The following is a 121,896-nucleotide window of genomic DNA, read 5'->3' as shown; positions in this document are numbered from 1 at the left end:
TCAGAAGCTTTCAAACCACAATCTTTTTTTCTAAAGCATTGAAGTTTAATACATGAAAGGGAAGGAAAAAAAAAATAAAAGCAAGTAAAAGTGTTTAAGTGCCGTGGAGGACTGTTGAGCACTGAGTTGCTCAGTGTAATGCTGCATTGATGTTTCAAGTCAATGGAAGATAAAAAAAGGTGCTAATTTTCTCTAGGTCTGAGGTTTCCACTTTCTTATCCCTACAATCATAATGTAAGATACATCAGAGAAAAAGGAGCAAGCTGTGTTTGCCAAGATTTTGATGAGTCCTGCCAGTGTTTGGCCTCAGCCATCCAACTACATTCTCAACTCAGAGCTCACTGTAAACCCTTTCATGGCATGAAACCATCTTTGACCTCAATCCATCAGAAACCGTTTGCTCTCTAGTGATCTAGATGCAACTCCTGGGTTCTGCAAAGTCGAAGCAAATTCTGTCCCAGGGGCCTCCAGCTCTGGTACCAGCTGACGACTGAACAGCTCTGCTCAAAACCACCCTGCGCTACCATGTGTCCTGTGATGCACCACCAAGTCCTGGGTCTTTCCTATTTGTGGCTTCAAGTTGTAGGGCTCAAGTGAAACTATCATGATGGAAAATCTGAACCTTGGTATATCTTGGTTCAATGGCACTGAAAGAAAATGAACAAACAAGCTGACTGACTGCATGGAGGCTCTCTCAGGACTTTTTCTCTCTAAGTAAACATATACAATGTATTTTGCAGCCAAAAAATATTATCCCTTGTAAATAAGGGCTATTGTATTGAAAACGATATTCCTAGTATGAGCATCAAATTAATTTTGAATTTTAATTCAAGTTCTAAAAAATCTGTTTCAAAAGAAACAGATCTGTGTGATCAAAAAGTGGGATTTGGTCTGTATTTTAAGCAGAAGTGTCTGGAGGTATCTAGGGTAAAGTGAAATATCCGAGTAGACTTCTCTTTTCTCTTCTGCTCAAGATGATGGAAGACATGCAAAATTATGTTGTCAAATTCAAATTATCCAAGATTAATTCAAAAGAAATCAAAAGCTGAATCTCTGCAAGGCTGCCAAAAGTTAGACTACCTTGTCTAAATCAATTACTTCAGAATAACCATCTGCTAAGAGTCCATGCGCTGTAATGCAGCCTCTTGGAATCTTACTACCCCAGTGAGGGAAAAATGAAAATAAAAGCAAGCAGAAGAAATCCCAGGGGACTGTAGCTTCAGGAGGCGAAAAATTGGTGCTTTTTGCTTGCCTGTCTCTTCCCAGTTTCCTGCCCCCTTCAGCGTATGAGAAAGACAAGAAGAGTTTGTGCACTTTGGAAACTCGATAGGAGGCAGCAGCTGATCTTCCCATCACCAGCCTAAAAATAATCCACTCCAGGGCTTGGAGCGGCTTCACTAAGTGGAGGAAAATCCTGCCATCGGGATGATATTGATCACATAGCACAACCGAGTGACAATTTGGGTTGGTATTTTGGTTTTGTGTTTACAAAGGTAAGCTACAGAGTTTGATCTAACATTCAGCAACCAAACGGGGCATGCGATGACCCTCCCCCATTATCTCCCACTAACCACCTCCTCCTCCTTCCCTTTATATCTGTGGGACAGGGCTGCTCCTCGTTCTTTCCTGGGATTACAACTCCAATCTCTTTTTCCTTTTCCTTTTCCATTCGCAGGCGTTCTCAGCCTTTACCGTCCCCTCCTGCTGATGCTTTCTTTGCTGCTGTTCACAGGGTTACGTTTCTTTTTTTAAACTGTCCTGCCTTGGCATGTGAAGTCGAAGGTTTTACAGCAGGCAGTGTAGCATGCTGATGTTGGAAATCGCATTGTGTTAAGAAGCTTACCAAAAAAGAAAAAAGCAATATATTAGATGTGTGAGACCACTGCAGATGTTTGTGTGAAATGCTTTTCAGTGCCAATAGCCTGTTTAGCACCACTGCTGTTGTGATTTTCTCTGTGTTTGGAGCCTGATCCAAAAACCTACCGAAGTCAATGAGATTCCTTGCATTGACTTCAGTAACGTTTGGATCGGGCTGCTGGTGTATGGCAGTTAGCGATGAGAATGCTGACAAGTATCAGAGGTAACTCATCACCTTAAGGCCCAAGGTAACTGGGACAGTGCTTAGCAAGGAAGCAGGGTCTATCTAGAATAGTTGGTCACAGCTGAAATAGGAGTAAAAAGGAAAATGATATTTTGTACAGGATCATTTTTGATAAAATAGGTTTTAAAGGGGCTGCACTTTTTGCCATTGCCTTAGCAGAACTCTTTGCAAATAATGCATAGACTGTAGATCACACAGATTGTGCTAGGTCCAGTGCTTTTAGGAAGGGAAGAAGAGCAAACTGTTAGGTTTATACCTAGAAAGGAAAAAGATGCAGAGCACTAACCTAAAATCTGTGGCAAAACTCAGATTTAGGCCTTCCATTGTGCTTATCCAAACCTATAAATGCATAATTTGTCCTTAGTTAAAATTTTCTGTGTGAAATTCAAGAAGGAAAGAAAAATTCTTGCTTTTGTAATGACTTAATTATTCAGAAGGTAAGAACTAACTACTTTTGTAAACTCTGAGTACTTTCTCCATCCTGTGTCTGTATGCATACACATATCTATCTATATATACACATGTATATATGCATATATGGGCATATAATGCCCATTTTCTGTAAGACCAAAAAAAAAAAAATCTGAACTGAGACCCAAGTATGCTCTGTAAGCTGACATATTTTAATTAGGAAGTGCAGCTATTAATTTTATTCTTTTTTAAATATAGGCAACAGAACTACTGAAATAAATGTTTTTCAGAACATTCTTATTTCCCCCAAACAAGGTCCACGTGAGGAGTGTATTTATACTCTTTTCTTTATAGTCATAAGTATCTTGCAGAGCATGCTGAACAGAGTGATAATCCAGGTAAGATGAAACTCTTGAATATGAAGACTTTTAAGCCCACTTTAAAAGACCCTAAGGTAATTTAAATGTCTTTAACTAGAAATCTTACAGTTTTGCATTTGGTGAAGATGTTCTCATAATTTTTATGGAAATTTAAATTATCTACCATTTTCCCATTGTCTTCTTAACAATTGCTTGTGGAAAATATATCTCAGGAAGTGGCTTATTGCCCTGAGAATCCCCATTTATGCTTGTTAAAACGAGATTTGTAAGTGTTTAGGTTCAATGCTACATCATATTCATTTTTGCAAATTTGTCCTATTTTTTTTCTTCCCCAAACCTTTTTCTTCCTCACAGTGAATATTTATTCCTGAATCTCTTTTGTACTGGTTTCTGTTTATTATATTATGACTATGTCTGTACACCTTAGCCCAAAACCAGAAAGTCTCAACTTGCCAGTGATAGGGATTTTAGCATGTAAATTTAAATGCTTAAAGGACATAAGTTTTTTTAGCTATTTCATTGCAGTGTAAACTGCTGTTCAGATAGTTCACATCCTCATTAAAGTAAACCAACAGGGAATCAGATTCCCCAATTGTGTAAAGGAGAGCTCAATCTTGCCTTCCACTGGCATCATCATGGGCCTGTCATCCTGATTGTTCTTTCCATTCCCCTCCTCTGTTTTGCTCATGGCTTTAGCTTGTAGCTGACTGCTCAGCAAATGCCATTTTCAAAGGGAGAAAGAAAAAACACCTCTGAAAATTTCTGACCAGTTCAAGACTTTGTAAAGACTGAAGTGAGCAATTTGTCAATAACTTTGAAGGACAAAGGCCTTCCAGTCTTTAAGTGTTAAAACAAAAAATTACCTGGTACTTGGAACTCCTATTGGGGTGCTGAATGTAGCTGGTACCTTCAGGTAAACTTTATCACATCACTGCATTTCCCCTGTCTGAAATGCTAGGTTAAACCTAGTATGGTTGTCAACGTTATTATGAAGTATAACATTCCTGCTGTAATTAGCAGTGAAGTGAGTATATTGCCATGTACTCTCTTTGGTGTAATCACCCCAGCATAATTTGGTGGCCTATTATATTCAACAGAAAGGGAAATTATCTCTGGGAAAGCCATTTTTTGTTGCAACTATGAATAACGTTGTCGTCTTAAATGAGGATCTCATCGGTTATTCTGAAAGGCTGCTACTACCTGATGAGAAATAGTGGTCAGTAACTTCAGCTGACCAATAAATTTCAAGACAACTTGCTACCCTTTTGTCTGTTCTCTCCCAAATATTTGTGTTTGGGTTATGCATTTTATTGTTTTAATGTGGCAGTCGGACTGCTCCCATTTTTTGCAGACATTGCTGTTTGCTAGACAAAGCCCTCTGCCTGTAAAGAAGCCTTCAGCTCCAAAGATTACGACCTGAACATGAGCTTAGAGAAAAGGTCTTGGCAATCCATATGAGAAGAAGAGTCCTTTGCTTTCCAGTGACTGTCCCTGCCTTTGGGACCCATAGATAAAGATTTGCTAAGAAACTAGCGGATATTTCTCTGCTGTTATGCCCTATGGCTCGTGGGTGCTTGAGATAGCCCTGCATGAGCCAACTTTGGAATTGAAGTATGGCAACTGCAACAACTAAGCACCGATGTCAAGCTTGCTGTGAGCAGGGCTTCTTATCTTGGGAACAGCACCATGGTGATTAAGACCATTAATTCTGAGGGTGAACTAGTATTTCATGGCTCTCTACTGGTCTGTGTAGCCTACAGCGAAGCAGGTAGCTGCCTACAGCAGCAGACTGCTGAGGGTGATAAAACCATCTGGCTTTGCTGCTTAATTCACCGATGTACAGTTCCAGGAAACCCAGCTTTGGGCTGCTGCCAGTGTTACCAAGGAAGGGGTCTTAGCAGCTGTAGGAGGGCAATTGCTGCTATGGAATGTGATAACCTCTCCTGAGTTGCAGCAATAACTGCTTTTCCATCCCTTGACAACAGAAGTCTCTTCAACTTTCTCCTCATGTGGCTCTGCAGCCCAGTTTTTCCTCTTTGATCTCTCCCTGCGTACTTACTGTGGCCTAAAAAGTCTGTCTCCTCATCTTTGGTAGGGAGAAAATCACCTTTGGCTACACTGTGGGAAACCTTGAGTCAGTTCTGTGTTCTGACGTGCTTAGGGCTAATTCAAAGATCTTCAGCGTGGCTATCTGTTACAGGGTTAGACTTGTTCAGTGTGGTCAGCATTCTGTCTTTGGCAATGATCAACAACTGGTGCTCGGGAAAAATATAAAAAGTCTTTAGTGTATTTAACTATGTACTTGCACAATGCTCAGCACTGAGTGAAACAAACAGCGCTTCCTCGCATAGGCAAGATACCTCTGTTCACCTCTCTACAGATCTAGTTCTGACTGAAGCCCATCACTGGCTTGCTAGAAGAGTTAAAGCCAATGGAAGAATAGTTTCATTATTATTAAGAGAACAAAATTTGGTCAGTGATCAGTCATAAAAGTGTTCCATCTTCCTTTCTAACTCCAACTGCAGTATTTGATGAGTTACAACAGTAAGCATAACTGCAATTCTTCATGATTTTTCTGAATTTGTTCTTCCATTTCACATTTTCATTTCATGAAGTGAAAGCTTATGGTTTTACACAAGAGGAGGGAATAGTGCCTTTTCACTCTGCCTTTCATTGGTTATCTGCAGTCAAGATCTTCCAAACTGTTGTCACTTCCAGGCTCATTTTTTTGAATGAAAAGTCAGTATAGCTGAGGCCTTTTAAAACTCTTTAAAATTTTTAGAATTATTAAAGATCTCTTTAGCCTTAACTCCCAATACTGAAATAATGTTTGAAAATGCAGCTTAGACTCTCAAATTGGTCTGAAGCTTTTGAACATGCTACTTGCACTGTCTGCAGCCCTAAGAATGTGTTCATCTGTAGCTACGCGGCGCTTTGCAAGCATGGGATCTGAGTGTGGGCATGAAAAATTTTGCCATTATATTATCAAATTTTCCTTTGAAGAAGACTGAAGGTTACACTGTTTCCTTGGATGAGCAATTGCATTGTGAAACCTGTCATGGTCCAACTCCTGTTAACTTTTAGTGGAGCTGCACAAGCATTGTTGTAAATTGCCCCATACTGTCTAGAGAAGTCAAGGACTTGTTCTTCTGCCTTAGGGGCTTTTCTTTCTGTCCTTCTTTGGAAATGAACACAGCCTGTTAAACCTTGAGGCCAATGAAAATGAGCTTCTGGAGGCATGCCCTGATGCAGTGGAAAGTAATGGCTAATTTCAGCTTCGAACAAAATGGGAGTCTCACTCGCATTGACTGTAAATGCAAAGCATCCTCCCTGACATGTCAGAAAAGTTTCATCCAATATATTTCCCCTATCTGTGAAACTTGAGCAAAGAAATAGAAACTACATGACATGCTTTATGCTTGGGGTGATGAGCCTGTGCATCAGTGCATCTCCAGAGCCCCATATGTATGTAAGTTTTCCGAAAAACAGAGCAAGGTCCAGTGGTTTGAGTCACGTGGGCAAAACTGTGGAGGGTATATCGGATCTGCCTTCTGCACCAGAAATGGATAGAAAGGGAATGATGGGGTGGTTACTTGCTCCCTGTGAGGCACACTGGAGATAAAATTATTTCTTAGAGCTCTAATGTACTGCAGTCTTTTCATACGCTGCTCTTGAAGATACAGAGAACTACTAGCTGCCTGTCTGTGTAAACACCAGAAAGTGTCTATGAAAGGTGGCAGACGCCAGCAGATGCAGAACATGAGTCCTCCACTTCCAGTCATAGTTCATTTCTAGCACAGTGTTGATGGACAGATGGATGGAAGAAAGGAAGGAAGGGGGGAAGGAAGGATCACTGGGCTATTAATGCTTTTACAGTTCTTACCTATTCTATTCCCTATCAGTACCATACTGTACTAGATGTGTGTCTTGAAGTGGGTGCTGCTAAAAAGGGAAGTTGTACCTGGTGAGTGTTTTATGAGGCCAAATCATAAGTTGCATTGGGTCAACACAGCATCATGAGACTGATCAGAATGTTTTGATAGATTTTAAGCGTGTGGAGGTTTAATGAACATGGTCACTGGATGTGCTGATTAATGAAGTGTATTCTGATTTAAAAACTTGGGAATTTATTGTCAATTACCCTATCTCATTTCATTGGCAATGCAACCTTTTTGATTTTCTGTTGGTTTTTTTTTACAAACTGACCAACGTAGGCTCTTTTTGATTTTCTCTCTCATTTTAAGAGAAGACAATTAAATTCTACCTCTTATTTGAAATGAACCTGTAACAAAAGTATTGTGAATAGACTGCTTATACCTACTCTTGAGAATTATCATCAGTATGATGGGCACTGTCTCTATACATCAGTATTAACAATAGGGCCAGATTCTTTCCTCAGCCCTGCCAACGTGCAAAGGACGGTTGGTTTTAAGAGTGTGTTATTGGACATACTCCATCACAAAACTAGGCACAGCACAGATTCTTGTGAAGATTCAGATGTGACTCTTGAAAGATGCATCTTTCTTGAGAGCTTTTAGGGACCATTGTTTGAGGTGTAATATGAAACCTCTACAACCTGATGGTAGGTCCTAGCTAGCAGATAGCACTCTCCATGCAGTTAATAGTCCTTTCTTCCACAGGAACATCTACTACCTATATTCCATTTCCCTTCCATAAAAAATGGAAGAAAAACAACACTTCCCTTAGCTTCTCTTGGAGATGGCTTTAATCCTTTCTCCCAGGTCTATTTTTGACTAAAAGCCAAAAGCTACACTGGAAGTCAATGATTCAATGCTCATTTGAACCCAGGATCCTCCTGCCTTTCGGTACCAATCCAACCACTAGACCACAATAGCATCTTACACTGTCTCAGAAAAGAGTCTTCTTTGTGGGAAAGGGAGGAAAATTCCCAGCAGAACTCCCTTGGACTCCTGACCTTCGATAAAAATGAGGAAACGACACTCCTGATTTTCAAGAGATTATCATTACCATTATGTTTCTCTTAAAGGAGACATGTTGAGCTTTTACAAATTAAAAACAAACAATCTCTGTGTAGTTTTTTTAAAAATTCCCTATTTGTTTTGCTAATAACTCCTCAGTCTATTCAGACAGAATTTATATGAACATAATGTTTCTTTTGTGTTACTAATCATATGCATTTATGAATATATTTTTATATAAAAATGAAATGATAGGATGATAGTGGTCATATCACTCTATTCATTATAGAGAATGGGCCAAACTCTCCACCTAATTGTGTTCTACTGAAGATTGAGTGGGTTGCCCATCAGCTTTTGCACTACAGTAAGTACATGCATGCATTTTTGCAGGATGTGGTCCACCATATGACTCTGAGTTATGCTTAACTTCTGGCAAATGTCAGACCATAAACTGCTGATATGTTTGGAAAAGGGACTGCATTTATCACATTCTCTTCAATGAAACGCCTTTACAAATTTCACTGATGTATTTCAATGTGGATTATGCTTTTCAGATCCAGCAAAAAGTTAGTTAAAAGGAAAAAGGGGGTTTAGCAGAGGTTCAAAGTGTGTCTTTGAACTCTGTATTCTTCTGAAGATCTGTATGTTTCTGCTCTCTCTAAGGGAGTACTTGAGTAGTTTATGCTTACCTTGTTATGCTTACCTTGTTTAAACAACTAGGCTCATAGAACTAACCTGAACTATTTCAGGAAACAAGGAAAGCCTTTTTATCCCCATTCAACTAACTTTTTTTTCAACTGTGTTCATGCATTTTTTGCACGTCTATATTGTTCTGATTCTGCAAAATTCATTAATGCCAATGTTGTTGCAGAAAGATGCATTCACCAAAGTATACGTATACTTTGATGAATTAAAGATATTCTTTCCATTTTAGTATGTAAAATTTGGAAAAAAAGATGTGAGCAAATGAGTTTACACAACCTATTCTATAGCACTATGTTGCTGTGTATAAGCCTCGGGCAAAGAAATCAGCAAGGAAACATTTTGGTTGCAATCTTGTTTCATCTTCTTATAAAGAAGAATGAAAAAATAAACGATGCATAAGTTGATAAAAGCCAGAAGCTGGCCATAACTCTGGGTCATACTATGGCCCACACTCTGCAAGCACGAACGCATGAGCTTATCTTGGTGTACAAAAATAATCTCATAAGAAATCATGGAAGTCAGAGAACTGCTTAGATGAGGCTAAGCACGTGCATAAGGATTTGCAAGATCAACTATAAATGCTGATTTACTGTCTATGCAATCTTCAATATAACCATCTTTGATCAAGAGTTTGGCAATTATCTGTAATGACTAGTGTATGTGACCATTGTTGTAAGGGACAATGAAGAAATACAAAATATCAGTGAATGCAAAGCTGCCAAATCACAAATACCAAAGGTTCAGAGCTTGCACTGAGAACGTAGTGCAACAAATTGTATGAACAGAGATGTTGCACAGAGAATATTGGCTCATCAAGGAAGCACTAACACACAGGAGTCAGCTTATGTGCATTTGAGTTTTCTTATGAGAAATAGAAATAATTTATTTCAAAACTTTCTTGTTCTTTCTCTATATTCTCATAGAGCATTTGCAGCATAACATCTGTGCGTATAATGAACACTAGAAGACATAGCATAGTGTATTTAATAAATAGTACTTATAATAAATCATAAATACATATAAATATTATTAACTAAATATAAATAATATTATTTTAACATAAACACAGCCTTCATTCTAATGTGCTTATACTTGACGGAGCACAAAAGAATTTTCAAAATAGAACTGAATTATTCTCTGTGTGTTGTTTGCCCGCTCCTTCTGTATCTCTTTATTGTATTTATTTTGTGTTTAGCTAAAGCGAATGCTAGCAGTCTTGGTAGTCAATTATTCTCTCTTTTTTGTAGTAGTCAGACCTTCTGGAAGCAATGAGGCTCGCATTTTGTGGTAACGACAATGCTTCAGCTTATAACATCAGTGCTGGTGTCCTAAGAAACGTCTGCTTTGTGGATGCCCTCAACTTGGTTCCCCATGTCTTCTTGCTATTTATCACCTTCCCAATTTTGTTCATTGGTGAGTTATTCAATGGAGCTGTGCAATCCTACAAACACTTGAGCATGTATTTATACTCACTCATGTTTATATGTGCTTGGAGGCCTGTGGTGCAAACCATTGCATGCTTTGTATTTATCAGTTCTAAAAAAGAAGAGACAAAATGGCTTGATACAGAGGATGTGATGCCAACCGCTTAAAATGCTGGGAATTTTAGATATAAATCTGAACTAAGCAGCATGAAAAGATGGATGAGAACCAGAGAAATCAGATCCAAATGCTTCGAAACTTCTCTCTGGAGAAGTTTTCTTCAGATTTGAAATTGGCAACTTGCAACCTTTGCTATTATTAGATATTAGAAGACTTAGGGCAGTGGGTCTGAATTCCCTTCAAGTGATGTGAACTTCAGAGAATATCCAAAATGTGCAACTTGGATCTAAGGCTAGGAGAAGTGTAGGAAACTTTTAAAACAGAGTAATTACTTCTTTTGCCAACATTTGTAAACAGAAGTAGAGCAAAAGAGATAATCTTTTTCCACAGGAATGAAAATAAGAAATTATAAATCTCTCTTGAAGAATTTAGGACAGTGGAGTGGGTCTAACTCACATGTTCTTGTAAAAAGCCCCATCTAAACTAGTACTCTAATGATACTTTTTCTCTATATTGTGTCTTTATCCTAGTTATTTGCAGTGATGAAATAAATACAATTTAATACTTTTTCAGAGCTGTCAAACAGATTCTAACTGATCATAGGAGACAAAGAGACTTGAATAACTGTCAAAAGGCAATAAGTATTAATACAAATAAATATTCTCCTGACAACTGCATGAGAAATGGCATGTCAGTTCTTCCATGTTACCTTCCTGGTGTCACATACATCCATAACAATACATTCCTTCCACGAGGAAGATTTGAATTTGAGACTATATTCAAACTAGAGATTTAAGGATTTCCATTATGCAAAAAGACTCTGAAGTGACTGAATAATAGGGCCACAGGAACCTGTGGGCTAAGATGCTCAGTACCCAGCAATCAAAGGTGTAACAAGATCCAGTGACTGAAAACTAATGAAGTAATTAGGCAAGGGAATAAGAAACAAGTTCTAACAAAAGAATAACTAAAGACTGGAAAAAACCCAAAGGGTTATGGAGAACTCTCTCCAACAGTGCTGGATCTTTATGTCAGTGCTGGCTTTTTCTTTGAGACGAGATGCAAGTCACCCTTGAATTACAGGGCTTTCTGCAGAAGTGTTTGATGGAAACGTCTGAGGGCAGAGATAATCTTTTACAACATTCTGTGTTATGCATCAAGTGATAGCAGGCTGCTTTAATTTTTTTACAGGTATTAGCCATTTAATTTTGAAATAATATTGCAGCCACTGAAAATTCCTTCTATTTTCTAACAATGTTAGAAAAAAAAAATAGCTTAAATTCTACGGTAGGTATGTATGTATGTATGTATGTAATTCTTTGTTTTCTATTTTGTACCTTGGTTATCAGGACAAATAGTTGTTGAACAGAACATTAAAAGCCAAGTGGCGTCCACAGTATTGACTGACTCCAAAACTGAAAATTGATGATGAACCGTGTTTGTGCAGATGTACGGGCAAAGAGGAAATAAAAATGAAAAGCAGCTTGGGAGAGACAAAGATAGAAGCAAGGTCAAAGAAAGCCACATTAGATTAGGAAAACCTCAGGAAACTATAGAAAGTGCTTGAGACAGATGTGGAGAAGAGAGAATATTTTGTTCCTGCAGTACTTTGCATATTAAACAAGGATGAAATGGTGAAATCCGGACAGTTTCCAAGAATGAATAAACCCGGGCTCTGGTTTATGTGTTTCTGAGTCACCTGATGAGCCTCTAGGCACAATGAGATGCTGCATCCTTGTGTATCAAAAGCATATCCTGGATTTTAAACTCAGTTGTTTGTGTTTTCTTTTGATTTGTTTCTTTACTTCCCCCAAATGTGCTGTTCTTGGGATTCTCTATGGGCTTCCGGAAGTCTGTCAGGGAATTCCAGGAGTTGCCTTACAGTAAGAGGGACATGTACAGCCATTTGGGCTGACTTAGGACAGCCCTGTACCAGGTGGGATGGGACCGAGGCCAAAGCAACATGCAGGACAGACTCGCCATCATGAGAGGCTAACTAACCTCTGATCAGTCCTCAGCTCCCCAAGCACTGTCACATCCATCAGGTCCTTGGTGTCCCACTTCTTGCCAGGTTGCTGGGCTCAGAGAGGATCTTGCCTGAAAAGGACAGGTGCCATCTGAGGTGATGACATGGAAGTAGGCTTCAAGATTAATTTGTTGATTAAATCAGCTGAGTCCTGGTGCTGTGCTGTGAGCTCTAATGTGCCAGGGCAAGGAGGCTGGGCTGTGCCGGAGGAGTGGAGATCGGGAAGTTGCCATTCAGCATTCCCTGAGACAGTGCTACCAACCAGGCCGGAAACAAAGATAATAAATTTTATTTGTTTGAAGTAAATATATCTCTTTGAGGCCTCTTTGGAGGATGCAACATTTTTATCAGTTGGAAACTTTTCCCACTCTTGTCTATGGCTCAGAAAGACATGATGATGCCATCACTTAAGAACTGTCAGTCCCTGTTGTGTGAGGGTGAGACTCTGAGACGTTTCTTCTGGTTTTCTCATCTTTGTTCTTGCCTGGGGACCTCTTTTCTTTGATTGCAACTGTGGGAAGTTTGTTGTTCCATTGTCTACAGAGTTAGATCAAAATTATGGGGGGGCTACATGGCAACTCAGACACTCCTGGGTCATCTTATTAGTAACAACAGCCCCCATATTCTTGTAGGGGGTTTGTATTAATTGTATACTATTAAGTGTGACCTATGGATTAGAATAGGGAATTGATAACCAGATCACTCACTGGCTGGCTGTGTGATAACCTTCCTCTTTCATTACTATTATTTCCCAGGCTGGGGAAGCCAAAGCTCCAAAGTCCAGATTCACCACAATACCTGGCTGCACTTCCCTGGACACAACCTGCGGTGGATCCTGACATTCACCCTCCTGTTTGTACATGTGTGTGAAATAGCAGAGGGCATAGTTTCCGATACGTAAGTGATGGTGTTTGGTGGATAGCCAAGCTAATTACATTCTTTAATGAAAAGTGTTATTGAGTGATGAGCTGGCTAAAAAGGCGTAAGGAGTTTTTCCCCCCAAAAGATATGGCGTCATTTCATGAACTGTCCCGATTTTAATGGGATGAAGGTGAAACGATTGTTCTTAGCACTTTGTTATTCTCTTATTGTCAATATTTACAATATTGACAAAAGTTAAAGCATTCACATGGAAAAAATCTTTTTGTCTCTAGGAAAGTCATATTTGTCCTCTTAAATAGATTAGCAGAAACCTAGGAATGTAACAGTGGTGAAAAAAGACACCAAATTCACTAATTTATACCTTATTTATTTTCAGACAAATGAAGTCTCGCCATCTGCATCTCTTTCTACCAGCTATAATGGGATTTGTGGCTGCCACTGTATCCATAGTCTATTACCATAATATTGAAACGTCTAACTTTCCAAAGTTACTGTTGGGTAAGTCTAAGATTTAGATACTCTTACAAAACCCAGTGAGTTAGCCGTAGTCAGCTTGCGTAGATTGAAGAGGATGGTGAAACGTGTGAGAATACTAAAAAAGAGAGAGGAATAATTCTCTGCTCTTTGAACTAGTATTATTGTAGGAGTTATTGCACCTTTTATAATGTACACCCTGAAAACTTTTTGGAAGTGATCACAAAAGGAAAAGCATTGTATGCCTATTGTATTTCTAGCATGAGCTTTTAGGTATTTTTTAACACTGCTCATTATTTTGAGGCAAAAACTTGTCTTCATTCAAAAGAACTATTTTAAAAGGCCACTTTAAAAAGTAATCTGATCACAAATCATCCTGTGCAGATGGCTGTTGTTTCACAGCATTCTTTGCAGTTGATTCTGAGGTTACCCAGTCTATTGTCTAAGTCAGGAGATGGTCAGAAGAATGTGACTAGACATTGCAGGATAATGTTTCGTACAGGCATACTGTCCAAATTACATATAACTCAACAACCTGAATGAGCCATTGACAGATACAAGCCAGGATGCAGGATATAATTAAACTATATGAACTCTTTTTCAAAATGAGCATGTTTCCATATGCACCATGCTTTTTCAAAGAGGCAATATGATATTTGTCATGTTAAGTGACTTTTGCTTCATTTTAATAACAAAGTTCCCCTTCAGATTACCTTCAGTGGACTTTTCTAATTGTGTGAAGGCCCACTATTGTGGATCTCTTTGAAGGGTGATGGCCCAGGAAAGAAAACAGTGACTTGGGAAAAGGAAGTGCAAAGCAAATCTCCTGAACCTGAGTTCCTGACTTTGGCTGACATCACACATCGCCAGCCTGCAGGCTGGTCATATAGAGGATCACCGTGCCTGCATTGCACTAAGCCATGGAATAGTTCTGTTTGGGAGAGCTAAAACTTCTGCAGTGCTGGTGTAGTTAATTTTTTTTTTTTTTAAATTATGCATGTTTTACAGCTCTCTTTCTTTACTGGATAATGGCCTTTGTCACCAAAACGATCAAGCTTGTCAGATACTGCCAGGATGGTGTGCCATTTTCTCAGCTGCGTTTCTGCATCACTGGAATTATGGTCATTCTCTATGGGCTGCTGATGGCTGTGGAGATCAATGTCATTCGAGTTAGGGTATGTGGTTTCTTTATCAGGATCTGAAAAAATATCAGTAGTATCTTGGGGATGAAGATGGGTCTTTAGTCCCAGTAACTCTGGCTTGTGTCAAGTTTAGGCCCAAGTTTAGCTTAGCCATAAATATCTGGTTAATTCTACAGAAATCAATGGGACCTGGCATCTCTTTTAAAATGTATGTCCTTGGTGTGTCCCCTGGACTTGGTATGTATGTGTGCCCGTGTATATGTATACACACAGAGAGTGCATATGTATTTGTATAGATATTCATGCATATTTGTGCATGTAAGGGTATATGTGTATGTAATCTATACAATATATGCTATGTTAATGCAGATAAACTATATATGTAGTGAATGTATAAGTTAGCATACATTCTTACTGACAATAATTTAAAATATAATTATAACTCAAGAACTCTTTTTTGTTGTTGTTCAGATAGAGATAGGTGGTACTGGTAGGCTACAGAGCTGTGTCCACATACCATATTGCTCAATTCCTTGCCAGTTATGCTTTCAAAATGGAAATGATCCTATTTACATGCAAATTTATATTTAAATTCAATGTAAAATTACCTTTAAATGCAAATATGACACTGTAGTTGTATTATACATAATTTTTACTAAAAATTACTGTGAATAAGGTAATTCCTGAGCACATGCTGCCTATTTTCTCCTCTCCAGAGGTATGTTTTTTTCATGAACCCTCAGAAAGTAAAGCCACCAGAAGATCTACAGGACCTGGGGGTGAGGTTTCTGCAGCCATTTGTCAATTTGCTCTCAAAGGCGACTTACTGGTGGATGAATACTCTTATTATATCTGCTCACAAGAAACCTGTGGACCTGAAGGCTATCGGAAAGCTTCCAATTGCAATGAGAGCACTGACAAATTACGTTTGTCTCAAAGAAGCATATGAGGAACAAAAGGTAACCGGAGATGTTTGTGTCACTCTTTGGCCTTATAAACTATACTGTCACTTTGAATTTTTTCTGCTTCTATGAAATCCTAATTTTAGGAATTTTTAACTTAGGAGTGTTTATTCCAAGGTGAAACTTGGCTTAGAATGTTCCAATCCAATGGCTACTCTTTGGTTTTAAGTGATTTTACAGCAGGGGAGGGTTGCCAGATTGAGAGCAACTGGAAACTAAAACCGTAACAGACTGATCACTTGCTAGATTTCATTTTAAAAGTGAAAGCTTGGTTTAAACCTTAGCTACTTGTGACAGCATCTTAAATTAGAGGACATTCTGTCCATAGTTTCAGCTGGAAACACTCACCTTCACTCTTTTCTCCAGTCACCAATCCAAAACACAGCACGATATGGGCTGCTATGAAGAAAATTAACTCCATCCCAGCCAGACTCAGTACAAAACCAAGGTTGGGCAAACTCACTGGGTAGGGCAGGAGTTTCCAGAGAAACTTCTGGATACATTTAGGGAACACTGTGGTGTTTCATTTGTGCTTAAAGCTGGTGATTTCTGCCAAAAAAGAAGTATTTTGTTTTGCAGAAAGGAGGGAGAATTTGAGAGCCTGTCTCCCTGATTTGTACATACATATCAATTCTCAAGTGTAAACACAGAGAATTCAGGCATTAAGAGGCCACTTTGGAAAATGTATCATGTAGGACAAAAGCATATAAATCCCGTTCCTGGTGCACACACCAGATAAATGTGTTTCCAAGCAGTGCACAGTTTAGAACTGCAATGCAAGGGGAAGCTGGGAGGAGCAGCTCTCTGCTCCCAGCAAATGATGGAGCTGCAGGCTCCTTTCTGTGCCCTCTGAAATGAAACCATAATCAGTGCAATTGTTTCTATTTTAGTAGATTTAGGTTGCTTCTCTACAAAATAGTCAATGCTTACAGTACTAGAGACCGAGACCCTTCTGCTTTAAGCAGAAAACTACTGGGTCATTGGAACTGAGCTTTTCACAGCAAAGGAGAAGTGCATCCCTTAGACCATGCTCCTTAAAGAAGCATTTGGTACCTAAATCTTGCTTAAAGAGACCAAAAAGTCTTAGGCACCTACATGCCCCCGAGGATCTGAGTCTCTGTGCCATTCTTAATGACAGGCATGATGTCTAGGTGCAAGCATTTTTCTATAGCTCATTTACATCTGCAGATACTGTGTGTGCCTGCACAAATATGGGGTTCAGATGCCAAAAGGCAAGTTAAATGTGCTATTGCTCATGTGCATGAATGCAAACATTCAGTGTGTAGCTTCCCTTGGCATGTGTCATGCACAAATGAAGACTTGCATAAATGTACCCATACAGTTACATGCGCCTACATTTATAAAGCTGGCTTACATCAGATTTTTTGGTTTCCGTAACTGTTTAAAGTCTCAAGATTACCACAGCTTCTAACACATTTGTGCTAATATTCAAAAACAGGCTGTAACCCTAAAGTAAACTGATACTTCACAGATAAAGTAAACCAAAGGGCTAAAACCAATCCAAAGAGCCAGGCAGTGGGAACTCGCTGCAGTTCACTCCCACGGAGGAATGTGTTGGTTTGTGCATGGCTGGGTCAGAAAGCAGCCTCAGAATTAGGAAAATTCTTCAGGTTGAAGCGTGGTCTGGAATCTGGAAGAGATGATATGTCACTGTCTCTGCTGCCAGGGTGTATTTTGCACTAATCTTCTGCAGCTGGCGAGGGGAGCCCCCCAGCATCCTCTGGATTAAGTGGGGTTACCCCTGCCTGAGCCTGGAGATAGCTGATCTCAGCTGTGCTCCATGGCCCTGCAGAAAGAAGGCTTCTGTTCCTTTCCAAACCTTTCTTATCATGCCTTGATGAACGATGCTGAACATGACCATGAATATTCTGTATTGTAAAATGCCTTTGAGATAGCTCACGTGATGTTGTCTTGCTATCCCTTCTGCATGCTATGAAAATTGAAGGCAGCTGAGGTTCTCTAACAAGTAATAGCATGAGGGAAATGAGTCAGGTTAAATTTTGATGACTGGTTTCTCAAAATCACTGTTTTCCAAACCTGTGTCCCAAGCATATACGAGTGTAAACTAGTGGTTCTGAGATTAACTTTTTATGGCTGCTATCTTCTGATTAAATAGCATATTGCCATTTGCGTAACCATGAAGTCTGTGAACATTGGGTTCAACCTTTTCTTGTTTTCTTTGATGTTAGTGGGTAACTCCTAAAATCTGTATTCAATTATTTTGACAGAATTCTTCTGGGTCCTACCATATGAAGGTTTGCCTACTGAAACAAGACCTAAGCTAACACTTCTCAGTAACAAATCTGAATTCACTATTCTGTTCTATATTTTCTTACATCTTCAAATTTTCATCAAGCAGTTCTTAGCATTATGAATACATTCACTACTCAAAATTCTTTTGTTATAAGTAATTTTTTCAAAACATCAAGTAATTTAATTTTAATATCACTTTCATGCTACATGGTGTTTTATAGAAGTTTAAAGCCAGTTATCAGTAATTTTATTATAATATTAAGCAATATAAAACAACACAATACAAGGCTAAATAACTGGTGATCAACATTCTAATTGGCTATTGGTCTGGTAGTCGCTACTGCAAAAGGCATTCCAACTCTTACAGTAAGATATAGGTCATTTGTTACTGGTTTTATAGATAGCTTGTGTTTGGCAACATAGCATAATGCAGCATATCATAAGAAAACAACATAGCATATGTTCTTTCAAATTAAAAGATACTATAAAACTAGAGGTAAAACAAGCTCTTTTGATAATTGAGCTTACTTAAATATGCTGTTTGAGTTTTTTTCCTAAACAAAGTACTGCCAAAAAAATTGCAATTGGCTTTCCTTATCTCATTATTTCCTGCCATCAGTAAATATTCTAAAACATGGACGTGCTTTACTTTCTTGCTTTTCTGGACAGTCTCCTATAGAAACAGAAATACCTTATCTTACAGTATTTTTATCATACCTTTCTAAGAATCCTGGAGAAATTCTAAATGTGGATAGGAAGGTTGCTTCTGCAGAATAAGCAGTGATGCACACCATACACATAGGATTAGACCCATGACCTTGAATTCCTATATTCTCTTTAATACACGTTCACAGTTCCTACTATATTAATGGACATTTGGGCTGAAGATAAAGAATTTTTTAATAAGATTGAGAAGAAAAATAAGTCCTTAATAATATGCAATGAAACTCTCACAGCCAAATTTTTGGACCAATGTACTATATGTGGGTAGTACTTGTCACATAATCCCTCTCCCCCAAAATTTTATCCTGTTTCTGTTGTTGCTTGGCTTTTGTTTTGGTTTCTATACAAGTGGTGTGGATGTTTCAAACCACATACTAGTGCATCACACATCACATATCCCAAACTAGATTTAACACATTGATATTACATTTGGTTTACCCCATCAACCAAAATCCTGTGTAATTTGCTCTGACAGTCAATAGAAAGTTTTACTTTTGGGATGGTGTAATAGAAAATGCAATTTTTAAAGTCAAGGACCATCAGAATTTCCTATACTTGCTGTTCATGTGCCACTGTGGATCTTACCTGTTATGGCAAAAACAGGAGGAAAGAAAGTGTATTAGATAGCTAGAAATCACAGGGACGGAGCATTGCCCTTCAGCATCAGACTGACACTGTCAGCTCCAGCAGTAAGGGAACAGTCAGATTTCCGTATTTACTGAGGCGTACCTTACAGGTGGCTTGATTTACCAGCAAGTGCTGTCTCACTGCCCTTATTTCAACTGTTGAGTGCCCAAGGTAGAGGAAATTACAGTCATTTAAAAGGGAGGTGACAAGAAAACCTAAGCAAGTGCCACAGGTGAGAACAGCAGTCCAGCCTAGTAATTCACACAACAAACGCTACCAACCATACCAACAAAAATAATCCTGGCAAATTTAAACAAACACCGGGATGCATAGTTGTGTAAACTGATTAAGTTCACATTTGTGTTGCTGCAACTCTTCCCTGTCTTTAGTCCAGCTCCCCTCCTTTTCTGTAACTGGATAATTTTTAACATTATGTTTTAAGATACTTTTTCTCACCTTCCAAAAGGAAAGCATGTCCTTCCAGTCTCCTATGCCCAGGAGGAGAAGCTCTTGGCTTCAGGTGGCTTCCCAAGCCACAGCAGTTTAAAGGGACTGGGAAACTGCAGAAAATAATCATCATGGTAATAACGTTTTTTCATGCAGAAGGCCCAGGCAGAGCTTTTTATTTGTGTCTTAAGACATTGGCCAAACTTTCAACTGTGGATTTACTGAAACATGTCAGTGGTTGTCAGACAGCTATAATGAGTGGTGACTGACAGATCATCCTTCAGCACCTAAATAAAGGATAGGGTTGGCATGTACAACATAGTATACTGCAAGCCCATAACACTGGGCCTCAAGAACCATTCTGGAAAAGAGCTTAAGATTAGAAGAAAAATCCACTCTTCTTTCTCTCCCCTGCCCATTAGATACTTCAGTGAATTTGGAATTCTGATTAAAAAAGAAGAAACAACAGTGTTTAGCAATAGAGATTATTAGATAATTTAATTTAAATTAATTAATATTTTTTCCAATGAAAAGTAAGTAGATTTCAGGTAGCAATGACAGTTATGTGAATTGTAGTAGTAGTGAAAACAGCTATTGAAATAGCAAAATCTTATTAAAGAAATAAGGATTTACCAATGCCATTTACCAAATTTACCATTAATTGAATGTCCATAATAGGATGTGCAATTTTTTCCAAAAGACAGCAGATGTGTTTTCCTAATAAGTTAGCTTGGCTCATATCAAGCTGTGAAAGTGCAGATCATTTATTTGAGGAGGATGCCAGTAGCTCCTGTAGTGCCGTCTAGCTCAAAACCCATTAGGCAACAGATTCAGAGCCTTTTGTCTGGGAAATTTGCATGAGGCCCTTGTGCGCTTTCCCTCATCTGAAGAAGCAGTTTCATTCTTACCACTTTCGGAAATGTTACCTCCGATTTGTCCCCGTACTGCTTATTTCTCTGTACTAAGCCTCTTGGCATTGGGTATGACCAGCCTGGCCTAATCTCTAGAAGCCAGTAAGCAGCTATCTGGCCCTCCTGTACCCTTGTACATTTTTGGCACCATGCACATATTCTATCTCACTGTTGAAGTGGCATGAAAGGAAAAACAGAGAAAAGAAGAAAAAAGACAAGGCAGCCAGGCAGGGTACAGGCATGCTTGCTTTTCTTTGGTTAATGTGCCGGGGCAGGGTGTTGTTATTACTGGGCTATACTTAAAATGTCTCTGTGAACACTCAGGAGGGCTTGGCTTGGGTTACAACTTGCAGCCATCCGTGCTACTTGAAAAATGACAGATGTTTTTTTAAAGTGTCAAAAGCTGCTGCCTGAAGCGCAAGGAAGCACTCTGCAGACCATAGATCTGTTAAGTAAAACTCTTTCTTCTTTAGATTGAAAGGACCTCAGAAATGCCAGAACTCCTCTGACTAAATACAGAGATATTTGCTGGTTGGTGTTTTAGGGCAGGAGTTGTCATACTGCATAGATTCACGGAACTGAAAGCTAGAAAGCACCCTTGGTTGATTTAATCTTACCTCCCAACATAGCCTGTTACTTTCATCGTGTTGAGCACAGTAACTGCTGATCGGCTGAAGTGTGTCTTCCTGGAAGGCGTCCAAGAGATGGAAAAAAATCCAGATATATTAAAGTATATTCTTGCAGGTGTCTGTCCGTGTTTTCTCCTTCAATCCTTTTCTCACATCAGAGGCCTTTACTGGATCAAGTGGTTTCACAGCTACTGTGAAAGCCAAGATTACCAATACGAGCAAGGGCTTGAAAGGTCAGACCTTTTCCTGAGCACACATGTGACAAGGAGCAATGGCTACATGCCAGTATGATTAATCTGTGTTTGCATTCCTGTGTTCACAGGTTCAGAAAAGTGGTAGGATTTAGAGATGAGAAACCACAGTTACCAAGAGGAGGCAGAATTTGAATTTGCTGGGAAGAATGTCTGAAATCTGTTGATATCTACATGGTTGCTACCTCACCCACTCCAAAACACCCTTCAGGAACCATTTGGGCATCCAGACAGGAACGAGATGGAAGTTGCCGTAATAAAGCCAGGGAGCCCTCTTCTTGGTGCATTGATACCTGTTTCTCTGTTTTCCAGAAAAAGGTAGCAGACCAGCCCAATCGGAGTCCCTCCATATGGTTAGCCATGTATAGTGCTTTTGGACGACCAATTCTCCTCAGCAGCACGTTCCGTTACTTGGCTGACTTGCTGGGTTTTGCTGGGCCATTATGCATTTCTGGCATTGTCCAGGGCTTCCAGAATACAACCAATAATACAAATACAACAGAAAAGGTAATGTGACAACACGGATTGAAAGACTTTGTTTGGTAGTAGTTCTAGATTCATATCAGGTATTTAATACTTCTGGCTGCATGCTTTTATATGTCTGTGATCATCGTTGTATTATTTCATTGTTTCTTTCAAGCAAATTGAGTAATTTTTTGTGAGAGACAGTCAAGTTATAAACCTCAGTAGTGGAAGTCTTTGGTATGAATGCCACACAGGTAGTGCAGGCTTCCCCCAGTTGCCCGGCTGTCTGCCTCTTGGTGGAGTCATCCCTGCAGTTCTGGGGAGAAGGAACAGCTTTTCTGCTCCTCTTTAACTACGCCTCCTCATGTCAGGCAGGACACCCGCTGGTGGTGCCTCAGGGAGGCATCCAGCAGGGATGAGTCTGGGAATTCTGCTTAATTTCTATCCATCTGTCCATTGGTAGTTCATTGACCGGTTTGAGCTCTCTGAAATCTGTTTTCCACTGGGAAGCAGAGAGTAGTCTCTCCCTGTTTGTGACTGATTGTGCTCTTGTTGCTGTGGTGAAATGCATTGGTGCGTGTGAGAAGGTGATAAGCATCCACTTTATTCAATGGCATTCCTGATACTAGAGATGCACAAAAGATGTTAGTTCACAGCTCATTTCAAGTTTCATGGAGACTGAAATTTCAGAGGCCACCTCTAAGCACTGAGCAAGCCTCTGATACAGAACCTTTTCTATCATAGGAAAAAGAATTTATTAGTAACTAGTGAAAAGATACAGGTAAAATTATTTTACTAGCTGACAGCAGAGAAGACATGATTAAGAAATTTTCCTACGTCTGTCTTCTGAGACAGAAACATCTCCATACACTTTATGCGGAGTGTTTTATATTTGAAGGAGCAGATAGGTATGTAATGGAATAACATTTTCCCCTCCAGATAAAGCATTTGACTATCATCACTGTCCAAACTTCTTCTCCTTGGCTGCTTGCTCCTGACATTCATGTTCTTGATGGTCTGAATTTGGCTTTAGACTCTCATTCAGCCATTGCACTGAAGAATGAGACTTTAATTGTGCAGCTTATCAAATAAAGGTCTTTATCATCCTTGAACCTCCACGTGCTGGATTTGAGCCACAGAATTAAAAGGCAAAGTGCATATTTTGCCTTAAAAATGGGGCTTTTTTGCACTTTGAACAAACAAGGTATTTTAGCTTGAAAATTATCATTTCTGGATCTCAAATTTAGGAATCTGTACCTTGTACACTTCCTTCATCTTTTGTACTCTTCAGTGTAGTGGTTTTAGTTGTGGGGTTTTTTTAAGTTTTAATCAACACTGGCTAAAGGGAAGATTAAAATCATTGGAGAACTTGAAACCACTCCAAGAGCCGAGCTTGGTGACAGTCACTATTTCTTTTGGATACATTTCAGAATACATTTGCTTTTAATTTATGGATTTTGATAAACTTTCTCTTGGTTGTTCTTGCTATTATGTGTTTCTCCTTTAAATTCAGTCTAGTTCCAATTAATGTGAATTAATTGAATTTTATGCTTATTCCCCCTTAATACCTGAGAACTCTATGTACATTAATAAAGGTATCTACAAATGTTATGTTATTATTGATATCCCCACTATGTAAACATGGGGAAGTTAGATGCAGCAGCACATTAAGAGAAGAGTTTCAAATATATTTATCTGGCCAGTCCTGAACTTAAACAACCCACATTTCAAGGAGTCTTGGGCTGGTTGAGCCACTTAGACCTATTATTTCAGTGGGATTTAGGTGTCTTACAGACATTGGACCTTTTGAAAACACCGTTGGGTGCATATACACACCTTTTGGGTGTCAGCTGCCCATGGCAGAGGGAGGAGTGTGTGGTGTGGCAAGGCTGGGGTCACTGCAGTGAGGTGAGCCTGGAGGGTTCCGAGCACCTCTCTCCTGCCTGCAGTCTCATGGCAGATGACACTTATCCAGAGTGATGAAAGAATCTCCAAGAGGGTAGCTACGTGGTTTACTTTCCACTGTTCCCCAGTCCTTTCATCTCAGAATCAGGCTGGGTAGTTCAGTAGAACAGGCTTTTTCTTCTTCTTTTTTTTTTTTTTTTTTTTGTAAGAATTCCAGTACATCCTGCTTCCAGCTGGATCGGAAATACCAAAAGAACAGCCTTCCTTGCAGTATTTTGGTACATTTGTTTCCTTTTCTGCCTGAAACAGAGCAGAACAGTGAACATAAAAACTAGAAAATGAAAACAAACAAAGTGATTTGAACGAGACTTTTTTTTCCCCTGTTTAAAGTTCATTTTGTGGAGAATACTGGCATATATGTTCTTATTTTATTCAGAATTCACAGGTATCATAGACTATATTTCTGGAAGGAATTGTTTCCATAATATGCAAATGCAACATGAGTAACTAATCCCATATAATAAAAAATATTTTCTTGCAGCTTCTTTGTGGTCCAGGTGGAATGAGCTATTTTCTACAGAGTAGCATTTCTATCCTACAAGTCATCAGAATTCGATGAAGAAACTAAAGATAAGGCAGACATGGTGATCTAATTGTCCGTTTCCTGCTAAAACCAATTCATTTTAGAACGGCTAAAAGTTAAGTCTTTAGAACATGAGTGGAGTATTTAATTGTATCCAAATGATTTTGCCATGTAGGTACAGTGAGAAATCTGATTTCCATAACTGTCCCATAATACCATCAATATTTTTTATTGTAATGTAATGACTGAATTCCCTTGTTTCCAGTATCTCAAGAACATACAATCCCTCCTATGCCACTTTCACCACTTTTTCCTTTCTTTTCAGGTGAAGGATCCATCAAATTCGTATCTTTCCTCGGATGAATTCCTCAGGAATGTTTATGTTTTGGCAGTTCTTCTTTTCCTGGCCCTTATCTTGCAGAGGACATTCCTGCAGGCATCCTACTATGTGACTACAGAAACTGGCATCAACCTACGAGGTGCTTTACTGGTGAGCAAAGATGTTTGCATGATCTGCCAAGAAATTCACTAACACTAGCTCCAGCTTTGTACTTCCATTTGTCTTGTTCTTTATCTGAAGACTCAGTTAACAGTTGTTTGAGAGAAGAGATGCACTGTATTTTTATACAGAAAACTGGAGAAGTGGTATCAGTGACACAGCCAAACTGATGCAGCAATTGCTTTTGCTAAAAACAAACCCCATCATACTAACATGCAGAAGTTTAGCACTCACACTGTGCATGTAAGAACATATTTTTGCAGATGACATTAAGTATATGAAGATAAGCAGTGTTGTTTTGGCTCTGCCCCTGCTTTGTTCATTTGCCTATGAGGTTACTTCTGCTGACTGTGAGCAGTTATCTGCAGAGTATCTTTGGCCAAGCTATGTTTTATGGGAACATTGTCCATGTATCGTGTGCGTGATTCTGAATATTTATGCCCTTTTGCACAGAGCCCTGTGGGATGGGACAGGAGTAATTCATCTCCAAAACTGTGTCTCTCAAACTGGCATCCATTAACCCTCTGTGAAAGCCATGTTTATGAACTGGAGCCAGCAGCTCCAGCTCAGAACGTGGGTGGGTTGTAGCAGGGATCTCTGCAGACCACACTCCATGGACAGCAGTAGCACTGTGTGCAGAACAGAAGCTGGAACTGATGTTTTGCCAGGTGTAACTAACCACAGGAATATCATCTCAGCATGGAAGCTTCTGGGTTTTGTGCACACTATGATTGTTGTAGATATTTCAAACATTTTCTGCCTTCTCCCAGGATAGATGGTACAGACGTGGTGGAGAAAGCGTACCTGATTATTTCCTTGTGCTTTTGCGACTCCCGCTTGCCAAAATGGGGTCTTTTAGGACCATATGCAGCTGATGTAATTCACCATGGTCTGTAGGCATTTCTGCTTAATTCTACAGGATTCATGGACAAAACAGGGCAAGGGGCACAAATTATTTTTAAAAATTTCTCAAAGTTGCAGTGTTTGATATTTGGTCGTAGCTGCAAACTGGGCTCACAATATTTGTCTTTAAAATTCTGGTAGATATAAGTCCTGATTAATTTTAAACTTTCTTAAGCTCCTACAAATTTTATGGAAATAGATGACCAGGTAAAGGAGAGAAACCCAAAGGAATACATAGCCACCCTGGTCAAAACTTCATAGCATGAGTTTAACTATCTTATCAGAAACAAGGATCTCTGACAGACAGTGTCACAGAAAAGCAGGCTCACCAAATGTTTGTTCAAAGGAGATCTTTGCCCAGTCTCCTAAATGCTGATGTTTTGCTGTCATTTTGTTCTATTTTAGGTCTGTGTTAAGCAACAAACCTTTTAAAAGGATTTGGAGTTTTTTAAAGTCAGTTCTCTCTCTTGTGCTTTCTCTCACTCTGTCTCCATCTTTCTCTCTGTGTCTCAGGTGAGAGACTTGGAGAAAGGCTGTCTTACGTAAAGACTGATACCGCAGTTTGAAACGTCCTTCTGCTACTGTTGCTTTATAATTATATCATTTTCATATCTTCCATTTTACTCCTTTCCTACAGGCAATGATATATAATAAGATCCTGAGGCTTTCGACGTCCAACTTGTCCATGGGAGAGATGACGCTGGGACAAATCAATAACTTGGTTGCCATAGAAACAAATCAATTAATGTGGTTCTTGTTCCTGTGCCCCAATCTGTGGGCAATGCCTGTTCAGGTAGAGCATCAAAGTAAGGGCCTGATTTCAGAGATCCTCCAACCTGGTTGAAAAGACAATTTGTCTGTGAGACTACTACAAAATCCAGAGGGGAACTTGGACTTCACACTCAATTGCCAGGAAGACTAACAAGCAGAAACGTGGCCCATCATCTCCTCCAAGGGCTGGGAGGCTGTCTTTGCAGTAGAGAGAGGAATTTTTGAGCAGGATTTCCATGTCATGGATGTGGTCTGTGACTTTAAGAATCATGACCTGTCATCCTTTCCCTGCTCATATTTCTTCCACTACTGGCACAAGTCATTGCTTTTATTTCTGCCACATGGCAGCATCACAGGCATCTGACCAGTGCTAAGTATTGCATTTGCAGTGTCCACTTTTTAACTGCGTTTTGTGGCAGGAGCAAAAAGCAATTGAATCCTGCTCAGTGACTGACAGCAGCACCAACAGTGTGCTGCACAGAATGCCCAGAGTAGCTCTCATATAAACAAGCTTAGTTACTGTAAACATCTGGTTCTTAACAAGGCTGGGAAAGATCTGTAGGCAGATCTGTAGGAAGGAAAAGTAAAAATTATTAGCCTGAAAGAAATATTCAAAAGTGCTAAATGACTTAATGACCTAAGCCACACTGATTTTCCATGAAGCTTGGACTCCTGTAGCACCTTTAGAATTTTAGCTTGGGGTGCAATTGACATGACCCTAACCTGTAGATAACCCCACCAACATTAAATAAGTTTAAAAAAGGATAAAAGCCACTCTTATAGTAGATCTGTTTTGCTGAAATTCCTTGGACTGCGTCAGTAATCTATTATAATAGTCAGCAATATTACTACTACTAATGGAAAAAAATACTGGGTTTATGTGTCTATTTTAGGATAGGGTAGGGTTTAGAGAGTCATCAAATAATTTATGGAGAAAAGGACAAAAAAAGTTTGCAGAGTAACAGAAATTAGAAATAATACAGAGCATTTAATTTTAAGTCACTGTTTCACACCCAGGTTTATTTGGAAGAGTTGCTGTTAATACTTTGAATGTTATTAAATGAACAGGTGGTCTGATTCCTGTGGCTAGTGAAGAATTATATGTAGCCTAAATTCACCACTCATTTGTCTCTTTAATAAAGTCTCTGTCTCAGCCACTGTAGAAATGTAATGGCCTTCCTTACCACTACTGTAAAAGGCTGGTTTGAGGAAACTTCTGATGATTTTGCTGGTTCCTGTAGTTGACCTTCAGGCAATCAGGAGACAGGGAACACAGGGGAGCTTGACCATAGCTTTGTGCAGGAATGAGCGTAGCATCACCCGTGAATTTACCCTTGCTGAAGAACTTGGTGAGTGAGCACCTGTGGCCTAGGCTACAAAGGGCTCCTTCTGCTCTTTAGCTCTATCAGTCATAGTGATTACCTTACACATCTGCTCCAACAATAAAATTGAAAGGAGAATACTTACTATTTCCTTCTCAAAGTATTATGCAGCTGATATCAATGACACTGGTGTTATGGTAATAAGTCTTTCTGCCTGATTAGCTCAATTGGCTGTTTTTTGCAAAAAAGAAGGAAGAAACTAACCCTTCGTAACTATGAGCTGGATTATAACTATACCACTCTGGAAAAGGTGTTGGGACTATTCTGTCTTGCCTTATGCAAAAGAGTTGAGCTTCAAGGGATGTCTCAAGAAACAGCAATTGTCAGGGCTGCCCCCTCCTCAAGCAGTAAAGCTTGTAGCAAATACTGAACTTATATCCTTCCAGTGTGAGCCAATATAGCCATAGCCTGCTGAAGATTGGGATGAATCTTGCAAAATACATTGTGTATCAACAGATTATGGCCTGTTATCAACCACAAAAACTCATTGCAGGATCGGGCCCCTAGTAAGGGCTTCAGTTTACCCCAAGTACAAATTGCTACCTGTAACCTTGTATTATTCTGCTAAGAAAATGGCATGTAGGTATGTTAATTTACATTACAGAAGCCTGAAGAGCTAAATAATGCTTTCAAAATGTTGAACTCCACTGATTCTTATTTCTGATACTGTATAATAAGAATGCAGATTTAAAGACAGAACTGACTCATTGAAGAGAGAGCAAAAACACAAAGTAAGCAACTAGTTAGTTCTGTATATCCTGTACCATACAGTGGAGCTTTTTTTCAAAATACTTATGTAGTAGAGCTTGTATTAACACAGGAAGCAGAATCGCGGTAGTTGCATCAGAGACATTCCCAGGTAAACCATTGCGGGAAGTGTTCCCAAACTTTTTGTAGGGCTAAGGTAGCATCTTGGTACTTTCCTACAGACCTACACGGTACTGATGCACAAGGTAAGGTTTGTGTCACTCCCAGCACATATGCTTCAGTGCCTGTCTTAGATGTGCCTCTGTTTGCAGTTGCAAGAGGACCACTATGACAGAGTGCAAATGTGATTCATGACAGTCCTAAGACCTTTGAATACTTCCAGTGATGTAAGGAGTTCTAGTGTAAATAAGACTTAAGGCCAGTGATTCTGTAAAATGCCTTGGGGCAAGCACCATCATTTTAGTGCTCCTTTAGTTCTGTGGAAACCTCGTCTGGAATTAGGACTACCAGGCAGTAACATAAACTATGCAGTTAATGTCAAAAAATAAAGGCTTCTGGGTTCATTTCCCACACTTCCCAAACATGACTTTCTGAAGTAAGGGCTCACTTGATTCCTATGAACCACTTGTTTATTAGAAGGAAAAATAATTTTTTCTTGCTATCCTTCTGGCATATTGAATTCTCCTTCTTTTTCTATATTGCTTTTTTCTTCATAGATAATAATGGGTGTGATCCTACTCTACAATTTACTTGGAATGAGTGCCTTGGTCGGTGCTGCTGTCATTGTACTGTTGGCTCCAATACAGTACTTCATAGCTACGAAGCTGGCTGAGGCTCAGAAGAGCACTCTTGTAAGTAAATTATTTCAGTGACATTTGTGATCCAGTGTAGTGGTTTAACCCCGGCCGGCAACTAGGCACCACACAGCTGCTCGCTCTCTCCCCCAGTGGGATGGGGGGAGAGAACTGTAAGAGTAAAAGTGAGAAAACTCGTGGGTTGAGATAAAGACAGTTTAACAGGTAAAGCAAAAGCCACGCATGCAAGCAAAGCAAAACAAGGAATTCATTCAGCCATCTCCCAGGATCCCAGGAAAACAGGGATCCATCATGCCTGATGGTTACTTGGGCAGACAAATGCCATCACTCTGAATGTCCCCCCCTTCCTTCTTGTTCCCCCAGCTTTACATGCTAGGCATGATGTCCTGTGGTCTGGAATATCCCTTGGGACAGTTGGGTCAGCTGTCCCGGCTGGGTCCCCTCCCAACTTCTTGTGCACTCCCAGCTGCCTCGCTGGTGGCGTGGGGTGAGAAGCAGAAAAGCCCTTGGCTCTGTGTGAGCACTGCTCAGCAGTAATGAAAACATCCCTGTGTTATCAACACTGTTTTCAGCACAAATCCAAAACACAGCCCCATACTAGCTACTATGAAAAAAATGAACTCTACCCCAGCCAAAACCAGCACATCCAGAAATGAGAACGAGTAATCAGGGCTTCTTGTTGTTAGTGAACATTCATTGCAGAGGTTTGGGCAAGCTGTGTCTTAATTCCATCATGCCTCCCTTTCTGTTTTTCTGTGGCTCAGTATCTCTTCCTTCCTAACATTTGTCAGACAAGAATCTGAAAAAAGTATGTGGGCCTTGACCTGTCTTCTCTGCAGAGAGTATTTTTCACCCAACTAGCATGGTTTCATATGAATTCAGTTCCATGAAAGGGTGTTATTCCTACATTCAGATGTGGGATGTTAGCAAACAGTACAAATGACTGATAAATTACTGGAGGACAGTTTTAAAGAATGTGTACAACCGCCCTCTGAAATGGCTAGAGACTTTATGCTCTCACCCCAAGCTTTGGTATTCTCTAAAAATCAGCTGGCATTGCTGGATTAATATCTATTGTACATTCTTCAGTGCTGTAAGTTTATTTTGCTGTCTAATCTAGTTCACCAATTAGAAATGTTTTCTGATACTTTGTCTAATTTTTATCTTTATTCTTGTGATCCTTGAACTTTTTTAATCAACCTTTGGTGCTTGAGTTGTCAAATATTTAAAGATCCTTGTTATCTTAATATTCAGTAAGCAAATTATACATACATTAATTTAATCTTCAGCACACTTCAATCCTGTACAGTTGTGCCAATTTATACCAACAGAGGATTTATCTTTACATAATTTCTGAAATAGTCTGGATCTTTCTTTTTGCTCTTTTCTGAGTTTGTCTGACTCATAACATCTTTTGGATTATGATTTTACCAAAACTTAGAATTACTGTTTTCTGGTGAGAGGCAATTAGCTAAATATATGAATAAACATCTTATTTATTTTGCTGGCCAGTCTGTATGAATCCCAGAATGAATCTTGTATCAGCAATCACAAACATGAAGTCTTCTGTCTATTGTTATGGACACCACTGACCTACTAATCCACCTCCCTGAGTTTCACCCTCTATTTGAAGGATTCAGATGTTTTGGTTTATATTTCTTCTCAGAACAGGTCACTTAATTTCCCCTCATGATTGTAAGCATTTTAATATCTCTAAAGAACATGGAATTTTATATTGTTTTACTCAGCATGGCAACTGAAAGCCTGTACAAAAAACCAAACAAAATTATAAATCTTTAATGAATTTTACAACAGAAGTGAAGGGAAAAGAGCATTCTCATTAAAACTACAAACCATTATCAATTTCTTATCCTTGTTTTCTTTTGAAATGAAGGACTATTCTACTGAAAGATTAAAGAAAACCAATGAGATACTAAAAGGCATTAAGTTATTAAAGCTGTATGCCTGGGAGCACATATTTTGTACTAGCGTGGAAGAAACAAGGATGAAGGAACTCACCAGTCTCAAAACCTTTGCGCTTCATACATCTCTTTCCAGTAAGTAACTATGTTTTTAATGCTCAGAAATGGATCCTGTTCTCCATGTCAACATTCCTCCTGGCTTCAACTAAAGCCAAATACAGCTGTGCCTATGACACTTTTTTGTGTGTGTGTGAAATGTGATTCAAATAAAAAGGCATGACAAATATACAACACAGAAACTTGAAAATACAGAGCATGCTTTGCTGATTTTTTTTTTTGTAGGAAGTTTTCTGTCACCTTCATAATGACATTACAGTTATGAATTGTTTTATAGTAAGGAGGCTCCAGATAACATTAGCAGCTCTGATTACAGGAAAGATAAATTAGTGTCTGAATTAAATTGTATTTTCTGTAATGTAGAAGGGCTGAGAGGGTAATGTTTTTGTTGTGTTGCATAATAATTGTGCACATAAAACTTTTTATCCCAGTTCAGTAAAGTATACAAATGAGATAATTACTTGGCTTGTTTGTTTGTGTGTTTAAGATGTCTCTCTGTCATGGAAGGAAATTTCTTCCTGCAGAGGAATTTTCCTTTAGGAGTTTTAATTACTTAAACAGGAAATAACTGGATTCTTCTAGTGCCACACAACTAATGGTAAAACTGTTTTTTCTTATTTCATATAATCTGATGCCTATTTTATTTCTCTTTCACAGTTTTTATGAATGCGGCCATACCAATAGCTGCTGTTCTTGCAGTAAGATAATGTTTTTTTCACTTTTCCTTATAAAAAGGCAGAGAAAATGAGAGGGGGAGAAAGAAAGAAAAGACACCATTGTTTTTGTAGGACATATTCCTCATAAAACTGGCAGATGAGTTAATGTGCCCCTGCTAACTGTAGAATAGCATGACACTGGAAGTGCCCATTCCAAGAGCTGGTATTTCACCAGCTGTGGCTTGGATTGGTAAAAACAAAAAGAAATATAATTTTTTCCTATAAGAAAGAAAGAAATCATTGCAACCTGAAAGAAGACCCATTTTGAGAAGGTCTCATTTTGAAGGGGTTTTGGGTGGCTTTGCTTTTCTATTGTCTAGCAGTGAAAATCATTCCTGTTTCAAAGTGCATTATAAGCCACCATTTTAGTTTTCAAGAAAGGGTACTCTGCAGTTTAAGGAGAAATAAATTTTCCTTGTCCTCTGGCCAGGTTTAAATCTCAGCCTAATGCACTGGAGGAACTATGGCATGCCGGCTAGTAAGGAGTCTTCATAGACCAAATGCTGAGGGCATTACTCAGAGTATGCTAACAGTGTGTACCAGAATTGGATGAGATATGACCATAGTTCTGCGTCTGTGAAAAAACCCATAAGATTTATTAGGTTCTTACTGATTTTTCTGGTTTGCTTGTTTCCTCTAAACCCTGAAGTCAGTTACAAAACTTTACAAAACTAAATGCTTTGACTTTACAAAGAAAAGTTTTTCATTCTTAAATGTGTAAATCTCTTGAAATCACTGGCAAGTTTTTAAAATCTTTTGCACTTTAATAGAAGACACCTTTCTCTTCAGTTTACTGGGATTCCCAATAAATTGAGCTATGTAGTTACTGGCCCTAGTTGAGCAAAATGTTTTGCTTGCTGTTCTTGTCCATCTTTTTCAAGAATCCTTATCCTGACATGCTCTTTTCGTGATGTGACAGACCTTTGTGACTTACGCGTATACCAATGTCAAGCCGCTGCAGCCTGCCCAGGCCTTTGCATCACTCTCATTGTTTCACATCCTGGTCACACCACTGTTCCTGCTCTCCACTGTGGTTCGTTTTGCAGTCAAGGCTATCGTAAGGTAAGTGGCCCTTCTTGTTTCTCCAACTCTTGAACACCTACATTCAGTAATACAACAGGGAAGGTGCTGGAGAAAAAGGTGGTTTCTACCTGCTCACATGGAACAGGATTAAGAGGTAGGACTCAGATGTTCAAAAATGTGAGAGAAATCAGAGTAACCATTTCTTTTTACTGCATGATACAGAGACAAAGAAATGTTCCATTCTTTTGATAATTTCACCAAGTTTGGCAGGTCAGATTCAGAGCTGGACTCTCCTTCCTTGGGATATGCTCCTCTTTTCTCAGTGTGGCCACCCACCGTAGCCCTTACCTAGTACTTTTCTGAGCTCTTGTCAACACGGAGGGAGATGAGAGAGACTGGCGTGAAGCTATCTAGCAAGACTGGCCCTGCTGATGCAAGGGAGAGCAACTGGCTTAAGTCTACCTCCACAAACGGTGCATTGGACTTTACGTGAGAATTTGGTATTGACCTGCCTCCCATTGTCTAGCACTAGCATGGACTTTCTTAGGAAAGAGTGTGGATGGAGGAACACTAGACACTGAAGGACTAGTTACCCAAGGGAAACCGAGCCCTACAGCACTTCTCTTATAGAGGAAATGCTCTTCCCCTGAATGGCAGTAAAGAGATGTGGGAGAGGAAGCATGGCAAGGCAGACATTTGGGAATTTCGTCTGTGAGGGTTAGGGATCTGCATGGCAGGACAGTGAGGAAGTTGGCACAAAGTGGAAAAGATTTAAAAAAAAAAAAGGAAAAGGAACTCATAAAATGTGTTGCTTCCTCAGAAACTTATATGTTCCAGGCATTTATTGCTGCAAGTAGCCCAACAAAACAACTTCCTTCGTGCTGGGCTATAGAGCACTTAATCTCAAGGGAGCTGGTTGGTAGTAAGTCAAATTTCAGACTTTTGGCTGCTGCGTCAGTGGTCTGTATGGAAAGAGTCATGGTCATGGGGCAGTTATGTAGACATACACACTGACAAGATGTCCCAAGAGGCGCAAACTGACACCTGACTGGCAGTAATGTGTCGGATGCCAAGCATGAGCAGGATGTAAAGACCGAACTAACCTTCACACCCAGAAACGTAATTCCTTCTTGCCAAGACTGAGGCACATTGGCAAAGGTATTGCATTGCTGCTGCCGCTGCCTCTTTTTGGTGGGTAACAGTAATAACAAATAGCAGTCAAGGGGACTTCAGGCTCCACAGCTGTCATTTGCCAGCACCACACTCACTTTAAAAAAAAAATTAAATAGGGTTTATTTTTGTCAAAGCAGCAGCAGGGCCACATGAGACATTTTCCCTAGGTTGAAAATTATTTCTGACTAGTGGAAAATCTCAAGGCTCCTTTATAAATCATCCCAGCCTCTACATCTCTGGACTATGTTTAGCATAGCCCTAATATCAAAATGGTGTGTACATTTTCCTTAACACTGCTGGCCACCCCTCAGGACACTATTTAGAGACCATATTTGCCAAAACAAACTTTACCCTTTGGCAAACTTACTTCTTAACATCTTTCTCCCATGAACATCATGTCCCCCAAGTGAAGAATGAAGAATGCGTGCTTGGCCACTCCACGGCTCTACCATCAATCAAATACATGTATATGAGTATGCGCTCATTTGTGTTATGATTAAGTGCTCATACTTTGGTCAGATTCTCCATTTTATGTTAAAGAGTACTTCTAGTACCATGAAAACTTTTGAGGGTACCTGTCCTCGTTCAAATGCAAAGTAATGGTTGATGTCTTCTTAGGCAGATGATCAGAATGGGGTTTCTTATCTTCTACAAGAAGATAAATTCTTGTTTGATGCACTTATGTAAGACTTAAACTCTGATATGGGAGTTAGACACATAAATTTTCCTTTCAAAAGAGGAGATAGGAACAGATATACTGGCAGGAGGAAATAATGACAATAGCAGTGCTTTCTTGCTAACCAGTATCTCTGTGGCTTGAACATGTATTGATAATTTCATACGAAATGCTGAGAGAGGCCTTGAACAGGACTACTTTCCCATTTGCAGATTAACATTCAAATCACTGATCTGAAGTCATATGTCCTTCTGCTTTCTCAGTCTCTGGCTCAATGCACCTTGATTTTAGTTTTTGCAAAATAACATAGCTTCACCATGACCAGGTGGGTGCTTTTGTTCATCCCTTCCCCAGAACGATAAAGAGCTAGGTGCTTACAGCACTCTGAAAGGAAGTGGGGCGGAAAGGGGATCAGATCCTTCTGTGATGAAGAATGAATTGAACCTGTGTGCTTTATTTCCCAGTGGACACTTTTAAGAAGTAGGCAAAGAGAGCTCTTGCTGTAATTCTCCAAGGCTGGCCGTGGCTGTCCTGGGTTGTGTAGTCTTTAGTCCCGTTTGCATGCAGTGTATGCAAAAGCTGTGTTCAGGATGCACCTGGTGCATCGGCATTTTCAGAGGATTTAGGTGGGTGAGTGACTCATTTATGCATCCTGACTGTGCGTAGGCATAAGAAAGGCACAGAAGAGGTAAGCCTGCCGAGATGGAAACCATTCCCACGGAGCTCTAGTGGCACTCACATGAATAGCTCTCCTCTTCATTCCCAGCTACCAGTACGATGTTTAATTATTTTCGTCTGTCCTTCTTCCACGTAAAAAAATTTTCACTTGCCATCAGGCTGGCAGACAGTCCAATAGGAAACCAGAAGTATCCCATGAACTTCTTTTGGAACAATTCTGATATATCCTGCTGGCTGGGCTGCACAAAAATGGAAATGTGGTCAGGGAAACCTGGGTTTATTTAACTCACTGTCCTGTTTTCTTTCAAGTGTACAGAAACTGAATGAGTTTCTCCTGAGTGATGAGATTGGAGATGACAGCTGGAGAGGTGGGGACAGCTCTGTAGCTTATGAATCCTGTAAGAAGCACACAGGACTTGTAAGTTCTGTTTTATGACACTGAATTTCAAAGCAGAGAGGCCATATAGCCCCATACAAGGCTACTGGCCTAAATGATAGGGCTCAGGAGTTTTGGCTTCCAGCCTGACTCTAACATTGACCAGTTTTGCCTCTTCTGTGTCGGGATCTCTGTGTTTCTATGACATGAAGGGTCCCCAAACACATTTAAGCATTGCGGAAGGGCCAGTAGTAATAAAACCCCCATAACACATCAACACATTTACACGTGGTACAAATTCATCCTTCTCAGTTTTTATAAAAGGCCCGGGTGCATTTCTTGTGGTTATGGGGTTTGTACTGTATATTGCCAGTACAACCCATTATATGTTGGGCATCTTTAGGTAGGACTGATTCCTGCTCTGGGAGATTCAGAATTGGAGGTGGGACAAACACCACCAAACTTTGTGAAATAAGCTACATATTTCAACTGTTTCAAACTGATTATGTCATTTGAAATGTGACTGAAAGTTGAAGACAGCAACAGAAGGAAAAGATCAGCAAAAAATAAGTTTTATTTTGAGCTGAATTAAATTAGTTTGCCAACCCAAAACAACATGTTTCTTGTTTTTCTGGCTTAACAATTATACTAAAGGAAACAAAAATGAAATTGTTTCAGCATTTGTTTTGTTTCTCTTGTCCACCTTTTGCCCAGCCCTACAGAGAGAGACAGACAAAGTCTAGATGATGGGGAGAGGGAAAAATAAAGGTAATATCCGTAAAGGTTAAATCATTCACTGTAGACAGCCCAGCTGTAAGGAATCACTAAGATTATCCCGATTTAGCTCAATACAGTGGTGCTTACAAATACCACAGGTGGCTCTGAATGAGCTATCTCCACAATCACTCTTAAGCGTAAGTGAGGTATTCTGCACAAGCCAATTTGATATGCTTCTTGCTCCTGCAGCTATTCTGCTTCTGAGAACCAAACTGGTAACTCTCCATATCCTTACACTTTTACTGACACAGCTTTGTTTGGAGCTACCTCAGGTAGGGCAGACTTACCTAGTGGTTTGAGGGGGATGACAGAGCCGAAATCTGGGGTTGTTATGCGTAGGAAACCAAAATCAGAAAGATATGCCTCATGCTTCAGTTAAGGGTGTTTGAAACATTACAGTATGTGCATCACAGTAGTGTGTCTTTATTATCACACATACTGAAAAGCACTAGTTTCTTCTCATGACCTAGAATGATGGTAAGAAAGGGAATGGATTGCCTGTTTTATAAGGAACTAAATATTGTCCCCTCTTGACAATTCAAACTTTTCTCCTTTCTTCATTTCACTATGTAGCACACCAAGGCCATCAACAGGAGGCAGCCTTTGAGGTATCAGCTTGAAAGCTATGAACAGCCAACAAGGAAGCAAACACGTCCTGTGGAGATAGATGATATCGCAATCAAGGTGGTTTGAAAACATTTTCTCATTCTTTATGAGGAGCAGGTCCTCCTGCAGCAGTACGGGATATTGCCCAATTGCTGCTGTTCTTCCAAAGGCAGATTGTCCAACACAAGAACAAGCCCTTAAATAAATTAGCACCTCAGCCAAAAATAAAGTGAGAAGAATTTCTTACAGACCAGCTCTTCATAGTGATTCTCTGTCTTCCCAGGAAACAGAGGCATCATGAGTCTAAAGGAACAAAAACTAGATAGTCTGATATGCAGAAATTAATACAGATTTTTTAGACTTTCCCTTCATGCACTTCTCTTTCACTCTTAGAACCAAGATCAAAACTTTTGAATTCCGTTTTGACATTTATTATGACATTATTTTAAGTCATGTTGGCCAAATTTTCCCCACATATGTCCTTGCACTCTGTGCAAGGAATGTTTCATGGGCCTGTCAACTCCAAAGGAAGTACAAAAAGGCTAGCGTACACTGGGGAACATTTTTCTTATGTTCAGCATAAACCTTGTGAATATTCAACTTGTACTTTGGGAATCCTTTCACAAGGGGCCATGTATCACAATGTACAGGATGATTCATTCCTTGATAAGCTATGCTATTTAGATTGTCACCTGTGAGATCTTGTGGCCATTATTCTTAGTCTTTAATCTTATACTTGACAGAATTAAAGTGTTTGGTAGAGTTCAACTCAACATCATCCCTTTATTGCATTTCAATCAGTATATACGTTTGTGTATATAACTTTCCTTGTTTACAAACTTTTCTGAGTTTGGCAATCTTTACAAACCTAACTTGCTTTTTTGTGTGTATGAGCATACCTCACCATGTCTATTAATCACAGATTTATTTCAGTAACATTTTAAATCCAAACTAGACATTCTGTGTTTTTTCCCTCATGTGTTTATATATCTGACATGCGGTAATTGTTTTGTAGGTGACCAATGGATACTTTTCATGGGGAAGTGGTTTAGCTACGTTGTCCAACATAAACATCAGAATCCCAACAGGTAGGATAAATGCACACCTTAAACATTAAATATGTAATATCAAATTACTACTAATTCCATTTCTTGATGTTGTGAAAAGCACAAAAACACACATTTAGATTTTTATAAGAAAAAATGAAGGTTAAAAATGTATACAAGGTCATGAACTGTATTGGTCATATAGCTATATCATTAATCAGAAGTACTATAAATAAACAAAAAATTACATGATTTTATATACCTATACAGTTTATATAGTGTTTATAACAGCAGGAACAAAGTCAAGAGTAAGAATAAATATGAAAAAGATAGTTGCAAAAAAATTCATTATTATTTTTAATAATCCCAAAGTACTGTAGGTAATCCCAAAGTCTGTATCATTTGTTTCACTGTAGCATTAGGTGTCTTATACATGGATGAACACTTCTTTGTGCTGGCCCAGTGCCACATACAACACCAGGAGAAGGTCTTTACTCCAAGGAGTTTACAATCTACGGCCATGGGTTTACAAGCTGGGTGAACGAGTCTGACATTTTACCTCCTTTGGAAGGAGTAAGACCATTAACTCCCCAGCTGGCGAGAAGCTTACCTGGCAAATGCACTAGCTAGCACAGTTAGTGAGTTCAGTTAGTTTATGGGAAGGTCTGAGAAGCACCATTGCCACTACAGAGTAGGACTAAAGGTAGGAAAGTGGTGGTGGGCAGAGTACAGCAAAGCAGAAAAAAGTAATGGATCTTCTTTCAGTTGCAGTCACTAATTAGATTGGCCCAAATTTTAATGGAATCCCAGACTGAATAATCACTTCCCACTTCATAGCATTTGACCCTAAATAACTTCCATAAAGTAACAAAGTCCCGTACAGTGCATGATAACATATGTCAAAGCAACAGTCTCATTCCTTTGGAGATTAGTGTGTACTTGTACTGTCCATTAATGTATTTTTCCATAGATGAATACTTGCAATATGTAGGATGAATACATGCATAATAATTTGCCCAGAGAGGCTGTGGATGCCCCCTCCCTGGAAGTGTTGAAGGCCATGTTGGCTGGGGCTTTGGGCAACCTGATTTAGTAGAAGTTGTCCCTGCCCGTGGCAGGGGGGTTGGCACTAGATGATCTTTAAGGTCCCTTCCAACCCAAACCATTCTATGATTCTATGCGTATTGCCCATTTATGTAGTGGATGCCAACAAATGTAACCAACTAGTTCAAGTGCTCTAGAACTGGATCTAGTTGCGCCTTGCGGACTTGAGTAGAACTTTTTTTTTCTTTTTTGAAAATGTATTTGTTATTATTATTATCATAGGTCAGATGACAATGATTGTGGGTCAGGTTGGCTGTGGCAAGTCTTCACTTCTCCTTGCTATATTGGGAGAGATGCAGACGCTGGAGGGAAAAGTCCACTGGAGCAAGTATGTTTCATATAGCTATTAATTGCTATATTCAATTAAGAAGGAGGTAGCTGGGATTTGCTGTGAGAAATGTAAACTTCCTGTCTCAGAACTGCATGTTGAATGATTATCATCACCCAGATCCCCTCTGGAAGGCATCACCTACAAACTTATGAAGGATTTTCGTTGATGTTCTGTCATGGTTCAGAGCAGGCAGAGTGCCTCAGGGAGGGAAAAAGGCTAGTCTGGTTATTAATAGCTAATATATTAGCCCAAGCAAATGACCTGAATAGAAAGCATATACTATTCCTGTTATCATTAGGCTTCAGTACTCACTATAATTGAAGTCAGCATTGTTATACTGCTACTGTACACACCAGTAAAAGCATGATAGGCTGGAGCTTCTTCAGTCGAGTGGTATGTGTGGGGTACCAGCATAGAGGAAGGGCTGTATTTCCCACTCAGTCACGCTGCTGCTAGCAGAAAAAAAGGTGATATAATAACACATGAGTAATGCTTTTCCCTTTCCCTGGTATCTGCCCAAGCCTTGCCTAAGGAAGTCAGTGTTACTCTTCACTGTAATACATTCAGAACACAGCCTGAGGACACGGAATGCCTGAAGAGTAAAGGCAGTGAAGAAGCTGTTGCTGAAGAGGGAACTGCCAGTGAGGTCTGGCCTCGGGATCCACGTGGATTCAGACCCAGTGAACGAGAACTTCCTACAGAAACTAAGTGGGGCAGCAGCCACTCCTCCTGCCTAGGCAGGGCAGAGGCTGTGGAAGGGATGTGCTGTAGCCCCAAGACTTGTTCTTTGATTTTAAAGATCAGTTCTGTTTCCTTAAAACTACTAAGGCAAACTCTTCTTAATTAGCTTTTTGAGGTGAAAGGGTGAATTTTGTCAGAGAGACCAATATTTTGGTGCCCCATCCCTTGACTACTAGTCATCTTTTTCTTACAGCAATGTTGCAAGCTGGGTATTTTTCTTTTCCTGTGCTAGTACACGTGGCATTTTTTGTTCTCTAGCCATATTTCACTGTCTGCTGTTCTAAATGTATGATCTCACTGGAGTAGCAGGTACAGTTGGAGCCAAGGCAAGACTAACTTTAGTTTAATTATATGTGAGTTTAAGCTTTGAAGGAAGAAGAATATGTGACTTACCACAGTTAATATCTTTGAGAAATATAATGAAGCTTTTGACATCACAATCAGGCATTTTTTTTCTCAGTAGTTTAAGAAAATACAAGTAGAGTGTATCTTGAAATTATTCTCACAATTGTTTTCAAAGATATGTTTGAGAAAGACTCAGATTTGTCCTAAAGAAAGATATGGAATCTTGGGAAGATTAGAGAAAACAAGAAATCTTAGAAAGATACTAGAGAAAGTTTATGAAATACCATTTAAGATTCACATTGTTCAAGTGAGATTAAGATCATATTGTCAGCTGATTAGCAGTTTGTACATCACCAGGCAACTCAGGTTTTAGCAAGTAACTCAGGCCCTACTGAGTGACTTTTTTTCATTGCAAACTATAACTTGGTACTGTGGTATAGCTGATGTAAACATGGTTATATTTTGCTGATAATTTCAGACTGCCTGACAGACAGATGAATACAGAAGGATGCTTCAGGTATTGAACTAAGTGGATCCTATATTTTACAAAACCATAATAAAGGTCCTATTTACTCCCTTAAATCCCTTTCCATGTGATTTCACGTGCATGACTAACGCAGCTGCTGATCCAGGGATGAAATGCAGGCTAGGTGAATTCCCCAACAAAGTATAACACCACAATAATAGTAATGATGGGTAAGATTTCAGCCCCAATTATATTGGGGTAATCCTGCAATGCATCATTGTGAAAGCCCATCTTGCTTGGGCTGTTGTGGTTGACTGCAGTGAGAGCTGTATGTCCTGCTGCCCGGGTTGTCACTGGTTTGGGATCTTAGGGAAAGAAAGCATGTTAGTGTATCTTTCTGCAAGAGATCTTGGCCAGGGCAAATCTTATGGGCCAGTTCTCAGTTCTTCCCACTTACATGAGACATGCCTCAGATACATTACAAACCTTAGACAAGGAGCTGGCTTTTTGTTTTCCCAGTGAGCAATCAGCTAGAGAGACTTCTTAAACACTGAAGCATGAGCCTATCTGGATGCAGTGATGTAGCTGAGCCTGTTTCAGACCTGAGTTGTTAAGTCCATACAGGGACGGATGTGGGGAATATGCAGAGACATGTATTCCCCTTAGGCACACCAACCATCTTCTCAGACCGCCAAGCAAAGAAGAGTGGCTAAGTGGAAGCCCTTCACTTGGTATATATTTTCTGTATATTGAACTGGTTTCTGTGCAAACAGGTTGTTGTGTACTAAGTGAAAAGCATGGGAAACACAAAAATTATGAAGTAGATCATCCCAAATGGCCTGTTCTGCCCTCAAGCTATGGAAGACTTCAAGAAAAATTAGGAAAAGTCAGTGCTCCCCTCAGAAGGATTGCCAAGTGCAACTGCTTAGCAAGAGGTTGCAACCACAGTAGCTCACAGAAAACACTGAAGGGCATTATGGGCACTGAAGGGATAACTGATAGGCCAGATAAATGTCAGTAGCCAAAGGCAGCATACCTACATACTAGCGCTGCTGTGCTGCTGTGGCTGGTTGCAGGGATAGGAATAAATTCCTCCAAACTGCTGGACAGAATTTTTGTAGATGCTTGGTCCTTGTCTTGCCTCAAATTTCTTGCCTATATTAGCAAAGGAAATGGTTCATTCTGCCATTACAGTGGTATCCTAGAGATTTTGTATGCCTTTATTCTCCTCCCTTTTCATTTTGTAGGCTGAGGGAATCTGGGCCTGGTTAGAGATGCATTAATCTATTTTAAAACGTCCAGAGTTAGCATAAAAGTTTTCCAAACTTCAACAAGGTCTCTTTTTGAGTTTTCTTTAAAACCTTGATTCAAATTCATTTCTCTATTATTTCAGCTTATATATTCAAAATCTTATAACAACAACAAATCAATCTAATCAGTTTGGTCTTTCTTACCTTTCAGACTTGAACTTACCACACCCCATTTTACAGTACAGATAAAAAAATCATTATAAATAGCCACATTTAAATAAATAAAGAAATTAGAGCAAAGATTACTAACCTCAGCGAGCAAATAAAATACTGGTTTTATGAGCTTCAGTTTCAGTCCACTCCCATGCCCTCCAATCACATCACTCTTTCAGATTCAGTAGGGTAACAAATACTTAAGGCCCCAGCTCTGTAAAGGTTTTTATATGTGTTTATTCATGAGATTATCAATGAACGTGGGTTGTCACAGAAATCTCACTCATAATTTGGGAGAATTAAAGTGTATTTGTCAAGCTAAGCATGGAATGAAATTTCTAACCAAGGAAGAAGAGTTTAAGAAACTGAGATCCTAAAATTAGTCCTTGCTCATTCAGATAATCTATTTGTTTATAATGGCAAGCATATTAAATCTGGTATGGAATGCAAGGCGTCTTGCAAGGCTTGTACCCAGTTTTTGTTATATTGTACTTCAGAGGGCACTCCCAAATGTATACATGAAAGATTTTTCCCTTTCTCTACCATTGCAATGCTCTGCTGATAAAAGTTTGGGGTTTTTTAATAGAGGAAATTTAGGTTTTCTTCTTTTTTGTTTGGCTTGACCTAATTTCCGACCTCTTTTTAATCTCTCATTAGACTTAATCTTTTGCTTTCTTGTAACTTTTTTCCATTGTAGAGAAGACTGGAAACTTCTGCTGAATAAAGGACCAACTCTGGTGAAGCAATGTCTGTTATGAGCCTCAATTTATGGCTCTCTGACCCTTCTGAGATAACCAACAGGGCTTATTCACCTCCGATGTAATATATTCTCTGGCAATTGGTGCATGAAGGAAGCACACTGATTGTGCACTCTAGGCATGAATTATCAAAGTTCTTGAGAGCTGATGTGCAGCACAGAAAGCAACATGTCTCAGTTCTGACTTTTTGGGAAGATGCTTAATACATGAGTCTGGCATTACAAGGGCCCTGCTATTAGAATTTTTATGCCCTTTGCCAGACTTGGATCCTCTGCTTATGAGTGCAGCTGCAGTTACTGGTATCCCAGCAGACAAGCAGACGTTTCTGTCTCAGCAGTAAAATATTTCATCTGGAGGATTCATAGGCTTGGGAGGGGAGGATTTGTTTGTTTGGGGTTTTTTTAAGTCAGGCAAATAATACATTAGTATCAGTTTTCTAGTCCCTTCTAATGCCTGTTTCTATTTACCTGGCATAAACTTACTCTTTTAGGTTTTGCACTTTGCAGTGATGTGTCGCTATGCCTGGACAGGAGCACCATCACTGGTCCAGAACTGCTTTGACTGGCATCCCATGCCCTCAACACCGTTAATAAGTCAATTAACAAACAGAGGGAGCTGCAAAATCATTCATGTCATTACTGCCATTGCATGCTCTTCAAAATGTATTTCATGGATATGATCCTGAAGAAGTGGAGGTTGACAAGGAAAGCCTAGGTGTTGTGGTGCCATGCATGGCTTGATGCAGCCTTTCTGCTATAAACAGGTTCAAAATCTGTTCTGATTCAAAAGTGTATCATCTACAAAGCTTATCTTGGATCCAAGGGAAATTTGACATTAGTTACCAACTTTTGCAGGTCATTGGCAGAACTGTGCGAAGAAGCTAACTCATTGCTTGTCAACCTTTTATATGCCTAGGCAATATTAATAATTTCATTTTTAATAGGTTTTACAATACAATTGTCACTTTTAATACATTTTCTAACAACATAACTTGCCTGTCTAGCCACTTTGCACTATAGATATGAAACTGTTGTATTTAGAAAAGTTACATGCTTTTACTTAGACCTTGTTTATTTTCCCTTTAAGAAAAAAAACCCAAACTGATGTAGAGTTCTTAAAATATGTACTTAACCTCAGTTTCCCTGTATGTAAAACTAGCACAAAATGTTATTCTCTATATTTCCTGCTTACTAAATATCATTTACCATAACTTACAGTGTAAATGAAACTGAACCTTCTTTTGAAGCATCCAGAAGGTATTATTTCTGTTTTTAGTGTATCATAATACACCCATTAATTTCTTCAGAATTTCCTCAAACCTTCATCTTTGGACCCTTCAGCCATCTCTGTGTTTTCTTACCATGTCGATAATAATTTACCGTAGGATTAACTGACAGATTGTGTTAAATCCAGTGGATCCCAATCTTCTCCAGCCATTGTACCACTACCTCAGTCTTGTCCAAAAGATGTTCAGTGCTCCCAGCTCCCATTTGACATCACTGGGAGTTTAGCATTCCAATATCTTGCAAGACGGGGCCTCTAGATATAAAACATCGTTACGTGTACCCTCCCATGTGTTTGCATGTTTTCTGATCAGCACTGGGTTTCGTGTTGCTTGTAGCCCGGCTTGACGGCTGTGTGATGGAGCAGGGCACACAGCGCTCGAAGGGAGCTGGCAGTGCTCCAGCTGAAGTCAAGCTGTGACTCCACCCCTGGCTTCAGGGAAAGGACCTGCAGGTTTAAAAGAAGGACAAGCTAAACTAAAAACACGTCATAAATGACAGAGAAGTAGTGGCACACATAGCTGTGGTTGGGAGCCACACCATGATTTGCTACCTGATAATCCTGAGGACGTATTTCATCCTAGTGCATACTGAACTGCTAAAACTCCTAAAATTTTGGGGATACTACTAACCAGCTATTTCTCATACCCTAGCACCCTCTCTCTCAATAGCAAATCCTAGATACTTACATACAAAGCTATATCAAATGTTTGGTTTGAAGCAATACCATCAAAGAGACTGAGAAGGAAGATAAGTGTTCAGATCCACAAGCTGGTACCAGTTCACCCCCCCTTCCTCACACATCTCGGGCATCTCAGAAAAATGTCTGAGATTACATGACCTTTTTTGCCACTGTACATAGGCAAAACAACCAGAAGTAAAGAACATTCATACCCCTATTGTACACGTCATTAGGTATTTAGACATGTTTAAAGTATGTTTAGTAAATACTTGGGGGAATGTAGTGATTCCTTCCCAATCTGTATTAAACCACCCTCTTTTCCAATATCATGTCAGTCCACTGAGGATCTAATAGACTTAAAGGAAAAAAGCATTCACTGAGAAAAAAGTATTTCATGTGTATGGCCATGTAAAATAATCTAAAACTTCAGAAGGAAGCAAGTCAAGTGTACTGATGCCATTTGAACAGCACCTTTTCACTACCTGTTTTGACGTAAAGTAACTATTCTTGTGAGAATTTAGTAATTTTGATTATTTATAAATTGCCTTCGGGTTGCAATTGCAGTTACTAGATTGAGGTAGGTACCAGCCATTTATAGTAGCATAGAGTACAACCTAGAGTGTAGATTTTGCAATCAGGGGAGAGAGTGGGTGCTGTTCTAACAAAAGCATCTAATTAAAAGTTCTTCCGTTCGCTTTTGTAACAGTTGCTTTGCCTATGTGTTTCCCTGTATTTTTATGAATGCACATTCATAAATTTAATTTTAAACCCTCTGATTCTCAGACATTTCGTAATGTGGATGCTTTGCTTTTTACTAATGCTCTTTATCTGTCTACAGTAGAAACAGATACTCAGTGGCTTATGCAGCTCAGAAGCCGTGGCTGCTGAATGCAACCGTGGAGGAGAACATTATCTTTGGGAGCCCATTTAATAAACAGAGGTAAATATCAAACCCCTTGCAAAAACATCCGGCAGCTTCTCCTTCTGGAGGAAGTTTGTAGATTCTGAAAAATATCAATGCACATTAACCCTGGGGTGGATTTAGCTAACCTGTCTTTAGCCATGTCAGAGGAAGGTTTCTGTTTTAAATTAGTCTTTCAAGGCTCCCCCTCTAACCAGAGTGCATGTCCAAGATGTTTGTAAGAAATCACACAGCGGCAGTGGCTCTCCATGGAACACAGTGGAAGCCACATGTGTATTTTTCAAGCAGCTAAAGTTAGGTGAGATGAATCTCATCTTTGGAGACTACTGACATATTTTTGTTTTGTTTAGTGGAGCCTGAGGTTGCCAGAGGACTCTAGAAATAGGGATTGTAGGCGTGTTTCCACTGAGTTTAAGTGCTAATCCTGCTGTGATCAGGTTACTGGAGCAGCCATTTCACAAAAACACTGCATGTACGAAAATGGGGTGCTTCAAGGAAATAACCTTAATTCTTCCTTTAGAAATACAGGAGAAGGCAGTGTGAAAGCTGAGGTGCACAGCTTCTGTTATGTCTATGCAGCACTTGCTTCTTGTGTCCTTCTAAAAGGCCAGATAACAAATGCAGTGGAAAAAGTGACTTAAGGAAAACAAATTACTGATGTTTTCAAAGGCAACACTCTCTTCGTTTTAAGTTATTAAAAATATATCCCATGCCACTTAGTGTGTGCTTTGTTAAGATGTATGACTCCATTCCCACTTAATAAAACTTAGCATTGGCCGAATATCTCAAAATCCAGACAAGCACCTAAAATTTCAGGGACCAGATTCTTCAGCTACTGCATCCATCAGCCTAACTTCACTCATACCAAAGGAGCAAGGCTGTATTACACCACTCAAGTAGTCTGATCCCAGCTGCTTATTAGCAGATTATCTGCAATACCCCACAGACCTAGAAATCTCACAGGAAATTTCAAGTTTTTGCAAGTAGTTTCCTGGTTCTGGCAAGATCAGAAGTACTGTAAGGATCCTTTGTCCTGTAATATCACACTGAAGTAAATGAAGAGGCACTTAAAGGGGGAAGAATAATAGCTCATTGGAAAATGGCTTCAAATACTCCAGAGTCCAGCAAAACAGCTCCTTGATAGGGAGGAAGGTACTCAATAATTTATGTAACTGAATCTTTAAAAAGTAGGCTTGCCAATAAAGATTTCTAATAAATATGTCATTTTTTACAATGCTTAGTTTACAATGCTCCATGATTAGTTGCTGAATAATCATCTTGCCCTACTTTTTTTTGCAATTATCCAACTATCACAGAGCCATAATAACTTAGCAGTGAATTCGAGCTGGAGGTTTTTGTGTTAGCAAAGTAAGTAGCTGGTTAAATAATTGCAATGACCATATTGTTTGTACAGGTACAAAGCTGTTACAGATGCATGCTCTCTGCAGCCTGACATTGACTTACTACCGTTTGGTGATCAGACGGAAATTGGAGAAAGGGTAAATAATATGAGTGCTTTTCTGTCTGCTTAGCCTATGTATTAAGAAGGTGCTCTCTGACATCACTCAGACAGATCTAGTCTGTATTGGGCTGCCAGCCTGGTAAATAATTGTAATTCACCAGGACTACTGCAAAAAAAGTTGAAAACTTTTTTCCTTCTTCAGCTGTTTCTCAAATGGGATTTTTTGATCAGCCTTCGATATTTTGCTTGCAGAATTTGATGCTAGTATTGCTTGCATTTTTCAATCTAAGAAGACTACTGTGCTTAGAGAAGCTCTTCATAATTTACACTTACCCATGATTAGTTGCTGAATAATAATTTTTCTTCTTATATTGTATGAGGATTATGCTTGTTTATCAATAAGATTAGCATTTTAATGAAGTTTTTTATTTTTATTTGAACTCTGTATAAATGTAAAATATCACATTTCCAAAGTCCTATCATAATGTTTATTCAAAGATGCATATTTCTGATCCATTATACTCATTAGGGGATTAATTTAAGTGGCGGCCAACGACAGAGAATCTGTGTAGCTCGAGCACTCTATCAGAACACCAACATTGTCTTCTTGGTAAGATTTTTCTTTTTCGCATGCAGTATGGAAAGTTAGTAATAAAACTGTCATTCCTTCCATTTAGCTTTAGAAAAATTTATGTTAGATTTAGATAATTATAGGACTTGTATTCAACTCCAAATCCAAATTATAGAGCTAGGAAATAAACATCCACCAGAGGCAGCATCAAAACATACTGGGAGACTGATGAAGGTGAGATTTCTTACCAAGATTAACACTGGAAGAATATAACAGATTGTCTAAATTCTGCTCGCTCTCAGTGATGACCTACTATCAACGTAATTCCACTGAAATCAGCAGGACTTCTGATAAGGAAAAGCACCATAATGCAATTACTTGTGAGCAATGAACAGACTGAGGGTTCAGCACTCTCCTGCAGAGTGCTGTGGATTTGGACAAACTTTCCCTTCTCCGTCACTAAGTTCAAGGCATGTCAGGAATTTCAGGAGGCTACTGCTCATGAAGGGGCTGTTTGAGCCTCTTCAAAATTCACCAGGGACTTCTGTTCTTAGAGAAAAAGTGTTTTCTTATTAATATTCTTACCTGAATGTTGTCTTGTTGCTAGTCACACTCACTCAAAGTGAAGACCAAGCACATCTGCAGTTTAGTTTGGAGGAAATTAGAACAGTTCCTAACTCTAACTTTCTTGTGCCGGTTTCCCATCAAAATTAGGCCCAAGCTTGGCTCTGGATCCTGGCATTTTCAAATTTGGATGGGAAATTTCAGTTCTTGTGTTCCTGATCAGAATTAGTCCACACTGTCAGTGTGGCACCAGCACTGTACACATCTAGACACAAAAAATTAACTGACTCCATTACTGTGAACTGAAGAGCAATGGATTCTAGCTCACTGTTTCATAGTGCACCCCTCTGACTAGGTCTTAGAGAGGGTTGAAACGTTAGTAATGGCAGATGCTTTCTATTTTTAAAAAAGCTCTTGAGAGAAATAAAACTAATTTTTGTATCCTGTACCAATATTTTTTAATTTGATTTGATTGCAGGATGACCCATTCTCTGCGCTGGACATTCACTTAAGTGATCATTTAATGCAGGAAGGGATTTTGAAGTTTCTGCAAGAAGACAAGAGGACTCTTGTTCTGGTGACACATAAATTACAATACCTACCACATGCTGACTGGGTAAGAGAAGAGATAGCATGATGCAGATTTGCTAATGATGAACGTACACTTGAAGTCAGCACCATAATGCTTAAGGACATCACTGCTTTTCTCTGTAATAGAGTCCCTCCTCCTTAATTCCGTATGTCATGTGGCTAACTGCCAACTTAAGAATTCATTAATAAAATATTGAATAAAATGAACACGGAAATTTGCTTGATGGTAATTTCACCAATACTGAGACAAATTTTGTAGGATCCAGGTCAGTGATTATGGTATCTGTATCTATAGTCAGGCCTATTGGATGCTTTCTCCCCTAGATCATAGCAATGAAGGATGGAATGGTGCTTAGAGAAGGGACGCTAAAGGATATCCAAACCAAGGATATTGAGCTATATGAACACTGGAAAACTTTGATGAATCGCCAAGATCAAGAATTGGAAAAGGTAAATAGGAGCATTTTGGGCAAGGATGACCTTTCGGAAAAGAAATATTTTTCAGTTGATTTCTAAAAAACCCAAACCATGTCAGAAAGCAAATTTTAAACTAGGCATTAGGGAAAAAACATATGAAATGTAAGGAACTTTAAGGACTGGAGTAGATTGTCCAGGAAACGTGTGGTATGTCTGTCATGGGTGGTTTGTAAGGACACATGAGGCAAACATCCTTTTGAAATGTGGTGTACAACTGATCCTTTGCTAGGGCAAGGGGTGGACTAACAGACTTCCTAAAGCACCTCTTAGCCTTTTATTCTGTTATTGCCATGAGTATTTAGGATTCTCTAAAGACTATTTTTGAAGATTTTATCATTCCAGAAGAGAGGGAATGAAAGAATGGAAGAACGAGAGAGGGAAGGAAGTGGATGAAGCAGGATTTTCTGAAAGATAAATCCTAAAATAGTGTGCTTTTGCATTCTGTGAGCTAAATGATCCAAATAAAGTCTCTTTGAGGTTACTGTTGGGGCTACCACAGTGCCAGACAGCTAAGCTCTCAAATCAATAAACAAGTTTCCTTATTACAGGATATGGAAGCTGACCAGACTACTCTTGAGAGAAAAACCCTTAGAAGGGCCATGTACCCCAGAGAATCCAAATCACAACTGGAAGATGAAGATGAAGGTATGTTTTATCATTTCACTTTATTTACTCTATTACCATGTTTCATTGCCTTTCCACTTGAGTAGCTGGCAGTTCTTAGCAACGAAGTATGAAGATGTTGATGACACTTGGTAATAACAGTAGAAAGTCCAATACTTCGACCTGTTTACAGTATGACTTGTTTAAGGGATTCTCCATAGATTTCTCTAAACATTGTGCAGGGATAAGGGTGTACCAAAACAAGTTAATTTCTTTGCTAACTCATACTGTCTGGAGGTATTGAGGGGTGAGATAGAAGTAAAACAACAGTAGGAATTGTAATTAGAGCAAATTGAGGTAGCTCTGCCTAGTCATTGGCACAATAATGTTAGATCAGCTGTAGCCCTATCCCTCATGACATATCTGTGAATGGTCTGTTCTGGGCTTTTGAAGTATCACCATGGGATCAAACTCGTAGTTATTTTCAATTCCTTTTTGGATATGGAGTTAACCTGCTATTTTTCTAGCTTGGACTATTTATGGGAGAAGCTTTAGGCTTTGTTCTCAAGCTTAACTTCTTGTTCCCCCCAGGTCTTGATGCTTTTAGAGGTGCAGATTCAGATTCACATCACTTTTAAAGTGGGGCGGGGGGCAGAATGGTTGGATATTGACAGCTGGCAACAAGACCCATGAGGAACATACTTGGGATGCTAGACCAGGCCTACAGGGAGTAGTCAGCCCTGGCAAGCAGTAAGTTTGTGCCAGGGAAGAGAAGAGGTGAACTGCAGGCCTTACCTTAACTCAACAGGAGCACTAATTGCAGGGATTATCATGGCGATACTGGCTGGAATGATCACAGAATGCACACTGGCTATTAAAAGGCTCTTTATTGCTGCCTTATGTTTCATCTGGCAATGCTCATGACAGATTGTCATCTTAAGTCACATGTCTGTAAGTCCTGGATTGCTCCATTTTGAAGAAGTTCCCAATCACTGTACGATAGGCAGAGCTGGACCCCAAAGCCCTTGAGATAGAAATATTATGTTGGCTTCATACTTCTTTGGCAGAGCCGAGCAGAATACCTCTTAATATGTGCAGTCATCAGTATACTTTATCAGTTAAATTCTTGGAGGAGTTTAAATAGAGGTCATTCCCAAGCTCCTCCTTTTGGTCTGTGCAAGAAAGCCTTGCCAAAAACCTGTATCTTTTTTGTGGGGTAAAATAGAAAACATGGGGAAAAAAGACATGTCCATATAGTCCACAGAATGCCTGCAAAAAGCAGACATCATTCAGATCAAAAAACACATATCAGTAACTTCAGGACAGAAATTTAACCTGACATTGCATTCTAGGTCATCCACACTTGTGTGACCTAGGGAACGTACACAAAGTCTCTGTGTGTAGAGAATTGTAGAATTTCAACTTTCAAGAAATCACTTAGTAATTCATTTTTAATGTTCAAAATCAGAAATGAGTGGAAATGTAGTTAGTACAGGCTGTCAAGAGCAGGTTAACATTTCTCTTCCCCAAGTGTGCCTGCAAGGCTATGATATTTATATTCTTATTATCTGGAAAAAAATAATTTTTAGATGTCGTGTTTATGCACCTATGAAATATATATTTCCATAGCAGAAGTCTTCTACCAATTGTATTTCAGTATAATTTGAACAATTATGATTTTATCAGAGACAAAACTTTAGTACTCTTGAATGAAGGGAAAACTGAACTCTTTCATGCAACAGATGACAGAGCACCTGGATGGAAAGCTTTGGAGTGCTTTCTAGAATCTTCCATGTGACCCAAAGTGCTCTGCTGACTGTATAATAAAAGCAGCTGAACAGGTTGGGAAAGGCCTAGTCTCTAGTATAAATAGTCAGTACTGAAGACCTAATTTACAAAAAATATTGCATTAACAAAACTGTAACAAGTCAAAGACTGACAGTCTATAGAGTTGCTCAAAGAGCACAGGGGAAGTCTTATGAAAATATATCTGAAGTTTTTGCTGTTCTTAAATGACAAATTGAATTTTGCCATTAAAATTAAAATTCAAAACAAAATAAAAGTCAACCAAATCCAATAAAACCAGGTATAATTCTTAGTACTGAATCCAAGCTAACTTGATCAAATGTCTGAGTCACAGAGGAAGAAGAGGAAGAGGATGAAGATGATAATATGTCAACTGTCTTGAGGCTCAGGACAAAGATGCCGTGGAAAACCTGCTGGAGATATCTAACCTCTGGAGGATTTTTCTTGCTCTTTCTGATGATTTTCTCAAAGTTGTTGAAGCACTCAGTTATAGTGGCCATAGATTACTGGCTTGCTACATGGACATCCATGGACAATGCAAATGAAGTCAGGAACTTTGATGATAAGAGCACAAATAAGGTGGGCCATATCTTGGAGCTTGACAGGGAAAAAAGAAAAGAAAAAAATGTTCTAAAGTAATTATTTGCTGTTCGTCTAGAAGCCAGCTAGATTGGAAAGACACATAGATATAGTAAGATTGATTATTATATAGGATGGATGAATTGTTCATGCTGAAACATAAGACAATTCAAATTTTATCAATCTTTTCAAACATGCAAAACTGAAACAGAGGCATGTTTAAGGTTAGAAAAATGATTGACCTTTCAAAGGAAGGAATGTCATACTAAACTTTTCCATCTGGATTTTTTAACACCTAAGTCAATGACCCCATTTTCCTAAGTACTGGCTGTCCAGTAATGTCCTGCCAGAAAAAAAAAAAAAGTCTTCAAATGTACTACTTAAATACAATCTGCTTAAAGCTGTAAATTTGACTCATATACAAATATCTCACTGGAATCTACTTAGTAAACTTTCAGAAGACTTCAATGTGTTATACTCCTGGCAGATTAGGATTTGCTCTGGGAATTTTAGTGGTGCTTGAACTTAATAAGGTGGAACTTTCCAACATCTCTCAAATGCCTTAATTCTTGAGAAGTTCTACTTTGGTTGTCTGAGTTTCTTGGCTAACAATTTGCATACTTTTGCATTTGTCCAGTTAGTCTGTCTTCACAGTTCTAAGTACTATCACCTCAAGGTCTTGAAGGGTACTTATCAGTAGGTTGAGGGATCTTAGAACTGCCAGATCTTCTGAAACAAATGATGTGTTCTAATGGGAAGTTAATGAAATGCAGTTCCTCCACAGTTCTTCTATTTCCCAAAGATTCTATTAATATAATCATGTAATATATGTGATATGACATACTAGCTGATTGGTACCAGGTACATTGGGAACTTTCCAGCAGAAAAGAGAAATGGGTGTTTATTTCTAGGACTGATGTATTTGTCATTTTATTAGACATATCATGTAGCTGTCTTCAGCACCCTCTCTGGAGCAGGGATTGTCCTTTGCCTCATCACATCTCTGACTGTGGAGTGGATGGGCCTCACAGCAGCCAAGAACCTACACCATAATCTCCTCAACAAGATCATCCTTGGACCAATCAGGTACAGCAAAAATAACATTCCTCCTGAACAACTACACGGTCAAAACCTGTCCTCTTTGTAACTGGGAGGGTATTCCTGTGAAAAGCTCTTGTATTTGCCCTCAAGGCCTCAAAAAGTGAAAACAGGAGATGTAATCAGGGAAAAAAGTTCAATGTCAGAACATGTGAAATTCTGACCCTTTTTTTATCTGGCTGAAACGTGTCAGATAGCTAGCACCACCTTCCAGGCTGGCATGTCAGGGACGGCTTTGAGTGCAGTTCTAGCTCCAGGGCACTCAGCTCCAACTCTGAGCAATGGGCACGCTGTGAAACAACGTGGACACCAGGCTTCTTCCGATGGCCGGGGACAAGTTCTGTGCACGATAACCACAGTCTCTCACATGCAGCAGGTTGGCCAAAAGGGTCCCTGCATAACAAATACAGTTATCACAGTGCTTTCATGAAACAACTGAGTCCTGCTGCCCAGTACCACGCAGGAGGTTGAGCAGCAGCCAGGGACAGGCTGTGATCTTTGCAAGGGATCTTAAATCTTTAGGGAGCATGGACGAAAGAGCAGCAGGCAAGACGGTAGGTTTTTGGAAGAGGAGACTTAAAAGTTTTTTCAGGAGGAAATGCCAAGAAGTGCACTTAGATAGTCAGGATGCAGGCATTATGATCTGTTAGGTTATTCAAATTTACTGCTTGGTTTTAGAAAATGGCTGGACACAGCTCTGTGTTCTGTCTGACTGGGCTTTCTACCCAAAACTGGAATTCCTTTTCAGGTAACTTTTTGGTTTTAAATTGTTCAACAGGTTCTTCGATATGACTCCATTGGGGCTAATTCTAAATCGCTTCTCTGCTGATACAAATATCATTGATCAGGTAGGCATATCAATATATTCTGTTTTATTACATCTTGGCTTTAATTTTCACTTAGCTACTGGATAAGATGATGTATTAAAATATTCAGTAGGGAAAGGCATAGCAAAAACAGGCTCTGGGAATGATGATAGACAAACTCAAAATAGAAGGTACACACATTTGTAGTAATGAGGGCAGGTAACCATTAGAATAAACATGGTGGGAGATGGTGGCTCTTCATTTCTTCATATGCAGACTGGTTGCTTCTGTTGGAAGATCCGGATTAGCAAAACACCAGATTTGGAGCTCAAAACAGGAAATAGGGTAGAATATAATAACTTTAACTATATGGGAGAACACATGACAAATAGATGTTCCATCCTGGCTGTAGCACATGTGAATTTAGAGCATTCAGGAAGAGGAAGGGATGCTTTCACTATGGCTGTGAATTAAAATGTTTAGGTGAGCAATAATCCTGAATGTAAGGGTGATGGGAAGATGGAAGGAAAATTAAGAGGCTCTGAGAAAAAGCATGCTGTTTCTCTAAATATTTGGGATATCAAGAACAATTTTCTTTCTTGCCTGTTATATAAATGAGGTGGAAATGGCTCCTATTTCCCCATGATCTTTGAAACACTGGCCTTTCGAAAAAATGTACTGACTCATTTTTTAACCTCTGCACATTTGAGTAGTAGACCTGCAGAAACATAAAGGCTCCTGATACAAGGAGAATATCAATGAGTGTACAGTGGTATCATTCCACTTACCCTATGGTCCTCTATAGGAAAAGGCATATAGTGGTACTACCAGTGATTTTTGCCTTATGTATATTTTTTGTTTTGCCCTAGCACATTCCTCCTACGCTGGAGTCTCTTACTCGGTCCACCTTACTCTGCCTGTCAGCCATTGGAATGATCTCCTATGCCACTCCATGGTTCCTTGTTGCCCTCGTGCCTCTTGGGATAGCATTTTATTTCATCCAGAAATACTTCAGAGTTGCTTCCAAGTACGTATTAAAAAACTATCCTGAAAATGTCTTCTAAAAAAATTGTACATAAGAATTATGATGGAATGTGAGGTTATAGGAGCTAGTATAAGGAGGAAATGGCCATGGCGTCCTGCTTTCGATCCTGAGGTGTGAGTCTGAGACATACATTAGAGGATGTTTCCAGCTGACTGACTACAGATGGGGTATTTGGGGAAGTAACACTAGTTGCAGCACTTTTGTACACTGTTGGCTATAGAGTCAGATGAGCATGAAGTTTGTTAATCAACTGAGCCGGCTCGCATCTGGTCAAAGCTCCTCTTTGACCTTTTGAGGGTTAGTAGAGAATGGAAAATAACTTCCTGGATTAACGTCAGTCATAGCTTTTTCTTCATATTTCTTCATAGCAATTTCTTTCATATTGGGAAAAAACCTCCACAGTCATTTCCACTCTACTGCAACATTTCATATTCAGAATGGTTTGGCTGGTTATAAAGAGTACATTCTTTCAGCAAAAAGAGTGTCATGATTTCTTAGAGTCATGCTTCTAGTGCTAAATTCATTATATAATTTAGTAAAACATCTTAAGCAAGCCATTTGACACTTTTTTCTTAAATTCAATCAGTCATGATTCTTTTTTTAATCAGCCCGATTTCTGGCTGGATTTACTCCACTTTCTGATATTTAAAAATACCCATTAAGGTGCCTGCTGACCTGCAGGGAGGCCAAAACAACCTACCATCATTAGCAACTGTCACTTCTGGCCCTGTCTTTGCAGTAGGCACATGGTAAAGCATTAGCTGCTGTTTTGTAGCATCCGGTTAAGAGACACAGTGATTTTCAACTGAGCGTACCAGTACAGTTGGCCTCACAAATTATACTCTTATTTAGGTCGCCTGAGAAAGAATTGTGTTAGTTATTCCCCTTAAATCAATGGAGCAGGAGGTGCACAGAGCAACGTATCAATAATTTAGCTTCACTTTACCCTACTTCTCATCAGCTTTCCTCAGAATTTCCAAGATTTATTCATAAGAAAACTCTATAATCAGAATGCACAAACCAAAAATGTTTAATTCTGAAATAACTTGCTTAAATTCCCTGAGATTTTTCAGAAACCTTGTTCTTTCCCCACCAGGTTTCCAAACTAAAGCTGTACGTGGCCGTACACCAGGTCTCAAGGTGGATGAGGCATCAGGAGACCTGGTTTTCGTTCTTAAGTCCATTGTGGTCTTCTGAGTGTCACCCTGTCTTGCTACACATAGCAGTGCACATATTGTGTAAACTTCTTACCTAAAATACACAACAGTAGGCAAAGCTGATGTATTAGATCCCCCCAGGGAAATACTACAGTTTCTCTCTGTGTTTTATATATGAAAGTAAAGTCTCCATCCATCTCCAAATATGGTTTTCCCACATGCTGTACCCATAGCCATACCATGCAAGCTAGCGAGAGGTTGATCACCCCTGTAAGTCAGCGCACACACACTTGCACCCGTTGGCTCTGCAAGTCCATAACTTTAAATTAAACTCTTTTAACTGTGAGGCATTCAGGGCTGACTTTTGTTCTTTCAATCCACAACAGAAATTAATAAATCTAATTTATTTCTAGAAAAAATCGTCTTGGGATATGTAGGATGAAGGAATAGTTTCAGCCAGTATTATAACTTACTTGCATGCAGTACTTTCCAGGCTTCACTAATTTTTAGAAATGCAAATATTTGCAGTATTTCTTGCAGCACTTTGACTCTCTGTTGTATTTTCCATTACATGTCTCAAAAACTCCTGTGTATTTTCCATCATAAATTTGAAAGAGAGCATATTTATCATCAAAACATAAGCAGCGAATTCAGTCCTGTATACTGTAACATTCAGCATCATGGAGCACTTATTTCTCCTGGTCTATCTAATACACTGTGCAAACATAGTAGGATTTTAATAAAGAGTTTAAATATCTAATGATCTGGCCTCTCTTCTGTTTATACAACTGGCTGCTGTGCCAATGGCAGAGTGTTACAGAAAGATGTATTTGTGTCTGTGGTTTGGAAAATGTTCCTGTTTCAGGAGACTGGAATTTTTAGACTTAAATATCATCACTCCATGCAGGTGTTGAAAATACCATTGCTGAATAATTGAGGAAATTTCTCGTTCATATTATTTCTCTGTCAGTGCTGTCTCTATTTCAACCAGTGTGATAATGTTAACACCGCAAATAGAAGGTCTGCTATATTTTACGTTCAGCATGTTGCAGGACTTAAAGATACTCAAAACAAGGCAAGGTTTATACGGAAAGGCACCCTTTTTGTTAGGCCAGCTGATAGAGTTGCAATAAAATAGATAAACTTGCAGATACACTAACTCTATTTTATACTTGATGTAAAAGCCACAAATAACATGCTATAAATTTTAAAATCAACTGTTCTGAATTTAAGTTAATTATATTAATTATATTAATAAATTAGAACATTTGAGAATAAAAGGTAATTAGCATCTGGCTAAAATGGACAGCGGGTTTTTATCCGGGAGAGATGTGATAATGTCGTTATCTCTGTGGGACAAAGAGAAGCTTAGCTGTGACCAAAAGCTAGATTGTGGAGGTGGCTGGGAGATGGTTCAAAGGCTCCTATGGCAAAAGAGAAATATGATATTCCCGTGTCAGTGTCTTTCTGTACTATAAAAACCACTATTTTGTGTGATCCTGAAAAGAATATGTGCAACATATAAAATGTCTATTCTTGTCTGTTATGCAGTGAAATTTCTACAGAGATGCTTACATTGTAATGGCTGTCTGCTGTTTTTTGTACTCCCAGGGACCTCCAGGAACTTGATGACAGCACCCAGCTACCTTTACTCTGTCACTTCTCTGAGACAGCTGAAGGCCTTACCACCATTAGAGCATTCAGGTCAGTAAAACAAATGATTAAAGGGAGGCTTGGGTTTTGGTCTGGCCCATGCGGCTTGCTTGGAGCATGCCTGAGGGCAAATTGTTGGATATGGTGGACTTTAATTAAGCCACCTCAAAAAAGGGAAGAGATTTTCTTTTCCTGTTGCTTTGCCATGCCTCTAAACACTCGTGCATATTTTCAGTAACACACTAATTTATCTGTACTGGTTTTCCGCTGAATTAAAGATGATACTTTTTTAGGATACGATATTTAAACTTTTAAGATGTTTAGTTTAACCATGCCTTACCTGGATGGCAGGGAGCTCTCCTTTACCGGGCAGGCACAGGCATCACTCCTTCAGACCCCCCTGCTATATCCTACAAGATATGCTATCCAAGTGCCCCGGAATCATTTCTGTATTTAACCCACTCCTCAGGCAGGGAAACATCATTATAGCACTTTCCAACCAAAAGTCAGTATGCAGCTTGAGAGACTTTCCAAGAAAACTACAGCAGAACAGAACTTAATATTGTAAAACCTAGCCTTGTCAATCAAAACTGAAAAATAAATTCCAGAAGATTCAGAGAATCTTTCCAACTTTCCATGCATATATTTTTTTCTCTACTTGCTACATGAAATATAGCCCAAATTCTCCTCATATATTCACTACATTATAGCTAGCATGACTCTGTCAAAAGTGCCAGCTTGATGGTGCCCCCCAGCAAGTGTAACTTGCATTCATTCTGTACAATGTAGAATTTCAAACCAGTGCAGATCTCACTGCAATGCTATCTGCACACCTATTTTAACAGCTTAAGACCGTTGCATCACTTCAAGCTAGCTTTAGGACCCAGGCTATTAGTACAGACTGCTGCAGTAAGGACTGTGGCAGGACAAGCAAAAAGGTTGCTGTGTTGAAGAGATGTGAGCCAGCGGTCAACAAATGTTTTAACAAGTTTTGTCAACCAGAATGATGTATTGAAACAATAAGTTATAATTAAGGCCTGATGCTGAGTGCTTCTTGAGAGGTTCAAAGTGGCCTTTCATCACGCTATCTATCTCCTCAGAAAGGCAAAGGAGCTTAGCACTTCTTGGGAGTTGTTCAACTCTTCTTTACCTTACAAAAAGGCAATGTGGGCTTGGACGACAGAGAGCAAAAGGCAGCCCTACGGAAGGACTAGGCATCATAACCATCACTTGAGCTTTCCAGGATCTCTGGTGCTAATCAAAGCCATTTCATTTCCCTGTCTATGCTCCACTGTCAACCAAACCTGAAGTCTCCAGTGTTTTTTGCCGGCAAGCTCATATATACTAATAGTCCTGTTAGTCATTCTCTGCAGTTTGAGTTCAGTATGTTCCAGGATAAAATAGAGCAGCTCCTCACATAACTTACCACAAAGTAGTACAGTTGGATCAGAAAGCAATTTCAGTGACCTTTGCTGTTTGTCATCTGACAGGATAAAAGTCTAAAACTGCCCAGAAGATGAGCTGGACATGGATGAAAAGATACAGATTGAGCATGTCAGATTTTCCATTAGGAAAACAGGAGTTTTGCTGCCAGAAAGGCAGACGAGCAGAATAGTCAGTGCATCTTTGCTCCTCCCCACGTCATTACTGTTGCCAGTTGTTGTTTTGCAGAAGTTGCTTGCCATGTTTACAAGCTGTGCAGAAGGAAATAAAGTATCAGTGGGAAAAGGCAAAAAAAAAAAAGAAAGAAGTTTCTGGCAGAACAGGGTTTACAGGTGCTTCACAGCAGGGCCCTGAGACTTTAAAATGGAAGAGCTTGCCATGATAAAACAGACGATAAGCTGCTGAATGAAGTTCAGCTAGTTTATTCAACTAGGGTATTTAACAGACAGTAGAATATGAAACAATGAAATGGTTTCCATCTGACTGCAGGTCACACCTAAAGTACTGCAAGGGACCACGAATTTAATACACTTACACCAACAGAGCTTTCCCCCTCCCCTCCCAAAGTGTACCTTGGCTCTTAGGCGCTCTGACATCCTTGCACTGGTTTTTAAATGTGATGGGCATTACACGGGGGAGAGAGAAACACGTGCCAGTGGAGGTAACACCGCTCATTTTGGTAATTCAGAAATGATCTATAGCTCTCCCTCACTGTAGTTTTCCAAGCTCCTTAGGCAATGTGTGACTGGCTGAGAAAACAGCTGAGCTGAGTAGCTGAAAAGTATTGAGCTACTGATCAATCTACAGTCTATTAGTTGAAACCTTAGAGGTGTCACTCCCGTTGAAGACTCCTGCAGCTGGCCAGGTAACTTCCGAAATCCGATTTTGAGCTGACAGGTGAGCCCTCTGCTCTCACTAGTGGCTTGTGAGGAAGAAACGAGGGGCCACAGCAGCACTCGCCTGTGAGAGGACTGGAGGGCAGCAGCAGGAAGGAAAACCTGTCCCTAGCACCCTGGCATTGCAGTCTCTTTGAGGGGACAGGCTCTGATCCAAAATCATCCAATATAATTGCTTGTTGAACAAATTCCTCCCCATTGTACATGTAGCTCTGCCTGGTTAAGGAGAGCCCTGGCAGCAGGTACGGGTCCTTAGGGAAGAGTTTTTAACCCAAAGTTTGGCAAAAGCAGAAGGGCAAAAAGTTTTGGTTTGGGGAGAGGGGAGGGAGAGAAGAGTTTAATGCTTCATCCTTTTGTGTATGAGTGTATAATGTGTTGTAATATAACAACTTTGCTCTTGGCAGGCACGAAGCCAGATTTAAACAACGTATGCTGGAACTAACGGACACGAACAACATTGCCTACTTATTTCTATCGGCTGCCAACAGATGGCTGGAGGTCAGGACGGTACGTTCAGTTTCATCCCAGCCATGGTTTTGAAACCTTGGAAGCAAACAGAGACTTTGCCTGATGCAGAGAAGATAATAACGAGAATTAATCTCGCGATGAGATTATACACACTGTTCCTTAAAATAGATTGGGATTGTTTATGTTAAACCCATTGGGTTTTTTCAGCTTTCTTGGCCGGGGGTAAGAAAATACAAGTCTCCCTCATCTTTTGCTGTTGTGATGTCTAGCGTCTGAAGAGAGTGCAAGAGCAAACATTTACATAACTTGAAATAAGGCTTTCTCTACTACTGTGCAGCATCTGCAGACCTGCTGCAGCAGGAACTGCTTTCAAAGCAGAGCATGGATTTTAGTAGTTTTGTGGACGGTGCCATCATTCTGCCAGGGCTGGTTTAGGCACCACTGAGCTTCCAGGTCCTGAGGTATCTCTCCAGCAACAGGTTTAATCCCACAGCTGTAATTTAAACCCCTCCTTTGCAGTGCCTTTACTACAGCTGTGAGGCCATACTGTTTGTGATTTTACCGCTCAGTATCACGAAAGATGGCAGAACTAGACTCCAACTGCAAGACAAATGACAGTAGGGCACGACACAGCCACTGCCAGTGAGACAGGCTCCTGGCTTTTATGAGGCCTCTTCAGGGACAGCACATGAGGAACTTTCCTGATCTGCAAGGCAAGAAGAGGCAAGCAAAGTCACCGTGATTTTCTTATTCATCTGACACTAAAAGAGCAATGAATAAACAGAGCAGTGACCTGATTCTGCTAGACACAAATAGTAACAGGCATGATTTATCCTCACATCAAAGGCTGTATCCTCACCTTCATCTCCTGGTATGCTGGTGGAGCAACAAAGTTGTGCTCCATTTCTTATGATGGCAAAGCTTTCCCTTGTGCATGAAGCCTTCAGCTTCATACGGCATCCAAGATCAAGCCGAACTTGCTTCCAAATCAAAGACAGATAAATAACAGAGCAACAGCCAATCCTGGAATAAGCTGTGGCAATGCCTGTTAATGTCTCACAGCCTTAGACTTGCTTACATGAGGAATGAATTTGATCCAAGAATATGCGTCACATCATCATAGCATTAGAAATAATGTGGTCTTGCCAAGGAATAGTTCATTTAGCTCTGCCTAATGGCACAGTGGTACTAAGGTCACTCAAAAGTTTGTAGGATTTAATAGCAACCGTGAAGTCCTGTCCCAACTGCTGGCGGAGACTCGAGACCATTGTGCTTCTGCTTCCCTGTAGATGTTAAGTTCGAGTCTGTCATCTGTTCATCAACACTTTTTACTGACAGATGAACTAGGCAGCCCTCGTTTCAAATCTCAGAAGGAAAGATTCCAGGCAGGATATTATCAGACAGGAGGAAAAAAATGGATGGAAAATGCTAACCCTGTAATCCAAAGTAAATATAATGCAGGGAGCAGTAGGAGAGTGGGAATACCAGCAGTCTCATGAATCAGGCACCTTGACAACTACATGAGATCACATGTGGCATTCACTTCAAAACTGAGGTACACATCAAGAAGATGGGTTCAAGCTCCTGCAAAGCTTGTGAGAAGTCAGATCTTTCTAACACAGCAATTTCTGTAAAGCGAGTCATCACCATGCAACAGAGCTGAGATCCTTCAGGTATCTACCACAGAATCACTCTGAAACTCAAAGTGCTGTGGCAGGAGCGAGGCTTAGTAGCCCATTTGCAGCACCACAACTACACAGCTATACTGCTTTCAGAGTCCACACTGCCAACACCCACGTGGTGTTTCACTGCAGGCTGTGAGGGTATAGCAGGCTTAGGGATGCCTTCACCATGCACAGTGTCCCATTGCATGATGTAGACACTGTATGTCAGGCTGCCCACTTGTGCCAATAAAACATGTGCATGACCTGTATAAATTCTGCCAAAATTCTTCATGGACTTTGTGCAGTCACTGATACTTCTCTTTTTTGGGAAGGCAAACCCATGTTTGAGAAGACCTGAAGGACAGTGGAGAGGTGGAATTGATTTGTTTTAGTGGCAGGAATTAAGGGGGTCATTGTTATGTCATTCTTATAATTTTATTTTTTTTACGTGCTCATTAGATTTTTTGATACCTGCTTTTTTGGGGGTGGCCACAACAAGATACCCTAGCCCAAACGGATTTGCGGAAAATACTGGCCTGTTTCACTTGTGTTCAGCAAGTTCCTTTAGAGTGTTTCAGGTTGGGCACCACAACCCCTGACCTTTTCCAGGAGAACCAAACCAGAATTAAGGACTAGGTGTCATTAAAGAAATAATCCTCACTGAAGTGAACCTGCTCTGCAACTAATGAAATTTTCTTGTTGCTGCATTTTAATGTTGCGTAGAAACTTTCTCTCCCCCTCTCTCTCATTCCAGGATTACCTCGGCGCTTGTATAGTTCTGACTGCAGCTGTCACTTCCATCACTGAAGGGCCTCACTCGGGGTTTGTGGGGCTAGGTCTCCTGTATGCTCTGACGGTATGTACCAAGGCAAAGCATAAGAACTTTCAGACCAATGTATTAATTTTATAATACTTTTAAAAATACATATACAGGGTTATCTTCCAGCTTGCTTAATCTTGAAAAAACCAATCTTGCAAATAATGGATTCGAGCCAAAGCTGAGAGAGTTCAGGGCAACTTGGACTTGCTTCAGGTTTTATGAGCCAATTAAAAAAACACAACCATTCCCAGGCCCTGCGTGCTCCCAAGCAGAGCAGGAAAATTAAGAATGCGTAAGAGGACCTGCTGTGCACTCTGTTTTGCACAACACAGTGTTGGTTCCGCCTGTATATGGCAAAACCTGCCAGAAAATACTATTCCACAGATTGTCATAACCTGGGTAATCTTTAACAAAAGACCAAATAAAATAATTGCTGAAGAATCAGAAACACCAGTTCTGCCTTTGGAGGGAAACTGCTCAGATGCCCCATATTGTCCATGCAATTCTGAATGGATTTGGGGATTGGGACCTTTGGGGCTGGTGGGCATGGTTCATCATGACAGGCAGCAGTAGGAAAGCAGAGGAGATGGGGTTAGGAATGAGGAGATTTTGGTAGCACGCTAGCTGATTCATTTTGACATCATCATTCTCACTGAGCTATTTGAGCTGAGTCATGGAGAAGGAACAGTGGTTTCATGTAGTAGGCTATAAGAGAGGCTGAGAGTGCATCACGAGCACAGAGTGAGTACAATCTCCACAGTAGAAATATCACTGAATCAACCACGAGAGTAGGGACAAAAGCAGAATGAGGATAGTGGCAGGAAGAATTTTTTAAATCATGGCTGGCATGGCAAAAATCTCGCTGCTTTACGGCACTGGTATGAGGGAGGGATATGGGTATGGGTCTAACACTGAGATTTGGCTTTGCACATAAGTGCTGGCAAGCCCATGGTTACAACAGAAAGTTCTCAGCAGCTGCCTTAGGGTAGCCTTAGATCCCCTTTGTGCCGCTGTTGCAGCAGTGTGAGAATCTGCCAGCAACTAAGAATCAGTCCCAGTGCTTCAACTTCACTCTGAAAACATTCCTGGTAATCCTGCTTCATTAGTGGAGATCTGGAAGCGCCAGGATGTCTGCATTATCTTTGGCTTCTTTGTACTTAGTCTGTGTTTGCAAACGGATCATTAGTGTAAATTAGCCATGTGCTGAAGTTTGGCAGAGCAGAAGAAAAAATGCTGTAGTCACCAAGTGATTACCTGTCTCTCTCCTGCCCCACAATAACACTGATGAAATTTTGAATGCAGTTGGATCATTACCCGTGTCCCCTGACACAGGTTTTGTATCATTTCTCTTTGGAGCTAGGAGAGGGCTGATGTTTGGACCTGGATGAGAGCAATCTGTTTGTACCAACATTGTGTTTACAGTAGACATCCATAAACTTATTCTCTGCCCTTGTATAAACACTGCCAACTCCCTTGCACAACTGCGATGAAGGTTGAAATAATGGGTAGAGCCATTCGGATGCCAGGCTCTGTTATCAAATCTGCCAGATCTATGATTGCAGCCGGCTACTCTGCAAGCAGCAGTTCTGCAGAGTGTTTAGCTTATCTGCAAACGTATCCATTTCCATAACTTTCTGACTCAAAAGCTGGACACCGATTGAGTGGGTTTCTGAAGAACAAAGAAAATAATACCCCCTCGAGTAACTCTGTCTTAAGCATAGGTCTTATTTAGTGCATGCCTATTGCATCTGTATTAGGTTATTGGAAAAGAAGTGGGGCTGGATGATTTATTCATAATAAAGTTCTTATTTGGCAGATTCAGCAATCTCCTACAAATAAATGGCAAAACCTTTCTCTGAATATATTTGTGTACAGGATGTTTTCACTGTGTTAAGTTTCTAAACCTTTATTCAGGTATGTAAAGTATCTCAATTTTTAAAGGTGCTTGGCAATCAACTGTTCCTAGTAAGATCAGTGTTTCTTTCTTATATGAGCACCTAAATACAGACTTAAGAATGTTCAGGAAATGTTTAGGAAATTGCTTTATAATTTTTAGCCTTAAATAGTCAGTCCTGACTAGAGATCAGTTTCACTAAGCTACTGGGTATTGTTAGACAACTAATTATCAACTATTATCTACTACAAGTAATACCTTTACTATTGATCAAATCCTTTTCATTACAAATGGGGAAAAAAATCAAGAAGGAAGTACCACTGAGCCGATAATACATTTTTTCTGATATATTTCTATGCTAAAAACACTCATATATTCCACAGAAAAATGAATTATCTAAATATGCACAGACAGAAACAGAAATGAAATGCCCATCAGATCTTTTCAATATATTTGTAAATAGTGAGCTTTCTTAATCCTTAGTTGCAGTCTTTGAAAGATTAGAAAATGTAATATTTCCAAACAGCGCTTCCAATTTTGATTTTTTCCTGTGTTTGTGTGCTTAAAGAAGATGCCTTTCAGTACTGATTACTAGATGCTGAGAACAAGAGACTGCCTTAATAAGTCACATCTTCAGACTGTAGGTACAACCTTTCCATAGTTCTCCTTCAAAAAACAAGGATGAGAATACCAAGCACTGAATTACTATGTCAGGGTTGTTCGTGATGGAGTACAACTGGCTTATTACATATCTGATGCTGTTGCACTGTCTTGAACTGTTATGACATCAGTAAGAGACCCACTGTGCTGAGTCAGGCCAAAGACTTTTACAAATTTATCCAACGTTTATTCTCAAACAGGTAGATGAACAGACACAAGGCTGATCCCTGTCTTTGCTTTCATTTTGTGATGCAGATAACCAACTATTTGAACTGGGTGGTGAGGAATCTGGCTGATCTGGAGGTGCAGATGGGTGCAGTAAAAAAAGTACACAGCTTCCTGAACATGGAGTCGGAGAACTATGATGGCTACTTGGGTATTGCACGCTAATCTTTTTGGTTTTTAATGTGGTAATGTGAAAGCACAGTAGACTTGGTCATGTAAAATGTATACGACTCTTGGGCCAAAACCTGTTCTCATTGACATGTCGGAACTCCCACTCATCTGAGTGACAAGGATAGCCAAAAGCAGCTATGAGATAGGTAGCTCATGATAGTCAACATAAAAAAAAAAAACCTACCAAGTGCCAGGGAGACAGAACATGGCTCTGGAGTACAATCAGAAAGTACCAGGGCACAGTTATAAATGGGATGAACAAAACATCCATGTAGATATTTAGAAAACAAAAATACGGATAAAAATTAGAAATGCACCATCAGTCACATGCTTCAAAATCTCTGATCTTTGCAGCAAATGGGGACTACAGGACAGGGTCATGTTGGCAATCAGACCCCAGCAACTTCTCCCTGAACTGCACATTGGTGTTCATACTCCACATACTTCAAATTGGCTTTGATTGGTATTTTAGAAGTGCTTGAAGCGCAAGACCAAAAAGGCTCGCAGGTCAGCAAGCTTCCCTGGAAAGCCAAGCCCCTCAGTCTGGAGACAAAACCTGCCTGCGTATTTGCAAATCAGGAAGAAATATGAGCTGTGATAATGTCAACAGCTCATGTTGTAGGGCAGCAACAACATCCTTCCTTGCACTGCCCTTCCTGTGCCGGTTACTGACCGAAGAACATGTTAACACTGTGCTGACACTACATTCTTCTCTGCTCATTTGGCTTCTCCCTGTTTCATTGCCAAGAACCACTTTAGCATCTGCCCTCTCTTCTTATGTGTCAAGATCTGGAAGCTAAGCGCTAACATGCCCAGCAGGCAGTTCCCAGCTCCCCCTTGGCAGGGAACTGGGACTCCATTTCTCCAGCGACTTCAGGAAGGGAGAGAGGGGGGGAAGGGGAATGTCATAAAGGGTGACCCTCAATAACATTCATTTTGGTTTGGTTTTCTGTAACTATTTCAGATCCCTCTCAAGTCCCCAAAGACTGGCCCCAGGAGGGGGAAATCAAGATTGAAAATTTGTGCGTTCGATATGAAAACAACCTGAAGCCTGTTCTTAAGCACGTTAAGGCGTATATCAAACCAGGACAAAAGGTACCGTGTCAAGCAATTCCCTATCATCCTCATTCTGGAGCAGATCCTTCCTTATTCTGTTTTCTTTTCTAAGGTGGCAGAAGAGCAAGAATAACAGCAACTTGCAGTGACAGCTATATGCATTGATGGTCCTCTCTGAGGTCCCTGGGCATGGGTCAAGAAACTTACACTGATGACATCTTATTCTTGGCTGGGATCAGTTTTCTTTCTGAGAGTCCCCCTTCTTTCCAAGTCCATCTCCCTTGCATAGAGTGAGCCTAGGTGGCCAGACGAGATTAGATGAACACCAGACTGGAACTGAGTAAAAATGCAAGAATATCTCACATTTCAGCATATAGCATCATTGGACTCCAGGTCAAAATGCTGAAGTTTCAAAAATGGTCCTGGGTCAAGTCCTCACGATGCTGAGAGGCAAAAAAGAGGAGTGTGCTTGCTGTGCTGTTTTGTTTTTTTCCCTGGTGTCTGCCACTGGCCATGGGGAAGGACCTTTCTACCCACCAGTAGGGCAATCCAGTCCAGCTTTCCCAAAAGGACTGCAACTCTGATTTACAGCTTCGCTCTATAAGTAAGTAACATCTTGCTTTCTTTTGCAGGTTGGGATCTGTGGTCGTACTGGCAGCGGCAAGTCATCCCTCTCTTTGGCTTTTTTCAGAATGGTGGACATATTCGATGGTTAGTTTTCACTGGAGTGTGTTGTCACTCCTGACCTGCTCCCCCCTATTTCTTCAGGAGAAGCGAGGAGACTTTTTGATAGTTTATATCCTGGCTCTCTGGCTCAGAAGATACTTGATTAGAATGGGGCTTGTCATGCCTGATCCTTCAAAGTACAAAGTGTCCCATTGTGAGTAGCGCTTGGTTCTTCCAGGAAATGTTACGCACAGATTATACTTCTAATTTTTTTAAATTTTTTTTGCGTATGCTCTGACAAAACAATATGCCATTTTTGAGATAGGAGGAAAAAATATGCAACTCTCTGGGACCTCTAAATTTCTCCCTAAAGAATAACTGCATTAACTTGTGATAGCTGTCAAAATATTAGCAGAACAGAAACTACAACTCAACAAGTCCATTCCCTTGATATTTATTTTTTATTTTATTGTGATTTCCCACAACTATTGCAGAAACTGACTGAAGGTTTTGGAAACATTTTGCTATGTTTTCACTCCTGCAGCATTTCACTCTCCCAGCTAATTGGCATGAACTGGTATGCAGCAATATGCACCCTGGCATTTATAATACATATATATGTGTGCTGTTGCGGGGAATATGGAAACCTACTGGAAAGTCATCCTTTTGTTCCAAAGATTTCCATGTTTCTAATTTAGCCATTATGCATGGAACATTTGCCAGGGAAAACCCAGTAGGCTCTAGGAGGGTAAGTAAATCTGATGCAGCAAAAGCAAAACTTGCTTTTGTTGTGGTTCTGTGCCTATATGTATCTATGGTAATAGGTTTATGATTCATGACCGGGGTTCCTGGATATATAAATAGTGCAAACAAATAATAATTATGTTTATGGCCAACTTTAAGTTTCCTTCTACTTTAATCTTCTTTCTGTATCTTTTCTTTGTTTGTTCCTTCTGTATCCCTGATTTTTCTCAATGAGAATGCCTAAGTCTTTTCTAATCAAGCTCTCTTTATCCTTTGTGCACATCCCTCTCTCTCTCAGCTAGACCCATATTTGGCCTCTATGCTGGTCCCATTCTGGGTGGAGTCCTGGCTCTAATAAAAGTTACATAACCAGATTTCGAGTAACTTTACTGGAGCCAAAATTTCATTCATGTTGTCCATCTTGGTTCCTTACGTCTCTGTTATTTCTTTAAATTTGTATGTGTCCATTTTATTCCCGTACTCTCACTTCTTTCTTTGTTCTTTAGTGTCTCCCTTTTCTTGCCCTCTGTTCAAACTACCTCTCATTTCTCTTCTGTCTTGCTTGGCCGCCTCTCATTACTTTCCCGTTTTCCCAACTCCTCTTTAATTTACTTTTTCCCATAGGTCCCTTCATCTGCTCTTTTCTTTTCCTTGAGCACCCCGGCTTCCATCAAAAATGCATTCTCCTATTCCCAAGGCATGCCATATTAGTTTTTCTCTCATTAGTCCACCTCATCTTCTCCTAACACTCTCTCGTGTCTTCATTTGTGAAGAAAAGGAATTGCTTAAGTTTATGCAACCACCTATGTCTCATGCTGAAGTCTTATGACCTGATTCAGACTTTCTGAAAGTCTGAAAACAATTGGACTTTGCACCCTACAGATGAAATCTTAGTTCCTCTGACCATCTAACAAAAGCATAAGACTATTGGTAGTCCAGCTAAGTGGGGATTAAGTCTTTCATTGGAATAGGGCCACACAGAGTAACCTACAAAATGCAGTGTCATGACAATCGGGAATGACAGAAGAGGCATACGAGCACAGCTTTGAATATCCATGTATTTGCCAGTTCACAGTTAGGTTCTCGCTGTTGGGAGAGAGAACTGATGAACTTAATGTTGGGTACTTCCCAGGGAGGAGTGCAGCTGCCCAGTGAAGTAATCCACAGGGAAACTGCAGAAGTGAGCCTGATGAAAATACCCCTTACCATACCCTCATTCAGTTTGCCCTGGCCCATCCCTTCCCCATAACCCAGAGGATGTTCCTGTGTCCAGGGAAAGTCAGTGGGGTCAGTAGTTCCTCGCTTTTGTTTGAGGATTCAAGGGAAGAAATTCATTCTGCCCTTGTCACTCTCTTCTACTTACAGAGCAGCCAACCAGTTTCTCTTGGACTTTTCCCCCATCTCCCTCGCTTGAATATCAGCAGTTGCCACACTCAGCACATCATAAATCAGATTTTCAGATGAGATCCATATGCTCACTGAGCTGAAGTAGTGACTAGAAAAGGAAGTAACTAGAAGGAAAAATCCTCTAACTTTACCAAGTATCCCAGCTGTTGCAACAGCTTCTTATTAGGAATGAACTACTGGGTTGAGCAATTAATGAGACTGCTTCCAGTAATCTTATGCTAGCAGAACAGTATGTGGCTAATTCACAACCAAATACTCAAATGAAACTGAGCTGTAGGAACCAGCATGAATGGTATTAAAATGCCTTGGAGTAGGACATCCTTTTTGTTTTTCTGATCTTGTTAAAAAGTTAATGCTACCCCATTCCTTCTAGAGTCTGAAGGATAGTTTTGACTCCTGGTGTATTGATTGCAGATACATACATATATTATGCAAAAGAAATTGTGCACAATATCAAGTTAAATATCTCCTGCAACTGTTAAAGTCAAGGGGAACAGAGAAAGGCACAGGACGTGGCTAATTACATAAGTTGCTCTTGTTCTCACTCTGTTCAGCTGTAAAGCTCAGGTTGCCCCCAAATAAATTATCCTTCTGGTGTTATCATTAATCACATAGCGTGGAAGCCACGTGTTTCCTTTGAGGGTGGGGGGGAGGAAAACAGAGAAAGAGAGCAAGGCAACAGTGTCACTAATAAGCTGGGTTCCCTCTGGCTTGTGTTACTGCGTATATTCACTTTCCCCATGTTTACATGACAGTGCTGAGAGATCAGAGAGGCACGCTGCCTCATCATCTGCAGTCCAGCCTAAACTAGCTGTTTTATCTTTCTGTCCGCTACCTGCAGATCACATGCTTTGTGCAATTCCCTCACATACCTTCTGCATGTTGTTTTAAACAGGGAGGATAGTGATTGACGGAATAGACATCAGCAAATTGCCTCTTCATACTCTCCGCTCCCGACTGTCCATTATTCTCCAGGATCCAATATTGTTCAGTGGCTCCATCCGGTAGGTGTATGCCATCAGGGGGTGACAAGCAGCATTGCATGGCGTGTTTGTGATGGGCGCTGTGGAACAGGAACGGATGGAAAAGGGAAGGACCCTTCCTAGCTCAGTCCAATCTATCTACACAGCCTGTCCAAGGGAAGTCAAGTGACATACACAATGCCAAAATGTTCCTTAGCAGAAGACTGAATGAACTGTAATTGCAGTAACAAGACCCCTGTTATGGTTTTCTTTGCAGCTTTAATTTGGATCCAGAATGCAAATGCACCGATGATAGACTCTGGGAAGCTTTGGAGATTGCTCAGTTGAAGAACATGGTCAAGTCATTGCCAGGAGGCCTTGGTATGTCTGAACCAAGTCTCTGGGAACATAGGCCAATAATGAAACTGTGCGTGCATGAGCATGCACACATATAAACAGATACATGGGATCTTACACTCTGAACCATCATGTAGGAGTTGACAGGCATCTAATGAATATTCTGTCTCTATACTAGAGAGAATATTCTTACTAAAAAGCTGAAGAGTAGTCTGGTTTTCCACTCATTGCAGAAAAATCCTGCAGCACCTCAACATCACAGTGGGGTGACTAGCAAAGACTTAAAAAAGAGCAGGTTTACCTCCACTCCTTCAGCAGAATCTGGCTCTGCCAGCAGAGCTGTAGCTCTTGTCTAGAACACCGACAGAGCATTTTCCTTACCATTTCAGATCTGGTTCATGAAGGAAACGCACATATTTCCTTCCATATTAAGTGTATTTCATGTTATTAAGATAATATCCTGCAGCTACCAGATTTGCTAACTATTTGTGCCAACTTTTTGCTTAATGATACATTGCTCCTTTCCCAAAAAGCTGTGCTCACTTTTCTTGATATCACTCCATTCCAGTGTTCAGTCAAGATTATGCTTATTGGCTTTTACAGGGATTTTTCTTGACCTTGGAGCAGTGCACAAGCAGAGCTTTCATGATGGCCACTCAAAATCACTGGGTCCTGATTGTATGAACGTACAGCATTTCAGTGGTGCAACATTCAAAGTAACTGATTTTATTACAGATGCAATGGTCACAGAAGGAGGAGAGAACTTCAGTGTAGGGCAAAGGCAGCTCTTCTGTCTGGCCCGAGCCTTTGTCCGCAAAAGTAGCATTCTCATCATGGATGAAGCCACAGCTTCTATTGACATGGCCACAGTAAGTATAGCAACTAGCACCATCGATGCATGGAGCTACTAGAAGAAGAGGCATCTTCCCCAATGTCAGCCATGAGTTCTCTTTAGCAGAAAAAACTGACAGCTTTTTTGTTTTTCTCCTGTGTTTGGTTTCAGCCATTGCTGTTGATGTGTTTTGGGGAGTGATGCTTATGGTGAGGGGAAAAAAGACAAAATGAAATGTTTTAGAAAATCCCTGCTTTCACAGGTGTGGCATTTCATTACTGAGAATCTGGTGTGCAGATCAGAGGTAGTATGGAAAGTGATCCTCTCTCTTATGTGCTTGAAGACACATGAATTAAAATGTAAAAGGATGAAGTAACTGAAGTAAGCCTTTTCCTTTGACAGGAAAACATTTTGCAGAAGGTTGTGATGACTGCCTTTGCAGACCGCACAGTTGTAACAATAGCGGTAAGTACTGATGCCAGCAAATGCTCTTTCCTCATTCCTCAGGCAGTTAATCTTGCCTTTCACCAGTTAAACATCACTATATAAAACTAAAAACATCACAAAATAAAACTAGAACACAAGAATATTCCCAGATACTAGAACAAGTCAAGACACATACAATCAACCTGAAATTTTGCAGTAAATGCTATCTTGCTATCAAGTGGGCCAAACTAAAACACTTAGATCTGAAGAAGGACTTTACAGGGAACAGCAGCATCTACACTGTCTCCAAGAAAACTTGAAGTCATTCTCTCTAAAAAATTTAAACCGAACCCATAGGCTAAAACATTATTGAAAGTTGTGTCAAAATCTAGATTTGATGTTTGCCTCTGAAGTCTATGCATTTATAGTGCCTACAGTCATGGCACAAATTTATAAAAGGAGATGAGATTTCAAAATCTGTTCGGTGTGGTTTCTCAAGTTATCTTTTCTCTCTTTCAGAATAAAAAGTTGTGTTTATGATAAAGGTTTTAAAAATTGGAATCAATGGGAATTGCTCAAAAATTAGTATCTGTTCAAATAAGGGTTTATATTTTTTCCTGTTTTTCTGCCATTTCTAGTGCCCAAAAGTTCCATATATCTGTGCAAGTGTGCAGACGTACATGCATACATATACATGCACACACATGCACACACATACAGCAAATACTGTTAAGAATAGTTCCACCTTGTGACAGCAGGCTTGCTCGACAAACAGATGTTTTATCCATGAGATAAATACGTATTTCAACAGCTGTTTCATTTGCTTTGCCTGGAATCTAGTCCTGTGGTTAGAGATTAGAGTTATGCCTCCTGGACCCTGGTTTCAAGTCTGTCAGTGACTAGTTTGTGTCAGGCAAACCACTTAACCTAGTTCATTTACAATAGGCTCTAAGGTTCTTGGATGTGTAAATGCTGATGATGCTAGTGGCAAGCATATTCTCCTTCAGTTACATGCTGTTCAAATTTTCAGTATTGTCCTTCTGACTACAATCTCACTTTTCTTTTGCTTTGCCTTTCCAAAGCCAGTGTCTCAAGCAAAATAGCACACGTTAATATTTAGCTTTCTTCACAGAGTTGGCTTCATTTCCTTCCTCGCTTCCTTCACGGCTGTTCCTTCCTTCGCCCACCTGTTTTTCTCTTCTCTTTTCCAGCATCGCGTATCTCACATCTTGGACGCCAATATTGTCCTAGTCCTTTCTGAGGGCTTTCTAGTTGAATGTGACACTGCCTCAAACTTACTCCTCAAAGAGGACGGCCTGTTCACCACTTTGGTGAAGACTCACAAGTAGACTCTCTCAGTCCACACTGTTCACGAGACTTCTGGCTCTTTGGTAGTTATTTTTACCTCTTTAGTTCCCTTTCACTCTGCTTCCTTTCTACTGCACAGCTTCTGAGACGACAGTGCAAGAATGTGTTTATTGTGTTGTTCCTAGGTTTGTTTAATTTCGTGACTATTTATGCTAATCATATCTAACTGAAGCTTAGACACGCAGCTAACATTGAATCTATCATGTCAAAGAAATCTACCCCATAAAGTAATCCCTGACCTTCAGCCTATATAGTGAAATACCACACTTTTAGAGTTCATTCTGTCTACACCTGACTGGCTGTATTCATACGCATTGAAACCAAACTCAGCCTGCTTTCATTCCTGTTCCCTGTGGGGCTAAACTATCGCCTGTAGCACACTCAAATTTAATCTCAGAGGGAGCTGATTCATTTACAGAAGGAGACAGCCCAGGAATGCCCTAAGACAGACGCAGAGTAGGCAGTCGGGGTACAGAGACCAAGGAGCGGAGCAGGATGCTAAGCCACATGACAGTGCAGGCATAGCCAGGATGTTTCTCGCCCATATTTCCTAAAGGGGAAGATGTATTTCAGCGGCGCCGTAGGATTTATTCCAACAGCTGGGCTGTCCATAATGGCAATTAGCGGAATGAAAGTGAAGTGCGTGCTTAAGTATTTTCAGGCTTTGTGGCAGAGGCTGTAAAGTAATTGGAGATCTCCTCAGATTAAAGATATAGTACAAGGACCTACTCCAAATACCACTGTAAACAAGGATAGCCTTTCACCGACTTGGTATGCCTTGTATTAGGCCCATTAATGAACTGCAGTGAGAATTATCATAACAAAAATGTCTGTATGCTTTTCTTTATGGCAGCATCGGGTTCACACCATCCTAACTGCAGACCTGGTCATCGTCATGAAGCGAGGGAACATTTTAGAATATGATACGCCTGAGAACCTACTTTCTCAAGAAGACGGCATCTTTGCTTCATTTGTCCGGGCTGACATGTGAAGAATCACATGATGCATTTCAATAGCTTATTTTTAAACAAATGAAATGCAAATATTTTCTATTCAATGTAACATCACTTTTACCTTTTTTTTTTAGAGCTTCTTTCTTCACACTTCCGTCTTCCAAAATAATAAAACCTATTGCAATACACGTATGCCTCAAAGCAATAAAAATGTCACTTCATTCAAAAGCTATTAAATTTCACACACACACACACACACACACACACACGCACACACACAGAGGCAGAAGTTTTTATTTCCTGGGAATTTGGCATTTTCCCTAGACTTTTTAGTGACTTTATTTTCTTTTATAGGAGCAAAAGAATGCACTGTTCTTATAAACTGCATATGTTATGCTGGAACCGGCAATCAAATCGTGCAGTTTGTCAAGGAAATGAGAGATCCCCAGAAGCATTCTGTCCCTGGAGGGGAAAAATTAAAAAGAAAAAAACAAATCTAAACCCATAACACTTGGGGCAATCTGCTGCATTCCAAAGGCATAAACTTTGCTCTTCAGGTTGTAGTGGAGGAGCAGTGAATGAGGGAAAGGAATTTCATCAGAAATAAGGAAATTCTTCCTGTCCTTCACTTTAGTTAGCACACTATAGTTGTCACAGTACTATTTTTCAGTGCAATGGTGGCTTATCCCTACAGTCAGTTCCTAAATCCATATTTGTTCTGCAGATTTTCTTCAATCAAAGATGCAAATCATCCTATAATTATGCACGCTTTGATAGGCTTATAGAGGAATTTTGTACAGTATCTTAAGACTTTGCATTAAAATTCATCTGAATTTATAAACTTGATATTAGCCAACCTTTTAAAGATGCCCACTAAAATATTCTACTTAAAATGGCACGTAATTAGCCATGTAATTGTTTTGTATGTCTTTAGTCCTTCACATTATTTTTTATCCTGGGACAACCTTTCTTTTCTTTTACACATTTCTGGCATATCTCTAAATCGGATCTAGTCCAAGAAGGTATGATTTTCAAATTAATACTATGTCTTCAAGAATTTAGGTGAATTTAGATACATATTTACACCACACTGCTTTGAAAAGGTTGCCTGCACTTGACTAACGCATATGGCTAGATTCTGAACCGTGACAACTGCACATTGGACAGTAAACCTCCAGAAGGAGTTTCACTCACATACTTCCAAAGGCACAGCTTGAGACATCAGCTTCACTAGTAGTATTCAATGTGATTTTTATTCATCTATTGTTATAACATTTAGGAAGAACACTAGGTGCACTTAAGCCTCTTTCTAGTGTAATTAAAAGAACATAAGGCACAGTACTTGTAAAAAAAATGCTATGAATTTTCAAGAAGTTGTAGGACTTAAAATTGGGATTATACTTAGTCTGGTAGTATAAAAATGATACAGTGGTTTATCTTTTTTTTGGGGGGGGGGGTCCATCTTAACTGTTGGAAATAAAAGCTGTGTGACACAACTAAACAAAAAAACTCAGTCTTAAACATTTTATGAGGGGAAGTACTTCTCTGATTTCCCTGCCTACTGCTGTGAAAAGTTTTTGCTCTTTTCTGGATTAATTCCCTGTGTTGACCTTTGTCATACAAAGAAAATAAAAAAATAAAGCAGATGTTTACAGCGGAAGTGCATGTTGTTACACAGATTTCAGATCCAAAAGGCCAAAATCATTCTTGATTTAATTTCATTGTCTTCTGTGAAAAGCTAATTGGATTCATTGCTGTCAGACTCAGTCAGTATGAAGATGAAGTACAAATAACTTTGTTTATCTGTGTATCTTTGATGACGATGCAATCCTGATTTATTTTAAGTGGTGCCAACTAGTTCAGTGACATCCAAGTTCCCACTACACTAAATGCCTCCGTGGGCCTGGGATTGTGTCAGGTATCTTGTAGCACTTAAGAGGGCCCAATAATTAGTACCTCTTTCCTCTGACATTTGTTCCAGAGCCATTAGAGGTGTAAGAAGCACCTTCTTTGCTCATCCATCCTTCCAGAGCTATAGAACTTAACACTGCTGTTTAAACATGTAGAAAAGAAAATATATTATGGGATGAGAAAAACCTACCAGCACGCTTCATTCATTTTGATGGAGGTGTGCAGGAATATTGGCCCTAGTATTACGTTAACCATGGTCAAAGCATTTGATGATCATTGCAGCGTATCCCACAGCTGCCTAGGAAGTTTAAAAGCACAATTCGCTTCCTGAAGCAATTAATCCTATTCAACATACACAAATCCCAAGAGAGATAGCAAACATAAACCAACTGCTATAGACATACCAGATCTCCTCGTGTTATAGCCACTGTGCATATGACGCTATTTATTCACCAAGGCCTTAGGCTTAACTTTGCTTTTTTGTGTTTTCCTGTAATGGAGGAGAGTGTTCCCAAGAGTCGCACAGCTGTTTTTTTACTAAGAAGGGTGCAGGAGGGATGAAGTCTTTGAAACAAATTTCTTTTTTAATTTCATGTAAAGTTTTTTAATGCCTCCCCTTTAGGAGCAGTTTCCTTAGGCTGTGGCACATACATGGTAAAGGGAACATCAGCCTGGAGATTTTGCTTCTTTGACTCTTGTCACACTGCTGCTTCTGCCGGTCAGCCCTTATTCTCTTGCCCCAGCCTCCTTGCTTTTTTATTGCCACTATCTCCTTATATCATACCCTCTTTGAGGCTCCTGCTTGTATCCCTGAATGCGCCTTATTCTGCCTGTGGCCTCCCACTCCTTCCTGATTTAGCTCCATACCCTCTGCTCCATTTCTTCTCTGACACAGCTCTGCACTCATTCTCCTTTCCCCTGGCTTTCTCTAGCTTTCTATCATAACTCCCCTCCTCTTCGGGGGGACACTTGCTCTAGTGTCATCATGTTTTGGGGTTGGTTGGGGTTTTTTTTTCCCCAAGCATTAAACTAAGCAAGCTTTCATTATTGTGATATTATGCTCTAGAACTATTAAGTTCTTTTACAAAGGACCTTTGAATGCAAACACCAGCCATGTGTACATTTCTTTTGACAGCGGAAAATCATCTCTGTGAGAGATCCTAAATTATGTTTCTCATCATTTCTTTTTCTGTTAAGTGTTTCTGTGGCCGAAGAAGCAAAATAGAAGGAGTAAGATCCCTTGTTGCCAATCACAGAATCATAGACTCATAGAATGGTTTGGGTTGGAAGGGACCTTAAGGATCATGTAGTTCCAACCCCCCCTGCCATGGGCAGGGCCACATTCCACAAGCTCAGGTTGCTCAAAGCCAACCTGGCCTTGAACATTTCCAGGGAGTTGGATGCCCCATCCACAACTTCTCTGGGCAACCTGTTCCGGTACACAGCAAAGAATTTCTTCCTAATATGTAATCTATATCTACCCTCTTTCAGTTTAAAACCATTACCCCTCGCCCTGTCACTACACTCCCTGATAAAGAGTCCCTCCCCATCAAGTACTGAAACTGCTTGTGCAACTGCTTGTGGAGCCACAACAGTGTTTCTTAACCTTTGACTTGCAACCAGTGGATTATCTTTCCCATTCCTTGAGCCGGGTCTAATGGCTGGCACAGATGAGACTGCTCCCTTCCTCTGTGTTGCCCTTCATCAGCCTCCTAACAGCTAGCTGCTCGTTATTGCTTCTTCTAAACTAGAAATATCCCATACAACCTTTGTGTTTATTACTGAGCCAAAACTTAATTGTGCTGGGAAACACACTGTAGCGGTTTTAAGCAGTTCTTGAAGCAGGTCCACAAGCCTCTGCTATAAAGCAACGCTGTTGACAGGTAGCAAGGAGAAGCTTTTCCCTCCTCAAGATCCAGTGCTTAAAAAAGATCTCTCCATCTATTCACTGTGCTAGGGATCTACATCAGCACAGTGGACGCTGAGATTCATCTAAGGTGAATAATTTTGATGACGTTTTCCAGGCAATCACAGTTTGAAAGATGATGAGAATCTCCTTAAGAATAGCTTTGCCTGAACCACTTTTGTTCTGCTAATTGTTATTTACGCTTCAGGGATTTTGGAAGCATGACAATTATTTGGACTTGACATTTCAAACAATACAGTTACCAAATAGGAAAGTTGTGCTGCTTTTTTTTTTTTTTTTTTTTAAGGAAATAAATTGTCAGTGGCTGTGAGGATTCCTAATTCTGAGCTGAGTTTGTTGCTGATTTTTTGTAACTTCAGACTTGGTTTAGATTAATACTATATGTTATTTCAAAGAGTCCCGTATAACTAACTGTTCATATTCCTTTTGCTTTGTTATGACGACCTCTTAAAACCACCTGGATAAGTTTTCTATTTGGTAGACAGTGTGTTGTCTGTGTGTGTGTGTGCTTACAAACAAAACCACACATGCTACCTTTTATTCTAAAGAAGCATATGGTACAAGCAACTCAAGGTTCATTTCCTTTCTGTTCAGAAGAAAGGTTTCTAAGAACAGAAGTATGCTTTTTCCAATGCCAGGCAAAGGTCCACGTCACATCAGTCAATGGGATGATTTGCCCGCTGGAGGTGCCTGTCTCTCACCCACGTCTGCAGAAGGAGTCCAGGCAATGACCTTGAACTAGATGTCTGCCTTTTCGATCGCTAAATTTATAGCCTCAGGGAGCCTCTGAGAGGTAGAGAAAGACAAACAGTGGGATTTTTAGCCATGTATAATCCGAAGAGGATGCACTGATCCACCGACGTTTCCTGCAAGGCAGGAAACTTCCCTATAGAAGTTTGGGATAGCTCTGACAAGCCAGGGGCAAGGCAAAGTCTGCAGGGAGAGATGATTGCTTTGTGAGGCAAATTGATATGCAAAAGAGGTATCTCAAGTGTTTGTAAGCTCCAGTTTCATTGCAGACCTGAAAAATATCTTTCTTTGCAAGAGCATGCCTGCCTTTCCCAACTGTATCATTCAGCTGAAAGAATATATTATCAAAAGCTTCTCAAGCACTTGGAGGAGCCCCTTTTAGGTCAGTGTAAACTAACAGAACATCTCTGCTATAAATTAATACACCTCTACTGAATTCAGTTAGTACCAACATGAATATGGCCCAAAGGATTTGGCATCTCATTATATGTAAAACCTCTAGCAGCAAAAAGTAATTGTATTGAATTTTGTTTTCTTAAAATACAGATGACATCAATTTTAAGTGTGGTCAGGTAGGTCTCTTAAAAATTCTTATTCAATAAACTGTTTGATTTAATTAATTGTGTTCTTTTTGCTCTTAAAGCAATGGGCTCTATTGCTTTGTTGTGAAAAGGTGCCAATACATTCACATACTGTTCTGCTAACGTGTCATGAGAAGCTGAAGGAAACATCACACATACATTTTACACAAGCTATGTAGGCATTTATCACAAATGGAGATATAATGTATTTGAGGCAAACAGCTACCTTTATAAAAAAGCTGTGGACAAGGGCCATGTTTTCATTATCACGTTTCCATTATCTAGTGGCAAAAGTTGGAGTATGTTTCCCTTGCGAGCACCACGGCCCAGCGTCCCCAGTGTGACACTGCCAATAAAAATCAGTTCTAAAATATCTAGTGAAACCACAGCGCTACTTGTTAAAATCTCTCTGGTGCAATGATTCTCCCATAAAATGTGTTTAAAAGCAAAAATTAATTCAGCACATTTACTATTTTATATCCTCACGTAGTATCTTTTTGAAAGAATAATTTAAAATTAAAAATATGTTATGTAAATTCTCTGATAGGAATTAAATGATGGCATGTGAAGAGCTCTTTAGTTTCTTTGGAAATAGATCCATTCAAAGGCAAAAGTAAGAGAATACTAAAAAAAAGTCTGAAAACAAAACTGTAAAACAAATTCTTCATTGCCCTGCAAACATCCCAATCATTTCCACATTGGTTTTTTACTGCTCTGGTTTTTCTCCACCAGCACTAACCTCTGTGTGGAATTGTGGGGAAAGATTATCAGGTTTTCAAATTATCAAAAAATTGTTGTGAGGCAGAAGATCTCTGACTCTTACAAATCAGCAGTGTGCTGATGCTGTTTTGGCAGGACAGTTTAAAGTATTGGCTTGTACGAAGCTGTGGAGTTCAGAGAAGCTTCCAAAAGTAATCCTTCAAGAGAAGAGAGATTTTTAGAAAAGTCTTAATCTATTTACTACATAGTTATTATTAATTATTCACTATTGATAGCATCTGCTGCTAGATGCTACCCATGCAAACATAACAGACATTCCTGGCAGGAGCTGTTTATTTCTCTAATACAATAAGCCACATTCTGAAGAGACTATAGACAAGCAGTCATTTAAAAAAAAAAAAAATATATATATATATATTAAAAAAAAATTGGTTTCTATTTGGTGTAATTGACATTCATCATGTACAAGATGCCTTCTTTCATTTTCATTGAACACAGAGATTTTCATCCCATGAACTACTATATAATAATGCAGCACTGAGCTCACATGTTACCACGTTGCACATTTCACTGCCCAGTGCATTCATTCCCATGTATGTATATTACATGGTTACACATCCCTTGGATAAAAGGTATAAATAAGTACTGAACAGTGCCAGCTAGCACTGCCCATAAGAGTGTCTCATAGCTATTCCCATGACATTTCTTAACTCTCCCTTTAATTTACTTCAGGGTTTTCTGGCTGTACCAGCTTACATCCATAAATATCACTTAAATGTCCAGTAAAATATTTAACCATGTAACTAAGGAACTAATGCAGCTTAGTGTAAATGACATCGTCCAGAACCACCACCCTTCAGTATCACAGTTACAGATGCCCCAAAGCAGCATATTCTTTCAAAAGCAGAAAGTTAGAGATTCATATTTAATGGTTATATGTGTTTTTATCATACTAGCTAGATTAAGCCCTCACTTTTTCAGCAATACTAGCCATGACCATTAGTCCTCTCCATCAGAGGCAGGAATGTGAGGTTCTAAGAGGCTCTGAGTACTGCAGATATTCGTGGCTGAAACATTTGGGTTTGGGGCCACCTGCAGCAGAGATATCAATCACTGGTAGACAAGGGGACCTGGAAGCACAAAGATGGAGATAGAAAAAAATTCCATTCACAAATCAGAAGACAAATCTCCTTCAGCTGGTGGTACAGCCCTCCAAGCCAGCTCCAGGCTTCTCAGAAGAGGAGACAAAATTCTGTTACACTACTCTGAGGCTGAAGCCAGCCAGAAGCTTTCTGGCTCCTGCTACACAAGAGGAATAAGCAGTTTGGACAAGGATGGAATGAAAGGCCCTTGATACCCTCAATACCTGGCTTTGTTGCTCCAGATAACACCAGAAGAAAAGGAGGAGAGAAATGGCAGCTATCGTTTGTCCCAGCAGTAGGAGTACATACCCTCTCTTAGTTTCTGGGGTTTTGCTCCTCCGGCACTTTGCCACCAGAGGCAGCTTTACCTGTTCCTAGAGCCAACTCTTAGGCTCTACCTACACTGCTAAATAAAATGGGAAAAGTGGCACAGCCAACTTGTGAGAGCATCCATGTGTCTAAAACCACAGCTGTCCCAAAATAAGGTTGCCTTGTCCATCCTGTGCATTTAGACCAGTCTCTGGACCATGTTTGGGGCATCCCACATCCAAGCTGTGCCTGGTTACTGGGTGGGAGGGTGCCACCCGACACAAGCCAAAACCCTGCCATAGAAGAATTGGAGAAACAACATTGCAGTGGAAGATGTTTTAAAACATTCAGGTATTAGACACTTTGAGATATCACTTAGTGAGGAAATCCCTGCCCAACAAGACTTAAAATCCAAACATTGTGTGGAAATCCGGGATGAGACTGAGCAGAGGGAAGAGGGCAATGATACCAAGGAAAGTTCAGAGCCATGCCTGGTTGCTGAGGAGTAGGTTAGTAGACCTTGCTTTGAGACTCTCTTGAGTTTGGGAACAGCTCAGATGTTCAGAGAGCTCTGCTGTTCTAAGTGTAGTCTGCTATGGGTAGACCTATGGGGAAAAAATGGAGGAATGCAAGAGAAAGGTGCTAAGGAGTCCAAACCCTCATTTACCTTTTCCCCAATGCCCTGGTGATACGAAGTACAGCACTAAAGCTTCCCACCAGCAATTTCACGCTAGCTGCAGGAAGCCACCTTGGCACTGTGCTGCAAGTTAGGAGCTTGTAGGAAGTCCTCCTACACTGTGGTTTTACCCGTCAGCGAACTTAAACCACTTGATGCCTCCATCGGATGACTGATCATAAGAGTTTGGCAAAGAGTGGGAAGAGGACTACCCACATCACCACCAGTTACAGGAGGCAAAGAGTTCACATTGCTACTCAGCCTATTCTGAGGTTGGTCTGGCCCACAAACTCAGAAACGAGAATCATCATAGAGAGATGAATCAGCAGCCAGTTCTTCCACAGGAAAAAAAGTCATCAGGGAAAAAGCCAGCAAGCCAGAGGGGAGAAGCACCTAAGGGAAAGAACACTCCAGTGAATTAGCAACACAGCTAGAGGCTTATTATAACCATGTTCAACCTACCTAGAAACTGATTTACAGCCTTGCCATAAATTATGGCATGGGGAGGCAAAGAAACAATCCCAAACCTGTCTCTTCTCAGAGCCTTAGAAGAAACTCCTGCTCCAGGAAGGGGCAGGTAACATGACAGACGTACTTCAGAGCATCAGGTATCAGAAAAAGGCTGTACCGCTTTGACTATTGCCATCTCACATTGTAGCAGCGACTGACTTGGGTAAGTCCCAGATGTGACAGTACAGTATTTCTGTACTTTGAACTAAGGCTTAAACTGAAGTATGTGGGAGCTAATATCTGCCGTGAACTGAAAAACGAGAGGATTACCTAGCTTTGCTGGCCAGGGATACCATGACCTAGAAGGCGGACTGGGTAAAAGCGGTGCCAGTGTTCCTGATACAGAGGCATCATGACAGGCTGAGTGTCTGTAGCACTGAGGCTCAGCAAAGTGCAGCCTTTGGTTTTCAGCCTGCACTATAAGCGAGACATCTGGGAAGAAACAAACACACAGCTAAAATTAAAGACAAAGGTAGGGAGATCGAGAAGTAGTGTGGGGCTGCAAGAAATCTTGCTGGGTTTTGCGCAAGGATTTAATATGATGTGGTCATCTCTAGAGGGAAATGAGGCTAGGGCTTATGGCAGAGAGCGAATATAAGGTATACCCTGGAGCACAAGGCATTTCTTTCAACTACCCCTTTCTTGGCTCACACATGTCCCTGGAGCAGAGGTGGAGTTAGGGAAACAGAGGCTAAAAGACGTTGGATTTCATAAATCAGATGACTGTAGGAACCATGTAATTTGGGTGTGATAATCTGTCCTTTCTTCTCCCCCCTCCTCCCCCCACACTGCTGACCGTGCAGGAGGCCAGGGGCTGCAGCCCCAGCCCAGAATGGTTCCCTGCCTGCTCTCTCATGCTACAGGGCTGCATGCATTTCTCTAGCACCGTGCCCTCTCTCACAGATGCATGCTGGTGGCCCATGTGCTGACCCTCTGCACTACCAGGGGAGCCCACAAAGGACAGCAGCGCTTCCTAGGATTGCCCACAGGAGCCAGCCAAGGAGCAGGTGTTGCATCGCAAGCAGCAGCGGGGGCCCAGCTCTGGACGGGTTTGGCTGGAGTATCACTGCCCACCAAGTCCACGGAGCCAGCTGTGAGCAGAGCTAGTCTGAAGTCAGCCTAATGCTGTTCAAACTATAGCAAGCTCAGACCTGCCTGGAGAGCTAAGGACATGCTCTAGGGCATACAGCTGCTGCCAGTTAAGACAGTTCACCCAAGATGATGTGGGTGTCCTTCTTCCCTGTGCTACGCAGGGAGCAGATACAAAGGTAAGGGATACCTTTGATGTGGCCAGCAGAGCCCATCAGGTCACTGAACTGCAGAAGCTAAACCGCAACATATCACCCCATCTGTTACCTGCTGACTACGTGCAGGGGGATAGAAAATACTAAACTCCTGGTGACAAATGCACCAGACCCCATTTGTCAGCACTGGAAGTACCATAACAGAGATTTACAGAACTACCAACATATTGCTAGCTTTGCAGGCGGTCGATAGCCTGCACCCCATAGCCTGACACACACAGAGAAGTCAGAGTGCCAGATTTCATCAAACAAGGCTGATACATCATTTCCAAACCAGATAGTTTTAATGGGAAACAGCCTCTCTGCCAGCAAACCCACAGAACATTTACAAACTTCAGTATGTAACTTAGTAATATTGGATGAGGGGCACTAGTTACTTGTATTTTGATGATGAAGGCTATTTTTGTTCTGCTGCTCTTGCATGAAACAGAAAAAAAAAGCTGGTTCAGGGTAACAGATGCCCTTAGTTTGCAGTTTCTGCTCTTTCATGTTTGATGGATCTACTGCCAGTTCAGCTGGGGAAGAGTTCATCCATGCTATCCGAATATGGCTTATCAGCTTTGTGTCTTTGTGGAAGCCTCGTGCTGAGTGCATGACATCTCTGGACGCCTGCAAAGTCATCCTATCTCTAAGCTAAGATTAGAATTTCAAACAAAACTTGTTACGAAGCAGGATTTTCTAAAAGGGGCTGGACACAGCTATAATGTGGAAATTTCAGATTCATGTCTAAGCACATTACTTAATCCTTTTTTAGATAGGCATAATTGTAAAGTGATATTTACCATAATATCAGTAACTCTTGTGGGTGGAGGGGAAATGAAACAGCAAGAAGGGAGATGCATGATGGGCCGTAACAAAACTGGACTCAAACCTGCCATCAATTCTGATCATTTTTTGCCCAAAAAGGCTGTGTTCACAGCACTCAGACACTATGTTCCTTACAAAATGGGTTAGGAGACATTTTGGGAGATTTTCCCAGCTATTACTTAAATCTCAGGCTTAAATGTGCATGTGGCAACCAAGCAAGTATTTAAAAGGGCAAAGGGGAACATTTTTAGTAGCTGTCACTTTCCAGAGCATATTCATACACTGTAACTTGTGGAAGTGGATGCTGTGCTCAAAATCATGTCTCATAATGTTTAACCAGGACAAGGGAATAGTTCTGGTGCTCCTAATTTTCATATCCCAGTGGTCATGGCCCAGCAGGCTTCCTCAAAGCAAATGTCAAGCATAAGAGAGGAGGAAGGCCTCCCCTGCTGTGAGGGGTAAGTTCTTTCAGTATTGAACAGGTGGAGATGGAAAGACGGGATTTGATGAGCACTTTTCTTCCAATGTATGATGACGGGTAGAATGATCAATAACTTTTGTTCAGTCACACTGGGGTTGTGCCAAGACTATTTGTGTGTGCTTGGTGGGACCCCTTCCTATCTCAGCTGCAAAAAATCCGGGCTCTGCATGGTGCCCAATGAAGGAGGAGGAAACCTCCAGCAGGTCAGTGGGCAACAAGCGGGGCTGAGAGGTTGTCGGGGTCTCTGACAGGACCAGCGCTGGCAGCGGTTTCTGTTCCACCTGACCAGCTTGAGGAATGTCCCTCCTTACTCCCACCTGCCCTCAAAGATGATTTTGATGCATTTTGCCAGACTAGCTGCTAATCCACACGCTAACTTTGTGTCGCACAGTCCCAGTCACTGCCAGCAGAGATGGGGTGAGGAGCACACGGGCAGCTGAGGGGCCTTGGCAGGGTGAGAAGGGGCTGACACTCAATACAGCCGCAGTGCTGGGTTATGCACTAAGGTGGCAAGGAAATAAAAGTGACATTTCTTGGTGTTTCTGTGTCCCTGTTTATAAAGCTGTGGATTTCAATAACTTCAGAGGAAACTTGTGCAATTGGGCATCTGACATGAGTAAATTTGTGCCAGAAGCAAAATAATACAATTCAATGATCTTATGAAAAAGGGGGGAGGGGGGTTCCATGCAGTTCCCAGGCAGTTCTTTATTTTTTGAGATGCAGCTAGCAGCCATACTGGGGAACATCAGTGTTGTTTCTAGCCCTAGCATGGAACAAATACTTCATAGGAGCTAAAAGGGAAAAAGGACAAGGAAAAGGATAAGGAAAATGATAAGGAAAAGGAAAAAAGGACAAGGGAATGGAATTTTTTTCACGTGTATTAAATCAGTTATTTCCAGTAGTTACACCCAAGTGAGATGCACTTTTGGAGGCTGCATCAAACAAATGAGTCAGCCCCTCAAGACCACTCTCTGCCACCCCATTTGTAGCAGGGTAACGTTCTGAGTTCTCCAAGCCCAGCCCATGAAGTGCAATAGCTAGCACCAACAACACTGATCCTGCAGGTACCCACCCAAGTGACTTTATAATGTATGTTTACTCAGAGTCTGGTTAGAATCTAAAGGCAATTGGTTTAGATCCTGATTTTTCAGACTGGAGCTGGTCATCTGCCTAAAGTTAATTTCATACACAAGTGTTTAGCTAATTGCCTAATACGACTGGGGCTTTGAGTCTGGCTCTTTTCTGACTACTGGATATCTGGTATTAGAAAAGGATAGTGCTAGAAAAGTTTCCAGGAATCACTCATCTATTTAAAGTTGAGCACGTGCATGTGTTCAACAGGGTGGATATCTTCAAGCTGAGGATTATACTGCCTGTCAAATGCACCTTCTCAATTTTTCCAAGCCTGAATACAGTTAAAACCTTCCTGATCACAGCAGGCCTGTCAAGCATTTCTTTCTTTCTTTCTCTAGTTTACAGAAAGAAGGAAGGTATTTTGTTCTGTATAAATTTTGTACCGTATAGGTCATTCGCTTGAGTGATACGCAGGAAAGTTTAGAAACCTCCCTTCTGTACACGCATGCATTCCTTGGACATGGGGGAGTTAATGTGACACAATGAAATCTCTGCACTTTGCTTCATTAAAATCTAAATTTAGATCTTTCATAACATTGATGTACTGTTTATTCTTCCTACTACAAGCCCTGAGACTTTGGAAAAAAAGCTGCAATTTCCAAGAATGCAAGTTTCCATTAAGCACAAGATCCAAAACTGTAAACCTCAACCTGTGGGAAAAAGAATGAACTTCCGCGATTTCACTGTTTGTTTTTTGCCATTGTGCGTAATTTCTCCTATACCCATCCCGTACACGAATACCCGTCTGCCAACGCCCGTTACACCAGCCGAGCATTGTAACGGGCCCGACCCTGTGCCCAACAAGAGCTGTGAACCATAAAAAGGCCCGTCTTTTTTCTTTTCCTGCAGAACCAGGTAATTAAGTTTGTCAAAAGCACCAAAGGCCACGAGATTCCGGCTTGGGTCCTCCGAACACTTACGCACGCGCGTCGCTTTCTGCCTGCAAGCCGCCTCGGCGAGATTCGAGGTAAAATAAAGTTAAGGCGGCACAACTCCCGGCTTACCGGAGGAAGCAAGCCAGCCTGCCGCTGCCCCCCCGCAGCCGGGGCTGGGCTTTGCGTACCCAGCCAGAGCCAGCTCCCGAGGGAAAAGGCACGAGCGAACGGCGTGAGCACCGCGCTCCTCTCCCCAATTCGCCGGACCCGGCCCACGGTGCCCCACCGCCCGACCGGCCGCGGGTACCGCTCCGCCCACGGCAGCGCCTGCGTGCGTCTCTCTGCCCCGCACCGCCCCGGCCACGCCGGCCTGCCCTGCCCGCCGCTCCCCGCGGCCCCGACCCGCCCCGGCCCGCCGCTGCGGAGCCCAACCGGCCGCCCGCCCCCTCGCCCCGCCGCCCCGCTCCGCTCCGCCCCGCTCCGCCCGGCCGCGCTGCGGTAAGTGGCGGCGGGGCGGGGGCCGGTTGAGCCCCGTGCCGGGCGGGGCGGGGGGGGGGGTCCCTGCGAAGCGGCGGGGGGTCAGGCAGCACCTGCCCTCCCCCGGTGGGACGGGCCAGCCGGCGGGGAGCCGTAGGTTTGTGCTGTCACCCGTTTGGGGACAAAGTTTGGGAATAAAGGGAGGGTTTCCTCCGCCTGATCGCGGAAAGGAAGGGGAGCTGCGAAGGGGAAACGCGACCGCCGGCTCCGGGGAGCGCCGCTGCCTGCCTCCCGCACCTCCAGCGCCGCTCCTTCTTGTGATGCTTTCGCGGGGCTGGGCAGGGGCTTTCGGCAGGGTCCTGGCTGCACTGCGGGGCTGCAGCCCTGGGAAATGAGTCTCCGCGGTCCCTCCGCACACTAGCCTTGGCTCAAACCAGACGGTCTGGTTCTTCAGGTCCCGAAGGATGCGAATAACTTAGTGCTCCGTGTCGCGGTACCCACCTGGGCACTGCTGTCTCCTGGAGAAACAGCCTGAGGAACCGACCTGTCGTACGTCACGTTACTTTACACCAAGTTTGCAAGACTGTTCTGCAGCCTCCCTTCCTGCGAGGAGTGTCAAAACAGCATCTTTCCTTTCTGTTACGAGCCGATACCAATTGCTCAGAAAAAAAGGACGGTCTGAAAGAGGGAGGGCACCGTAGAATAAGTAGTCACGCGGTGAAATTAATGTAATGGTTGTTGGTGGGGGCTACCTAGTCGGGGCTTCTTGCTGTAGTGCATAGGTGACAGATCTGACGAGGTTCTCTTTTTTTGCAGGGTAGGGTGAGCCCTGCAGAGACGCACTAGAGGGACCACCCCCCATTTCGCATCTCGCCGAGTGGACTATGGTGGCAGGAAGATGTTGGCTCGGAAGAGTATCATTCCTGAAGAGTACGTGTTGGCACGGATCGCTGCCGAGAACCTGCGCAAGCCGCGCATCCGAGACCGGCCACGCAAAGCCCGCTTCATCGCCAAGAACGGGGCATGCAACCTGGCACACAAGAACATCCGCGAGCAGGGGCGATTCCTGCAAGACATTTTCACCACCTTGGTGGACCTGAAGTGGCGTCACACGCTGGTCATCTTTACTATGTCCTTCCTGTGCAGCTGGCTGCTCTTTGCCATGATGTGGTGGCTGGTGGCTTTTGCCCACGGCGACATGGACCCTAGCACAGAGAGCACTACAAACAGCACGAAGTGGACACCATGCGTGACGTGTGTCAGGTAAAGTACGGTCGGTGGGATGAAGAAAGGGGGGGATCAGAGCTGCCTGCTGTCCTGCCGATGCCTAAAATGCAGCTTTTGTTTTACATGAACCGTTGCGTTTGGTTGAGACAGTTGAAAAGTGCAGTGTTTTCCTCTAGATTACGTAAATTCAGCAAGCCTTCTGGGCTTGGAAAATACTGTACTGTAGATTTCTTTGATTCCTTACAGGATCTGAAAGAGAGGGAGACCTGCTGCTTTTCATGTGTCTCCACATTCTGTGGGTAACATACCTTGCCTGTCGAGATAAGAGCCTGCTGCAAGAGTGGGTATGTGTTATATGTATTGTAACGTTGTCTACGGCAGCGGGATCATCCCCAGCATGGTGCAAGCCACTCGCCACGCCAGGGAAAGGTGGCCACCTCACGAGCGGTGCCTGAGAGGCAGCGTACCAGCCATGGGTGTCAGGCAGGACTAGCAAGAGGAAAGCCACTTAGGGCAAGACAAGATGTCTTTCCAGATGACTCGCATAAGACAGCTAAATATGGGGGCTTCAAAATACCTCGATGAAGCCATAGGCCAGCAGTTTGACAGAAGAACAGTTTCCACAGTGTGCATGGTGTGTCAGACAGTGAAAGCTTAAGGGGCTACTAGATCAAATGTCACCTGTTAAAGTATTTTAGTCTCCATCCCCAAAGCCACGACAATTTTCAAGGCACTGATAAACTGACACATACATACACGGAATAGAAGCGTGTTTGTTAATTGGAGGTAGGGTAAGCAGTAAGACCGCTTCGTCATCAGTAAAATCTCTTTTTATAGCACTAGGTTTTTAAGCAGAAAAAATCCTGATTCGGTACCACCAGACTGCCCCAGCTCAGCTGCCTTTACACATTGCAGTGCTGTGAGGGACTGGGGGGGCCTGCAGGCTCCACTGAGACATCAGAGTATCCGCTTGCCTTTTCTCCTTTCTCCTGCACGTAGTTTTGAGGCACCTCACCAAGTTTGAAGGGACCTTGTATCTGGCTCACGAGGGAGCGGAGGTTTCATTCTCCCTTTGCTTTGACACTTTTTGCTAAATGGGGATTTTCCAAGCTAAAGGAAATGGGGATTTTTTCCAGGCTAACCTTCACTAGGTTGGGGAGTTGGGGCGGGGTGGTGGTGGTGTGCTGTCTTATTTCTTTTCCAATAACTGGCCACAAGCAGTCGCCTCTGAAATGAGACGTCATGACCCAGCTTGCACCCGCTGGGGCGTCACCCCCGGCGTTTCTGGGATTTGTGGCATTTGTCCAACCTGAATTAGCAAGCAGCTACACCCCGCTGGGGGTCAGCCGGGCGGGATATCTCTCCGCTTCGTTGGCCCACCCCACGGGGCTCCCCATGGGGCTCCTGGGCCACCCCGCAGACCCTGAGCCAGCTGCCGAGGGCTTCGTGCTACTGGGACGAGGCGGACCCACGGCCGCGGCTATCCCTCGCTCCCTCCCCATAGCCCCGGCTGCGGCAGCCCCACGCCGGTGGCTCCCCCAGGATGGCTGCTAACCTCTGCTGCGAGGACAGCCTGCAAGGGTGTGAAAAAGCAGAGCAAACGAATTGGTGTAACTTTCTGGTTTAGCCCGTGACAAAGAACACGATGCTCGATGCTCGAGCGTCCATGTCCAAGCCATGGAAAATCTTTTCCCTTCATAGTGAAATACTTAGTCTTGTTAAATCTGGCTACCACTTTGGACAAAGTCGTGAAATAGCGATATGATTGCTGACATTTTTAAGAATGGTGAGTTGTTGGCTGTAAAATATATTTAATATCGCAATGCTATGTATGCCAAAATAACGGCAAATATTTTTTAACCTACTTTGCTGAGATTTAGGCCCACAGATATTTCAGGAGAGCTTTCTATTTGGGTAGGTGCCATTACAGATTTCTGGGAAACCTGGTTTTGGAAATTTTAACTTGCACGGCACTTCAATTTTTCAAAGTACTGCAGAAAGTTCTAAGTCTCACAGCTCTTTGCCACAGAAAGCAAACATTATCCAGAGAGGAAAACTGTAACACAGCTCTAAGGGGAAGGACCTGGGAATAGTGTGATTTGGAGTTTCTGGCCCCCTCTTCACATGGTCAAAATGCTATACAGACTTGCTGCTTCAGTTACTTCCACTGTAAAAAGGTGGATTCTCTTTTCTTATTTTTTTTAAGAAGGAGTACTGTTAAGGGAAATCAGTATATTTACTCCACAGAGCTTTAAATTGAATTAAGCTGAATTAAGTTTAAACCAGAAGCTTCATTCTGGGTGTAACTAAATACTCATTAGCATAAGAAAACATTCCATGGATTCTATTTATTAACTCCTTTGTCCCTGATTTCTTCAGAGTGAAATGCAAAAATAAACCCCTCGATACAAGGGAAACTGCCAAAGATTAAAGAAATAGAAAAGGCAAAAAAAGACAAAGTTCTTTCAAAAGATATCTCTGCAGAGACTGGCTGGTTTTCTGAAAGATGACCTTTCTCATTCTACAGAAAATTACCCCAGATATTGCCTATGTTATTTGAATGTCTCCTCATGACCCCAGGTTCACTGAAAGTATGGCTAGGAAAAAAAAGAAAAATTTATTTAAAAGCAGATTAATTGAAAAGCAAACCAAACCCAATGAACGGTTTAGAATCATCCTCGTGGGCAGGACATATTTTCCATAGGTAAAGCCATGTCGAGCAGGGCAATGCTCCAAATGTTGGTGGATTGCACTGTGTTGAAAGGGTGACTATGATATTAGTTCATATGAGACTCCATGTGCTGCAAGTCTACCAGATAAACCCCAAGGTACTGATTTTAGACATAAAAGACTTTGGGGAAGGATGTGTCTGGTTATAAAAGGAAATTAAAGACCCTGGTATATACAGGGGATATGACATTGTGGACTACTATAAATAACGTATTTTGGAATGTTTGTGGACAGCGTCGTCTGATGTTCAGCACTATGGCATATTAGGGACATTTAACTTAACCCGCACTTCTACAGTGCACTTCTGTGTTGAAATTTTCCAGCTAGTCTCGCCACGGCAGTGACCTAAACCCAAACCCTGGGTCACAGCGTTGTCCTCCTGCCAGGACGTGCAGAGGGGACCGTGGAGGCCACTGGCCTCTCTGCAGCCTGATCGTGCGGGCTCAGTCGCAAGGCGAGCAAGGGTTTGGGAAGTGTCACCGATCTGGGAGTGTCCCCTTTCCCTCCAGGAAATCCTGCTAAAGGGGGCCACGACTCAGGTAGTATGAGTGATGTGCTGCAGTTTTCCCCGTTTCCTTTCCCTGCACAGGCTGGTGGAAGAATCTCGGTGTGCCAGCTGGTTGCTCGCTGTCGCCAAACCACCGCTCTCCACCAAGGGCTTCATGCGATTGAGAAGGTGAAAAGCCCAGGTGTTACAGCACTGGCGACTAACACAGTGGGCAGCATGTGTTCCCAAACAGAGGATCTAGTGAGCTTCTCAGGGTCACCTAGTGTTACAGATGGTCTTTTAGGAGCTCAGGCTCTGAGGTCTTCCCTGTCACCATCAAATACTGCACCAATCATACAGAACAGTCACCAAGCATGCAATGCTTTTGCTGGTGTTAATAGAAGGCTTAAGTGTACCAGGACTTTACAAATAGGTCCTTAAGTTTGTTTCTAGAAAGTATATGTTAATAGCTTCTCAGTTTGTGTTCAATGTCCTTAGAGTTAACTTTGTGCTATATCTTCTTCTCCAGGTCTTTCACCTCCGCTTTCCTCTTCTCCATTGAAGTTCAGGTGACCATTGGTTTTGGGGGCAGGATGATGACAGAGGAATGTCCTTTGGCCATCACGGTCTTGATTCTGCAGAACATTGTGGGACTGATCATCAATGCTGTCATGCTGGGCTGCATATTCATGAAAACCGCACAAGCTCACAGGCGGGCTGAGACCTTAATTTTCAGCCGGCAGGCGGTCATTGCAGTTCGAAATGGCAAACTTTGCTTCATGTTTCGAGTGGGAGACCTGAGGAAGAGCATGATCATTAGTGCCTCGGTGAGAATTCAGGTTGTGAGGAAGACTACGACCCCTGAAGGAGAAGTTATACCCATTCACCAAGTAGATATCCCTGTGGATAACCCCATTGAAAGCAACAATATTTTCCTCGTGGCTCCCTTAATCATTTGTCACGTCATAGACAAGCGGAGTCCTCTTTACGATATCTCTGCTGCTGACCTGGCGCTCCAGGACCTGGAGCTCATCGTGATACTTGAAGGAGTCGTAGAAACAACTGGCATCACGACACAGGCGAGAACCTCCTACATAGCAGAGGAGATCCTGTGGGGTCACCGCTTTGTGCCCATCGTCACCGAAGAGGAAGGCGTGTACGCAGTCGACTACTCCAAGTTTGGCAACACCGTCAAAGTGGCGGCACCACGTTGCAGTGCTCGAGAGCTCGACGAGAAGCCATCCATTCTCATCCAGACCCTGCAGAAGAGCGAGCTGTCCCACCAAAACTCCCTGCGGAAACGCAACTCCATGAGGAGAAACAACTCCATTCGGAGGAGCAACTCCATGCGGAGAACCAATCCCTCCCTCATCGTGCCCAAAGTGCAGTTTATCACGCCCGAGGGGAGCCAGAGTGCCTCAGAAACGTGATACACAGCTTTGTGCAAGGTCGGTGGGCTTCAGAAGGAGGAGGCACCCGTGGTGTTTTGTTCAAATTTTCTTTTACTTAAGAAAATGAGAACATGATGCAGAAAAGAACTGTGCAAGAACTATTTATTCTATTACTTACTGAAAGCACCACCTAATGGCATTAGGAAACACTTTAGCACTTAGTGTATGAATTAATAAAAAATGGCACGTACACTAAAGAAAACACAGTTCACTCATGTAATATAAAGTGTATTTATACTTGTTTTAATGGCATGCTAATTTTTTTAATCGTATTTTTCCCATCAAGGTTCTCTTTCTTATCTTCTTCTGCTGGCTGCCACAAAATGTGGGTTTTTCCTATGTAAGTAAGTGGGTTACCCGCCTGCAGGCAGAAGTGAGTGCTTTTTCAAAACTGCTGCATACAACAGCTCCCATAGATTTTGTGGCGGATATTTGGATATCGATCTTTTGGGGGTGAATTCCTTGTACTCTTGAAAGGAGTAGCTAAATTCCTCAATGATTTCACTGGAGAAGAGCCAGTATTTTACCTTCAGTTTTCAAAGTCTTTTCTTTCCATTGGTTTATGGCAAAGGCATTTGGAGAGCAAATTTGGGTCAGCTGAAGTGACCCGACAATCCCACAGGAAAACTGGTGCTGCTCCGGGCAGCACCGGCAGAAAAACCAGCGAAACGGCACGGCCTCTTGTAGAGCACTGCTCTTCTTCTCAGGGTGAGATACTCCACTGCAGGACAGCCTGCATCTGTAATGTAGCTGTAGCCCAAGCTGAGAAACTCAAGTCCTCCTGGCTGCCACCTAGCATCCATTTCACTGAAATTAGTCAAGTTGAAAAAAACACACACCTCTTTATCATCCTCTTCATATTGGTGGAAGACCAAATCCTGTTTTGTTTTCTCTTATAGATTTGTACACTGAAGGCAACAAGTGTACTTCCTTCACTTACGGTATTTTTCGTAGGATTAAGATTGCTTCAGCAGAAGGTTACTTTTTGCCAGTGGGAATTCATGAGTGGGAATGAGAGGGAACCATGCCAATAATATTAAAGATAGTATTTTCAAAACTATCTGAATAATTTTCAGGGGGACTTGGGTGCTGCTGCTGAATTGCTATTTTTCAGCAGTGTCTCACCTGTGTTTTTATATGGTATGGCATTGAGAACTGGTGGTAAGCAGCTTTTCTCTTCAAATTAAAACGGGAATTTGTTATTTAGAGCCTTCCCAAAAATGTCATCACAATTTTTTCAGCAAGAATAAATAAATGTATGACAACTAATTGTATCACATTTGGTAATGCTAAATTGATGCATGCTTTTTTCCTCTGTGAATAAGAAGTATAACTACGGACAAATTCCTGTTCAAATTTCTTACAAAAATTGTCTTATCATGTCTGTGGCTCAAGAGAAGTGCTATCCTGGTACTGACTCTTTGAGCCACTCAATCACTTGAATACTTTCGTAATTTTAAATATTTGCTTATTCCTATCAGGTAAAATAGTCAAAAGCAATGCTGGATTCTCATTCTCTTTGGAAGTCAGTTCATCACCACTCATATGGACGGTTTGCAGGCTTCGTGCAGTGTTCGGTGGTGGCACGGAGGGGCATTGCTCTGTAGTGTAGGGTCTCTACATTTGGAGCAGGTGCTTTCCCGAACATGAACACTGACAAAATACTTCATCCGAAGCAGTAGTGGAAACTGCAGTTTCTGCTAAAAGCATTCATTCCTTGGCCTGTCCGTTAATGTTCTGGAAGGATGGATGGTGAACATGTGGAGATATTAATCTGTCCATTGTGTGTCCAAACAATGAACATCTGTAGCTTCCAAGAAGAGTCAGAGCAAAGCATATACAATTTGTCTCTGGCCTCCATTTCCAGGGCTGTGAATTTCTTTGAGGCTGTCTGTTTGATATATGGTTAAGTCAGATGCTGTACAAAAGCAAATTTTCTACAAAATAAAAAAGTGACAATAATGATTTCTTCCATCTCTGATTTTTCCCTATTTCTTTCCCTTTTTTCCTTTGTATTCTGCATTCATTCTTCTATACTCTTAGTCCTTCTTGTATCCCAGCCTTTTCCACAGTCCTTTGAGTAATAATTTTATATCATCTCAATACTCTTTCAGTATTTCAGCTGAGATTTTTTTTTACCCACAACCATTTTCTCATTTTCTCCTTAAGTACATTCTTCCTTACAATTTTTATTTTGCCTTCATCTCTCTCTCTGCTTCACACCTACTGTACTCTCTTTCCTGTGAGGCTATTATAGGGATATTGGTATTTTGAGATAACACTAAGACACCTCAGTCATATGCAAGGATGCTGAACAGATACACAAGGCAGACCCTTGTGTCATGAATGCCATGTTCACATATGCTGTGCTCCTGCTCCTTGCAGAAAACCCCTTAGTGCAAAGCCCCTTTCCTGAGCAAGTTTTGCAGTCCTGGAAGAGGCCGGAGGCAGAAGCAGTTGGGGTAAGCCGCCCGGCCGGTTGTGGAGAGCAGTGGGGAGGCTTTGGGGCTGGGAGCTGCATTCCTCACTGAAGGACAGGTTTCAGACCTGGCCAGTTCAATATGTTTAATTATTTATTCTCCCTGGCAACTTTATCAGATGAAGGAGGCTTTATATTAAATTTGAAGTTTTCTGTGTTTAAAGTACACTGCCAAGTTAAGAACAACAGTTGAGATTTCTACCAGATACTGCTGATAGTTCATGCTGGCATTTAACCATCTATCATCTCCCTCGTTGATAATGATTTAGAAAATTAGAAGCAATAATGTATAAGCATTGGCTGACTGCTGTCCCCTCACACTTATTTGTGTCCCTACCATTCCCATCCCCCTGTGACATGGTGTAACTGGAACTGTGTTATTCAACATCACTTATTCCATGCCATTAATATACTTTGGCTCTTTGAACAGCCTACCAGGCAGATGTTGCTGGGGAGCAAAACTATTTCCTAAGAGTAGAAAAGTGATTATAAAGTCCTTCCAGGACAGGCATTTTATCTGGGACTGCACTTTATTTTTTCTTTCTAGCCTTAACTTAAAGAACTTCCCTATTTTAAACAGAAAAATAGCAGTGAGACCCTTTGTCCTCTCTTTGGACACCCAGAAGATTCAGAGTTACCGTGGTGGGGATGTAGGGAGCAAACAAACACAGACAGTGCTTACAGGGGATATAAAGCTCCGGGGCTGAAGCCAACCTCTGAGTAATAGGATTTGGAGGAAAGCTTCCCTGTTGGCAGGTTATTCTGCAGCTGTCACCTGTGGATTTCTTGCGCTCTCTTTTGAAACATCAGGTGCGAGCCAGGGACAGAGGCAGGACCCTGGCACAGGCGCACCCTGAGCAGGGCAGGTAGATCAGGTCTCTGCGGGAGGGCCGGCAGACCACCGACACAAGGGCTCTTCCTCTCCTCCCCGCCCGGAGCGATGCCATCAAACCCTGCAGTGAAGCCGGCCACTGGAGCCCCCCAGCTGCAGCCAAGCCTGGCCAGGTTGTCCAACGTACGGTCATCGAGTGCTGCCCAGAGCCCCAGAAGCCTGGCTCCAGGGAGGAGCCCCCCATGCCCGTGGCACGGAGGAGAGCGCTGCTGAGTCAGACAGGGCTCGAGGTGGGGTTTGGGGCTGCCTGCTGGAGGGGGGTGACCTGGCTGAGCTGGGCTGCCAGGGTGGTCTGCGCCGCAGGCAAGGCAGCGGCGTTGCCCTTCAAGCCTGGGCTGAAGCAGGGCTGCTGAAGACACAAGCAGGATAGGCACCTAAGCACTAAAAGCTAATGGAAGTGGGATCGTGACTCAATGAGAAAAAAGTGGGTATATTTCGGGTGCCCCGGGGCACCCTGTCTGGCTCCCACAGCTGCTCGGGTGGCCACTGGTCTCCCATCAGGGCCATGACACTCCTGCCCGCTCCAAGCACCCCTCTCGGGCACCCTCCAGTGCACCCAGCCGCATCCTGCTCTGCGTACCAAGCCCCCCTAAAGCCTGCTGCAAGCCACACTTTAAACCTCTCCATAACACTTGGCATCACTGTGGCCTTGTAAAACGACCCCCCTCCTGAGTATTGCTTCATGGGCATGTGTTGCACCACAGCAGTTTGCCCTTGAGAATACAACTGCTTGGTTCCATCCACAGAAGGGTTAACCCAGGCATTCTGGGATACTCAAGACATCGTACAGCAAGAGAGCCAGAAGTATGTTCAGATTTATTTAACACTTCATGTATGCAATAGGCCTTTACCCTAACACCATGTCTTACTGTAGTCCACCAGGTCATTTCAGAGGCACAGGACTCAACTTACCTTACAGCCGTCTTGAATGTATTTCACAAAAGCACGCGCCTTTATCTATATTGCATAAAGTTCAGGCAAGGAATCATGCTTTTGCTTTTCCATCTGGAAAGCAGTACACACACACCATTCTTGCCGACTGAAAAAACATGGTTAATTCTGCATATCTTTTCTTCCCTTACAAACTAAAATTGAGGACATTTTGTGAAACCAGTTTCCAAGCTCTCCAGTGATTATTATTAGCAAATGCTTGTTGCTGCAAGCTGAAAAAATAGTCAGTCCAAGACCAGAAAGGAACTTTGACTGGAGAAAAAAACATTAGATATTATATGATGAAAGGAACAAAGCTTTCATTACTTTTGACAAATTATATTCTCTGCGGAGCCTGACATTTTCAAAACACTGGTGGGGGTTTGGAAGGCACCATCAAGCAATAAATCATGTCCTGCTAGACTCTGATTTTGTGCTGTGCTACTATTAGCAACAGGGTTTTGTAGCCCCAGCACGGCATCCTACAACGTCAGCCTAGTCTCCTGATGCTTGCAGTGACCGAACATGATGCTGGGGATTCGCGGTGAGCTGGGTGGTGGCTGATTCCAGGAGCTGTGGTCACCAGACTCTATGGCGAGTGATGCTGGGGCTCGTGGATGCGGGGTTGGGGCTGGAGGCAGCAAGGACCCTGGTGTCAGTGCCCTGGGTTGGTGACTTGTCTCCAGGAGCAGACTGGGAAGCGGTGTGGCTCCCCAGGTGCTTTGGACGGTGTCCTTCACAGGAAGGTATCGTTCTTCATGTCAAGCTGATGGGGGACACTCTTGCTGTGTGTGATGGATGGCAGTGAAATACGAAATGACAGAGTAAATTCCCACTTCTCTAAACCCAATTTCTTGCCTGGGTTACTTGCATAGCCAGGTGAGAGTTAACTTTTGCTCCCCCAAATGCTTATGTTATAATATATTTTCCATATATGTGTGTTTACACCACATCCAGACTAATCTAAGCTGATAGGCAAGAATTTCTAATACCCCTAGCATATTAATAATGCTTCTCGGCACTATCTCTCTGAATTATGTTTCCTACTTCCCCTTAAGAATTCTTTGAACTTGAAAAAAAAAAAGATTTCTCATGTGATAACTGGACAGTAAAGATAAAATATGTTCCCACATTCCCTTATTGGACGGTGTAGAGAGATTTAGCCCGCAGAGACAAGATCAGTGCTGTCCAAGAGAAACAGCCACTGAGACTGAGGCACTCACAGTCAGGACACATTACCAAGGGGCTTAGATTAAAAGAAATATTTAAAAATACTAAGTATTCAGTAGGTTTCTGGCTGAGGACTCTCCTTTCAGACCACCGATGAGTTATCGGTTAACATTGAAGAGAATATGCTAGGACCATCAAGACATAGTACAACATAAGAAAGACAAAAAGCATGCATTCAAGGAAAACATTGTCCATACTTTAGTTATTGCTACCAAAAATTTTAACATTTAGGTTGTTAAAAATTCAGAGGCAAACAAAAAGTGATGTATTCTCTCTTCTCCTTTAACAAAGGTTTAACAATTTTTCTTTTTTTTCTTCTACTCTAAAAAAGTGCTGATCCAACTGAAGACATTACTTCTACCCACAAACATGCTGTAGTTTTCTGGAGGATGTGTGTTAGTCTCAATGTACTTTTCTGGGCTCAGTGCAGGAGTAGCTATGATGTCATGGCCTGTGTTGCTCAGGAGGTCAGACGGGATGATCTAATGGTCCCTTCTGCACTCCAAATTTATGAATAGGGAGGGTTAATGAGTTTTGGTCAAGAGAAAGGCTTCCTCTGATTCAAAAGTCTTAAATTAACCTCCCACTGAGGAAACAAACAAACATGGGAAAAAAAAAAATGTTGATTTATTTTGACAAATGCATTTCAGTGCTAATTACAGATCCTTCAGACAGTACTGACAAATGTCCCTGGGGATAATTTGTAAAAATTAGGGTATCTTATCATTACAGGAGTTTACTTTACATCCTACTGTTGTTAAATTTTGGCTTCGTAGCAAGGATGAGAAAGCCAGCTTCTGTGTGGGCCAAAGTGAAATTATGTTTCTTGGTTTTATGGTCTGAGGTCTACTGCAAAGATCATTAAATTGAGGAATGGCACTGGAGTGACTGCAAAGGGCTGTCGCGGTTTGGGGCTCACTGTCTTCCTCACCCAGGGAACATCACTGCTCTCCTCAAGCGCTATTTTTGTAACCACAATAGCCACGAAAATTAATTGCATCCTTCCATGGCCCAGCCTCATTATCCTTCAGGGTGTATGTTTTGATGTTAGATCTTTGATGCTGGGTGATCCGGGTTGGTCTATCAAAAAGGGGTTGCTTCTGCTGACTGTCACAGTTTTCAGATTCAGTCAAGGCCAGGACATAAAGCAAAACTGAAGGGTTGCAACGCCCAGTAAATGAAACTCTGCTGAGTTTGAGTGAGAGCAAGTGACAATTGTTAGCCCCTTGGGTGGTCAGATTTGCATCTCGCAGCATTTCCAAAATATATCAAATAATAAAAGATGTTCTATGCTCAGCCTTAGCTAGTGTTTTAGATTGTGTTATAAACAGATACTATTCCTGGCTGATCAGATTAAATTTTTTGTGATGTGCTGTTTTTTCCATATACAAAATCTCACCGTATTCTCTAAATCTGTTGTGTTAGATTAAGTGAGTAATAATATTTCTGAACTGAAGCTCTCCTTATAGTCAGCCCCTTTGTACTGTCTATACATCAACATGAAAAATGGAATACAAGTCTGAATGTGCTTCTTGAAATATTTAATTTAACCTAATTTTAAAGACATGAGTATCCTTCAGTTTATATTGGCATTAAGCATGTCATTATCAGCAATTATTTTCCTTCAGGGAAAATAATCTGTTCAAATATCAATTCAGATATTCTGGTTAAAGATAAAAAGTAACAGGCAATGAGCAAAGAGTAAGTTTACATTTTGATCAACTGCTCCAATACATCAAAATTGCTTGTGATATTGCATCATGTTTCTGTGAAGGTTTGTAGTAAACTGTATGACTGAGGCTGAGTTTTTCAGTGTGTCCTTTTTCAGGGATTAAAAAAAACCTTTCACAATCCATTTTATTATGGTATGTCTTGAGGAACAATTCTAAGAAAACATATGGCTGGACATGACTACATTTACTACTGAGGTCCAGCTCAGTACTACACTTCAACTTGTGCTCAATTTTGAAGGACAGCTGTCCCATCACTGAGCACATAAGGCTATGTCTAATACTAAAACTGTGCTTGAATAACAAAGTTTCACCAGTTTCACTGAGGCCAGACAATGCCTGCAAAAGCATTAACATGGAGTAAGAGGTTGCCATCTTCCCCTTAGGGGCACGGGTGTGATAACATTGACCCAACTGCAGGTGGCATATCTACACCCTTGCTGTCTGTACGCCAGAGTTAACTCGCACAGGACTTCAAGTTAACGCTCGAGTGCTTTGTTCAGTCACAGCCAAAGTTATGAACATCAGGATGATAGAGGAAACCTACATGTCACCCATAAGACATTCACGGAATTAAACCAGGAGTAGTAGGATGACCACATAAGGCCACAAAGCAGCTGCCACCAGTGGAGCCACATGACCCTTACTTGTGCTCCTTCGGTCAATGAAGGCTGCAGCCAAAATGAGCCATCTTCTGGGTTTTTTTTTTCCTTGCTTCAGTCCTAACAAATGTTTCTCCCCTGTTTAATTAAACTTGGAAACAGTGCAACCCAAATCATATACAAACCCCTGAAACATTTCATCACAATAGTTTAAAACCTCTCACGTTTATAAGTAATGGAAAATCCTACGTTTAAAATACAAAGGGCTATGCTGTACATTGCTTTCAGGGGGAGTTGGAGAAGGTCCAGGACTAATGTACTTCAGTCATATCAATTACTAGAGTAAAGGCACAAAACCAGAGAAATGAGAAGTTACGATGACTAAAATAAAGATTTCTGACCATGCACTGAATGGTCAGTGGAACGGTCTTCAAAGCAGAGGTGACAGAAACTTTAAAGTGAGACCCTACGCAGACATGTGCAAGCATAATAATTCAGCATGGAAACATGTAGCCTAAGTCAACCGTATTTTTCTCATTTTAAATGTCAGCATCTGAATACTCACTCACTGAGAGGCTGCTAGCAATGTCCACAAAACAGAAAGATCATCTTAAGTAGGTAGCCACACCTTGCACAGTGCTTGCAATTCACTGCAAATCACACAGCTAGCAACTAGTGATAACTCCTTATGTCTTTCCAACATAATACATCTGTGTATATTAATACATTCTTTCCTATTCCACTTCAAGGACAGAACTATTAATTCATCAGTAAATTCCTTAAACTTAAATTCACCTTGTGTACATTATCAAATCAAAGGAGAAAAGCTCGTTTAATTTGGTATTTATATAAATAGGTATATATATACACGTATAAATTTATATAAAGAGGTAAGTGTTTGCACTGCCAGATTTGGTGGTAGGGATTCTACAGGTTATTGTTATGTTGATTTTCCAGCCAAAAGATTCCATTTAAAGCTTAGTCTCTGGCCACACACACACAAATTATATATATATGTATGTATGTCACAAATCCTCCTGTCTGAGAGACACCCCTCATGTGCTTTAGAGAGGAAAAGACCATCACTGTAATGCACTTCTCTCCCATCCAGGGTCTCAACTAACTGCATTGACCTTTGAGCAAAGCTACCAGCTCCATCTGTTCTGGCAGACATTAAGGAAGGTTCAACGCAGCAGAAGATGCATTTTTTTGTTTGGAAGAACAGGCTGTGAAGGGGGAATTTTCATCCTTATTAGGGCAACCTAGCAGTGATTAATGTGACATGATGTCACAGGAGAAGCACTGGTTTTGAGACTGATTTTTGTTTGTAACTCTTTGCAATGTGTTGGTTTAGATTTCTGTCAAGTGTCTCAGAGGGTTCCACATGACCACGTTCCTCTTTGAAGTTTTCAACTTGACTTACATATGTATGCAGTGGTGGAGGAGGCTGGTACTGCTAGTGTGCCATCTGGACAGAAAATGGGGCAGGACAGTTGCAAAGTGAAACTTATTTTAATTTCCCCATTAGGATTTTCAGCCATTTCATATGGGTACTTCAAAAATGTCATTTGGAGTATTACACAGGGAAAATAAAGTGTAATGGAAAAATGTGTGCATGTGCAAACACACATGCAAAGATCATTCATGGTTTGTTCCTGAACTTTTTTGTGGAAAAGGAAGGGTTGTTTTAGTAGAAACAGATTTCAGACCTCCCTTTTTGAAAAACTTGCCCGTAGTAATTTGGCGCATGAAACCATCAAGAGGCTGTGGCGGTTCAACTCAGTAAAATTGCCACACATATGGACCCATCTGCCTAACAGCATCAGTCATGGCATGCACACAACAGAGGGTACAATGTACCTTCCAAGGGGTGAAATATTTATTAGCAAAGACATGGCAGGCTTACCAAATGGTTTCATTCAGACACCTGGGTTTTTAAAGGCTAACACTTACTCTCAGTAGCCATTCACGGCCCCGGGGCGCTCCATGAGCCCTCACAGCCACAGACGACGATGCCGTACGGGGAGCTGCACACGCCGTGCAGGACATGTGCTTTCAGCCATGGAAAGCGGTAGTGACCGCACAGCTACGTGCCTCCCCATTCACACCAGGCAGGGACTCACTTCCAGCTGGGTCGCATGCCGTGGCCATGCGAACTTCACAGCAACAACAAGGATCAGCCCTGGATTTTCTTGCTCTCAAAAGCACATGTGCCTAATGTCCCCCCAGGGAAGGCTCGCTCGGAGCTGCCAGAGCACAGTTCAAAGGACTGTGAAAGACAAACCAGATTCCTGATTCCCTTCCACAGCTTTTGCTTTTCCTCTTGCTAAACAATTGATTATTGCATGTAAGGGTCTTGCACACACTCTGAGCTGGAATAGTTCCTTGTGCCCTCTGACTGAGCATTAACAACCTGATTGTCTGTAATAATTAGTGGATAGTGAACGCTGAAACAGTTCCTATGGTGTCAACTGTGCCACTATGGTGAATCAGCTCAACAAAGGGCTGCTGGGCAAAAGAAAGAGAAAAACCAGGAATGATAGGACAAGCCATCGTCAGCACACATGGAGTATTGTGAAGAGACAATGACAGGGCAAGAAGGAGTGCAGGGATACCAGAGACCAAACTACTGCAGCAGACTTGAGGGAACACATCATCCAAGGGAGGAGAAGACAGCTCCTCCAGAGAACCAGGCTAATGTGGGAATGCGCTGAAGAAGTCACGGCATGGCTGGCTTTTAAGGAAAGCAGAAGTGGATGTCAGCTGTTCACAGTTTTAAAAACATTTCTTACTGAACGTACTATTCTTTTTGGTAAAGTAAATGTGATTTTGGTTTATTTCAGATCACAGACTTCTGAAAGGGAGATCTGCAAGTACTGGATTCTAGTTGCTGTGCTGGGTAGGACATGATAAGACACAGGTACCTAATAAAGTGTGAACTATAGAGTATCGTCTGCTAGTATGAATAAATGTGAATGTAATTAAAACACTGAGGATGCTGTTACCCACTGAGATAGACAGAAACACCTGAGCACCTTCAATATCCTGAACAGTTCAGCAATCTCTGTACACTTGCTTTAAGTCCCGTTCAAATTAGGATTCTCAAGGAAGCCTCTAAACTTAAATGTATGCTTAAGAGTCCAGAGTCCAGAGTCCAGGCAGGAAGAGCACTCAAAGTGAAAAGTGGCAGGATCTCCAGAACATAAATCTGTCTAGCAGAGGAGTTTTCCTAATCCTGAAGCAGCCCTTCCCAGGCAGCGTGGGTGTGTGCCTTCCAGCCCCAGGGAGTTATTTAACCCTAAACTTACATACAAACACAAGTATCTTTGTTTAGACATTTCAATGCAACCTCTGCTGGAAAAGAAAATGGCAAAAAGGTCCTAGCTGCCCTTTCTGTATGGCAGCAGTGTGCTTTTGTTTTCTGGTTAAAAAAAGGAAGATTATGTAGCAACAGAACCTCAATTAATAATGAAAAAACACCATATCAGTAATCAAGTAAGTGAACAAGATTTGGTTTTCCCTATTTTGTACCTCATGGTTCAGTACTGGTTTTGAAAGAATTGTCTCCTTTCAATAGAGACAGAACTCCAGACACTGCAGGGTAGACTGGTGCTGTTTGAAGTGACAGATGTGAAAACTGTACAATGAAAATAAATTTAGGTACACTGTTTGGATCACCTATGTGCATTTATGAGATGTATTCTTCCTGTGAGTCTGCAAAGTGCCTTCCAAACGCTGTGATTGCAAGCAGCTCATATCAGAAAACAGTATCAGGTAGAAAGTAGAGGTTCAGGTTAGCTAAAATTTGTGATTAGTTCTGACATAGTCTGAACGTAATCTGAATATCTTTCTAATCCTAACTAGCACATTGTGGTCTTCTGTGGATGACTTCAGGTTTTCCAGATGCAATTCCAATGTATTTTACAAGCACCATTCACACTAACTATGCTGTATTTCCAGAAGATAGAACAAATACATATTTTCATTTTATAAACAAAGCAGAGTTTGTTTCTTGTTCAACGATGTAATAAGTACACTGTAGTTACAGCAGGCACAAATCATGACTGACCCTTTATGCCATGGGTGCTGCCTTGGTTTGCACTCAAGTCTGTTGGCTCTGGCCCCCAAATTCCCTGTGGGAGAGTGTATGAGAGCAGGGATAGACAATGGCCCAGTACTGAAATGGGATTTCCTGAGCTCACCGTGCTACCTGCCACCAAAATGTAGCCAAAGTAGCCCAGCCCAGCTCTGTCTTGCTCAGAAAAGCACTGGGAGGACAAACCCCTGTATATCCACTGTCATAAGCCAGTTTAGCCTTAAGCATAAAGGAAAGAGCCTTACAATTACGTAATTACATGTACTACTTGAAGTCAGGGAAAGAAAAATGACTTCTCTCGTCTGAGCAAAGGCCCAGTAATCACTTGAGAAACAAAATGTCAAGCAAGAAGCATCTCCAGGGTACTGAGCATTCCCAGAGGAAGCAAGAGACACATTTCTTCTCAGGAGATTTTCCCACCGGCAGAAAGCAAGGCCATCGTGCAGTTTGCAGAACAAAAAATTGAACAGATCCCAGTAGTAATAGATCAATTAAGCTTTTTTGGGGTGTGATTGTTTTGATTTGGTTTTTATGTAGTTCATAAACCTGAAATTAAATATCTACAAACAGTATTTTATATGTTTTTCCTGGTGATATGGCTTTCTTTTTGCCATTTAAAACAGAGAAGCCAGGATTGCAATGCAAAATCTCATCAGTATCAAAACCAGACCACAGTGCACACATCCCCTTCTAGCATACATTGTTATATTGTATGAAAGGAATTGGAAAACGTGATAAGGTTGTAGTAACTTAATTCACAGGAGGCGGTTTACTGCTGAACTCTCCCCTAGAACATCTCCCAGAGTACAGGAAAGGGAGGCTCTGTCTAGTCCTTCATGCATCAGCCAAAATTGGATTTGTCTCAAAAATGGAGAAACACCTACACACCCAAAATAGATGCCCTATTTCGATATAACCTTTCTTTACTGAGTGCTAAACCCCAACATGCTAAGGAGAAAGATAATTCTTTGTTTTCTGTGTGTAATAAAATGAAGTCCTAGAAAATGACTTTTCTTTCCTCAGTCTAGTCCTAAATTTTAGTTACCGCTCAGACACACGCACCCCTGCTCTTTTCCTCCGACTGTCATTGGCCCTGTCCTCTCCTGCTTCTTGTTCCCATGTGGGCAACTCAGTGTCAGCATGGAGCTCCTGGTCTGGAGCCGCAGCCTGGCTCAGTTCGCCTTTCTTCTCAAAGCAATGTGACCATGGTGGCACACAGTGACCCAGCACTGGCAGTCTGCTGTGGTGATCCGCCTGGCAAAAAAAATGAGATATGTAACTGAATTCCAAGAAATATTAAAAATAATATATTATTGAAAAGCCATAGGCTGTGAGAAGACAGGGGAGATAAGGTTTAAAATCCGTGTCTTACCTCTTTCACTGTTCGAGTTTCCAGGATAAGGGGGGGTTGGGGTTTATTTCTTTCTGCGATAGGAATGTCTGATCATTCCCAGAATGGTATTCATTCTTAAATATTTGTGGCCTGAAATTTGACTGAAGGTGGTAGACTTCTTTTTTTTATCTAAAGATTTAACCCAGATTTTAATGTCATGGTAAGACACTACTGTGAATCTTTTCATACTTTTGTTTCCATCTGAAATCAAGGAATCACAGAAGCTGAGACAGAGATACTTTACATTTGTCTTTCTCTTAATGGCATCTTTCATTGGATTCATGCCAAATCATGCTGGAAATATGTTTATCGTACCAACTGAACAGCCAAACTATTTCTGACAGACTATAAGATAGGATGAAATTATAGCCATAGAAATCAATTCTTATTAGTGATCAAGCCTGAAGGCTGTTTATGAGACTGGCTTTACGAGAAACCAAACCATAGAAATCTACAGACATTCATTCCTTTCCACACACCACAAAGCTGTGGGAGAGTGGAAAATTAGAATAAACATTCTTTACTCTGTGTGTATATATCTACATAAACACATACATATATTTAGCTAAAGGAACAATTTAAGCAGTGAAGATTAACAGATATGCTACATTAGTCCTGTATGTTGATCTTCTAAAAACTGCAATGGCTTTCTTCTGGAAGCCTTTAAAAGATGGATCCTGACCTCTGCTGCACCGCTGCCTGGACGGAAGAGGATGCAGAGGAGATCAAGACTCATGTAAGAAATACAACATATTGTCCCTGATAAAACAATATTAAGAAATAAGCCACTGAGACAGTATGTTATCCTTCAGTGATAACGAACTATTAGATCATGCTTTATTCAGAAGAGAAGGCATATTGCAGCATAGTTCTTGTGGCACTCATCAGTAGGAAGGGCCAATCATTCACCAGATATTTTTGCAATCCATTCTCTGAATTTCCCAGCAAATGTATTGTTCCTTAACTTAGCAATGTCCTCTATCATTGGTCATTTCTCTTACTGAAAGATATGGGATAGCATTCAAATGAAATTACTTGCCTTCCTCATGCATTTGTCCTTGTTTTGGCTGAGGCAGACAGAGCTAGTCAGGGACAAATAGATACATTCAATAAACACACCCATCATTTTGTTTGATGAAAAGAAAAATGGTGGATGGATCAACAAACTTCCCCAACTATTAAGGGTAGCTGGGAGCATTGCATTCTTTGGTATCACTGGCCTGTCACCTTGGGGAGTTCATTTCCACATAAATCAAACATTAACCAGACAGGGTAAAACTGTTCTCACTGTTACAAAGGAGGCAGCCGGCCAGCTCAAAAGGACTAAATCTCTGTTCCTCTGGGACATATGGAAATGGTCATTACAAGACAATATTTATTTATAAACACACTTGGCCCCATCAATTGTGCTTGAATATATAGAGGAATGGAGCTTATTAGTAAGATAAAGCTTTCCCATGACCTATAGAGGACACTGCATAGGGACCACAGATGTTCCGTATTAGAAAAGCTGGAAAATTTATGTCAATGGCCCTGAAAAGCTCAGTTTGAAAATAAGTAAATAAATAAATAAGGAGGTCACCAGCAAAGACAAGGTTAAGGACACTGGAAAATGGATCTTCCAGGATATTTAACCTTTATTTATTTAATTAAGTGGAACAGATCGTGGCCTTGACTGCCTGTGTCTCTCCTGAGCAACTCTGCTGAAGTTACCAGAATTATTCTGGGTTTGCACCAGTGCAGAGCCGGGCAGACGGCAGCCTCTGGTCTGTCATGCAGGTGAACGCGTGTGCGCACACACACACAGGCTTGCCTTGGCAATGGGGTTCACACAAGTAGTGCCAGGAAAGGGCCAGGGAAGAACTGTACTTCTGAAGTCAATCCGTGCCACTTTCCGATGCAGGTATGGAAAAATCTCTGTCCCCATCAGATAAACGCATAAGGACTCAGCTGCAGCTGCATAACTTAAATCATGGAGCTTATTAACACAGAATTTGTAGCCTGTTTTAAGATGGAAAGCCAGAAGAAGCTTCACAAAAACATCATAAGACCTGATTCAATTTTTATTTAGCAGGGCCTGGTTCTTCGGATTGTGCAAGTTGGCCTGTCTAAGTCCATGGATCATCTCTGCTTACACCAGCTCTGAATCTGGCCCTGACCAAATGCAAACTGTACCACGTCCTGGCTGGCCTGAAGCCTTGAATCAAAGGGTTTGTGTATCTATGCAGACTGTGCTCATGAAAGTCAGTGAACACATGTTGATGTTGTTTGCACAGCTGCGTGCTCACTGTATACCTGTGGTCTGGCTCACGGTTTCCTTCTGCATCTCAGCTGCTTCTTCCTCCAGCATGACATGAAGCAATCAGACCAGCATCTCCTCACCTATCTGTACGGCAAGGGACTTTTCTGTCTCACACTAGCTCCTTGGGCAGTCTTGGTCCCCCCATCTGCCAGAGGGTGCTGACTAGTTACCTTCCAGTAGAGCCTTCTGAGAGACATCCAGCATGGACTACTGGTTTTTCCAACCGTTAAAATGGACTTCTCGTGTTCAGGTGTGTCAGGCCACTCACTGATGCAGCAAGAACCAGAAAAAAAACCCCTGTTTTTTCTAGCTAGGATTGAGGGAATGTCCATTAATCCACAGGAATGGGAGTGAGGCCACAGAACACTTGGGGTGTGACATCTTCCCCACCACAGTTTTGCAATGAAAATGCTACAGCTGTCTCATGGCTGAGAGCACCGCAGATGTGAGAGTGACTGACTGACCATCATCAGGCAACCGAAGTCTAAGTTCTTTTAAACCCTTATGGTGCCACAGGAGGTTTCCAGCTGTTCCTGACTTCAGAAGGCCAGGCAAGCTTTCACACAAGTACAAAAGTACAGGTGGACCTCTTCTCTCAGTTTGCCTCACTTTCTATTTTTCCCTAAGCACCTGGTCTCGCAGATATCCCCACTTTTCAGCTCGCTGTAGTCCAGAGCCACCCAGCTTTCTCCCAGGCACGGAGAAGGCAGTATGTCCTCAGCCAGCTGCCTACAGAGGCATGGGCCCAGGCCGGCGTGCTGCCGTGCTCCTGGGACCCACTGGTGCGGACCTTCCCAGCAGCACAGAGCTACCCGGTTTGCACCGTGGTGGATTTCCTGCCAGGCAAGAGCCAGAAAGTGCAGAGATGGGGTGGGGGGGTCAACCTGCCCCTCCCGGGGCAGCAGCTGGTGAGGCGATGGAGGAGCAGAGGACTATGAGCACCCCAAATTTGGGGCAGGTGGACACCTCCTAAAGATCTGAAATTGCTGTGCTGAAAAAGCAAACAAACCACGCTGCAGTCCAACGTTTTGCAGTATTGTTTCCCATGGTAGGGAAGATATAAAATATCAGTCTGATGACTGCATCTCAGGCTGGGTTTACTGCAAGGGCAATTACTGAAGAATTTTTTTCTTTTCCTGTGAGCTTGGTATAGTTTACAATGCGAGAAAAAATCCCACAGTGCTGTTTTGCAGAGTCATTTTTCTTACGTTTGTTCTGTTTCAACTTTTCTAGGATTTTTTTTTAGAATAGTTAAGAAGAAACAAAACGCTTGAAGTACGTATAACCCTCTACCTTATGAGAATTCAAGCAATTCCCACTACTTTTCAATGCTGAGGGGGGGAAATTGTCATCTGGAGTGTAATGGTATCTGCAGTATGGAGTTTGTTGGGTATGGTATGTTCAGTTCAGTCTTTGATCCATTGAATCTTCATGGGGACTTTTGCAACCGAAAGTAAAACAGGATCCATGATCATTTATTATATCCAATAAAAATATAAGAAAGAAATCAAATTATCAACATTTTTATAGCACATCACCCCTGAGTATTACCAAACATATCACAAACAGGAACCACAAACATTTCTGTAGACAAGTGATACTTCTGCCAGTTCTTCGACTCTCCTTTGCCGTCCTTCTTCCCCTCGAACTTACTTGGAATTTTTTCACTGGTCAATGAAAAACAAAACACTTGCAATATATTATGGGCCTCTCAAAATCCTACAGTATAAGACAATATACAGAATCACCGAAGGGTTAAAGTTGGAAATCACCTCTGGAGATCACCTAGTCTAAACCCTTTGTTTAAAGCAGTGTGAACTACAGCAGGTTGCCTAGGAGCATGTCCAGTTGGATTTTGAATATCTCCAAGGATGCAGGCTCCACAACCTGTCTGGGTAACCCATTTCAGTGTTCGGTCACTGTCACAGTAAAAAAAAAAGTTTTTTCTTATGCTTACATGGAATTTCTTGTATTTAAAATTGTACCCTTTGCCTCTTGTCCTGTCGCGGGGCACCACTGAAAAGAGTCTGGCTCCCTCGTCTTCGTCCCCTCCCATCAGGTATTTATACACATGGACAAGGTCTCCCAAGCCTTCTCTTCTCCAGACTGAACAGTCCCAGCTCTCTCAGCCTTTCCTCATATGAGAGATGCTCCAGTCTGTTAACTATATTCACGGCCCTTCACTGGACTTGCTCCAGTATGTCCATGTCTCTCTTGTGCTGGGAAGCGCAGACCTGGACCAAGCACTCAAGATGTGTCTCACCAGGGCCGAGTAGAGGGGAAGGGTCACCTCTCTCAACCTGCTGCAACCTAATGCAGCCCAGGATGCTGGCTCCTGGTCAACTTGTCCACCACCATCCTCAGCTCCTTTTCTATAGAGCTGCTCTCCAGCCAGTCAGTCCCCAGAGTGTACTGGTGCATGGTGTTATTCCTCCCCAGGGGCAGGACTTTGCATCTCCCTTTGTTGAACTTCATGAGATTCCTCTCGGCCCAATTTTCCAGCCTGTTGAGCTCCCCCTGAATGGCAGCACAACTATCTGGTTTATCAATCACTCCTACCAGTTGTGCATTGTCTGCAAACTTGCTGAGGGTGATGCCACTGTGCCCCATCATCCAGATCATTAACAGAATTTTTAAACAGTATTGGCCCCAGTATCAGTTCCTGGGGTACACCACTAGTGACTGGCCCCAACTGGACTTCATGTCACTGATCACAACTGTTTGATCCTGGCAGGTCAGCCAGTTTTCAGTTCACCTCACTGCCCACCTATCTAAACCATATTTTTTCAGCTTGTCTATGAAAATGTTATGGGAGACAGTGTCAAATGCATTGCTGAAGTCAAGATAAACAATATCCACTGATCTTCCCTCATCTACCAAGCTGGTCATCTCATCACAAAAGGTTATGAGGTTGGTCAGGCATGATTTCCCCTTTGTAAGTCTGTGATGACTATTCCTAATCACCTTCTTGTTCTTAATAAGTTTGGAAATTATTTCCAGGATTAGTTGCTCCATCACCTTCCCAGGGATGAAGGTGAGGCTGGCTGGCCTGTAGTTCCCCAGATGGTCCTTCTTGCCTTTCCTGAAGATAGAGGTGACATTCGCTTTTTTCCAGTTCTCAGGAACCTCCACTGATTGCCACAACTTTTCAGAGATAATCGAGAGTGGCCTCACAATGACATTGGCCAGCTCTTGTGAGAGCAACCCATCTGGCCCTATGGAATTGTGTACGTCCAGTTTGTTTAAATACAAGTATTTCTCCTTAGGGAAGGAAAACACTGACATTTACTAATTTGTTTTCATTGGGTTTTGACTCATTTATCTGTTTTACTTCTAGAAACACTGGTGCTGAACTTGTCATCTCACGGTTTGCAAATTTTTAAGTCTACCCATCATCCCATTAACTGAGTCAGAAGTTAGAGACTTCACTTCTTCCACACAGCAGTCTTCACTCTCTGCTTCATCCCTCGAGGTATTCTAGTTTCTAAAACAGGAAGAACAGGAGAGTAAACCATTTTAATGTTGTTCTTTGTGCTTTTAGTTGTAATGAGAGCCCAGAGCCTGTCTGTTTGTGTGCATTATTTACTCTCACTCCCCATGAAACAACCAGCAATGTTTCTAACACCAGTGCTCCCTGTTTTGACACTAACCTCTCCAGTTCTCACAGAGGCTATTCTATGTGGAATTAGAAACACTGATTCATCCCAATTAGTCTGTGCTCAGAGCCGTTCCTCATCTTCCCATGCGAGATTCTGAGTAACCCACGAAGGGAAAAATACTATCACAATGCAACCTTTCTTTCCAAATCCTCCGCTGTCCCTGGATACCACGGGAGCCCACTTCAGCCACAGTAGGGGCAAAGATACTTATTTTGATTTATGCTTTCCTATCTGCCCCCTGTTAGCCACAAGAAGCCGATCTCCAAGCAGACGCATCATCTCTGCATGTCTGCTCCCCAACCAGACAGTGACCTATTTCAGAAGTCAAACTGAGATCAAATGTTACTCTCTGGTTCATGGGTAAAAAAACTTTGAATCACAAGAGGAACTAGAGGAAAAAGATGTCCATCCTGCGCACTGCTGTGTTCACAGTGAGTACGGTTGGTTCCTTTCCCACACATCTTTGCTGTTTATTTGTTTTTTGATTAAGCTAACATGCATTTCAACAGCTGGATCCTTGAGAGTTTTAAAACATATCAAGGAGTAGGCTAAACCATTAACAAGAAAATAGAACTGGGAGAAAGAAAAATTGTAACCTGGCAGATGCTGAAGCTTGTTTTTCTCCTAGTGGCTCCATGTACTCAAGGAAGTGGTGAGGTAAATGCTTGTGGGAAGCTTTCACAAAGCGTGTGAATGACAACACAATGTCTGCTGACCTGGTTGAAAATTTATTACATCTAGAAGGAGAAGGAAATGGAGAAGGCAAAGGGGATGGAGAAGGAGAAGGAGAAGGAGATGGAGAAGGAAAAGGAGAAGGAGAAGAAAAAGGAGAAGGAGAAGAAAAAGGAAATGGAAAAGGAAAAGGAAAAGGAAAAGGAAAAGGGGAAAGAAAGTAAAAGGGAAGGGGAAGGGAAAGGGGAAGAAAAAAGAAATAAAAGGCCTGAGCCAGTTTCAGCAAATTAAAGCTGGAGGCATTGACCATAAACAAGCCAGTAAGGTTGGGGCTGAGTCCCAGAGTTCATATTCATGATCTGGTAGCTCATGGTCAGACTGAGGTTCTTAAATCAAGGTACAGAAATAACACAGCAATAGAGCCTCCCTATATTTAAGGGTATTTAGACTTGAACTCTATAACCTCAGCTTCTTGCCACATCTCCCTTTGCCCTTCTGTTGCACCACTAAAGCTTCAAGCTTTTTATGGGTTTTGCTGTGTACAGTGTCTATGAACAGAAATGATTCTCTGCACTCCAAAGCCACTGGCTGAAGTGATCAAGCCATAAGTTTGTCTTTGTTCAATACGTCATCAAAACATCTATTAAATAATCTTTCTGTTTCTTTTTATGTTCCTTATAGAAAGAATGCAGAACTTTGCCTTAACAAGGACAGATTAAATGCAACACGTCTATAGTTTGTTGTTTGGATCACTCGTCTTTCTAACCAGGTCCACCAGTTATTTGTCTTAGATGGAAAACAGTGAACCTTTAAAAAATACGTGAAAAAAGGAAGGATTTGGCTGAGAATTAAGCAACTTCCTAGTACCTGCCCTAAGCTTGATCAACCCAAATCTGTGTTATTTTTTATGGCTACTCATATTCCTGGTACTGGAGGTATGAGGTCACTTGGTAATAGGGACTCAATCTGATTCCAACAGAAATAAAAGGAAAGGAGTGATTTCTCACATGTGCTGCCCTAGAAATAGCCAACGCCATGTGAAAGGCTCTACTTTGTTATGAAACACTGCACTAGCACAATCATTTGGCCACAGTTTGTTTAAAGAGCAGTGGAGACAGAGAGAACGTAAAAGAAAATACGGTTTTACATCTATTCAGGATGGAGGCACAGTTATTTCCAAACAAGAGAAAGATAACGTTGCTAAGTGCAGTTTCAAAGTTGACTTGCCTGTTAAACACATCCAGGTTTTAAAAAGAAAGAAAGGAAGAAAGAAAGAAAAAAGAAAGAAAGAAAGCAAGCTTTAAAATTTTAAAAAGCAATGGTAATCACAAGCTAATGTTCCAAAAGCAATTTATGTGCCAACTTTAACTAATTCATAACATACACACAAATATTTTCTTCCAGGATGTACTATGCTAGAGGAGTCTCTCTGAAAATGGGCTCTGCAGTATCCATGACAGATGGGGCTGAGGGAGGGGGCTCTCTGGAGCTGTCATGGCCAGTCCTGAGGGACCAGTTCTTGTTTGTCCTCTAACCCCAGGAAAAGAGAGATTGAAGGGGGTAAACCACTAGATCAAAACCAGTGACACTTCCTGGACAGAATCGGTGAGCAGTCTGCAGTGGAGCAGCCCAGGGAAGGAGAGATACCAAAATGATCATTCAACCTGAAACAGAGAATTTTTGTACTATGTTTCAACTGCCCCCTTCCGATTCTATAAAAAAGGCTTAAGACTGCACAGCCTTGTCCAATTATTTGATCTTGTAAGTGCAAATTTCCCTTATTAAGAAAAAGACCCTCAGTTTAGCCTGAGCTATGCATGGGCTCAGTAGCTGACCTTCTTATAGACAACAAGCCTGAGGCTGGTTCAACTGGCAAACCATACATGCTAATAAGAGTCTGCTCCCCTTGTCTCCTACACCAAATAAAACCCAGCACAGGTGGTTCTGGGACTCTGAGAATACTTTTGCATTGCTTGAGTCCTTTGCCACAAAGGAAGGGGGCTAGAAAGTCTATTCTTCTGGTTGGGAAGGAGAACACATTGCAGAAGTTCTAGTCAACAGATCTGCTTATAAAGGCATGGAGTTTAGAATAAAGTATGTAAAAACTCACACTTAATCAGAAAGCCATGCTCTCTATCACTTTACACAAGAGCTGGTTTTATATATACACATCAAATATGAACGAGTACATAGAAAAAAGACTTCTTGACATGATCAGAGATTGTAACAATAGTCTAGATTATTGCCATTTTTGAGAGACGGGATTTCAAAGAGAAACAAGCAATTCCCTGAGCAGCCAAACTAATGACACCTCGTTTCATAAGGATTTTATGGTTTTAGTTGCTTGACTTTGGTGTCCAAGGATGTAAGATTTCCAGGCGATATTTGGTATAATTGGGCATTTATTTATAAAGGCACTCTCTTATGCAGGTTCTCTACTGACTAAAAAATGTAGGCTTACACTACAACACTTTCCTTGGTAAAAATACTAATCAAGTCTCTTTCTTCTACTTGGATACTTATTTTCACAAAACTTGTAGCGTCTTAATTATTCTTGAAACCTCTACCCTTTGTGGTTGATAGTAGCCAAAGGGTTCAAAGATTGCTAAGGAGAGAGGAGGAAGAGAGAGACACACACGCATAGGCACAGTAGTTGCATTCACCTTGTTTTCATCTGCAAAAATTCTGTAATATAGTTTCAGGGCATGAAAAGCAATAAGATTTGCACCTTTTTTTTTTTATTCTGGGGAGAAGGGTGGTAGAAAGGATAACAATTAGCTTTATCTTTGGGAAGACTCAGTGATCTTGGACTAAGGTAACACAAGCAAAAATATGAGTTACAAGTAATGGAAACAATATACATGGGAAGAGGTGAATGTGTCAGGCCATAGTAAGACTGAAGATATCTCTAGCCTGCTTTCCTAAGCCTACAAGGAAGGAGTACAGGGTGCCTTGCAGTGAAAAAGTGGAGGAATGCTTGGGCCAGATCTCCCTGCTGGGACCTCCAGTCTACAGGCTTCACTACCACAGCCGTTGAGGGAGTTTGCTTCTGTGGGTAATCACTGTCATCATCAGGCATCCTGGTTCTATTTCTCACTTGAATGTGTGTTTGTTTTATGCTGGCTACCAGGCCTTGTTCTGATTTTGTCAGGTTAAGGAGCACTTTAATGTAATCTTTGACTATTTTTGTCTCAGAAACTACTTGTATGTCTTTTAAAGTCACGCCTCAATAAACTGAACAGATTTAAGTTTTCCTTAGGCTCCCCATTTTCTTCAGCACTGTGTCAGTTTTTGTGACACTGGTTCAATCACCCCAGTTTTTCAACTTTCTTTTTAATGAGCAAGATCGCTGACTTATTCCCATGTCAGGCTCATGACTGTCACATACCAATACAGCTGTAGCTCCTTGCTGCTACTTACTGCATCCCTATTCCTATGTCTGTGGATCATTGTTTGTCCTTTTACTGTGGTGTCAGATGGCATTCAGGTTTTGTCCCCACTGACCTCAGCATTTGGTAAGGGCTTGCAGGGCTTCCTCAGTCTGCTTTTCTGTTTATCCTTTCCTGCTGTGAATTTGGGCATAGCTTGGGCAGCCAGGAGCTTTGAGTAACAAAACATAAAGACACGGTACGAGAAAAAAAGGGCATATGTACTCAATGAGACCAAATGTTCCTCTAACTCGGTAGGTTAGAGGAGGTTTAGTTATGATCTGTTCTTAATGGCTTAATACGACAGATACTTGCTGTGAGGACTTGCCATTAAAAGGTTTTGTTGAGCTGGGAGCTGGATCCACACTCTGTCTATTTATTACCCAGCAGTACACTGGCCCTTTTCCACAGAAAAATGTCCCAAAGTGGCCAGTAAAGGGTGTGTGGGGAGCAGGTAATGGTACGCTCCCCCAGGAAGCTCTACCAGCATCTATATTTTGCTATCCAAAGGCCTTCTGAGTCAGAGGTGTGGTCTCACAACCCCACACTTTGAGGTATTTTTGTTCTCTGAATTTCTCAAATCACTTTTTGAATATGTGTACATTGATAGTATCCACCAGATGCTACAGCAAGGAATGACATCTTAAGTATATTTTTTGTGAAGGATCACATAATCACAGCATGGTTGAGGTTGGAAGTAAGTTCTGAAAGTCTTCTTGTCCGACCCCCCTGCTCAAGCAGGGCCACCTACAGCCAGTTGCCCAGGCTCGGGTCCAGATGGCTTTTGAACATCTCAAAGGATGGAGACTCCACAACCTGCCTGGGCAACCCCTTCTAACGCTTGGTCACCCTCACAGTGAAAAAGTGTTTCCTGATGTTCAGACAGAACCTCCTGTGTTTCAGTTTGGGGACATTGCCCCTGGTCCTGTCACTGGGCACCACTGAAAAGAGCCTGGCTCCATCCTCTCTGCACCCTCCCTTCAGGTATTTATACACATTGATAAGTTCCCCCCCCAACAAGCCTTCTCTTTTCTAGGCTGAACAGTACCAGCGCTCTCAACCTTTCTCACATCTGGTTGTTTGTTCTGAGCCTCCTCTGACAGTTTGAGGTGATGCCCATTAGCTTGCATTAAAGAGACAGTGAGAAGCAGTTTCTTACCCAGCCAACATACATCTTCTAAACATGTGTCATATGCTCCTTTGGGCACTGCTTTTCCAGGCTCAGGGGTCCTACCTCGTTTAGTCCTTCCACTTTATTGATCATCCTTGTTGTGTTTCTGACCCTTTTGGTTCCACCATGTCTTTTCTGAGCTGAGAGGACCAGAACGGTACACATGGTTCAAGGTACACCATGGACCCCTACAGGGACATCACGATGCTCTCTGTTTTCTTCAGTTTTCCTTTCCTAATGATTCCCAACATCCAGGTGCCAGGGAGCATCTGAAGCAGAGGTCTCCAGGAAGGATGCTGCAATCTGTATTGCTGAAATGCCAGAAACAAGGGGTGAGGATTCTGCAAGTAATAACTATCCTTTTCCATCAACAGTTTGAGTGGCAGCTGTGTGAACTGATTAACAGGAAATTCAAACTCTCTCTCTTTTATCTTTGAAAACCTGAGTTCAGGTTCAGATTCCCTCGTAAAGCAGCGAGACAGATTTGGGGTTTCCAAGCCCTCACTACTTGCCTACCAACATCATTAGGTGCTCAAAGAGTTAAAGCCTGGATCTGATGGTTTCAAATAAAACCTACAGAGACAAGGTAATTAAACCCATGCTTTCTACTTCCCATGCTAGTCGGAGTCAGGGCAAAGTGACACGCAGTGGTCTGAGCTGAATGAATCGCTTTCTGCATCAGCTCATCCAACAGCACAGTGAGCTAAAAGAGAAAGGGGGAGCTTTCTCTAAAGAGCAGGAGAGGGGGGGACTTTTCTGCCCAGTTTATCAGTCTGAGCAGCTCCAGGATGGGCGCAACAGAGCAGGATTGGCACAAGCAAGCAGGCACCAGCCCAGCTGCGCTACCCGACTTCATCCCCAAAGGGGTGCAGGGACCCTGCTAAGGTACTGCCCACCCACACCCAGGTGCTGTGCCCCCACAAGCTCTTATCTCCCATGGACTTGCAGCATGGGGATGGCCTTTGTCAGTTTGTAGAGCTGCTGTTGTTGACCAAACCCCTAATTTTCCTGGCAAATGCAATGACAAATGATGAAGCTTCAGTGTACTCTGGCTTACTAGAGTTACTAGTAACCACTCTGTTACTAGCTGTGGTGTAAATGTTGTAGGAAAACAACGTTTAATACCACCATCAGCGAATAAAATGGCTTTTTTGGTGGTATTTACAGGAAGGGCTCATTTCCTTTGAGTAAGTTTGCTTTGACGTTATTGGGAGATGTTTTGTGGCAGATATTTACACTCGGCTGAATTCCTGTGGCATCCTCCAAGTGCATTTGACACAGGCTTGGGGCCCAGGCTGCCAGAAGACAAAAGAGCACTTTGCACAGCACCTTATCAGTTTGTTGTGCTGACTGAGTGGTGTGATTACTTTTCCATGGCTGGGACAGCAGACTAACCCTCCCTGAACCATTAATCTCAGGACAGTTTGAACTAAGACAGATTTCTGTAAAAATAGACCGCAAAGAATGCATCAGAGACGAGAGGCTTTGCATCTTTTACAGCTTCTTGACCTCTTCTGGGTGAATTTTTTTACTAATGGGAAGGATTAAACGGAATATCCTGGTGCCTCAGTGCAATGCAGTGACCGATTTGCACAGCTGTTCTTAGTCATGTCTCCAAACAGCATGGCTGCTTGGGCTTTGTTATCGAGCACATAAAATAAGGGCCTGACTCATTGCTGCTTCAACTCAGTTTCTAACCAGTAGCTCAGGTTTTTGGGGTCTCACA

The 121,896-nt window shown here is 41.4% G+C and overlaps 2 protein-coding genes and 1 long non-coding RNA gene across 11 annotated transcripts; 2 read left to right on the top strand and 1 right to left on the bottom strand.

The window, feature by feature from the left end:
• Positions 1-662: 662 nt before the first annotated feature.
• ABCC9 (ATP binding cassette subfamily C member 9) lies at positions 663-77,747 on the top strand. 9 transcript variants are annotated; one of them, XM_052788775.1, is made up of 42 exons: positions 663-1,493; positions 8,122-8,196; positions 9,785-9,950; positions 12,861-13,002; positions 13,364-13,485; positions 14,470-14,636; positions 15,320-15,562; positions 21,740-21,934; positions 24,706-24,870; positions 26,420-26,575; positions 29,360-29,494; positions 31,353-31,515; positions 32,155-32,195; positions 33,133-33,275; positions 36,073-36,181; positions 37,490-37,600; positions 38,538-38,610; positions 39,895-40,000; positions 41,568-41,606; positions 44,994-45,032; positions 46,580-46,681; positions 48,078-48,162; positions 48,655-48,735; positions 49,739-49,876; positions 50,176-50,301; positions 50,877-50,973; positions 53,072-53,316; positions 54,254-54,402; positions 55,193-55,262; positions 56,090-56,247; positions 59,034-59,126; positions 61,819-61,921; positions 64,301-64,402; positions 67,176-67,296; positions 68,281-68,411; positions 69,005-69,083; positions 72,085-72,193; positions 72,429-72,532; positions 73,244-73,377; positions 73,743-73,805; positions 74,978-75,157; positions 75,988-76,120. In XM_052788775.1, exons 3-41 carry the CDS (start codon positions 9,806-9,808, stop codon positions 75,113-75,115), a joined length of 4,722 nt encoding a protein of 1,573 aa, XP_052644735.1. In that variant the 5' UTR covers positions 663-1,493; positions 8,122-8,196; positions 9,785-9,805; the 3' UTR covers positions 75,116-75,157; positions 75,988-76,120. The 9 variants fall into 9 exon arrangements, with proteins under 9 accessions (XP_052644735.1, XP_052644744.1, XP_052644738.1 ...); XM_052788778.1 differs by lacking the exon at positions 74,978-75,157 and having other exon boundaries at positions 664-1,493; positions 46,583-46,681; positions 75,988-77,747; XM_052788774.1 differs by lacking the exon at positions 74,978-75,157 and having other exon boundaries at positions 664-1,493; positions 75,988-77,747.
• On the bottom strand, positions 60,925-62,946 carry LOC128142632 (uncharacterized). The gene is made up of 2 exons (XR_008235462.1): positions 62,742-62,946; positions 60,925-62,588 (listed from the first exon to the last, which is right to left on the bottom strand). It is a non-coding gene; the product is annotated as an uncharacterized LOC128142632 (long non-coding RNA).
• A 12,077-nt stretch (positions 77,748-89,824) lies between the features above and the next one.
• Positions 89,825-97,551, top strand: KCNJ8 (potassium inwardly rectifying channel subfamily J member 8). The gene is made up of 3 exons (XM_052788795.1): positions 89,825-90,240; positions 90,508-90,954; positions 94,665-97,551. Exons 2-3 carry the CDS (start codon positions 90,590-90,592, stop codon positions 95,563-95,565), a joined length of 1,266 nt encoding a protein of 421 aa, XP_052644755.1. The 5' UTR covers positions 89,825-90,240; positions 90,508-90,589; the 3' UTR covers positions 95,566-97,551.
• The last annotated feature ends 24,345 nt before the right edge of the window (positions 97,552-121,896 follow it).

This window comes from Harpia harpyja, chromosome 6 (genome assembly GCF_026419915.1).
Source record: "Harpia harpyja isolate bHarHar1 chromosome 6, bHarHar1 primary haplotype, whole genome shotgun sequence".
Lineage (NCBI taxonomy): Eukaryota > Metazoa > Chordata > Aves > Accipitriformes > Accipitridae > Harpia > Harpia harpyja.
Note: the sequence above shows the minus strand (reverse complement) of the source record. Positions and strands in the feature narration are given on the sequence as shown.

Coding starts and splice junctions, on each gene's coding strand:
- ABCC9 (XM_052788776.1), top strand. CDS start 9,806: ATGAGGCTCGCATTTTGTGGTAACGACAATGCTTCAGCTTATAACATC. Junction 38,611..39,894: donor AAACATCAGAATCCCAACAG/GTAGGATAAATG, acceptor TTATTATCATAG/GTCAGATGACAATGATTGTG. Junction 64,403..67,175: donor GTCTCCTGTATGCTCTGACG/GTATGTACCAAG, acceptor TTTGTGATGCAG/ATAACCAACTATTTGAACTG.
- KCNJ8 (XM_052788795.1), top strand. CDS start 90,590: ATGTTGGCTCGGAAGAGTATCATTCCTGAAGAGTACGTGTTGGCACGG. Junction 90,955..94,664: donor CCATGCGTGACGTGTGTCAG/GTAAAGTACGGT, acceptor CTTCTTCTCCAG/GTCTTTCACCTCCGCTTTCC.